General features: G+C 50.0%; 2 protein-coding genes, 1 long non-coding RNA gene and 2 pseudogenes across 3 annotated transcripts; 4 read left to right on the forward strand and 1 right to left on the reverse strand.

Annotated features, from left to right (window-relative positions):
- Positions 1-18,819: 18,819 nt before the first annotated feature.
- LOC122688780 lies at positions 18,820-18,938 on the forward strand (annotated as a pseudogene).
- Positions 18,939-24,383: 5,445 nt separating this feature from the next.
- LOC122688294 (liprin-alpha-1-like) lies at positions 24,384-56,653 on the forward strand. The gene is given in 16 exon segments (XM_043894191.1): positions 24,384-24,422; positions 34,262-34,360; positions 34,828-34,992; positions 35,646-35,720; positions 37,070-37,078; positions 37,211-37,293; positions 39,250-39,325; positions 41,707-41,865; positions 43,701-43,889; positions 46,225-46,448; positions 48,248-48,479; positions 53,190-53,341; positions 54,168-54,310; positions 54,313-54,339; positions 54,453-54,478; positions 56,462-56,653. Coding segments are annotated over 16 exon segments (1,884 nt in total). The 5' UTR covers positions 24,384-24,389.
- Positions 25,220-25,338, forward strand: LOC122688778 (annotated as a pseudogene).
- A 4,672-nt stretch (positions 56,654-61,325) lies between the features above and the next one.
- LOC122688491 lies at positions 61,326-69,680 on the forward strand. The gene is made up of 3 exons (XR_006339479.1): positions 61,326-61,412; positions 62,314-62,473; positions 69,495-69,680. It is a non-coding gene; the product is annotated as an uncharacterized LOC122688491 (long non-coding RNA).
- A 9,785-nt stretch (positions 69,681-79,465) lies between these two features.
- On the reverse strand, positions 79,466-105,754 carry LOC122688481 (liprin-alpha-1-like). Its single transcript, XM_043894497.1, has 9 exons — positions 105,744-105,754; positions 105,108-105,272; positions 104,379-104,453; positions 102,874-103,070; positions 89,149-89,175; positions 87,119-87,350; positions 82,258-82,409; positions 81,260-81,431; positions 79,466-79,862 (listed from the first exon to the last, which is right to left on the reverse strand). The coding sequence occupies exons 2-8, from the start codon at positions 105,216-105,218 to the stop codon at positions 81,302-81,304; spliced, it is 924 nt and encodes a 307-aa protein (XP_043750432.1). The 5' UTR covers positions 105,219-105,272; positions 105,744-105,754; the 3' UTR covers positions 79,466-79,862; positions 81,260-81,301.
- Between the last annotated feature and the right edge of the window lie 36,949 nt (positions 105,755-142,703).

Here is a 142,703-nt window from a genome sequence, read left to right on the forward strand (position 1 = left end):
ATGAAAATATACATACTGGGCTTCACGTTCAAGGAAAATCCCACCACACAACATTCCATGCTGCTCATAACACCATTCTTATTTGCTCAACCCTGCTACAGCGATCTTCCACTGCTTTTAAAACTGTATGTCACTCTTTCTATATACGAAGGAGGTGCTAGTGAGCTCACTATCATTCCACAGTTTCTGCCGAAATAGGTTCTTTTCACCAAACATATGGACAATGCAATCACACATTCACATATCAGTTAACCACATAAAAGAATTTCCAAGTTTCAAACATTCGAATAACAAGCCCTCCCTCTCCCAGCCTCACAAGACCAAATTGTTTCCGTCTCCAGCACAGGGACTGCGTACCCCTTCCCACTCCCACCCCAATTATCTGCAGGTTTCTACCAGAATTTCCTTTTCCCATGATTCCCCGTCTGCCTAAAAATGAAATAGACCCAGTGCTGCTCAGTTAGAGGCTCTCACTCACCACTCACGAGTGTCACTAGTGTTCGCCTCGCTCCTCCCTGAGACTCACGGCACCTAACACCCCAGACACAGCTCTCACCCACCCGCTGGCCAGAGCAGAGGGCATTCCTGGCTGCCACGGGTCACCACGTATTTTGACCTCCATGGGCCGAAACCAACATACCCTGCAACTGATGGCTGCTCCTCCAGCTCCTGAGAGAAACTGTAGCTCCCAGAGAGGAGAGGCTTGGGAGCAGGCGACGCAGAGGGAGGGGAGGCTGTCGAGAGAGACCGTGGACTTTTCTGTGGCCAAGTCTGTTGACAGTGCTCAACCAGTGTTTCTCAAGTGGGGTTCCAGGGAACACTGGGGTTCCAGGGTCCTGAGATTCATTAAGAATTGCTGGGTGGTACATACTATAGTAATAAGGGGGGTTCCCAGGTAGCTCAGTGGGAAAGAATCCGCCTGTAATGCAGGAGATATGGGTTCAATCCCTGGGTTGGGAGGATCCCCTGGAGAAGAAAATGGCAACTCGCCCTAGTATCCTAGCCTGGTGAATCCCACGGACAGAGGAGCCTGGCAGGTGGGGTAGCAAGAGAGTCAGACACGACTTAGTGACTAGACAACTAGTGAACATTCATGAACAGGAATAGCATTTGATGGTTTTAACATTCTTCTTGACAGATGCATCATCCACCCTTCCCCTCCTTGTCTCCCTTGATTGCAACAACTCATCTTTAGCTGGACAATTAGTCAATTAAAGGAATAGTCAAATGTCTTTATGAGGATATAAAATTCCTGTATTTTCCTTCACTGAACGTTGGACAAAAAAGTGTTGCCTGGCATTTTAGTAAACAAAGAATGTTGCTTGCCATTAAGCTCTTGGTCACTGCAGCTGCCCCTGATGGTGTACCTGAAGGGATTGGGGTGGAGAGAAGCAGGATGCAGGCCCCAGACAGACCCCTTTAACATGCACATCAAAGGAATGATTTCAGTGAGCCCAGACTCTTATATCTGCCCATTCACAGAAAGGCAACTATAATCATTAATTTGAGATGTCGGCTTATTTGTGATTAGCAGTAATCTCGATCTTTGACGACATGATTTTTGTTTTGTTTTGCCACAAAGACTTCTTCTATACATCCTGGCTCCTCCCTTCCCTCTTTGAGCTCTCTCCCTCATAGCTCTCTGAGATGCTGTCTCCCAGGCTATAGTTCTCAGTAAGGTCCCCAAATGAAACATAATTCTCAACTTTTAGGTTGTGCTTTTTTTTTTTCCTAGTCAATAACTTATTTAGGAAATTGAATGATTCTAGATCTGTACTTGGTTCTGAACTTTTGTTTACTCACCAATATACAAAGTATTGCCAACATGTGGTTGTGATATTTTCAGGGGCCCTGAATAGCCATTCAGTTTGAGATTGCTGTGTGTCAGTGTCCACCATCACTATGGGTCTGTCCGCTATTGCTGTGTGCATGTGTCCACCATAGCTATTGTCTGTGTCTCCATTGCTGTGTGTCTGTGTTCACCATTGCTGTGTGTACATGACTACCATTTTGCAAATTCCCCTCAGCCCTTGGCATTTAACAACATTCCAGTTGTTCGTTTTACCTGGGGAGGAAAGATTTGTGGGACTGTGGTATCTTTGTCTGTGGACTGTGAAGAATACATGTCTTGAAAAGCTAGTTTTCAAGTTTAGAGGAAATACAGGCCTACAAGTAATATAGAGACCACCCATAAACTCTGAGATGTATGATGTATTAAAGGTCTATTTAAGTAGTCATTTAATAATACAGAAGGATTTTTCCTTGAAATTGCTGAGACATCCTCAGTTCAACCCAGAAAATGCTGTTCCACTCCTAATGTACTTAACATGCATAGTTTTAAATTTTTTTATTATTTTTTATATTTTGGCTGTTCTGAGTCTTTGTTGCTTTGCGTGGGCTTTTTCTAATGACAGCAGGCAGGGGCTACCCTCTAGTTTCAGTGCTCGGGCTCCATTGCACTAGCTTCTCTTGCTGTGGAGTACAGGCTCCAGGGTGCATGGGCTTCAGTAGTTGTGGCTCGTGCATTTAGTTGCCCCACGGCATGTGCAGTCGTCCCAGACCAGGGACCCACCCTCTGTCTCCTGCATTGGCAGATGGATTCTTAACCCCTAGACCATCAGGAAGGCCAACATGCATATTCTCTCTTCAAGTAAGATGAGAGAAACTAACCACCAGACGGATGATTGTCAAATTAGGAGGTGGGTTTCAAACACACAACTAAATAATTACAGGTTAAGGTGACAAGTGCTAGGATAGAATTCTGTGGGAAGAACAGGGTAGTTGCTGAAGAGGTGACAATTACTTGGTCTTGGGGGACCTGGAGTAATCTTCATCATGAGGCAAGATTTGAGGTCATTTGTAAAAGTTTGTATAAGCTTGAGAGAGGATATGAGGACTTTCCCAGCAGGTGGGAGAAAGTTTGCTGAAAGGCACAGATGTGGAAAACATGACAATATTTGGGGTGAGGAATTCTGTGTTGGTGAAATTGACCCACAGGAAAGTTGAAATTGGATTTGGGTGAAGCCGAGACTGACAGGGATGGATATGGTCAGATGGCTCTGGGGTGGCAGTGATAAGAGAGGGGGAAATCTGCTCCTGAGATTTTTATCAGGGCTGACTGTGCTAGGAAGTGGTACCTAACTGGATGCGGGCAGGGAGAGACTGAAGTCAGCTTCTCTCCTGGGTGTCTGGAGCAGATGGCCATATGCCAATGTTGGGTATTCAAAGGAGGTACATGTGTGGGGAAATTAAGGAACAGATGACCAATGGGCCCTGTAGATTTGTTTTTTCTTCTAAGTTTTTATTTTGAAATGATTCCAGATTCACAAGAAACAGCATCCATAGTACCCAAAGGTCCTGTGTAGCCTTTCCCCAGTTTTCCCCAATGATGACATCTCACAGAAGTATAGCACAATGTTAAAACCTGAAAACTGACATGGGTATTTTTTATGGACCTTTTTTCAGTTTTGCCAGTTTCACATCCACTTGTGTGTGTATGTGAATGAGTGTATGTGCATGCATGATTGTGTGTGTAGTTCTATACAGCTGTATCACATGTGCTGATTTGTCTAACCGTCACTACAATCAAGAGACAGAATTGTTGGAAATTCCCTGGTGGTCCAGTGGTTAGGACTCAGAGCTTTCAGTTCTGGGGCCCAGGTTCAATCCCTGATAGGGACCGATCCTGCAAGTCATGCAGCCAACTGACAAAAAAGATACACAATTGTTCCACCTCTGCAAAGATCCCTTTCCTCTTTACTAATCCCTGACAGTTTCTATTCTGATTTCCATCTCTTAGTTTTGTCATTGTGAAAGTGTTATATAAATGGAATCATGTAGTATGTAACCCATAGCCTTTTGATACTGGCTATTTTCACTCAGTATTAATTCTGTTGCAATCCAGCCAAGTGTTGAGTGTATCTAAAGCTCATTTCTTTGCACTGCTGAATAATATTCCATGGTATGAATGCTCTAACATTTGTTTATACATTGAGGGACCTTTGGGTTGCTTTCAGGATTGAGCTATTTGCTGCCCAATTCTGTAATTTGATTATGGAACTTCCACAGGACTTCCTCCAACAGACTCTTAGAGGGCACAGACAAAACCTTGTGAGCACGAGGCGCCAGGAAATAGGAGCAGTGTCCCCACACGGGACTGAGCCGTGCCTGCCTGTGAGTGTCCAGGAGTCTGGCGGAGGCGTGGGCCGACAGTGGCCTGCTGGGGGGCAGAGGCCCTGAATACAACAGTGCGGGCACAAGGCCTGTTGAAGGAGGTTGCCATTACTACAATTACCCCTAGCAGAACATTAAGTTTCTTTTTTTAATGAAGAATAATTGCTTTACAGAATTTTGCTGTTTTCTGTCAAACCTCAGCATGAATCAGCCATAGGTATGCGCATATTTTTTGTGCTGATATAAGTTTTCTCCTACTGTTCGGGGGTTTCTCAAGGCAAGAATACTGAAGTGGTTTACCACTCCCTTCTCCTGTGGACCACGTTTTGTCAGAACTCTCCACCGTGATCCGTCCCTCTTGGGTGGGCCTACATGGCATGGCTCATAGTTTCATTGAGTTAGACAAGGCTGTGATCCATGTGATCAGTTTGGCTAGTTCTCTGTGACTGTGGTTTTCACTCTGTCTGCCCTCTGGTGGATAAGAATAAGAGGCTTGTGGAAGCTTCCTCATGGGAGAGACTGACTGTGGGGGAAACTAGGTCTTATTCTGGTGGGCGGAGCCATGCTCAGTAAATCTTGAATCTGACTCTCTGTTGATGGGCGGGGCTGTGTTCTCTCCCCGTTGTTTGCCCTGAGGCAAACTGTGGTCCGGGTAATTGTGGTAATGGTGACCTTCAAAAGGAAGTGTGCACACACTGTTGTGTTCAGCGCCTGGACCCCGCAGCAGGCCACTGTCGACCCGTGCCTCCACCAGAGACTCCTGGACACTCAGAGGAAAGTCCGGCTCAGTCTCTTGTGGGGACACTGCTCCTCTCTCTTGGCTCCTGGTGTGCACAAAGTCTTGTACTGTGTTTGCACAAACAAACATGTACTCCAAATCTGTGTCCCTGGTCCTGTGGAAGTTCTGTAACCAAATCTCACTGGCCTCCAAAGAGAATTCCCTGGGGGTTCTAAGCCGCCCTTCTGGATCCCCAGGTTGGGAAATCTGTTGTGGGTCCTAGAACTTTCTTAACAGGGTGAGAATTTCTTTGGTATAATTGTACGGTTTGTGGGTCATCTGCTCGGCGGCTCTGTGGTGGTGCAAACGGTGACCTCCTCCACGAGGGCTTATGCCACACGCTGCATGACCCAGGTCTGCTGCAGCCAGAGCCCATGACCCCATGGCTGGCCACTGCTGACCCAGGCCTCTGCAGGAGACACTCAGACACTCAAAGGCAGGCCTGGCTCAGTCTCTGTGGGGTCTCTGGGTCCTGGTGAGCACAAGGCTTTGTTTGAGCCATCTGAGCATCTCTGGTGGGTATGGGGTTTGATTCTAAACATGATTTCGCCCTTCCTATCCTCTTGTTGGGGCTTCTCCTTTGTCCTTGGACATGGGGCATTCACACCATGGATTACTATACAGCAATGGAAAGAAATGAGCTTTCAATACACTCAACACTTGGCAGTATTGCAACACAATTATACTGAGTGAAAATAAGTCAGTATCAAAAGGCTATGGGTTACATTCTATATGATTCCATTTATATAACACTTTCAAAAATGACAAAATTAAAGAGATGGAAAATAGAATAGTAATAGGCCTTGGAGTACGAAATGAAGCAGGGCAAAGGCTAACAGAGTTTTGCCAAGAGAACGCACTGGTCATAGGGAACAGCCTCTTCCGACAACACAAGGGATGCCTGTATACATGGACATCACCAGATGCTCAATACTGAATCAGATTGGTTATATCATTTGCAGTCAAAGATGGAGAGGCTCTATACAGTCAGCAAAAAAAGACCAGGAGCTCACTGTGGCTCAGATCATGAGCTCCTTATGGCCAAGTTCAGACTTAACTTGAAGAAAGTAGGGAAAACCCCTGAATCTGCCTACAATTCAGGAGACCTGGGTTCGATGCCTAGGTCAGGAAGATGCCCTGGAGAGGGGAATGGCAACCCACTGCAGTATTCTTGCCTGGAGAATCCCATGGACAGAGGAGCCTGGCAGATGACCGTCCGTGGTGTCACAAACAGTTGGAGACCATTCAGGTATGACCTAAATCAAATCCCTTATGATTATTCAGTGGAAGTGACAAACAGATTCAAGGGAGTAGATCTGATAGACAGAGTGCCTGAAGAACTATGGACGTAGGTTCATGATATTGTCCAGGAGGCAGTGATCAAGACCATCCCCAAGAAAAAGAAATGCAAAAAGCAAAATGGCCATCTAAGGAGGCCTTACAAATAGCTGAAAAAGAAGCGAAGCTAAAGGCAAAGGAGAAAAGCAAAGATATACCCATCTGAATGCAGAGTTCCAAAGAAAAGCAAGGAGAGTTAAGAAAACCTTCCTCAGTGAACAATGCAAAGAAATAGACAAAAACAACAGAATGTGAAAGACTAGAGATCTCTTCAAGAAAATCAGAAATACCAGGGGAACATTTCATGCAAAGATGAGCACAATAAAGGCCAGAAACGGTTTGGACGTAATAGAAGCAGAAGATATTAAGAAGAGGTGGCAAAAATGCACAGACGAACTATGCAAAAAAAGATCTCCATGAGCCAGATAACCATGATGGTGTGATCCCTCATCTAGAATCAGACATCCTAGAGTGTGAAGTCAAATGGGCCTTAGGAAGCATCACTACAGACAAAGCTAGTGGAGGTGATGGAATTCCAGCTGAGCCATTTCAAATCCTAAAAGATGATGCTGTGAAAGTGTTGCACTCAATGTGCCAGGAAATTTGGAAAACTCAGCAGTGGCCACAGGACTGGAAAAGGTCGGTTTTCATTCCAATCCCAAAGAAAGGCAATGCTAAAGAATATTCAAACTACTGGACGATTGCACTCTTCTCACATGCTAGCAAAATAATGCTCCAAAGTCTCCAAGGCAGGCTTCAACAATATTTGAACCATGAACTTGCAGATGGTCAAGCTGTATTTAGAAAAGGCAGAGGAACAAGAGATCAAATTGCCTCCATCCATTGAATCATGGTAAAATCAAGAGAGTTCCAGAAAAACATCTACTTTCTTGACTGTGCCAAAGCCTTTGACTGTATGGATCACAACGAACTGTGGAAAGTTCTTAAAGAGGTGGAAATACCAGACCACCTTACCTGCCTCCTGAGAAATCTGTATACAGGTCAAGAAGCAACACTTAGAACTGAACATGGAGCAATGGACTCCTTTCCAAATTGGGAAAGGAGTATGTCAAGGCTGTATATTGTCACCCTGCTTATTTAACTTACATGCAGGGTGCAAAATGCTGGGCTGGATGAAGCACAGCTGGAATCAAGGTTGCCTGAAGAAATATCAGTAACCTCAGATATGCAGATGATACCACCCTTATGGCAGAAAGTGAAGAGGGACTAAAGTGCCTTTTGATGGAAGTGCTAGAGGAGAGTGAAAAAGCTGGCTTAAAATTCATCATTGAAAAAACTAAAATCATGACATCCGGTCCCATCACTTCAAGGCAAATCGATGGGGATACAATGGAAACAGTGACAGACTTTATTTTCCTTGGCTCCAAAATCACTGCATATGGTGACTGCAGCCATGATATTAAAAGACCCTTGCTCCTCGAAGAAAATCTATGACAAACCTAGAGAGCATATTAAAAAGCAGAGACATTACCTTGCTGAGAAAGTTCTGTCTAGTCAGAGCTATGGGTTTTCTGGTAGTCATGTATAGATGTGAGAGTTGGACCATAAAGAAAGCAGAGCATTGGAGAGTTGATGTGAACTGTGGTGTTAGAGAAGATTCTTGAGAGTCCCTTGGATTGCAAGGAGATCCAACCTGTGAATCCTAAAGGATATCAGTCCAGAATTTTCATTGGAAAGACTGACGCTTAAACTGAAGCTCCACTACTTTGGCCACCTGGTGTGAAAAACTGACTCATTGGAAAAGACCCTGATGCTGGGAAAGATTGAAGACATGGGGACAAAGGGATAGCAGAGGATGAGCTGGTTGGATGGCATCACTACTCGATGGACATGGGTCTGAGCAAGCTCCGGTGTCGGTGTTGGACAGGGAAGCCTGGCGTGCTGCAGTCCATGGGGTCATCAAAAGGCAGGCATGACTGAGCGACTGAAGTGAACTAAACTGACCAGTTTCCTCCTTTTGAGAGAAATGCCCAGCATATGTTAAATGTATGTTTAGAATGTATTTTTAAGAAGGTGCCAGACTATTTTCCAGAATTGCTGTTCAGTTCAGTTCAGTTGGTGATATCAGCACCAGGACCCAGGAGAAAGAAACAGTGACCCCACAGGTGAGTTGCCTGGGATGTCCAGGAGTCTCCGGCAAAGGCGTGGGTTGGTGGTGGCCTCCTGCAGTGCTGGGGGCACGGACTGTAGCAGTACATGCATGGGATCTTTTGAGGGAGGTCACCGTTCTCTTCATTCAGTTCAGTTCTGTTCACTCACTCAGTCCTGTCCGACTCTTTGTGACCCCATGGACTGCAGCATGCCAGGCCTCCCTGTCCATCACCAACTCCGAGAGTTTATTCATACTCATGTCCATTGAGTCAGTGATGCGATCCATCCATTCATTAACTCCACCATAGTTTGGTTCCAGGTAAATAGCTGGAGTAACAGGCAAATTTGGCCTTGGAGTACGGAAGGAAGCAGGGCAAAGGCTAACAGAGTTTTGCCAAGAGAACGCACTGGTCCTGGGAAACACCCTCTTCCAACAACACAAGAGAAGACTCTACACACAGACATCACCAGATGGTCAACACCGAAATCAGATTGATTATAATCTTTGCGGCCAAAGATGGAGAAGCACTCTACAGTCAGTAAAAACAAGACTGGGAGCTGACTGTGGCTCAGATCATGAACTCCTCATTGCCAAACTCAGACTTAAATTGAAGAAAGCAGGGAAAACCAGTAGACCATTCAGGTATGGCGTAGATCAAATGCCTTATGACTGTACAGTGGAAGTGAGAAATAGATTTAAGGAACTAGATCTGATAGACAGAGTGCCTGAGGAACTATGAACGGAGGTTTGCAGCATTGCACATGAGACAGGGATCAAGACCATCCCCATGGAAAAGAAATGCAAAAAGGCAAAATGGTTGTCTGAGGAGGCCTTACAAATAGCTGTGAAAAGAAGAGAAGGGAAAAGCAAAGGAGAAAAGGAAAGATATTCCCATTTGAACGCAGAGTTCCAAAGACTAGCAAGGAGAGATAAGAAAGCCTTCCTCAGCAATCAGTATGAAGAAATAGAGGGAAACAACAGAAAGGGAAAGACTAGAGATCTCTTGAAGAAAATGAGAGATACCAAGGGAACATTTCTTGCAAAGATGGGTTTGATAAAGGACAGAAATGGTATGGACCCAACAGAAGCAGAAGATATTAAGAGGTGGCAAGAATACACAGAAGAACTGTACAAAAAAGATCTTCACGACCCAGATAATCATGATGGTGTGATCACTGACCTAGAGCCAGACATCCTGGAATGTGAAGTCAAGGGGGCCTTAGAAAGCATCACTATGAACAAAGCTAGTGGAGGTGATGAAATTCCAGTTGAGCTGTTTCAAATCCTAAAAGATGATGCTGTGAAAGTTCTACACTCAATATGCCAGCCAATTTGGAAAACTCAGCAGTGGCCACAGGACTGGAAAAGGTCGGTTTTCATTCCAATCCCAAAGAAAGGCAATCCCAACAAATGCTCAAACTACTGCACAATTGCTCTCATCTGACATGCTAGTAAAGGAATGCTCAAAATTCTCCAAGCCAGGCTTCAGCAATACATGAACCGTGAACTTCCAGATGTTCAAGCTGGTCTTTAGAAAAGGCAGAGGAACCAGAGATCTAATTGCCAACATCCACTGGATCATCGAAAAAGCAAGAGAGTTCCAGAAAAACATCTATTTCTGCTTTATTGACTATGCCAAAGCCTTTGACTGTGTGGATCAAAATTAACTGCAGAAAATTCTGAAAGAGATGGGAGTTCCAGACCATCTGACGTGCCTCTTGAGAAACCTATATGCGGGTCAGGAAGCAAAAGTTAGAACTAGACATGGAACAGCAGACTGGTTCCAAATAAGAAAAAGAGTAGGTCAAGGCTGTATATTGTCACCCTGCTTATTTAACTTATATACAGAGTGCATCATGAGAAACGCTGGGTTGCATGAAGCCCAAGCTGGAATCAAGATTGCTGGGAGAAATATCAATAAACTCAGATATGCAGATGACACCACCCTTATGGAAGAAAGCGAAGAGGAACTAAAAAGCTTCTTGATGAAAGTGAAAGAGGAGGGTGAAAATGTTGGCTTAAAGCTCAGCATTCAGAAAACTAAGGGCATGGCATCTGGTCCCATCACTTCGTGGGAAATAGATGGGGAAACAATGGAAACAGTGTCAGACTTGATTTTGGGGGGCTCCAAAATCACTGCAGATGGTTATTTCAGCCATGAAATTGAAAGATGCTTATGGCTTGGAAGGAAAGTTATGCCCAACCTAGATAGCATATTAAAAAGCAGAGACATTACTTTGGCAACAAACGTCCATCTACTCAAGACTCTGGTTTTTCCAGTGGTCATGTATGGACGTGAGAGTTGGACTGTGAAAAAAGCTGAGCGCCAAAAAATTGATGCTTTTGAACTGTGGTGTTAAAGGAGACTCTGGAGAGTCCCTTGGACTGCAAGGAGATCCAACCAGTCCATCCTAAAGGAGATCGGTCCTGGGTGTTGATTGGAAGGTCTGATGCTGAAGCTGAAACTCCAGTACTTTGGCCACCTCGTGCGACGAGTTGACTTATTGGGAAAGGCCCTGATGCTGGGAGGGACTGGGGGCAGGAGGAGAAAGGGACGACAGAGGATGAGATGGCTGGATGGCATCAGCGACTCAATGGACATGTGTTTGAGTAAGCTCCGGGCGTCTGTGATGGGCAGGGAGGCCTTGAGTGCTGTGATTCATGGGGTTGCAAAGAGTGGGACAGGACTGAGCGACTGAACTGAAATAGCAAGGAGGAAGCACAACTCCACCCATCAACAGAAAGTTGGATTAAAGATTTACTGAACATGGCCCTGCCCATCAGAACATGACCCAGTATCCCCCACAGTCAGTCTATCCCATCAGGAAGCCTTCATAAGCCTCTTATCCTTGTCCATCAAAGGGCAAACAGACTGAAAGCCACAGAATGGCTGTACCGTTTTAATATTCTCAGAGGCAATACGTGAGAGATCTAAGTTTGCTACATCCTTGCTACTGTCACCATTTAAAAATTTTTAGCTGTTGTAATAGATGGATGTATGGCAATATCTCTTCATCATTGTAATGGGCAATTTTCTAATGGTAAATGACCATCTTCAGTTCAGTTCAGTTGCTCAGTCATGTCCGAATCTTTGCGACCCCATGAACTGCAGCACGCCTGGCCTCTCTGTCCATCACCAACTCCCAGAGTCCACCCAAACCCATGTCCATTGAGTCGGTGATGCCATCCAACCATCTCATCCTCTGTCGTCCCCTTCTCCTCCTGCCCCCAGTCTTTCACAGCATCAGCGTCTTTTCCAATGAGTCAGCTCTTCACATCAGGTGGCCAAGCTATTGGAGTTTCAGCTTCAGCATCAGTCCTTCCAATGAACACCCAGGACTGATCTCCTTTAAGATGGACTGGTTGGATCTCCTCACAGTCCAAGGGACTCTCAAGAATCTTCTCCAACACCACAGTTCAAAAGCATCAATTCTTCTGCGCTCGGCTTTCTTTCTAGTCCAAGTCTCACATCCATGCATGACCACTGGAGAAAATGACCATCTTAGCATGTGTTTATCTTCTGTGTGTTCTCTCAGTGAAGTCTCTCTCTTTTGCCCATTTTCTTGTTAGATAGTAGGCTCACTGTCACTCCTCTGCGCCACCTCATTCTGCCTTGTTGCTGCTGGGGTGGGGGTTAGGAGTGCCATCTGCCCCCTGCTCAGACACCAGGGAGGAGGTTGGGGCAGTGGGTTTCTGGGCAGCACATCCTCCTGCCAACCAGCTTTAGCACATCCCTGCAGGTCGGGGGGAATGTTCGGTTCTCCACTTGGCCACACTGACTCCAAGAGGGGTCAGTTTTCTTTTCATTTTTGGTTGGTCAACAAGTATTAAAAATGAGGTGTTTTCCTACCAGACATCCTTTCCCCAGTCCTTTGTGTAGAGCTGGTCCTGGGCCCAGGCCTCTCTAGCACCCCATCAGGGATGAAGAAAGAAAGAAAACCCAGGAGCTTACATCATTCCTCAGGTTGTGACGTTCCTGCCTGGTCCCCTTCCCTGCATTTTTCATAGTTTTCCTGTATGTGCTGGTGTCTAAGGCCCCAGACCCCTTTGTTAGTTAGCCTGGGGCTCAGTAGAGCTCCTGTGGAGAGACATTGGTGTTGGCCCTTGACGTCAGGAGGTGATGGGTGAGGGCCTGGACCTCATTGGACGAGGCCCGAGATCTGCGTTTTCTTCATACACTGGGGGTGAGCCTCTTGGTGATGACGCCTGTCTGTCAGGGCTCCGTGACACTGTACACACAGGACACCTTGCAGGCGCCTGCCTGTTCCTAAGGGCGCAACAGACAGCAGCTCTTGTTCTCCTATAGGTGAGACTCTTGGCTCCAGAAGGTCATTTCTGAGCTTAGTGGGAGAACAAAAGCCAGATGATGGGGATTCCAACACCAAGCACTCGGTGAGGGAAGTCAGTTTGCCTCTGAGATTCTGAGCTGGAGAAGGAGAGAGAGGCCTGTGAAGGAGGGAGAAGGAAGTCTGGAGCTCAGGCAGGACAGGAGGAGGAGCTGAGGGGAGCGGAGAGAGGGGAGGCGTGCAGGTAAATCACAGGGAGAGGGCCGTGCCGCTGGTGCTGTCAGGGGAGCACAGGGGCAGAGACGGGAACGCTGCCCCGGAGGCCAGGGCAGGCTCCCTCAGCCCGCATCCAGCGCAGGACTGCGTTCCTGACCGACGTCTCCGCGGCCTGTGACCTGTGCTTCCCCAGAATCAGACAGCCACTGCCTCCACTCCTGGTGGTCACTGTTTCCATTGTGTAAAGAAGAGAAAAGACACTGAACGAGGAGACAGGAGGTTAGAAAGAAAAGAGTGAGTTCACAGTGATTTACATGTATAGTAAGCGCCACTCTTTTATTACTACTACATCTCGTGTTTAGTAACCATCTGCTTTATTTCAGTGAGGAGAAAATTGACGTTATCCATGTGCTTACGTCGGTTTCTTTCTGCTCGGTACTGGGCCTCGTGTATCTGTTCACGGCTGTGACGTGTGCTTGAAGGAAACGTGCATTCCTCCAGTGCTGCTGTGATACAGGGGGATGCGGCTGGTGGAGGGTGAAGGAGGCCTCCCCAGAGCAGAGAGGCTGGAGCTGAAACCAGGTGGCTGTAGGTGTGGCCAGGGTGAGAGGTGTGGGGGATGTTCTAGATAAAGGATGCGGCGTTTGTGGATGAGGAACCAAAGGGAAGCTGGTGAGGGCAGACTTGCTCAGCGGGAGCGGGCAGGACACAGACAAGGGGTCAGGGAAGGGGGCCAGGCCCTGGGAGCTTAGCAGGTGCCCAGGGTCTCTGTGTGGGTCCAAGAGTGAGGATAGTGATATCGTCCACAGGATACTGTGACACAGGTATGAGTGGGGACGATGGGAGCACAGGCGCAGATCCACACCTTTACAGTCGAGCGGCCCACCATTTAGGACAGGTATCCGAGCCTTGGATATGATGGGGACCAGGCGGACCCCCGCGTCGTGGACAGACGGAAGCTCCACACGTGGGGATGGAGAGGGCAGAGCAGTGGGGGTGGAGGATGGTGAGCAGTTCCGAGACTCGGCCGGCCATCAGCTCCCAGCTGGGTGACTCGTTCCTGCTTTACTGTCATCAGGACCACTGAAGAAGACATGAGCAAGATGTATCTTTAGAGTGTTTTGGTCCAAGATGCTTCTGCAGTGTCCAGATGAAAATGTCTAGGGAGTAGTTGCCTGTGTGGATGTGGAGGGAAAACCAGAGCTGATCACAGAAACACAGGCTGAAGACATTTGTCCCGGGTGGTTGGGTGGGTGCGGGTCAGGTGAGGGGGGCTGGAGGCGGTCACTGGGGGTGAGGGGAAGTCCAGGGACAGAGGGTGTGATGCTGTGATGACAGGAAGCAATGCCATGCGGCAGACACGAGGGCGAGAGTTGATGCCCTTTGAGGATCAAGGCAAAGGTCTGCAGATGAGATTGAGTATAAAATACTGCGGGGACGGTCGAGGCTGAGTGAGGGAGCTGGTGAAAGTCTGGCTCGCACAGTGTTTCCACCTGCGTCCCTGGGAACCCTGGCTCTTCAGGAGCGTTTGTATCACATCCGCTCTGTCTCTTTCTGACACGCACACTTGTTTTATAGTCAGTTGATTATGAGAATTGCTGTCAAAATGACATAGCTCTTTCAACAGCATAACTTCTGGAAGTATTTATTTAGCGTGGCGTTGTCTAGTCACTAAGTCGTGTCTGACTCTCTTGCTACCCCACCTGCCAGGCTCCTCTGTCCGTGGGATTCACCAGGCTAGGATACTAGGGCGAGTTGCCATTTTCTTCTCCAGGGGATCCTCCCAACCCAGGGATTGAACCCATGTCTCCTGCATTACAGGCGATTCTTTCCCACTGAGCTATGTTGGAACCCCCTTATTACTATAGTATGTACCACCCAGCAATTCTTAATGAATCTCAGGACCCTGGAACCCCACTTGAGAAACACTGGTTGAGCACTGTCAACAGACTTGGCCACAGAAAAGCCCACGGTCTCTCTCGACAGCCTCCCCTCCCTCTGCGTCACCTGCTCCCAAGCCTCTCCTCTCTGGGAGCTACAGTTTCTCTCAGGAGCTGGAGGAGCAGCCATCAGTTGCAGGGTATGTTGGTTTCGGCCCATGGAGGTCAAAATACGTGGTGACCCGTGGCAGCCAGGAATGCCCTCTGCTCTGGCCAGCGGGTGGGTGAGAGCTCTGTCTGGGGTGTTAGGTGCCGTGAGTCTCAGGGAGGAGCGAGGCGAACACTAGTGACACTCTTGAGCGGTGAGTGAGAGCCTCTAACTGAGCAGCACTGGGTCTACTTCATTTTTAGGCAGACGGGGAATCATGGGAAAAGGAAATTCTGGTAGAAACCTGTAGATAATTGGGGTGGGAGTGGGAAGGGGTACGCAGTCCCTGTGCTGGAGACGGAAACAATTTGGTCTTGTGAGGCTGGGAGAGGAAGGGCTTGTTATTCGAATGTTTGAAACTTGGAAATTCTTTTATGTGGTTAACTGATATGTGAATGTGTGATTGCATTGTCCATATGTTTGGTGAAAAGAACCTATTTTGGCAGGAACTGTGGAGTGATAGTGAGCTCACTAGCACCTCCTTCATATATAGAAAGAGTTACATACAGTTTTAAAAGCAGTGGAAGATCGCTGTAGCAGGGTTGAGCAAATAAGAATGGTGTTATGAGCAGCATGGAATGTTGTGTGGTGGGATTTTCCTTGAATGTGAAGCCCAGTATATATATTTTCATCTCCAGTATCTGGTGTACAGTAATCAGTCGGCCTTTGATTGAAAGTGTGGATGAATAAATCCCTAATACTCGTCCTTTTGAAAGCCTGACTTTAAACTGATGGACCAGCGAAGAACCCTTGAGACTAACTTCACTTTGTGGGCCAAACAGAGTCAGAATTATCCAGATGACCTTTAGGTTCTTGTACAGATTGGTAGTCACTAGTCTGACATAGTTGATGGTGCCGATGAGAAAAAGAATTTGGGGCCTTAACAGGTAGAAAATAACTGACTCTTGTTTTACAAGATTTGCACAAGTTTGCAAGGAGAAAACTGACATTATGGGCTAGAAGAAGCAGTTGGTCTTAGTGTACTGATGAATAGTAAACTGTCCTTGGAAGTAAAGCTGTGACGAACCTTGACAGCATATTAAAAAGCAGAGACATGACTTTGCCAACAAAGGTCCATCTAGTCAAAGCAATGGTTTTTCCAGTAGTCCTGTATGGATGTGAGAGATGGACCGTAAAGAAAGCTGAATGCTAAAGAATTGAAGCTTTTGAATTGTAGTGCTAGAGAAGACTCTTGAAAATCCCTTGAAATGCAAGGAGATCAAACCAGTCAATCATAAGGGAAATCAACCCTGAATGTTCATTGGAAGGACTGATGCTGAAGCTGAAGCTCCAGTACTTTGACCCCTTGATGTGAAGAGCTGACTCTTTGGAAAAGACCCTGATGGTAGGAAAAACTGAGGGCAAGAGGAGAAGAGGGCGACATAGGATGAGATGGTTGGATGGTATCACTGACTCAGTGGACATGAGTGTAAGCAAACTCAGGGTGATAGTGAAGGAAGCCTGACATACTGCAGTCCATGGGTCGCAGAGAGGCGGGGACGGTTTAGCAACTGAGCAACAGCTATGTAGTCATCCCTGGATATCTGCAGGGAGGGGGGCACGAGGGAGCATTGATGCAAAAAAGGTGTCGAAGTCCCTTAAATAAAATGACACAGTTCTTGCATAGAACACCCCACCCTGCCCTCCTGTGCACTTTTAATCACCTCAGGGACTTAAAACGCCTCATGTGACAGACGTGCTGTGTCAGTGACTGCTGGAGTGAGGGAATTCTAGTTTACCTTTGGGAACTTTATGGAACTTTCCCCCAAACAGTTTGGATCTGCATTTGGTTGAATCCTTGAATTCGGAGCCCAGGATGCAGACGCCTGAGCACATCATGAGTCAGACTGGTCACCAGGACCACAGAGATGCACAGGGCGTGGCCCGTCTCTTGCAGAAGTTGTCAACATGTCTGCGCATCACCAGTAAGTCATGGTGGTATGTGTGGCACAATCCAGAGCAAATACAAGGTTCTGTGTTGTTCTGGAGAGAGCCTGGTTATAGTAGGGGTTGAGGTGGGCGAGGCAGGCTTTGCAGCAGATGGTGTAGCTTTACTTGTCAGTATTCTTCTGTCACATCATATTCCAAAAGCAAAATTTATCAAACCTTCAAGATTGACCAGTCTGTCATCAAATCAACTTTCCCTGCTAAAAGAAGTTTTCTTGGAGGAACTAGTCTTTGCTAGTTAATCCCATCAAGAGAAATGCGTGCCTTTCAGAATAATCCGTGAGTTCAAAACAGAACCATCCCTTCACTTAAAAGTTGATCAGGTTCTGTCATGTCCAGCAGTTTTTGGCTGGGCTGCTTTTCTGTGTAAACAACAAATAATCTTGAAGGGATTTTCCCTTCTGAGGACTAGACTCAAATCCAAGATACGGTGATCTACTCAAACTTCTTCATACACTTAGGCAATGAAGTATTTAGGCTGTCTCGAAACATCTCTGTGAATGATAGAGACATTAAAATCAAAATCATCCAGATTCTCCATAAAGCATAAGTTTGTGTTTTGGTCAGCCTATAAAGTTCTCTACCTTCTGTTAAAATGTAGAGAATCCTCTCCCATAAACACACAAATTTAGAATTACTAAGTTTTAGCTTGAGAGTTTCAAGGATAAAAGAAGACACTTGGGAAGAAAAGAAGCCTGGAGCTATTTTTGAATGAAAAAGAAAATTCAGGAGAATCAAAATCTTTTATTTTTGTTGCATGACTTAATAATTCAACTGTACTTTTCTTTCTCCCAAAGCAGATAGGCATAGACAATGATTGCAATAGGTAAATAGGCACTTTTTGTTTTAAAAATCTTATAACAGTTTTCAGATCAAATTCCTTCCAGATTTAATTTGATTAATTTCTGAATAAGAACTACCATTTTTAAGTAAAATTACTGCATTTCAGAGAGTCTTATAGTTTATCTGGCATGTGGGATCTGAGTTCCCTGAGCAGGAATTAACCTCTGCCCCACTACAATGGAAGCTCAGAATCCTAGCCACTGGATTGCCAGAGAAGTCCCTCTAGAGGGTATTACACGTAGCTCAAAAGCAAGAACGGGAAATCATATTGATTTAAACCATGCTGGAATAACTATTTTGCACATCACCAATAGCCAATAATGGTTTCCCTGATAGCTCAGTTGGTAAAGAATCTGCCTACAATGCAGTAGACCCCGGTTCGATTCCTGGGTCAGGAAGATCCCCTGGAGAAGGGATAGGCTACCCACTCCAGTATTCTTGGGCTTCCCTTGTGGCTCAGCTGGTAAAGAATCCGCCTGCAACGCAGGAGACCTGGGTTTGATCCCTGGGTTGGGAAGATCCCCTGGAGAAGGGAAGGGCTACCCACGGCAGTGTTCTGGCCTGGAGAATTCCATGTCCTCTATAGGACATGGGGGTCACAAGGAGTCAGACACTACTGAGAGAGATTCGCTTTCACTTTTGATAGGCAATACTATTCGGAAGATTTGGAGATGCTCTGGTTTGCATTTCACAGATACACTTTAAAATACCTCATGTATTAGGCCAAGCTTTACCTCAGACAGATCCTAAGAGATATGAAAATGTGTAGAGTTTTGCTGTATTTAAGCAAACCCTGGCTGGGCCAGGCGGGTTGTGGCCGGGGTTGGCGGTGTGCGGAGGCGGGGCGGCCTCGGACAGCCGTCGGGCTGCCGGCCCTGGCCGACCGGAGTCCGGTCGCAGGTCGTGCGGCTCAAGTGCAGCCCGCGGCCCTTGGAGAGGTGTGGCCGGCTGGCCTGACCGGCAGGCAAGTCAGACCGAAAGGGAGGCGCAACGCAGGGTTCTTAAGGTTCTAAACGCGCCAGGCTGCAGCCAGCCCCGACTAGGGCCATACCACCCTGAACACGCCGGATCTTGTCTGATCTGGGAAGCGAAGCAGGGTCTGGCCTGGTTAGTACTTGGGTGGGAGACCGCCTGGGAATACCGGGTGCTGTAGGCTTCTTGCCTCCCCTCTCCTTTAGCCCTGCCCCCCCCCAGGTGCGGTTGGCCGCCCCGAGCCCCACCTGCCCCTGGCCCCTCGCACACGGCGCGCTCAGAGCCGTCGCCTGCCGGCCGGCCAGCCAGCCTTCCGGCGGCCCTGGAAGACAGCGGCGGCCCAACTCTTGGGTCCCCGCAGCCCCAGCCCCTCCCCCGGTGGGTGGCCGGGGCCCCGACTCCCGCCGCAGGCCTGGGTTGCCTCCGGATTTGGCTTCCAGGAAACCAGATGACAGTCGGGTCTCCATCTGGGGCTCCCTTGGCATGCCTCAGGCAATCCCGGGGGCTGCCCCAGCCCGAGCCCCAGCCCAGTACTCCCAGGCGACCATGGGCACACACACACACACACACACACACACACTCACACACACACACAGAGACAGAGACACACAAAGACACACACAGAAACACACAGACACACCCCGCCCCGGACAGGTGAAGAGCTGCAAAGCACAGGGAAGGGAGACTCAGAAAGAGGGGAGAGAGTCCTAGTCTGGCAGAGACAACCCTCACAACCCTCACGTTCGGTTTCAAAAGACCCGTGGTCCAATGAATAACAGGGCGGATGTAGATAGAGTGGTGGCGGAGTCAGCCAATGCACAGACAGCGAGGGCGGAGCGCGCGCAGCGAGCCTCTGACGGCGGGCGGGCGGCGTGCGACGCAGTCGGGCCCCCTACGCGCTGCGCCCGGAGCGGCGGTCGGTATCGGTGCTGGAGACGGCGGCGGCGACGGTTTCGTGGCGGCCGCGCGCTGCTGTCTGAGCGGCGGGTGGTGGTCCGGCCTAGCCCCTCACTCCTGACACTTCCCCTCCCCCAGCGCACCGCGGTAAGTCGGGGGCCGGGGTGGTGGAGGCCGGAGACCAGCGGGCTCCTCCTCCACTCTGGGAGGGCGGGTGGGCGGGTGCGCGGGGCGTCCCAGGCCCTCTCGGCGCCCCAGTCTCGCGCCCTAGCGCGCGCCTTCTGCCCTGGGGGAGCGGGCCCCGAGGCCTGGCCCTTGAGGCTCTGAGGAGGGATTGCTCTCTGTGGGGTCTGGGCCCGGGGCTCTGGCGTCAGAGCCTCCCTTGAGTGAGCGTTTCTCGAGCAGGTTGGACTCCTTCATTTGCCCGGCAGTGATTAGGTGGGCAGGCCCTCTGCGGGAGCAGCGCCTTGAAACCCCGAGGGACGGTTTCCTCAGCACTTCGCTGATCACCGAGCGGGATTGGGCTTTCTTTGTTTTGGCTTCTCCAAGGAGAGATTTGCAACCCCAGGGGAGGGTGAGTGGGTCGGGAGTTTGTGAGCTTATGAAAACTGCATCTGAGAAAACTAAGGTCATTGAATGGAGTGAAACCTTACTTTTTGTTCTCCCACGTGTCCCGCGTAAAGCCAGGCGAGAAACGGTGTGGTTTCTGGATTACTTACTCTAGGCATAAGGACCTTGGAAATTAAGTCAATTGAGTATATGAACAATGTTTCTTGAGAATTTGGCACATTCTCTGTGTTTAGAATTGAACCGAAGTATTTTTCATTTGTGTCTTTTACCCATGAGATACTCATACCACCCCTCCCCAAGATTTAACAATCAAGAATGTCTTCAAACATTGTCAAATGTTACTTGGGAGGCAAAACTGCCTCTCAGTGAGACTGCTGCTGTACAGAGAATAGTCCCAATATTTCAATAAAAACATCTTACCTTTAAAAAAAAGAAGAAGAAGAAAGAGGGAGAGAGAGACAGCAAGAGGACCACACAGGTTCCCCACCCCCACGCCTCCACACCCTCCCCCGTCCATCGTGGGTATGCACCTGGCCCCCAGTCGGCCTGACCACAGCCTCGCCCACCGACACACTCACACACACACTTTCACACACTCACCCTCTGGTCTGGGGGCGGGGGCTGGGTCTTGCCTTAGGGAGCCAAGCTGAAGGGGACCTTTGAGACTTCGGCTGCGAGGAAGTCTTGGGGACCCCACGGGGGACTGCCAGCCCCGGGGCACCGCGTCCAGCCTGGGCCGCCCCAAGGGAACGCCCCCTCCCTTGGGGAAGCGGCTTCTTCCGCAGGGCCTCTCTCTGGGGTGGTCACGGTTGTGCCAGTGTGCCTGTCTCGGATCGGATGCCATCCTCTCTCCCGTGTCTGTCTCCCGTTTGCCTTCTGTCAGTCGGTCTGTCTCCCTCTGTCTGTCTCCACCTGTGTGTGTGTGTGTGTGTGTGTGTGTGTGTGTGCGCGTGCGTGTGTGTGTCCGCGCGCGTGTCTGTCTTCATCTCCCTCTGGCCGTCTGGGAGTCTTGTCTCTGAACCTTCGTCTCTTTCTGCCTCTGAGTCTCCTGACCCCCGGCCTCTCACAGGCGCTGTGGGTCTGGCTCTGGCTGAGGAGCTTGCGCCGGCCGGCTGTCTCCCTTGGCCTGGGTGCGTGCGAGTGTGTGTGTGTGTGTCCGTGTCCGTGCCCCTGCCTGTCGCTCGTCCGCTCTCTCAGGAAGGTCCTGTGCTTGGCGGGCGGCGTGGGGACAAGGGGGGGCCGCGGTCGGGCGAAGGGGCGGGGCTGCCGCGCTCCAGTCGCCGGCGGCGGCCCGCCCGCAAGCCAGACACCTCCGGGGCCACTTGGGCCTGAGCAGCGATCCGGAGGGGTGGGTGGGGGACCTGAGCGGGGGGCGGGCCTGGAGAGGCCCAGGGTGTGTGGGCGCCGAGACCTCCGCGCCCCTCACCCCAACCCCCAGCCCAGGCCTGCACGCCCGACCGGCCGGCCGCTCGTGGTCCCGGCAACCCTCCGGGCCCCCGGGCCGGGCCAGGCTTGCTTGCCAGGGTGGCGGTGTGCGGGCACGGGGCGGCGTCGGCCGGGCTGCCGGGCCTGGCCGGCCCGAGTTCGGTCGCCGGTCGTGCGGCTCAAGTGCAGCGCGCGCCCCGTGGAAAGGTGCGGCCCGGGCTGGCTCGACCGGCACGTCAGAGCGAGAGGGAGGCGCAGCGCAGGGCTTTGAAGGCGCCTGGCGGCAGCCGCCTCCCTCTGATGAGATCATACCACCCTGAACGGGCCAGATGTCTTCTGATCTGGGAAACTAAGCAGGGTTAGTTAGTACTTGGATGGGAGACCCCCTAGTAGTTAGGAGCTCCGGGCTTTTGCGCAAAGTAGACGACAAGCCAACGTATAGGTGATGAAACGTTTATCGTGAAAAATACAATGAAACCTGAATTCAAAGATGGTTTATGGCATAGAAGCAAGTGTTTTCCATTAGGTTCCTCCTCCCCCACCCCCCCGGAATTAACTTGCCTGATGGTTTCCCATTAGCATAATGCTTAGTTTTTATTCCTTCTTTCCTTGTCTGTATCCATCTTTTTGCATCATCATGTGGTGCCTTATTGGCATAATTTTCCGCCTTTTGTCTTTTTTGTAACTTTTCGAAAAAGGACTTCTTAGGCATTAACATACTGATATTTCCGTAAGGGGGAACTACTTCTTCCCTACAACTGCATTGAAAAAATTTGAAGTTAAGAAAATCTGTTTTAATGTAGCAGGATTGTTATTTTATCTTTCCAATCTAGCATTTGTGAAATCCTTAACTGCTGATAAGTGTTCAGGCTTCCCTGGTGGCTCAGCTGGTGAAGAATCCACCTGGCATGCAGGAGACCTGGGTTCGATCCCTGGGTTGCAGAGACCCCCTGGAGAAGGGAACGGCTACCCACTCTAGTATTCGGGCCTGGAGAATTCCATGGACTGTATAGTCCATGCGTTCGCAGAGTCAGCCATGACTGAGCGACTTTCACGGGTCACCAACAACGGTTCAGCCTGAAATAAGAACTTTCAAAAATCTTTGAACACAGACGCTCTAACTTATTTTCCCTCTGGGATCAATATCCTGCATTTCCTTTTAGGTTAGGTATACACAATAGGCACAGAACTCTCTTTTTATGTATTTTATGTGCATATAAATTAACATCCTAGCAAATTTAAAAGAGAAACACTAAAGACAGTATTGCACAGAGCAATCTCTGTTAAATGCCCCATTATCTCACTGAAGTTCCTATACACATGCAGGGACTGAAGGAGGACAGGAAGATGGCAGAAGAGCAACCCGCGAGCCACTGCTGTGTCTGTGCACATCAACTACAGACTGCAAGGTAAGGACCGTATTTTACATAAATAGAAACATAGTTACAATTCAGATTTCCTTTTTAAGTTGCCTCCATAATTGGTTTGCAATAGCAACAGATTCTCCCCTTTCTTCATAGCCATACGCCAACACGTATCATTTTTAAAAATCTATTAATGTCAGACAAAACCATCACAATGCTTCAGGAGTGACTTCAAGAAAACTCCAGTCAAGTCACAGTACTCAGGCAGGTGGGTTTAATAAACAAGTCCTAGGTAGATATCAATCCACCTCAAAGTGGGCAGTAATGTTGGAACACATCTAGGATTTCCTTTTTAAACACACGCTCCAAGGAAAGCAGTACTGAATTTACCAGAGGAACGGTAAAACGAGGACATCACTGGACGGGAGTTTACACAGCCGGTCTGGCCCTGCGGTCTGACGCTGGGGTCGCATCTATCTGCTCGCTTGGCCCCTGTGTCCCTCGGGGAGGACACGGGCTCGAGAGTGCAGAACAGTATCATCACTAGGACTGCCCGGAGCTGCTGCGAACATCCAGAAAGTTGCACTTGAAGAGTTCTTTAGAGGGCTTCCCTGGTCATCCAGTGGCTGCTCCCAATGCAGGGGCCTGGGTTCCATCTCTGGCCAGTGAACTAGATCCCATACACTGCAAGTAAGAGTTTGCACGCCACAATTAAAGATCCCATGTGTGGCAACCAAGACCTAGTGCAGCTTACAACAAAGAAAAAGGCACCACACGTTCTTCAGAAAGTGCTATAAAAGGCTATGAACGATTGCTTCTACGAAGCAAATAGTAAGAAATACGTGTATTAGTTGCTCAGTTGTGTCCGAGTCTTTGTGACTCCATGGACTATGTAGCCTTCCAAGTTCCCCTGTCCGTGGAATTCTCTAGGCGAGAATACTGGAAGAGGTCGCCATTCCCTTCTCCAGGCGATCTTCTCAACCCAGCCGTGGAACCCAGGGCTCCTGCATTGCAGACAGATTCTTCACCACCTGAGCCACCAGGGAAGCCCAGGAAATACGTAGACCGGACTCCTATGAATAAAGACAGGTGCCATTAGAGAGAAAATAACCTACTAGGTTCATTTAGTTCTATTATTGCGCTTCTCCTTGGGAGTGAAAAATAAGAGTACTTCTGGAGAAACTGACAAAGCTGTGATTTATCTTAATAAAAGACTTCTGATGGAGATCTTGAAACCTGTTTCCTGAAAGAAATGAGTTATAAATATATTCCTTCAGCCTGGTGGCAACGTTTCTAATGACAGAATTCATCTCCCATGCAGCTCAATGAATCCCTGTTTTGAAACAAGAGAATGAATGAAAGCGTTGAGTGCAGCAGCCATGAGGTTCCCTACCGTCACAGCTCACAGTAAGGCAAGAAGGATCAAAGTAACTGTTGTCTGTCTGTTTTAGCAGTTGGTGACAATCCAGTAGATCCTGTCTTCAATTCACGTAGAACTCTTTAAGGAAGAGTCTGAAGGCCCTCAGGAAGGTCCCGTGCTTGGCGGGCGGCGTGGGGACAAGGGGGGCCGCGGTGGGGCGAAGGGGCGGGGCTGAGGCGCTCGGGTGGATGGCGCCGGGGGCTCGCGGTGGGTTTGGGCCCCGGGCAGGTGCCCGGCAGGATGGGCGCTCAGGGCCCCGGCTGTGCTACGCCTACGCCCTCGGGAGGCTCAGAGGACCGAGGGCCGAGGGCCGAGGGCCGCGGTCCGCGGCGGGCCCGAATCAGACACCTCCGGGGCCACGTGGCCCTGAGCCTGGAAGGCGAGTGGGGCGGGGGGTGGGGGTGGGCGCGGGCGCCGACAGGGGGCGGGCCTGGAGAGGCCCAGGGCGGGAGGGTGCCGAGACCTCCGCGCCCCTCACCCCAACCCCAGGCCCAGGCATGCACGGCCAGCCGGCCACTCGGGGTCCAGGAAGCCCTCCGGGGCCCCGGGCCGGGCCAGGCGGGTTCTGGCCGGGCTTGGCGGTGTGCGGAGGCCGGGCGGCGTCGGACGGCCGCCGGGCTGCCGGCCCTGGCCGACCGGAGTCCGGTCGCAGGTCGTGCGGCTCAAGTGCAGCCCGCGGCCCTTGGAGAAGAGTGGCCGGCTGGCCTGACCGGCAGGCAAGTCAGACCGAAAGGGAGGCACAACGCAGGGTTCTTAAGGTTCTTAAGGCGCCTGGCTGCAGCCACCTCCGTCTAGGGCCATACCACCCTGAACGCGCCAGATCTTGTCTGATCTGGGAAGCGAAGCAGGGTCTGGCCTGGTTAGTACTTGGGTGGGAGACCGCCTGGGAATACCGGGTGCTGTAGGCTTCCTGCCTCCCCTGTCCTTTAGCCCTGGCCCCCCCGCCCCAGGCGCGGTTGGCCGCCCCGAGCCCCACCTGCCCCTGGCCCCTCGCACCCGGCGCGCTCAGAGCCGTCGCCTGCCTTCCAGCCGGCCGGCCAGCCAGCCGGCCGGCCTGCCGGCAGCCCTGGAAGACAGCGGCAGCCCAACTCTTGGGTCCCCGCAGCCCCAGCCCCTCCCCCGGTGGGTGGCCGGGGCCCCGACTCCCGCCGCAGGCCTGGGTTGCCTCCGGATTTGGCTTCCAGGAAACCAGATGACAGTCGGGTCTCCATCTGGGGCTCCCTTGGCATGCCTCAGGCAATCCCAGGGGCTGCCCCAGCCCGAGCCCCAGCCCAGTACTCCCAGGCGACCGCGGGCACACACACACACACACACACAGACACACAAACACACAAAGACACACACAGAGACACACAGACTCACCCCGCACCCCGCCCCGGACAGGTGAAGAGCTGCAAAGCACACGGAAGGGAGACTCAGAAAGAGGGGCGAGAGTCCTAGTCTCGCAAAGACCACCCTCACAACCCTCACGTTCGGTTTCAAAAGACCCGTGGTCCAGTGAAGAACAGGGCGGATGTAGGTAGAGTGGCGGCGGCGTATGCCAATGCAGACCGGACCGGAGTCCCGTCACAGGTCGTGCGGCTCAAGTTTAGCCCACGGCCCTTGGAGAGGTGTGGCCGGCTGGCCTGACCGGCAGGCAAGTCAAAGCGAAAGGGAGGTGCAATGCACGGTTCTTAAGGTTCTTAATGCGCCTGGCTGCAGCCACCTCTGTCTTCACCCCCCATCTCACTCCTACCCAAAGACTCAGTGTCTGTGCCATGAGTCTCCCCTACATTGAGGTGTCAGGGGCAATTGTGTAGTCCCAAAGCTATTCATATCTCTCTTCCGATTTCCACCATCAGACTTTCATTTCTTTGGCTGGGAAGTTTTTATGTGTCTTGAGTCTTAAGTGCTGAGGCTTTTATACACCCCACCTGTCTTCCTTTGGGCCTCTCTAGGTTTTGTGGACGCGTACTTGTTATAAACTGGAGAAGGAAATGGCAAAGGTATGAAGTGAATTCTGGACATGTTTAAAGAGTCTTGTCTTGAAAGTTCCCCAAGAAAATGGCAACCCACTCCAGTGTTCTTGCCTGGAGAATCCCAGGGATGGGGTCGCACAGAGTCGGACACGACTGAAGTGACTTAGCAGTAGCAGCAGCAGCATCTCTACTCAGAGTCAGCAATTTGACCTTCTTGTACTTCTTTTCCTTGTTGGTTTTAGTATCAAGGTTATGCTAGTCTTATGAAACAAGGAGGAGAGTGTTCCTGGTTTACCGCAAGAGTTCCTGTGAGATTGCTGTTTACTTCCCTGGCTTTTTGGAAGAATTGATTGACAAAACAATTAGGTTTCATTGTGGGGAGGCTTTTCACTTCAGATTTAATTTTTTTCATGCAAATAAAAATTTCTGATTTTGTATGTCTTCTTGGGTCTATTTAGGTAAATCATTTCCCAGTGCTAAGAATTTAGTGAGGCCAGCAGACTCTGCAATTGGTAAGTGACGTAAATAGTAAGTTCATAATATCTTTGTTGTCTGCAAGATGGGTTGTCTCCACTTTTAAAAATCCTTGATATTGGTGATTTGTGCCCTGCCTCTTTTTCTTAATCAGTTTCTCTAGGGGTTTATCATTTTTATCAATCCTTTCAAAGAGCCAACTTTTGGCATTGTTTTTTAAAAATATTCATATGTGCTTACTGTTTCCTTATTTTCTGCTCCTTTTTCTTCCATCTGCCTTGTGTGTCGTTTGCTATGCTTCTTTTCTGGTTTCTTGGGATAGAGGCTTAATTGATTTTTAGCCTTCCTTCTTTTCCAGGATATGTGTTTAAGGCTTTAAGACCCTGTAAACATAGTTCGCTGGGTCCCACAAGTTTGAATAAGCCAGACTTTCATTATCTTTCATGGAAAAGTATTTCTAATTTTCGTTGTGTTTTTTAAAATTATTATTCATGAAGTTCTTCAAGAAGTATGTCATTTAACTTCCCAATGTTTGGGAAGGTTTTTCTAGTGACCCTTTTTGGATTCCTAGCTTAATTCCATGAAGAGCCCTGTCTTGGGCTTTTTGGGCTACTGTTACCAATACTGTAGACTAGCTGCTAGACAAGAGAAAGTTGTTTCTTAGAGTACTGGAGGCTGGGCAGTCCCAAGATCACCAGCAGGTGCCACGTCTGGTGAGGCCTGGTTCCTGGTTTCTAGACTGCCTGCTGCTTCTCCCTGTTCTCGCATCACGGGAGCCCATTCCCTCCTGACCTGACCCCTCCCAGAGTCCCTGCCGCTGAGTATCATCTCCACGTGCGGGGTGAAGTTTGAGGGCACATAGACCGTCAGCCCATTGCAATCCCTAAGCATACCCTGCATTATTTCAGTCCTTTGAAATAATTCGAGCTTTCCTAGTGGCCCAATATATATTCCTTTTGTTATATGTTCCTTGGGCCCCTGAAAATCATGCGTATCAGGGGGAATGCAGTGTTCCGTGCGTATCACTTAGATCAGGTTTGTCAATCATATAATTCAGATTTCGGTAGCCACGTTGAGTAAAACAGAAGTAGGTGAAATCATCTGTAATACGTTTTATTTTAACACACCCAAAGCGGTACCCTTTCCGTGTGTGATCAGCATGATGGAACCCAATGAATCAGTTTCTGTTCTCTTCTTCACGCTGCGTCTTTAAACTCCAGTGCGTGTCTCACGTGTGCAGCACGCCTCAGCGCAGCGCCGGCCGCACTTCAGGTCCTTCATGGCTGCAGGTGACCACGCACCAGGGAGCCCAGTTCCGTGAGAGATGTGTCTTTAACGTCTGCCATTGCGATTGTGAACCTGGCTGTTACTCCTTTTCTGTTTCTGTCAGTTTTTATGTATTGATATTTTGAGGTTATGTTATTAGGTACATTCAAATTTAGAATCCTCATCTTTTTGGTAGACAGAACTTGTATCAGTATGAGATGCTTCCTTTTATCGCTAGGAATGCTTCTTACTCTAGGCACTGTTTGACAGTGATATTGCCACATCAGTTTTCTGTCCTTGTTTGCCTGCGTATCTTTCCGTATCACCTGTCTGTGGTCTTCCATCTTCACATGCACCTCTGTGAATAGTGTAGAGTTTTGATGTTAATCAGTTTGACACTTTTTATCTTTCCGTGAGAACCTTTGCTCTGTTTACAGTTTGATGTTCCCGTGTGCAGACAGCGTGTTGCTGTTTGCTTTCTGTCTGTCCCGCCTCTTCTGTGTCCTTGTCTCGGGCCTTCTGTTAGAAGGATGAGGTGCTTTTCTAGTTCTTCCTCCTCTGCCAGGTGGTTGGGTGAGCGTGCGCAGATACGGAGTTTGGTTTACATTTAAGTCTAATTTAGTGCTGTTACTGCCTCCCTGACACGGCTGTTTCCTCCTTGTCACTGTTATCCTTTAAAACTGTAGATATATTTTTGGTGTTGTCATGATTGTAGAGTTAATGTGTACTGTCAGAATTACCTCATGGTTGGTCTTTACTTGTTTTTTATATTTCAGTCAGAGACTACTTTTCTTTTTCCCAAAGCCCGGCCTTAATATCTTTTTAGTTCATGTCTGTGGGTGATGAGTTGTCTCATTTCCATTTGCCCTAAAAGTCTTTATTTTCTTTCCCTTTGGAAGCGTGTTTTTGTTGGGTGTAGAACTCCAGGTTGGCGGTGTTTGTTTTCAGCATTTTACAGGCGCCCGTCAATGATCTCCTGACTTCGTTGTTCTTGAAAAGTCAGCTCTCGGCGTTGCTGTGCCATTAAAAGCCACACCTTTTTTCCTCTGAGCGCTGGAACATTTTCTTCTCGCCTCAGGCACCCGCAGAGCTGCTGAAACCAATGTGTGGTTTTCACTTTTGAGTCAATAGTCTGATTCTTGAGCCAACTCTTGCCCCCGTCAGTGCCAGTCAGTTCCGTCACTCAGCGTCTGACCCGTTGCGACCCCATGGACTGCAGCACGCCAGGCTTCTCTGTCCATCACCAGCCCCCGGAGCCTGCTCAAGCTCATGTCCATCGAGTCGGTGATGCCATCCAACCGCCTGGTCTTCTGTCGTCCCCTTCTCCTCTGCCTTCAGTCTTCTCCAGCATCAGGTTCTTTTCCAGTGAGTCAGTTTCTCGCATCAGGTGGCCAAAGTATTGGAGCTTCAGCATCAGTCTTTCCAGTGAATATTGAGGACTGATTTGCTTTAGGATGGACTGGTTGGATCTCCTTGCAGTCCACGGGGCTCTCAAGAGTCTTCTCCAACATCACAGTCCAGAAGCATTGATTCTTCGGCATTCAGCTGTCTTCATGGGCCAATTCTCACATCCATGCATGACTACTGGAAAAAACATAGCTTTGACTAAATGAACCTTTGTCGGCAAAGTAATGTCTCTGTTTTTTAACATGCTGCCTAGGTTCGTCATAGCTTTCCTTCCAAGGAGCAAGTGTCCTTTAATTTCACCATCTGCAGTAAGTTTGGAGCCCAAGAAAATAAAATCTGTCACTGTTTCCATTGTTTCCCCATTTATTTGCCATGAAGCGATGGAGCCGGATGCCATGATCTTCATTTTTTGAATGCTGAGTTTTATGCCAGCTTTTTCACTCTCCTCTTCCACTTTCATCAAGAGGCTCTTTAGTTCCAACCCCTGGAGGCATTTCTTATTCCCCTTTCTGTCTTTTCGCCCTCATAAGGGGACCCATTTATAGCTTTTAACAACATAGTTTCACAACGGGCTCTTTCTATACTTTTTTCCCTTTTATATATATATTTTTAACTGATCCATCCTTCAGTTCACTGATCCTCTCTTCAGCTACGTCCAGTTTGATGTTAAGCCCAGAGACTGAGTTCTTAAATTCAGTCCCTGTTATTTTAACGTTGTAGCATTGGTTTTGATTCTCAGAAATTTCTCCTTTGGTCAAGTATATTTTTTGAACTGGTGACGTTTGCATCTGATACCTCTAGCATACCTCTGATATTCTGATAGACATCTGCTACCTCTGGATGTGTTTCAGTTCTTTTTCTCTTGGTCCTGTTTGTTGTTACACCCTTTTTTGCTTTGTTGGTTGCATGTTGGACACTATGTTTGGAAAACCCTAGAGGTCCTGAGTGATGCTGTCTTCTCCAGACTTTCCTCTGACGTAGACCTCTAGTGGGGACAGAGCTCTCTGTTCACTCAGGGCCTGAGTGACTTGAGGCTGGGGGGTCCTTGTAAGCTGAGTCTCAGCAGCCTTCACCCACCTTCCCCGCCTCCCCCCACCCGACCCCAGGGAGGAGCCCTCCAGCGTCTCCGTCTGGAAGCCTGGGGGCCCTCCCAGGGCCCCTCCTTCTCGGCAGGTCCTGAATCCCACCGTCCGCCTCCTGAAGACCACGAGGTGATTGATACTCAGCGCTCAGCCAGTTTGGGCAGAGTGTTGGGTACGTTTTCTGTGCCCAACTTTTCTTGGGGAGATTGGTCTCTACCATCCGGACTGACTTGTCAGGCCTGTGCTCATATGTTTGTCTTCCCAGCCCGAGGAACCGTCCAGAGCTGTGTTACCCAGTCCCCTCTGCTGGACTTTGCCCTGCCTTTTGTTCGCAGAGTCAGGTTTGTTCAGATGCCCCGGGGGAAGGAGCGGCCCTCTCAGTCTCCAGCTCCCTCACTGGGCTTCCCTGGTGCTTGAAATCTTGGATTGTGGCTGCCTGAGGACCTCTTTTAAAATGTATTTAGCTTTTCTAGCTCTGGGTAGGCTGACCTACAAGCTGCTTGCGTCTGTAACTGGAAGTGGGGAAGCCCTGGGTGTCTTCTCTCATCTGAGGCCACATGTAAGCATCACAGTAATTATACTGATCATCTTTATTTGATCCCGGGAAAACAAGAGGCAGGGGTCCTTGCTTAGTACCCACGGTTGTGTTTCGGATCAGAATCCCCAGCTTGCCCATGCTCTTTCAGTGCCACTTGAATTTGGGAAGAAGGTGGAGCAAGCGGCCCACGCAGCCTGGGGACGGAGGAGCCGGTGTGCCTGCTTCCCCTGCGCGTGCCAGCCCAGGGCAGGCCTTGCGATGACAGGATGCTGGTGGTGGACGAGAAGCTGAGGAGGGCGGGGCTGCGTGACCTGTGTTCTGTGATGGGGTCACATGTGGGTTTTCTTTTTCAGTTTGAAAAGTGACTGCTTTTACCACCTTTAGTATTTTTTGGACCAAGGCAGATATATAAATAGGTAAATAAACGCTCTTTCGTCGATTAAAAAAAAAAAAGAAAAGTGACTGCTTTTAATCTTCCCTCCAGTTTCACTTTAGGTTGAAAATGAAGATTTTATTCTTCAAGTTGAGCACAGTGATTTTACAGTCTTTTTGAAAGCCACAGTTGAGGTTTTCAAAAGACGTCTCAGAGAACTCCAGTAGATAAAGCGAAAAAAAGAGAACGTGTTCAGGGTGCACTGAGGGCGGGACCCCAATCTGTACCCTGTCTCCCCAGAGTCTGTCATTGCTGAGACGGGCGGACATAGGACCCCAAGCACCCAGGGGACTGAGTCCTCAAGTGACCGCAGAGGTCCGGGCTGAGCCAGGAGCAGTGTGGGCTATGCCCTGGTGCGTGGAGAGCCGCGAGGCTGGGAGTGGGGCCAGGAGAGGGGGTGGGAGACTCTGGCGAAGAGGGAGTGCGGGGCAGCCCCTGGCGGGATCTGGGAGGCGCTGGCTGTCACGGCTGGAGGCAGGGCCACCCCTGAACCTCCACCATGCAGCCGCCATGGGGCCGAGTCTTCTGGCGGCCCAGGGTCCACGTTAAGAGGGCGAGCTCGCAGCAGGTTGAATGAACCCCTGTCCCCACTGTGGGTTCATTGTAAGCGCCCGGAGCGAGGTTGGTCAAGCCCTTGCTGAGCTCGAGTGAGGGAGCCAGCCAGGGAGGACCAAGCTCAGGGTGAGAGTGAGGGGCAGCCAGCGTGGTGAGTCCTCCTCAGCCGGGTGGGTTCTGGGCACACCCTTGAGTTCAGGGGTGCCCTTTCAGTAGCCTCACTGCAGGCTTGTTTCGGGGGTGGAGGAAGCAGAAGCCCACTTAGAAGACGTGCTCATCCCTAGCGGTGGTGGTTTCTGAAGCAGTTTATACTGTTCGGTTTGACTGTGACCCAGTGACCTTGCAGGGTCACGTTTGACGGTGGGCCTGAGCTGTGGGCACGGCCTTCCTTCTCCCGCACCCAACACATCCCTGCCATCTTTTTGGCAGCCCCTCCCCGCTCTCTGCACCCTTGATGGTGGGCCTGAGCCCAGCCCCTCTGTTACCATGGAGCCCCTTGTGACAGAGTGGGTTCCATGTTCTGGGCTCCTGGGAGATGTGCTGGAGGCAGAGCCTTCGTGCCATTTCTTCTTGAGACAGCAGAGCTGGTGGTCATAGTGTGAGAGCAGTGTGTGAGAGCAGTGTGTGAGAGTGGTGTGTGAGAGAGCGGTGTGTGTGAGAGTGGTGTGTGTGAGAGCGGTGTGTGCGTGAGAACGGTGGTCATAGTGTGAGATCGGTGGTGATACCTCAGGTGCTGAGGTATCTGCCTGGGAAACAGCAGGTGCCCCCGAGTGGGGGGCTGCCCCCATCCGCGAGGATGGGTCGCAGAAGGGCCAGCCTATGGGCGCTTTTCCCATGCTGCAACCCCAAGAAAAAGGCCAAGACAAGAAATAAGTTGGCCTCATCCCAAGTCCTGGAAGCAGAGTGGCCGGAGGTGAGAGCAGCCGGGGGCTGGGCCCGTCGGGTTGGCCCTCACCTGGCGAAGCGTTGGGGTTGTGTTTCACTGTGTTCGCATGGTTGTGGGCCCTGCCGGCCAGGGCGTTCTGGCCTCCTGGGCAGGATCGACCCCAGCAGGTTGACCTTGTAAGAGGCTGTGCAGGTGGTGTGTGGACGATGGGCGGGGGCCCCACAGGAAGGGAAACAGTGGCTGGAGGAGTCACTGGGGCACGTGGACTGAGCCATAGAGTCAGTCCTTGGAGCAGAAAGGCTAAGCCCCTTAAGGTCTCTCTTCTTCCAAACAAGGGATCCCCTGGCTGGAGGAGTCTCTGGGGCATGTGGATCGAGCTAGAGAGTCAGTCCTTGAAGCAGAAAGGCTAAGCCCCTTAACGTCTCCCATCTTACAAAGCACAGACCAGTGCGTCCAGTGTTCTCGTGACGGGTACCTAGTGCTCATGTATATAACATACACCCTCATAGCTTCACATGTCTGCTGCATGCCTCTTACAAAGTGTTGGGCAGTGCTCTAGGTGCCGAATACTTAGTATGTAGTAGGGGATACGTGGCCCAGGATTTTTGTATTTGTGCAAAGAACAATCGAAGAATGAAAGAGTCCGTGTGGTTTGGTCTGAGCAAGTTCACCACGTGGACAGCCCCGCGTACATACATATTGTGATAAAATACATATAACATGAATTTACCATTTTAAGCAGTTCATGGAATGACTGGGTGACTTCAGTGGAGTCAGGCTAACAGACGGCCTTGGGGTGCCATCAGCCTCTTTCGCAGAGGAACACTCCAAAGCCTGGTGGCCTTGTAGACCTTACCTTTCTTCTTCACTCTCCCCAGGGGCTCTAGGTCACTTGTCTGTGTGTCGTTTAAGAATCTCTTTATCCACTTTGTTGTTAGGTGTATGTTTAGGAAAGTTTCTCAGACTTCCCTGGGTCTTGAGAAGGCTGGCTTGGATTCCGGGTTCTCCCCTGCCACGTGCCTGCCAGGTCGAGGTGGAGGCTGCAGGCCAGTCTGAGTTGTAGGGGTCTGTGTGGTCTTGGGGTCAGCGGACCCCCTCCTCTCCGGAGGGGCAGGGAGATCCTTTGAGTGGAGCCTGGAGAGAATGGACAGTGTCAGTCTTCAGAGTCTCGCTCTCTTTAACTTAACATTTGTGTTTGCATTTAGTTACTTCCTCATTTACCTGTTTTCTAGGAGTTGGCCACATCTCAACAACTAAAGGCATGCAGGGAGCAGCTTCTTACAAGAGAAGCGGAAATCGCGGAGCTGAAAGCCGAAAGGAACAACACCAGGGTCAGTAGGCGGAGTCTCACGTGTTGACCTGTGCCCCGCGGGGGTCACCGCTGGGCTCCGTGTTGCTGTCTTTAAAGTCTGTCTGGTTTTCAAGTCATTTTTCACATCTTCCCACTGAGCAGACCGAGGTGGATCAGTTTGGGGTTCTCATACCTTGCTTCAAATTTATGATGAGAGCTAATGTAATTTTAGTACATTTGAGGGGAGAGTTCTCTTAGCTTCCATTTTTGTCCATGCTGCAGTTTGTGTGGGATCTTAGTTCCCCGACCAGGGATTAAAACCCATGAGCCCTGCAGAAGTGTGGAGTCTTAACTCCTGGGACACTGGGGAAGTCCACTCTAACTTCAGACTGAACTGGCGGGATTCCGACGTGCCTTAGCATGGTTTTGGTCTTAGCGTGAGGCTGAGAGGCGTTCTCAGCCCTGAATTCAAGTGTGAGGTTGAAGGTGCTCCTTTGCGCCTTGCAGCTGCTGCTGGAACACCTGGAGATCCTGGTTTCCCGGTATGTGCCGTCCCTCGGGATGACGCCGGGCCCGCAGCAGGCGCAGTCCCCAGCCAGCATGACCAGCGAGGTGGAGCTGCTCAGGGCGCTGAGATTGCTCTTTGAGCACCACAAGGCCCTGGACGAGAAGGTACCAGCCCCGCGGCCGTCCTGGATTTGTACATTTGCTGCCTGGTTAGGTGGACGATGCGTGTATTTATGGAACTAGTTGACTTTTGAGCTTCTTGAATTCTTGTAAATACAGGCTTTTCTGTAAGAACTCAGAGTTTTATATGGTTAAAAAGCGTTGCCTGAGTACATGCTCAGACATGTCCGAGTCTTTGCGACCCTGTGGACCGTAGCCCACCACGCTCCTCTCTTCATGGGGCTTCCCAGGCAAGAATACTGGAGTGGGTGGCCATCTTGTACTCCAGGGGATCTTCCCGACCCAGGGATCGAACCTGCCCTCTCACATTGGCAGGCAGATTCTTTACCACTGAGACACCTGGGAAGCGCCCAGTTAAAAAGTATTAGTTGGCATAAATGTCTCAAGGTTTTGTTTATTCTCTATATCAATTTGCAATTAAAAACTGGGTAATACAGTTCTTTTAGGATAACAGTTTTTTCCTCTGAAACTGAGAATTTAAAGCTGTTACTAAGCAGATTTTCTTCACCTTAAGGACAATGAGAGACATTAAAGGTATTCTGTTACAGTAGCCATGGAATCGGGTGAGGGTAGAATAAGAAGTGCACTAACGTATGTACACACATCAACACACAGTGATTCGGCCCCTTTTATTTCAGTTGAGAGAGCAACTGCGACATGCTCTCGAAAGGTGTAGTTCCTTAGAAGAGGAATTAAGGACCGCACACAAACAGGTGAGTTTGGACAGTCATCGTGCAATTCAGTTAAGGGTTCGTCATTTGTGTACTTTCATTTTTAAAAAGTATGAAGGCTGTAGTGGTGGACATCAGGTGTTATTTATCTTTGAAATGGGGCGCAAGGGCCTGAGGAATAACCCCAGGGAGGGTGGGGCCTGGAGCCAGGGAGAGACGTGTTGGAGGGCGGCGGGGTGGGCAAGGAGGAGAGGAGGCTTGGTGACATGGGTTCCTCCAGCCCCCGGGAGCTGCCCAGCAGGGCAGGGCACAGCGCCTGCTTGCAGAGTGCTGGAGACCAGGCGGGAGGGGGACAGCAGAGGCCACTCGCAGGGAGCCTTCAGAGACCCTGAGTTGGCGCTGCAGGGTGCCCTGGAGGAGGAGTCTGCTGGCTCCGGTTGTGCCATCTGAAGCAGAGAGTAGCGAGAAGATGTGCTGACCAGGCTGATGGGGCTGAACCCATAGGCAGCCGGTTTGCTGGAGCGGAACTGGGATGATGGCAGGTGGTCCTGCAGCCAGCGAAGGGGGTGGCCCAGCCCTGGGGAGGGGTCGTGAGGAACACAGGGGGTGTGGGCTGAGACCACGCGGCCAGGGAGCCGGCAGCCAGCACCTCGAGGCTGCCCCTCGGATGCTTTGAGGTCATGTCTGGGAGAGAAGGCAGGACCTGGGTTGAGAGTCGGACAGGGGGGAGACTTGCAGAGAACAGGGTGTGAGGTGTGAGAGTGGGAGGGCGGCACGGGCCCCAGCAGGCACTCTCCCGTGCGTCTCTGATGGCAGAGCCGCCATTGTGGTGCGAGGGGCTATCCCCCAGAGCAGCCCGAGTGCCTGTGCCCCGAGACGAGAGCCGCAGGGGGCTGGCCCTCCAGTCCCCTGGCTGCCCTGCTCACTCCTGTCTGTGCGTGTTCAGACCAGCCTGGAACACGGAGGCCTGGGAACCTGTGAGGACGGCACTCCTCGGGGAACTAGTACAAGTGATGACCGCTGAGGTGGACCCAGCGGATGCGGAGCTGAAGGATTTTTTCCTTCTTATTTTCCTTCAGCCTGCCTGATGGAGGCATGGATGTATGTTTTTAATTTTGGCTTTTTGTCTCTGACTCGGTCATCCCACCCATGTGAATAACCTCATAGGATTGCCTACCGTCCACGCTAAGACCTGAGTGTCACCAGGCCATCTAGGAACTGGATTCTCCTGCTGCCCATTTCTTCAGTACTACTAGCTTAAGAGATGGCAGAGTCTCATAACCATGGCCGTTTATCCAAAGTCGGGGCTTCCATGTCAAATTGTGTTCGCTTCCTGATAGACGAGAGCTGTCCTGAATGTCGCTGACGAGCCGTGGTCCTCTCGTGCCCAGGTGCAGAGCCAGAGGGAACAGGACTGGGAGTCCGCGCAGCAGGCCCGCGTGGTGGCCACCGTGGCCCAGGCCTTCGAGAGTGACGAGGATGTGTCTGACGGCGAGGGCGACAGGGTCACCCTCCTCAGCTTGGCCGGTCAGCTACCGCCCAGTGGGCAGGCCGATGGCGACACTCTGCCTGTGATGATTCAGGAGCTGCTGGATGCCATCAACGAGGAGATCTGGTGGGTGCGCCCAAACTCAGCTCCCCAGAAAGTGGGCTTCTCTGAGGAGCTGTCTTCTCCTACGAGAAGTCTGAGTGTTCCATAGTGAGAGAACTGACTTCAGGCCTGCTTCAAGGATTTTCAGTTCTGAGATCGCCCTTGATGAGAGAGCTCAGTCATGCAGGGCGTTCTGTCTACAGCTGGTGTCAGCCCTTTGTGGAGAGGGCGTTGTAGGGTGTCGCCCCAGCTCTGAGCCCCAAGGTGGGTGAGGTGCCGAGGCGGTGTCCTCCCCGGCCCGGGTACCCTCCAGCCCTGAGGGTTCACCCTCCCGGGTCCATCGGAGACTCCCACGTTGTGGTGAAACACCACCTGGAACAGAAAAGCAGGGGTTTGGGGGTTGGCAAATTCCCACTCAGATCTGCATTGTCCTTTTGAACATAATACAGTGTGAAGATTGGCTTGTTGTAAGACAGTGGTCCAAGGACATGTGTTTGAGTTTTTTTCATGTCGTCAGTATGTTTAAGATGTTTTCTTTAGACACTGTCTTGGCAGTTGTAATAGTTTACAGAACGGGATAGAATGCAAAGGCCCACCTCGTGGTGAGCAGCGCGCCTTGGGTCTGGGTGCAGCCGGGTGTCCGGGGGCCCCGAGGCCTGCCTGGGCCACACGCGCACAGCTACGCCCCTGTCCCGGGCTCGTGTCCAGAGCGGCCGCAGGCCGGTGACCGTGCGCAGGACCAGGCAGAGCTGCTGCTCAGATTGTTCTCGTCACGTCAGCCCAGGCCGAGGTGCCCGTGCCTGTGTGCCGAGCACGCGGGGCTCGGGGGGAAGGCAGGGGTGAACGGCACAGCCAGCAAACGCAGGTGGTGCCGCCTGGACTTTTCATGCCATGACAGACTGCTTCCTTGGCCTTGTTTCAGCTCAGACTAGCTCAGAAAGATGGGCTTTCCCCGTCCCCGCAGGAAATATGGAACGGTTCCATATTAATATTTTTGTTTTTACAGCAAGTTGTCAGGTAAAGTGAATTTTCCTTAGGCAGTAAGTTGACTTGTTTATCAATGGTAAATTCTGTCCATCAGCTTGCTATCACAAGTGAGTAACTTTCAGGACTTATAGGCAGAATGAAGCTGAAGAGGTTATGACCTGCAAGAATCCTGTAGTTTATTTTCGAAATCATTTTATAGGCATCATCGAGTATTTAAACTGCTATATAAAATCATCCACTACACATTAGGGGAGAAGAGCAGTAAGCGTGAATGCTAGGTTAATGCGGCACTTTGACATGAATGCAGAAACTCGCACAAAGCTGGTGGAGAACTTCATCAAGTGTTGCGTTGGTTACACATAAAAACTTATAAAAGAAAAATCCCCTCAGCACTTCATCTGGTCTGCAGACTTTTGTTTAGAAACTCCAGCTTGTTCGTGAATCGCTGTGTTGGTTATAGAGAGTTCCCGATTCCCAGTGGAAAAGACTTGAGGCACTGACGTGCACCTCTGCCCTGAAAACAGGGAAGGTGAAGGTGGTCAACTTCAGGTATCTCCTCACAGGGATAGAGTCGCCACCCAGGCCCCATCAGAATGTTAGCGTAAATAAGTCAAATCAAACGTGAATGACCAGGGGCCAGTTTGTAAGACTCAGTGCTAAGTTATTCCAAGTTTGAGAATATTCAAAAGAGGGAAAGTCGAACCTTTTAGCCGAGATGAGAAATGAGCAGATGTTCCCGGAATTTGCTCATCGTGACACAGAATGCCAGCCCAAATTTGTTGTCCAGAAACGTTCCTGTGCTGACGAGGGCAGCTGACGAGTTTTGCTCTCTTTTAGGTGGATCCAGGAGGAGAAGGAGAGCGCGGAGCAGCGGGCCGAGGAGCCTGAGAGCAGGGCGGGCGGGGCGCGCTTAGGCAGCCTTCGGCGTTTTAAGTCACTGAGCTCCCTCAACCTGTGTCCTGCCTCCTCACTTGCCGGCTCCTGCCCGCCCAGCAGGGAGCGCTCGCCGCCCCAAAGCAGGCGGCACAGCCTGGCGTGCGAGGGAGACCGGCTGGGCGTCCTGACTCCGGTATGTGTCTGCCCCCTCCCTGCCACATCCCTCCCCAAGCACACTGTTTTTCTTTCTTTGTTTTTTCTGTTTTTCCCCAGAGGAAAATCGGGTACATTTGCTCCGCTCAGAGGACTAAGACTTTTAAAACTGCCTGGACTTTAGTCATTCCATAATGGCACACGGACCAATTAGGCTTCATATTTGGACCACCGGCTTAGCACGCCATCGTGAATTCAGCCAGAGCCTGCCTCTGGAGCGGTGGGCCTGGCCTGTGCTGGGCACGGCAGCGGCAGGGAAGTTTCTGTGGTCAGGAAGCAGACAGCCTCGTGAAAGTAACCATAGGCCGCCCTCATGGCGAGTGAAAGCTGGGCAGCACATGTTCCATCGGGGACGCGTGGCTGCAGGATGCAGGGCATGTGGTGGCAACAGAACCAAGACTCTAAACTGGTCCGCTTTCTGATGGGCCTGGCCGCATGCTCAGGCCAGCTGTGCACGTGAAACCACTTAAAGGCCCGGTGCCCCAGGGCCCCAGGGAAGAAGTCGGGCTGCCTCACTCTTCCGAGTCTCAGAAAGGGATGACGCCCTAGGGCTTCTGGTGACAGATTGTGCGGCTCTAAAGCACATGTGCTGGCTTTCTTGCCTGTGTAGCCTCGGTTTCTGAGTGCACTGCTGTTTACCCCGTGAATCATGTGTACAACACTCTGCCTTGAAACTGCACTTGTATTATCCCTTTTTTCTGTTACCACCCATTTCCTGTGAGCTGCGTTGTTAGCATAGAATTAAATTAACTGTGGGTCATTTTAGATGCATGTGAAGTGGTAACTGGTCCATTTTGTGGTCTTTTGACACACTGCTTTTATAATTTGTATCATTGTCTAAGTAGTTGATATGTAAAATTCTTGGACGATTTCTCTGTGGTTTCATGCTTGATTTCTTTCCGAGTATTTGTAAAAAAACAGTTCTGAATATTTTTCCGTGTGGAGTTTTCTGATGGTGTGTCTGCTGTCATCATTGATTTTGATTTCCTGACTCATCCTGTAGTCTGTTTAGCCGTCATCAATCCAGACGGCAGCCTCCCATCCCCCCCAACCAGAGGCTGTAGTTCACACATCCACCTCCCCTCCCCATCGTCCCCCTTGCTCTTGTCATATCAGTGCTGTGTTCCATTAGTCTGGTTTGTGCTTTGTCTTCGTGTCTCATTAAATTGTGAATTTCCCGCATAGCAGTAAGTTAGAGTTAGTGTATCACGATGCAGTTACAGGCATAATGTAGATGGATCGTACACTATATGGACAGCAGATGCCTCTCCCAAGCAGCCTTCAGAGACCCCCAGTGGGCGCTGCAGGGTGCCCTGGAGGAGGAGTCTGCTGGTTCCCGTTGTGCCATCTGAATGTGAGAGAAGCGATAGGATGTGCTGAACATGCTGATAGGGGTTAACCCACAGGCAGCTGGTTCGCTGGAGCGGAGCAGGGATGATGGCACGTGTCCTGCAGCCAGCGAAGGGGGTGGCCCAGCCCTGGGGAGGGGTCGTGAGGAAGACAGGGGCAAGGGCTTTGGCCACAGGGGCCAGGTAGTTGGCAGCCAGCACCTCGAGGCTGCCCCGCGGTTGCTTTCAGGTCATGTCTGGGAGAGAAGGCAGGACCTGGGTTGAGAGTCGGACAGGGGGGAGACTTGCAGAGACCAGGGTGTGAGGTGTGAGAGCGGGAGGGCGGCACGGGCCCCAGCAGGCACTCTCCCGTGCGTCTCTGATGGCAGAGCCGCCCTTGTGGTGCGAGGGGCTATTCCCCAGAACAGCCCGAGTGCCTGTGCCCCGAGACGAGAGCTGCAGGGGGCTGGCCCTCCAGTCCCCTGGCTGCCCTGCTCGCTCCTCTCTGTGCGTGTTCAGACCAGCCTGGAACACGGAGGCCTGGGAACCTGTGAGGACGGCACTCCTCGGGGAACTAGTACAAGTGATGACCGCTGAGGTGGACCCAGCGGATGCGGAGCTGAAGGATTTTTTCCTTCTTATTTTCCTTCAGGCTGCCCAATGGAGGCATGGATGTATGTTTATAATTTTGGGTTTTTGTCTCTGACTCCATCTGCCCACTCTTATGAATGACCTCATAGGATTGCCTTCCGTCCACGCTGAGACCTGAGTGTCACCAGGCCATCTAGGAACTGGATTCTCCTCCTGCCCGTTTCTTCAGTACTGCTCGCTTAAGAGATGGCAGTGTCTCATAAGCATGGCCGTTTATCCAAAGTCAGGGCTTCCATGTCAAACTGTGTTCGGTTCCTGACAGACGTGAGCTGTCCTGAATGTCGCTGACGAGCCGTGGTCCTCTCGTGCCCAGGTGCAGAGCCAGAGGGAGCAGGACTGGGAGTCCGCGCAGCAGGCCAGCGTGGAGGCAACCGTTGCCCAGGCCTTCGAGAGTGACGAGGATGTGTCTGACGGCAAGGGCGACGGAGTCACCCTCCTCAGCTCGGCCGATCAGCTGCCGCCCTGTGGGCAGGCCGATGCCGACTCTCCGCCTGTGATGCTTCATGAGCAGCTGGATGCCATCAGTGAAGAGATCCGGTGGGTACGCCCAAACTCAGCTCCCCATAAACTGGGCTCCTCTGAGGAACTCTCTTCTCCTACGAGAAGTCTGAGTGTTCCACAGTGAGAGAACTGACTTCAGGCCTGCTTCAAGGATTTTCAGTTCTGAGATCGCCCTTGATGAGAGAGCTCAGTCAGGCAGGGCGTTCTGTCCACAGCTGGTGTCAGAACTCTGTGGGGCGGTGTTGTGGGGTTTCCCCCTCAGCTCTGAGCCCCAAGGTGGGTGAGGTGCCGAGGCGGTGTCCTCTGCGGCCCGTGTGCCCCCCAGTCCTGTGGGTTCACCCACCTGTGTCCATCGGAGACTCCCACGTTCCAGTGCAAAGCCACCTGGAACAGAAAAGCAGGGGTTTGGGGGTTGGCAAATTCCCACTCAGATCTGCATTGTCCTTTTGAACATAATACAGTGTGAAGATTGGCTTGTTGTAAGACAGTGGTCCAAAGACATGTGTTTGAGTTTTTCTCATCTCATCAGTATATTTAAGATGTTTTCTTCCCACACCGTCTTGGCAGTTGTAACAGTTTACAAAATGGGATAGAATGCAAAGGTGCTCCTCGTGGTGAGCAGCAGGCCTTGGGTCTGGGTGCAGCCGGGTGTCCGGGGGCCGGAGGCCTGCCTGGGCCACACCGGCACAGCTACGCCCCTGTCCCGGGTTAACATCCAGAGCGGCCGCAGGCCAGTGACCCTGCGCAGGACCAGGCAGAGCTGCTGCTCAGATTGTTCTCGTCACGTCACCCCAGGCCGAGGTGCCCGTGCCTGTGTGCCGAGCACGCGGGGCTCGGGGGGAGGCAGGGGTGAACAGCACAGCCAGCAAACGCAGGTGGTGCCGCCTGCACTTTTGATGCCGAGACAGACTGCTTCCTGCGCCCTGTTTGAGCTCAGAAGAGCTCAGAAAGATGGGCTTTCCCCATCCCCGCAGGAAATGTGGAACGGTTCCATAGGAATATTTTTATTTTTACAGCAAGTTGTCAGGTAAAGTGAATTTTCCTTAGGCAGAGTGACTTGTTTTATAAATGATAAATTCTGTCCATTAGCTTGCTATCACAAGTGAAAAACTTTCAGGACTTATAGGTAGAATGAAGCTGATCAGGTTATGACCTGCGAGAATCCTGTATTTTATTTTGGAAATCATTTTATAGGCATCATTGAGTATTTAAACTGCTATATAAAATCATCCACTACACATTAGGGGAGAAGAGCAGGAACCGTGAATTCTAGGTGAATGCGGCACATTGACATGAATCCAGAAACTCGCACAAAGCTGGTGGAGAACTTCATCAAGTGATGTGTTTGTACATATTCAACCATTAAAAAAGAAAAATCCCCTCAGCACTTCATCTGGTCTGGGGACTTTTGTTTAGAATCTCCAGCTTGTTCGTGAATCGCTGTGTTGGTTATAGAGAGTTCCCGATTCCCAATGGAAAAGACTTGAGGCACTGACGTGCCCCTCTGCCCTGAGAGCAGGGAAGGTGAAGGTTGTCAACTTCAGGTATCTCCTCACAGGGAGAGAGTCGCCACCCAGGCCCCATCAGAATGTTAGCGTAAATAAGTCAAATCAAACGTGAATGACCAGGGGCCAGTTTGTAAGTCTCAGTGCGAAGTTATTCCAAGTTTGAGAGTATTCAAAAGAGGGAAAGTCGAACCTTTTAGCCGAGATGAGAAATGAGCAGATGTTCCCAGAATTTGCTCATCGTGACACAGAATGCCAGCCCAAATTTGTTGTCCAGAAACGTTCCTGTGCTGACGAGGGCAGCTGACGAGTTTTGCTCTCTTTTAGGTGGATCCGGGAGGAGAAGGAGAGCGAGGAGCAGCGGGCCGAGGAGACTGAGAGCAGGGCGGGCGGGGCGCGCTTAGGCAGCCTTCGGCGTTTTAAGTCACTGAGCTCCCTCAGCCTGTGTCCTGCCTCCTCACTTGCCGGCTCCTGCCCGCCCAGCAGGGGGCGCTCCCCACCCCGAGGGAGGCAGCACAGCCCGGAACTCCAGGGAGACTGGCTGGACGTCCTGACTCCGGTATGTGCCTGCCTCCTCCCTGCCGCATGCCTCCCCGAGCATACTGGTTTTCTTTCTTTCTTTTTTCTGTTTTTCCCCAGAAGAAAATCAGGTACATTTACTATGCTCAGAGGTCTAAGTTACTATGCTCAAAAGTCTAACACTTTTAAAACTGCCTGGTCTTTAATCATTTCATAATGGCCCAGGGACCAATCCGTCTTGATATTTGGACCACCGGCTTAGGACGCCATCATGCACTCAGCCAGAGACTGCCCCTGGAGTGGTGGGCCTGGCCTGTGCTGGGCACGGCAGCGGCAGGGAAGTTTCTGTGGTCAGGGAGCAGACAGCGTCATGAAAGTAACCATAGGCTGCCCTCATGGCGAGTGAAAACCAGAAGCACATTTTCCATCGGGGACGCGTGGCTGCAGGGTGCAGGGCATGTGGTGGCAACAGAACCAAGAATCTAAACTGGTCTGCTTGCTGATGGGCCTGGCCACGCGCTCCGGCCAGCTGTGCGTGTGGAACCAGTTAAAGACCCGGTGGCCCAGAGCCCCAGGGAAGAAGTCGGGCTGCCTAATTCTTCCGAGTCTCAGAAAGGGATGACGCCCTAGGGCTTCTGGTGACAGAGTGTGCCGCTCTAAAGCACATGTGCGGGCTTTCTTGCCTGTGGAGCCTCGGTTTCTGAGTGCATTGCTGTTTACCCCGTGAATCACGTGTACAACACTCTGCCTTGAAACTGCACTTGCATTATCCCTTTTTTCTGTTACCAGCCATTTCCTGTAAGCTGCGTGGTTAGCATAGAGTTCAATTAACTGTGGGTCATTTTAGATACAAGTGAAGTGGTAACTGGTCCATTTTGTGGTCTTTTGACACACTGCTTTTCTAACTTGTATCATTGCCAAAGAAGTTGATATATAAAATTCTTGGACGATTTCTCTGTGGTTTCATGCTTGATTTCTTTCCGAGTATTTGTAAAAGAACAGTTCTGAATATCTTCTCCTTGTGGAGTTTTCGGACGGTGTGTCTGCCGTCATCATTGGCTTTGATTTCCTGACTCATCCTGTTGCCTGTTTAGCCGTCATCAATCCAGACCCCAGCCTCCCATCCCCCGCCCCCGGAGGCTGTAGTTCACACATCCATCTCCCCTCCAGCATCACACCACTTGCTCTGGTCATATCAGTGCTGTGTTCCGTTCGTCTGGTTTGCGCTTTGTCTTCGTGTCTCATTAAATGGTGATTTTCTCTCATAGCAGTAAGTTAGAGTTACTGTATCACTATACAGTTAGAAGCATAATTTAGATGCATTATGAGCTATATAGACAGCAGATGCCTCTCCCAAGCAGCCTTCAGAGACCCTCAGTGGCTGCTGCAGGGTGCCCTGTAGGAGGAGTCTGCTGGTTCCCATTGTGCCATCTGAAGGTGAGAGAAGCGAGAGGCTGTGCTGACCGGGCTGATGGGGCTGAACCCATAGGCAGCCGGTTCGCTGGAACGGAGCCGGGATGATGGTAGCTGGTCCTGCAGCCCGCGAAGTGGGAGGTCAGGCCCTGGGGAGGGGACGTGAGGAAAACAGGGGGCGTGGGCTGTGACCACGCAGTCAGGGAGCTGGCAGCCAGCACCTCGAGGCTGCCCCTCGGATGCTTTGAGGTCATGTCTGGGAAAGAAGGCAGGACCTGGGTTGAGAGTCGGACAGGGGGGAGACTTGCAGAGAACAGGGTGTGAGGTGTGAGAGCGGGAGGGCGGCACGGGCCCAGCAGGCACTCTCCCGTGCGTCTCTGATGGCAGAGCCGCCCTTGTGCTGCGAGGGGCTATCCCCCAGAACAGCCCGAGTGCCTGTGCCCCGAGACGAGAGCCGCAGGGGGCTGGCCCTCCAGTCCCCTGGCTGCCCTGCTCGCTCCTGTCTGTGCGTGTTCAGACCAGCCTGGAGCACGGAGGCCTGGGAACCTGTGAGGACGGCACTCCTCGGGGAACTAGTACAAGTGATGACCGCTGAGGTGGACCCAGCGGATGCGGAGCTGAAGGATTTTTTCCTTCTTATTTTCCTTCAGGCTGCCCAATGGAGGCATGGATGTATGTTTATAATTTTGGGTTTTTGTCTCTGACTCCATCTGCCCACTCTTATGAATGACCTCATAGGATTGCCTTCCGTCCACGCTGAGACCTGAGTGTCACCAGGCCATCTAGGAACTGGATTCTCCTCCTGCCCGTTTCTTCAGTACTGCTCGCTTAAGAGATGGCAGTGTCTCATAAGCATGGCCGTTTATCCAAAGTCAGGGCTTCCATGTCAAACTGTGTTCGGTTCCTGACAGACGTGAGCTGTCCTGAATGTCGCTGACGAGCCGTGGTCCTCTCGTGCCCAGGTGCAGAGCCAGAGGGAGCAGGACTGGGAGTCCGCGCAGCAGGCCAGCGTGGAGGCAACCGTTGCCCAGGCCTTCGAGAGTGACGAGGATGTGTCTGACGGCAAGGGCGACGGAGTCACCCTCCTCAGCTCGGCCGATCAGCTGCCGCCCAGTGGGCAGGCCGATGCCGACTCTCCGCCTGTGATGCTTCATGAGCAGCTGGATGCCATCAGTGAAGAGATCCGGTGGGTACGCCCAAACTCAGCTCCCCATAAACTGGGCTCCTCTGAGGAACTCTCTTCTCCTACGAGAAGTCTGAGTGTTCCATAGTGAGAGAACTGACTTCAGGCCTGCTTCAAGGATTTTCAGTTCTGAGATCGCCCTTGATGAGAGAGCTCAGTCAGGCAGGGCGTTCTGTCCACAGCTGGTGTCAGAACTCTGTGGGGCGGTGTTGTGGGGTTTCCCCCTCAGCTCTGAGCCCCAAGGTGGGTGAGGTGCCGAGGCGGTGTCCTCTGCGGCCCGTGTGCCCCCCAGTCCTGTGGGTTCACCCACCTGTGTCCATCGGAGACTCCCACGTTCCAGTGCAAAGCCACCTGGAACAGAAAAGCAGGGGTTTGGGGGTTGGCAAATTCCCACTCAGATCTGCATTGTCCTTTTGAACATAATACAGTGTGAAGATTGGCTTGTTGTAAGACAGTGGTCCAAAGACATGTGTTTGAGTTTTTCTCATCTCATCAGTATATTTAAGATGTTTTCTTCCCACACCGTCTTGGCAGTTGTAACAGTTTACAAAATGGGATAGAACGCAAAGGTGCTCCTCGTGGTGAGCAGCAAGCCTTGGGTCTGGGTGCAGCCGGGTGTCCGGGGGCCGGAGGCCTGCCTGGGCCACACCAGCACAGCTACGCCCCTGTCCCGGGTCCACGTCCTGAGTGGCCGCAGGCCGGTGACCGTGCGCAGGACCAGGCAGAGCTGCTGCTCAGATTGTTCTCGTCACGTTAGCCCAGGCCGAGGTGCCCGTGCCTGTGTGCCAAGCACGCGGGGCTCGCGGGGAAGGCAGGGGTGAACAGCACAGCCAGCAAACGCAGGTGGTGCCGCCTGCACTTTTGACGCGGAGACAGACTGCTTCCTGCGCCCTGTTTGAGGTCAGAAGAGCTCAGAAAGATCGGCTTTCCCCGTCCCTGCAGGAAATGTGGAACGGTTGCATATTAATATTTTTATTTTTACAGCAAGTTGTCAGGTAAAGTGAATTTTCCTTAGGCAGTAAGTTGACTTGTTTATCAATGGTAAATTCTGTCCATTAGCTTGCTATCACATGTGAAAAACTTTCAGGACTTATAGGTAGAATGAAGCTGATCAGGTTATGACCTGCAAGAATCCTGTAGTTTATTTTGGAAATCATTTTATAGGCATCATCTAGTATTTAAACTGCTATATAACATCACCCACTACACATTAGGGGAGAAGAGCAGGAAGCGTGAATTCTAGGTGAATGCGGCACTTTGACATGAATCCAGAAACTCGCACAAAGCTGGTGGAGAACTTCATCACGTGATGTGTTTGTACATATTCAACCATTAAAAAAGAAAAATCCCCTCAGCACTTCATCTGGTCTGGGGACTTTTGTTTAGAAACTCCAGCTTGTTCGTGAATCGCTGTGTTGGTTATAGAGAGTTCCCGATTCCCAGTGGAAAAGACTTGAGGCACTGACGTGCCCCTCTGCCCTGAGAGCAGGGAAGGTGAAGGTTGTCAACTTCAGGTATCTCCTCACAGGGAGAGAGTCGCCACCCAGGCCCCGTCAGAATGTTAGCGTAAATAAGTCAAATCAAACGTGAATGACCAAGGGCCAGTTTGTAAGTCTCAGTGCGAAGTTATTCCAAGTTTGAGAGTATTCAAAAGAGGGAAAGTCAAACCCTTTAGCCGAGATGTGAAATGAGCAAATGTTCCCGGAATTTGCTCATCGTGACACAGAATGCCAGCCCAAATTTGTTGTCCAGAAACGTTCCTGTGCTGACAAAGGCAGCTGACGAGTTTTGCTCTCTTTTAGGTGGATCCAGGAGGAGAAGGAGAGCACGGAGCAGCGGGCCGAGGAGACTGAGAGCAGGGCGGGCGGGGCGTGCTTAGGCAGCCTTTGGTGTTTTAAGTCCCTGAGCTCCGACAACCTGTGTCCTGCCTCCTCACTTGCCGGCTCCTGCCCGCCCAGCAGGGAGCGCTCCCCGCCCCGAAGGAGGCGGCACAGCCCGGAGCTCCAGGGAGACCGGCTGGGCGTCATGACTCTGGTATGTATCTACCTCCTCCCTGCCGCTTGCCTCCCCGAGCACACTGTTTTTCTTTCTTTGTTTTTTATGTTCTCCCCAGAAGAAAATCTGGTACATTTACTATGCTCAGAGGTCTAAGACTTTTAAAACTGCCTGGTCTTTAATCATTCCATAATGGCCCAGGGACCAATCCGTCTTGATATTTGGACCACCAGCTTAGCACGCCATCATGCACTCAGCCAGAGACTGCCTCTGGAGCGGTGGGCCTGGCCTGTGCTGGGCACGGCAGTGGCAGGGAAGTTTCTGTGGTCAGGGAGCAGACAGCCTCGTGAAAGTAACCATAGGCCGCCCTCATGGCGAGTGAAAGCCGGGCAGCACATGTTCCACTGGGGACGCATGGCTGCAGGGTGCAGGGCATGCGGTGGCAACAAAACCAAGACTCTGAACTGGTCCGCTTGTTGATGGGCCTGGCCGCTCCCTCAGGCCAGCTGTGCGCATGAAACCAGTTAAAGGCCCGGTGCCCCAGAGCCCCAGGGAAGAAGTCGGGCTGCCTCACTCTTCCGAGTCTCAGAAAGGGATGACGCCCTAGGGCTTGTGGTGACAGAGTGTGCGGCTCTAAAGCACATGTGCCAGCTTTCTTTCGTGTGTAGCCTCGGTTTCTGAGTGCATTGCTGTTTACCCCGTGAATCACGTGTACAACACTCTGCCTTGAAACTGCACTTGTATTATCCCTTTTTTCTGTTACCAACCATTTCCTGTGAGCTGCGTTGTTAGCATAGAATTAAATTAACTGTGGGTCATTTTAGATGCATGTGAAGTGGTAACTGGTCCATTTTGTGGTCTTTTCACACACTGTTTTATAATTTGTATCATTGTCTAAGTAGGTGATATTTAAAATTCTTGGACGATTTCTCTGTGGTTTCATGCTTGATTTCTTTCCAAGTATTTGTAAAAGAACAGTTCTGAATATTTTCTCCTTGTGCAGTTTTCTGATGGCGTGTCTGCTTTCATCATTGGTTTTGATTTCCTGACTCATCCTGTTCTCTGTTTAGCCGTCATCAATCCAGACTCCAGCCTCCCATCCCCCCCACTGGAGGCTGTAGTTCACACATCCATCTCCCCTCCGCCAACTTCCCCCTTGCTCTGGTCATATCAATGCTGTGTCCCGTTAGTCTGGTTTGTGCTTTGTCTTCGTGTCTCATTAAATGGTGTTTTTCCTGCATAGCAGTAAGTTAAAGTTAGTGTATCGCTATAGAGTTAGAAGCATTGTGTAGGTGGATCATGCACTACATAACCTGTGTAATCATAAATGAGATTATGCTTCCATGAAGAAATGCTCCTCTACACGTAGAGTTAATGGTCTTTTGACCCAATATCCTTTAGGTGTTGATGCTTGGAGTTTAGACGGTAAATCTCATCAGTTTTTGCATGGTTAATGTCTCTCCTAGACTCTTGTACAAAGTATCTTTTATGGTTCATAAGATGTGAAGACTCCACTTGGCATTATGCTAGCTTTCCTTACAGATTTTTATGGGATGCCTGCTTTAATGGATTTATTCTGAGAAGTTTTATATCAAATTCTAGGTAAGGATTTTACATTAATGTCCAATAGGTGGTTAGATTTGTTCAGGTTTAAAATAGGTATTATGGTAACTTCCTAATCAGTGAAATTACTACTTTAAAGTATAACGTGTTTTCTATTAAGGGAAACTAACTTATAGCAAATTTTGGCTGAGAACAGACAACTCTTAAGGCCCTTTGCTGACCAGAATGCTCTGCTTTAATAAATCATGATATTGTAATAGAATGGTATCTCCTGAGTAATAATTTATAGTGTTTCTCTAGTAAACCTTGAATAGCTCATTTCACTTCTGTGGTTAAAAATATGCTCTGTTTCCAGTTCCATGTTCTCTAAGTCTTCATCTCACTTCTATGTTTGCCGTCATGTTTGCTTTACTGTATTTGCCTGTGACGCTTCTTGCATTTTTAGCATCAGAGTTGCAATCAATATGGTTTCTGTTCATTTCTTTGCATGCACCTTTCAGCCTAGTGAGTTAAGGAAGCATCGTCGAAAGGTTAACTATTTAATAATATAGCGTGCGTTTGTTTCTCTGTGAAGTATTAAAGAGTCCTTATCGTGTTACATGAATGAACACTATGTGGTTATGTACTGGTGAATAATTGACATTTTAATGGAAGTTTTGAAACTCATCCACCAGTTGAAATATGCTGATGGTTCTCTTGGTAATAGGTCATTCGGGGACTCTTGTAACAGTTTGCCTTTCTCCCACTTGTTTACCTTCTAATCAACTCATGCTTATTTATAATAGACATAGGATTATTTTTAAAATTGTCTTCAGTTACTTTTTGGCCGTGCTGCACAGCTTATGGGATCTTAGTTCCCCAACCAGGGACCAGGCCGGTGTCCCGGCAGTGAGAGTGCCAAGTCCTAACGTCTGGACCACGGTGGAATTTCCGCTCAGCGTGTTATTCAAAGACACGGCTGAATCCGAGCCGTAGGTGGTAGCTTTGGGGGAAGGCAGTCTAATGACGGGGGTAGCAGTGTGCAGGAGCCTCTGTGTGCCAGGCAGCTTGGCGAGTGCTTTCCGATCCTGTCATCTCATCTGGAAGACACCCAGGTGAGGGCCAGGTGGCTGTCATCCCCAGTCAGCAGACGTGGACACTGAGGCTCAGAGAGGCCGGGCCCCGTGCCCAGGCTCGCACACCCAGCAGTGCGGTGCGGACTGGTCTGATGAGAGCCTGGACACTTAACCCTGCTGCCGTCCCGCCCCCTTTCCTCCAGAGGCCCTCGTGTCCCTCACAGCATCCCTGATGGAGGGAGCATCAGGAGGGAGCTCGCTGCCCCTCCCTTCGGGTCCCTTGGATGAGCCCCTGTTGTTGAGTCCAGTGCCCCGAGGGCTGGCCGTCCTTGTTCCTCTCCCGCTGCCAGCCCGCTGACCGACCACTCCTGGTACCTTCCCGCAGGATTCGGGCAGCCGCGCTCCAGTTCTCGCAGCTCAGTGCCCTGGAGCCCTTCTGCTGGGCCCCGCGGAGCAGCACTGTGCCCTGGGGCTGGTGACCTGGGTGTGCCGCTCACCGGCTCTGTGGCCTGCTGTGCCCTCCCGTTACGTGAGGACACCGTCCTGCCCATCCTAGTCACGTGGGCACCCGGGGGGCGGGCTTCCCTCCTGGGGATGGGCGGCCAGGCTGGGGACCCAGAGGCCTTCCTCAGGAGGAGGCCCGGGGAAGGGGCTGGCCGCGGTCCCTGACTTTGAGGCAGGTGTTTGTCTCCCCTGAGTCCACGGTCAACCCAGGCGTGTCACTTCCCACTCTGTTTCTGTTGTTTTCTGATTTTTATAAAGGCTTATTGTGCCTTGAGTTTGAGACTGATCCCTGTTCAGTTCCGTGGGGATAATTTCTAGCCTCTGTAGCCTTCTGTTGCCTGAGGGTTCTTGTTGGAGATCAGGGGAGGGTGCATAGTTTACCCAGCTGCTGTTGAACGGGCTCAGCTGTATTTTGCACTGAGTCACTTTGTTGTCACCAAGCTCCTGTGGGGCTGCAGTGGATCAGTATTCTTTAGAGAATCCCACTACAAAGGCACAGGTTAGTTGGTTAAAACAACACACTCATTGTTTACAAAAATACTTGCCGTGCCTGTTTCCTGAAACTTCCCCTGGCTTAACCACACACCCAAATGTACTAGTGAGACCTGGCTGGACCCTGAAGGGGTTAATCTCTTCCCCACACTGTTACCACCACTGTCTTTCCTGTCCTCACACCCAGGACCAGCGGAAAAGCTGGGACTCCAGGAGAAACATCTTTTTTTTTTTTTTTTTAATTGGTTTATGTTTGAATTGAAGGATAATTGCTTTACAGAATTGTGTTCTTTTCTGTCAAACCTCAGTGTGACTCAGCCGTAGGTATACATATACCCCTTCCCTTTTGATCCTCCCTCCCATCTCCCTCCGCATCCCACCCCTCTAGTCTCATACAAGGTCATCTCTGAGTGAAGACCTAGGGATGCTCTATGTAAACCACAGTGAGCAAAGTACACTTGAACTGCGAGTGAGCACTTCAGTGTCAGCCCCCAGTCTGTCCGTTACTGAGAAACACGAGCCAGACACGTGGTGTTCGCATGCCGGGCGAGGTACCTTTTCTGTCTTTCCCCTGTTGTCCTGGGCTCCAGTGGCTGCATCGTCACTACCAATGATCTTGGGGGGTGGCACAAGCTGTGTCCTTTGCTCCTTCAAACAGAAGGGTCTGGACGCCTTTGCTGAGAGGCTTCTTCCTCTTGCTAGTGGTGCTTCTGAGCAGCATCTGGCGATGAGCAGAGTCCTTTCATCAGGGCGGTTCATGCCATGCAGGGTTCACGGTGCTGGCGTCGCTCTGCTGTCCTGCCCGGCGTGGCCGTCTGGTCGCTGGATTCCAGGGAGGGCGGAGCCCGGCTTCAGGGAGGCCCCCGTCCAGGGTGTCTGCACTCAGTCGGGTGCTCTCGCTGCCCCACGCCCTGCTTCTCTTGAACAAGACAGTCCTGTAAGATGGCACTAAGCTGGAACAAGGGTGGTTTTTTGTTAGTTTGTTTTTTGTTTTTTTTTGTACTTGGAGGAAAGCATAGCAAATAGATTTACAAATAAGTTTCCGGTTATAATGTAAAGCCTGTTAGGTTGCCTTTTCTGACACAGTCTATCGTTAGCCAGTTTTACACTGCCATTTTACACCTGTCTCACTCAGCTGCCTGCTTTAATGGAAGAGGAAGAAGACGACGAGACCACCATCAAAGGTGAAACCTCGAGCCCTACCTCGCCACGGTCCCTTCGGCTGGACCGGCTGCACACGGGGGCGCTGCGCGCGGCCGGCCCCGAGGACGTCAGGGACGCCCGCAAGTAAGGGGCCTGCGCGCCTCGTCGTCAGTTTCAGGAGCCCTGCGCCTCTTCTCTTGAAAGAGTTAGAAGGATGTCTTTAAAGGAATCCCACTGGGTTCGGTGCCTGTGTTTAGTGGTGAACTTCAGGTGCTGGGTGAGAAGAGCTCAGTGGCCTCGCTGATTTTAGGAAACGTCCATCTCTAAGGATTGACCCCGCTGTGGGAGCTTTCTTCCTGCTCTTGCTAGAGGTCTGCCCCACCCGGGGCGCGTTCCTGAGGGTGACGGCCCCGTGCCTCTCGGGTTCCCTCTTGAGGGTCCCTCCCTTTTCCTCAAGGGTCTCCTCTCAGGAGACTCCATCCCCTGCAGTGACTGACACTGTCCTCATTCAGACCACCGCCTGCTAAGCTCCCGTCCTCAGCCAGGCAGCACTCGATGGAGGACACGTGTGGTCTCTTGACCAGCAGCTGTGCTGCCACGGCCGGGGACGGTCACCCTGCGGAGGTGGGGGGAGCTGCCCAGAGTGGAGGAGCTCGCCTTCTCTGGGAGCCTCGTCACCTGCCAAGCGGAGACCATGAGGGAGGGTCAAGGTGCCCTCTGCACCAGCTGGCCTGGAGTCAAGCCCTCCCCGGGGGGAGCTCCAGTCCGAGACTCTCAGCTTCCCGGGGCGGATGTCTGTGGCCGGGAGCCTGCACTGCTTGTGTGGAGTGTGGTTGGTGAAGGCGCCTCCACTGTGTGCTCGAGGTTGAGGTGCGGGTATTGCTGGGTGGCCGGTTCTAACAGTAGATCTTGAGGACGGGTGTGTGTTTGCACAAGGGCGCCGGTTAAAGGTCCTTCTCTCTCCCCGAAGCTCGACCGGCTCTCAGGACAGCCCCGGGGGCAACCCCAGCAGCAGCACCATCAGCCAGGACTCGCTGCAGAAAGCTGCGAAGAAGAAGGGCATCAGGTCCTGCATCGGCCGCTTGTTTGGCAAGAAGTAAAAGGGCCGGCCTGGACTCCCGGCAGGGAGGCCTTAGGACCAGGTGGGTGCTTCCCCGTTGAGAGGGAGGAGGGCCTGCAGGCATGTCCCTTCTGTGTCTCCCCCGCTGCGCCACGAGGCTCCTGTCACTCACGCTCGGGGTCCTCCTGGGAGCAGGAGCGGAGGAGGCATCCGTCTTCTCGGTGGGTCCAAGATGATCTGATGAGTTAATGAGTGGATGGGTGGATGAATTATGTGTAGAGGGATGGAGGGATGGATTAGTGAGTGGATGGATGGATGAAGAGATATCTGGCTTGATGGGTGGACGGAATTCATGAGTGGGTGGAATATGGACTAGTGAGTGTGTATGGATGGTTGAAGAGATGGCTGGCTCGATGGGTGGATGAATGAAGCATGGAATGAATAAAGCAGATGTTTATACTCCAACGCTAGAAACATATTCTATGAAGTTGATTGAGTAGGAGCTGGGCAATGATTGTTTCGTCCAGAACACTGACAAGTGTTTGGAAACGGCCTAAGTGCTCATCAGTGAGGGGTGAGGTCCAATCTCTGGACATCGCACAAGGAACGGCCCTCCTCCTCCTTCCTGCCACCTTCCTCATCCCCAGGAGCTCCTCAGGGGCTCTGCCCATGGCCCACGCCCCACCACACAGTCACGCAGGTCCTCCTGGGGTCTCCTCACCACACAGTGTTACCATTAAGCCCCCATCTCTCTCGGCTTCATCTCCTTGAGGACAGGGTATGTTCCTGCCTCTTCAGCCAGATATTTGTAGAGTGTCTTGTTTGTGCTGGGTGTGGGATATACACCCAGGGGTAAGTGAAACAAGATGTGGTCTGGACCACAGTTAAGACACAAGAGAGGAAAAGGAGCAGATTATTCAATGCTATCCCTAGTCTTAGTAAAGACAACGCTGAGATGGAAGGCGCATTGATTATATGCCAGATGCTGGGCGTGCCCCTTCCCAAGCAGGGGCTGCCACCTCCCGATTTACAGAGGAGGACACAGTGATGGTCACGCGGTCAGGGAGTGGTGAGGGCAGGTGCACACCCAGGCAGTGGGACCGTGCACTTTGCCGAACCCCAGCCCCCGCTCTGGTGGGTGCAACGGGAATGAGATGGTTCTATGGCGTCCCTGACTCAATGGCCTTGAGTTTGAGCAAACTCCAGGAGGTAGTGAAGGACAGCAAAGCCCGGAGTGCTGCAGTCCACGGAGTGCCAAAGAGTCGAACACAACTGAGCGACTGAACTAAAGCCTGAGTGTGTGCTAAACTGCTTCGGTCGTGTCTGACTCTTTGCGACCCCAGGGAGTGTAGCCCACTAGCTCCTCTGTCCATGGGATTCTCCAGGCAAGAATACTGGAGTGGGCTGCCATGCCCTCCTCCAGGGCATCTTCTCGACCCAGGGATCCAACCCACATCTCGTTATCTCTCACATTGGCAGGCAGGACCTTTACAGCTCGCGCCACCTGGAAAGGCCCCGTGAACGCTGATGCAGAAAAGAAGGGCTGCTCCTAAGTTAAACTGGAAGAGCAGCAAGCACAGGTTGTAACGAGGAAACCACACGATGAGTGACAACAGTGCGGACAGAAACAAGCAGGGACGCCTTCACCCACATAAAGAAAACAAGTGTGCCGTTCGGAAGAGGAGCCCGTCAGCCCTTGGAGGGACAGTTGGAACCAGAATGAAAACCGAGGCCGTGGTCAGCAGTGCCCACGCACACGGCCTGAGTGGCGTGGTGTCACTCACCGGGCTTCCTGCGTCCCCAGAGCTGCTGCCGGCGGTAACATCTCTGAGTGCTAGGCCGGCAGCGTCCCCGAGTGAGCTGAGGCATCGCTGCTGTCCTTGCAGTGCTGCTGCGGGGCCCTCTGTGGGCGGCCACCGTTGTCCCCTGCCCCGCCGCCCGCTGGGGCCTTGCTGTCCCCCTGGGATCCTTTCAGCCCCTGAGCATGGGTGTTCCCAGGGCTCTGCCTAGTCGGACTGGGACGCAACTCAGGACTTGGGCTTGAGATATCAAGGCGACCTTGAATCTGAAAGGACACTGCCCTGGGGCCCGTGAGAGAGCAGGAGAGCAGAGCCCCCATGTGGAGAAGCAGAGCTGGGGAGCGTGCCCACAGCACCGCTGCCTCCTGCGCAAGTGCCCCCTCACCTCTCCTTGACCTGAAACAGACCCCAGCTGCTGCTGCTCCGCAGGTGATTCCTACAGATGCACCTCCTGCAAGAGCTGTTGTCCTGCTGCTCGGGGGCTGCCTGAGTGTGCTCAGGAGCATCAGACAAGTGGGGCTGCCATGCCTGATTCTGCGGGAGGGCCTGACGCTGGGGGAGGGCCTGACGCTGGGGGAGGGTCTGACGCTGGACTAGGGCTGGATGTTGAGGGGGTACGTCTGATGCTGGGGAGAACGTCTTGTGCTAGACTAGGGTCAGAAGCTCAGGGAGAGCCTGTTGCTGGCCGAGTGTCTGATGCTGGACTAGGGCCTCATGCTGGGGGGTGGGGGACTTCTGATGCTGGACTAGGGTCTGAGGCTGGGGGAATGTCTGATGCTAGACTAGGGTCTGAGGCTGGGGGAGGGCCTGTTTCTGGGCGACTGTCTGATGTTGCACTATGGTCTGATGCTGGGGAGGGCCTGATGCTGGGCTAGGGCCTAAGGCTGGGGTGGGGGGAGCTTCTGATGCTGGACTAGGGTCTGAGGCTGGGGGAATGTCTGATGCTAGACTAGGGTCTGATGCTGGGGGAGGGCCTGTTGCAGGGCGACTGTCTGATGTTGCACTATGGTTTGATGCTGGACTAGGGCCTGATGCTGGGGGAGGAGGGCCTGATGCTGGGGCGGGGAGGAGGAAAATCTGATGCTGGACTAGGGCCTGATGTTGGTCTAGGGCCTGATGCTGGGGGAGGGTCTGATGCTGGACAAGTGCCGGATATTGAGGGGGTACGTCTGATGCTGGGGAGACAGTCTTATGCTAGACTAGGGTCAGAAGCTCGGGGAGAGCCTGTTGCTGGCCGAGTGTCTGATGCTGGACTAGGGCTTCATGCTGAGGGGGGACTTCTGATGCTGGACTCGGGTCTGAGGCTGGGGGAACGTCTGATGCTAGACTAGGGTCTGATGCTGGGGAAGGGCCTGTTGCTGGGCGAGTGTCTGATGTTGCACTAGGGTCTGATGCTTGGGGAGGGCCTGATGCTGGACTAGGGCCTCATGCTGGGAAGGAATGTCTGATGCTGTGGGGCGGTCTGATGATGGTGGGCAGCCTGCTCCCAGATGTACACAGAGTTGTGATTATAAATCTCTATGAGAAAAAAAAAAAACTCTATGAGAAATCTTTTTTCATACTTTCCTGACCACCTTTGTATGTTCTTTCTTTCTGAAGCATAATTGCTGTGCAATATTGGTTTGATTTCTGCCGTAAATCAACATGAATTAGCCCTAGGTGTGCGTATGTCCCGTCCCTCTTGAATCTCCCTCCCACCTCCCCTTGCTACATTCTTGTCTCTATGGGTATATGAATAATAAAGAGTGTTGACTAAATTGACATAAAAAGCTCCCACACACAAGCGTGCACACGCTCACTCCCTAGTGCATTCCCCTGGCCAGCCCGCCCGGGCACCCGCGGTGAGCCTTGACACCTGCACTCTCTTCCCACCCTCGGCCCGCTGCCCTCGCCTCTGCAGCAGAGGGGCCCTGGCCCCGAAGATGCTGAAGTGATGGAGCCTCTTGTCTCCGGATCCAAGGGCATGAACAGCCCGTCGGTCATCCTTTGGGGACACTTATACTTCCGCCTTCTAGCCTTTCCATTCTCTCCATCCGTTTCTCTTACCAGAATGTCCATGTGATGACACAGGCTCCCATTACCAGCTCTGGCCTGTTCTCAGGGAGAGTCCAGCTTTCCCTCGGCACTCTTAAGTGGCAGTGGGAAATTTGGCTTCAGTACTTTATTGAAAGAAAGCAATAAATAATACTGTGATAAAAATTGTTCCAAAGTAAACTGTATGTACTTTCTCACATATTCAGGAAGTTCACAAAAGATTAATAGAAAAACAGAATGGTAACAATGAACTGTACAGGTAAACTGAAGGCACTACCCACATGTAAAGAGACATGCCGTCTCTGTCTACCAAGCTATCAGCGGCATCATAAATAACACACTGTGATCTGAACGCATCTCTTGCTGGCTTTTTTAATGGGCCACTGAACAAGTAAAAGTTACATTTGCTACTTATACAATCCAGAATGGCTATGTCATCAAAATCTAAAAATGTATGCCTAGATCCATTCTTTAAACAAATTTACAAACAGATGTAAAAAGATGGTTTACAGAAGAAAAATGAGGCCTTTGTCAGAGCTGCATCATGCTGTCTGTCTGTCGGGGATGTGACTCCTTCACCATGCGGCGCATCGGCTCCGCAGTGAACGCAGGGCATCGCGATTGGTCCCCAAAGAGTCTCAGCGGAGAGGAGGAATCCGGGTCCACAGAGACCAGGTTTTGGGAGAGATTGTCATAGGCTTCTTCTAGTCATACTTTCAGCCCAGATTTCAGTAGAAGCTCACACTCAACACCCGTACTTTTACATCACTTCACGCTGCAGACAAAAAGCATTTCTTGCTGGAAAAAGCACAGTTTAGGTCAGTCGTTAAAATGCGACAATTGGTTGAAATTAAGGTTGCTCATTTCAGAGTGATTGTTGGAGAGCTTGGTTACATTCTGGAAGGATAATGCACACCGTGTCATGATGGTTTTACAATCGCAGGAAAACCCCTTCTCTCATGGGTTATCATTTAAAAATCAAACAGGTATAATGACAATAAATGCATCATTTACAAAAGCCCTATGTTTGTTTATAGGCTTTATACAGACAAGCAGTACAGTACATTCATTTGAAAGACTAAAATCAGGTATCAGAAGATGAATTGATCTGAAAGGATATTTATAGCCTGAATATACAAGAATAAGTATCTATCTAAATGAAGTCATAAGTTTACATGAATATAAGAAACATTAAATTCTAAAATATTTTCTCTATGGTATGCATGAACTTTTCACTAATGAAAAACCCTGTAATGAAATCTCTTCAGGTCCATATAACAAGTAGTAACAGATTAAATTAAAGATTGCACTGCCGCAGTGGGAGGGACACCCATGCTCAGGGACGCTAGGGAGCCTCGGGCTGTGGTCTGACCACTCCTGCGGCAGCGGGGCACCAAGGTCACGTTCTCTGCCGCTGAGGGCTCTCCAGGGCCGACCTCCGCAGACCCGCCGACCCTCCACTCCCAGGGCGTGGCCTCCGTGCCCCCTCGGGACCAGGCCGGCCTGTACTCACCCCGAAGCTCAGCAAGAGTGAGTCCTGACTGTGGCGGAGTCCAGCCTCTGCGTTCCCGCCACGCTGCCGGGTCCCAGGAGCGCGGGAGGAAGCGTGCAAACCCAGAGTGCGGTCAGTCGTGGAACATCACACGGGCTGGAGGACACACACACTCACTCCCGCCGCAGCACCCACTCCTACTCAGGGTCTGGGGAAACTTCTAGAGGGTGGGTGATCCAGAGAGAGCGAGCCTGGGGGCTGACACGTGGGGGTCCCTGCCACCCGGGGTGGTGGTGGGGGCGGTCACACTAGAGCAGCAACGGCACATTCGATGACAGAAGCACCGACATGGGGACAGCCACTGCATGTGACCAGCTGCCAGCCTCTCCTTAGACCTCCAGATTCACAGGGCTCCAGATTCACAGATTTGACACAGTCTTGTTGTTACCCAATTTTACATTTGCCTCATTCCCTCAGCTGCCAGCTTTATGGGAAGAGGTACGAGATGACAAGACCACCATCAAATGTGAAGCCTCGACCCCCACCTCGCTGCGGTCCCTTCGGCTGGACCGGCTGCAGACAGGATGCTGTACACGGCCAGCCACACGGACGTCAGGGACGCCTGCAAGTAAGGGGCCTGTGCGCCTCGTCGTCAGTTTCAGGAGCCCTGCGCCTCTTGTCTTCAAAGTGATGGAAGGATAATTTTAAAGGAATCCTACTGGATTCGGTGTCTGTGTTTAGGGGTGTGTGTGTGTGTGTGTTCTGGTAGGCAGGTTTCTCTGGAGCTGGTGTTAAGGTGGACGTCTAACTCTGTGTGTGTGTGTGCGTGTGTACACGTGCACAAGTGGGTAGTTCTTTTTGCTACGCGTGGCAAATCTAGGGTGTTCTGGTCGCTTCATAGAGAACAATTCAAAGTACAAAGATTTTCTGAACACAGTGGGTGATCTCAGTTCTGTCAGCCAGAGACAACATTGACTACAGGGAAAATGCCTTATCTATAAAACGTGAAAAATATTTTAGTGTTCCAGGAAAAATATCACTTGAATATAGTTTAACATTTATGGCATTATAGATGTGAGAATGAGTTGGTTTCTCAAAACTGTTTTCTTTCTATTAAGCCCCGATTTGTCTCAAAGGTATTCTTTTAATTGCTAAATTTACGCAGCCAACGCATCCACTTTCAGGGAATTATTCAGGGTTGGTGAATCTCAGATTTTCATGTTCCGTGGAAAGTCCCAGGGAGAGCACTGCGGGCGTAGCAGGTGCTGGACGTGCTCCGTGAGGAGTGGAGGCCGAGGCCGCCGGGACCGCCCGAGTCCCTGTGGGTCACGCGGTGTCCTGGGCGTGCGGGGACACCCCCGGGCCTCACGTAGCTCCTGCTCTCAATGCTGTCTTTCCTCTTCCCCTTGGCGCCATCTCGCAGGGGAAGCCGAGTCAGCAGGCTTGCTGAGCTGTGTGTGTCCTGAGGCCTCCCCGTGGGACTCGGCCCCAGCTCCAGGCTCTGAGCCGCGCAGCGCTGCAGGGCTGGGGCCCGGTGCTGGTGAAGGGGAGCCCTGCGAACCCTCGTAGGAGGTGCTGGGCTGTGCGGACGGTCAGTCTCAGAAAACAAGGCCACACCTGTTGTCTGGGTGGTGCCCCGAGTGTGGCATTTGATGGGAAGAGGCTCACACAGCATCTCGTTAGGAAAGACAGCTTGACCGTGGTGCTCATGTTCTGCTTTAACGCGCCCGTTGTCATCCACAGACGGTGTGACTTTCTCTCGGGCCTGTCTGTTCCCCACAGAATTCACCGTATTTCTGAATGTCTTTCTCCTGTGACTCTAATTTTAAGGTGAGGAAGCATGCCACGTCAGTTTACTGCTAGAGCAAGTGTTTTAATGAATTGCACTTGGGGACTCGGACTTGAATTTGATCCTCGAGGGGGCAGAGGAGAGCCCAGCTAAGTTGCCCTGCAGTGCAGCCCGAGCAGGGTCATCGCAGCATTCCGCAGAGCAGGCAGCCCCCCAGGCTCGTCTCTCAAGCCGTCTCTGTAAAGAGAGGTTTCAGCTGAGAGTGAGCCGGTGACAGCAGAGTGGTGCGATATCTTACAGCCAAGGAAATAAACTCCAGCAGAAGCCAGGCGAGTCTTCCATTTGCTTCTGGATGGTGGTTGTGGTTGGGACGCCAACTCCAGGCATGTGGTATATGCCTCGTTCCCCTGGGATATGGGAATTTAAAAAGTTTGCCTTTTCAGAAACTCTCCTTGAGCTATTAAGGGGCTTCCCCAGTAGCTCAAACGGTAAAGCGTCACCTGCAATGTCAGAAACCTGGGTTTGATCCCTGGGTTGGGAAGATCCCCTGGAGAAGGACATGGTAACCCACTCTAGTACTCTTGCCTGTAAAATTCCATGGACAGAGGAGCCTTCTAGGCTACAGTCCGTAGGGTCGCAAAAAGTCGGACACAACTGAGAGAATTCACTTTCACTTTCACTATTGAGCTATTAAGACACACGTTGTATTTTCGGGTATAATTACTCCTAGAAAATAGGATATTTACTATTCTAGGAAACCCAAGGTTGACTTAAAGGAAGAGTTACTTGAAATTTGATGTGAAACATTTGAGCTTGAAGCATACATAGACTTCACAGTCTTAAGTAAAGTCGCATGCTATCTGAGTGTCTTGTAAAGCTGCTGTATTTCTTTAGGGAATTCCCTGGCAGTCCAATAGCTATGACTCTGCGCTTCCACTGCAGGGGCCTGGGGTTTGATCCCTGGTTGGAGAACGAGGGACCCGCAAGCCACACAGCGCCCTAGCCAAGAGAATAACCAGGGTCTTAATGCAGCACCAGCTAATCAGCGGAACAGCGGCACGGGAGAGCAGCAGCCCCACCCAGCCGTCCCCTGGCTCACTGGGTGAGTTCTGTGTGGAAAGTCTGCGTTGCTCCGCGTGGGTCTGTTGTGCAATGCTGTGCATCCCAGAAGCTCTCTCAGGGCCAGGCTCCTCTGCTCAGGCCCTGCTGTGGTTTCCTCTTCTACATATCTGTCCTCACTGTTTAGAAAGGGGAGAGTGGATGTTTCTCCTTGACTACCTTCCTCTCTTGGATGTGCAGACTTCTGAACCTTTAAGGTTGGCAATAACTCTTTCCTCCTGGAAGGAGGTGATTCTGTAGGGAATAGTGGGGAGTCATTCAGCATTCCATGACTCAGGTGTTCTTTGTAAAATGTCTGAACTGTCATTAAGTAGATGGTTTAGAAGATTAACGGAAAATGAGGAGATACGTACTGTTTCAGTGTTGCACATTCATAAAGAGAATAAATACCTAGGTTAACTTGTTTTATATCCGTGTGTAGTAGTGATTCGTGAATTTTGAATGTCTCATTACTTGTGGGCACGAGCTGCTCCAGGTAGCCTGGAGACAAGGCTTGCGTTTTGCACAATGGGAGGGGCCGGCTGCTGTGGTCTGGCGGGAGGTGTGTATGCGCCCCCACCCCATGCCCACCCCACCCCGTCCTGGGCTGGGAGCGTCAGTCCCTCCACAGCCACGCATAACCTCCTGCCTTGTATCTCCCGTCCCCAGCTCCGGGTCGGGATGCCGGCCTGGTATGTGGCTGCTTGCCCAGCCAGCGTGAAGAGCGCCGCCATCATGTCCGCCCTGTCGGGCGCAGGGATCCAGCGTGAGATCGGCATCAGCAACCGCTGCGCCAGCTGAAGCTGCGGCTGGCGATCCGGGAGATCACGTCCCTGAGCAGCCCCTCCGCCCCTCCCACGTCCAGAACCGTGCCCCTGCCCCCTTCCGTAGGGAGAGCTCACCCCCCCCCCGCCCCCGCCTCCGCGTTTGTGTCGCTTCTGGGGTTTTCTATACAGACGTCCGCTGCTCCAGCTTAAAGTTCTAGCATTCAAAACCATGACAGCTTTTCATTGTGGCAGTTGTGTTGTTAAAAGATAGAGGATGGAATACTTCAGACAGATTATTTTTGTAACAGCTGGGCTGCAGTGGCATTGTAACAGAGAAATGGATGTTTTTGAAAACATAAAAAAGGGAGTTTTGAAAATGTGAAAATTGTAACAAAAGGAAGTTTTTGAAAATGTATTAAAACACATGGAAATATAAATGTCAGGAAAGTGAAAGAGAAAAGGCTTAGCCCCCAGGCTGCATTGCTTTCCCCTCATTTGCCTTGTCTGGCCTGTGCTCTTCAGCAATTTCCTTTTTGGGAGCTGTAGACCCTGGGCTCTCAGGGTTTTAAGAGTCCGTACATCTGCCAGTTCACACCAAGTCCTATTGTGTTCATCCAAGTTTCCTCCACGTGGGAAACCTTGAAAGTCCTGTAAGAGGGTCCTCCTCGTTGGAAAAGTTAAAGCAAATCTGGTGCAAACATGGATTGCCGCCAGGAGATCAGCGCCGGCCAGCTCCTTATTTCTCGAGTGCGGACTCAGGACACAGCCCAGTCGCCAAGCTCGGTATGTCCACTCTGGAGAGGAACCCTGCTGAGGAGACGTGGCCTCCCAGACGTACCTGCCCTGAGGAGCTGCCCTGGCTCAGCTCACGATCATTGCACACGGAAAGCGTGAAGGCTTTCTCGTCCGTCTGGCCTCTAAGTGCGAGCGTGACGGTGGTGGGCTCACCCCGCACAGATGCGCTTGTTCTCAGCATATCTGCTCCGCTCTCTGTGCCCCGGAGGGCTCACCAGAGCCACCTTTTGAGAAATGGAGGTGCTGAGAGTTCCCCGGAGGTTTGATGAAGAGTCTCAGTAAAGGAGCTTCTTATGAGTTGAGTTTAACCGGCGGTGACCACAAGCAGCAGCCCCCGCGAGGAGGCTGCCCCCCCCCGGGATGGGGTACAGCAGGTCCCCAGGAGCCCGCCCGCCCCCTGGGGGCTCAGCTGTCTCAGCCGGCGATGCCGCGGGGTGCCGTTGCTGGAGCCCCCGCAGCTTCCTCTGATACAGAGAGACCCAGTCCCTGGCGGGCACCTGCTCAGGGCCGTGCCCCCAGAACCCAGAGCTGGCCGCTGTGCCCTGCCTGGGCGAGAGCCTTCTAAGCGCGCGGCGTTCACAGCTCCTGGAGAATGCCTCCCTGCACTCAGCGGCGCCCCCGGGCGTTCTGTCCTCTCGCCGTCTCCCCTGGCTCAGGCGGTCAGCGCTGCATGCGAAGCGCTGGGGCTCCCTCCTTGTGGCTGGGACCCAGTGTTAGGAGGGCAGGGTCGTTCCAGGAGCAGGCCTGGCATGTTCTCCCTGCGCTGATGATGGGGCGGTGGGGGCCGGCCTCTGCCCCCGCCCGCCCCTCCGCGCCCGGGCTCCCGGTTCTGCCACCTGTCCTCTCTGCCACTGCTGCCCTGGCCGGGGTGTGGCTGGTCCCGGGGCCCCCTAGACCTCAGGAAACGTCTGGTGAGCACAGGAGATGGAGATACTCACGGCCACGCCGCCAACCGCCAGTCCCGCCCGCACGCTCCTCTCCCTCCCTGGGCGGCCCCACCTCAGGGCGGCCGTTCTCGGCTTTTGGTGGAAAACAAAAATGTCGTTTCACATTCAATTTGTTCTGGATCAGTGTCTCTCTTAGGTATTGGTTAAACATATGAATAATCCATATTTAATCTTACGTTGTGTTTGGTTCAGGAACTTGAAGTTGGTAGACTTGCTCCCTGTAGAACAGACTCGATGCCTGTCTCCCTTCTGGGACCGCGGTTGAGCCCTGGGGCCTAGTGTTCTCTTCTGTGGGTGTGCTTGCCGGGGTGGGGGTGGGGGGCGCTCTTTGCATGAGATGTTGGGATTGAGGCCTTTGCATGGCTGCTGCCTGCTGCTCTGACCCTGTGACCCTTGTCTCCAAGTTCGGTTGCCCCTCCCCTGCAGAGTGAAGGTGCTCCTGTCCCCCACTCACCAGTCCTAATCGTTCTGCTCTTTTGTATCCCTAACCACGTAACATCAGGAGGATGAGGAGGGAAGCTGGGCTCAGGTTGGAGACTTTCTGTAATGTATTCTTCACTATATATATAGCAACAAAAAGACTGGGAGGATGAGAATTTGTAATTTACTTTTCTTGATGTTTTCAACACCTTGATTTAGTCAGAATACTGGTAACGGTTTGAAAGCATTAGCCGAAGCAAAGCACAAGATTAAAGAGAACGTCTCATGGACAGTTTTGAACATCTCTGGTAGTTAATTCTCATGGACATAAATCTCTTTGATACACGTTCTTTCCTGCAAAGCCCTATGGCTTGGGCAGCTACTTGGGTGGTGTGTTTCAGTCCCCGGTGGGGTAGCGTCAGTTACGAGATCTGCTAATGAGAAAATCATGTTTAAATAAATTTCCAACACAAGAGTTGCCATAGAGACGCTGCCTCTGTCAGTATTTACCGTGGACTGTCCTAATCCTATGTGTTCCAAAGTCTTTCCTACTGATGGACTTCTCAGAAATTGAGCCTACTCTTGCTTAATGCACATGTTGAATTTGTAGGTCCCCAGTTGAACTCAAAAGCAAAAACTCTGTCACAACTGTTTTGCAACCTTGCTTTGAGACAGTTTGATAGAAAACAGTGATTTTCCTGCCTGTGACCCCACCGACTTTGTTCTGTGACACTCGACAAGTCCAAGTCTACCAGGTGTGGGCAGGAGTTTCCCTGAGGGGCTCCCTAGTGGCAGTGCTGTGTATGGACCCTGAAAGATACCTGTGTAACCAAAGAATCAAAGGAATTCTGAATCAGAGTTTTCCTGACCACAAGCTGAGAGGTGAAACACCCATTTCCCTCTATTTGTGCTTCAGAAGTAAAGCCAATTATATCACTTAACAGAAGAGCAAAGTGGCTATAATATGATTCTGTGAACTCCCCCTCGCCTTGATGCCAGGAGCCGTTATGGGGGGTCCCGCCCGTGACAAAGTCATGAAGAAAATACTGTGCAGGCAAGGCCGTCCGGGACCCCATCCGTGACGAGGTCATGAGGAAAACACCTGACAGGCAAGGCCGTCTAGGATAAGGGACCCTCCAGGTTGGCCTCGGCCTCTACCCTACCCTATATCCTCCCCCTTTATCTGCTGTTGTTCTTATTTTCCCTGCTGCAGATTCTTGTGTTGCCTGCCGAGAGCTCACCTGCTCTTCTTTCACTGAATAAAGACCAACTTAAAAGCTAATTAATAAATCTCCTGGACACTGGTACCCTATGAAGGGGCCAGGGATGAAGGAAATGCTTCAGTTCAATCCCTTTTGCTGGCATTCTGGCTTGTTTGATAAATATGTGCTCTCATTGCACAAAATGCTCATGATTGTTCTAAACATCCCAAGCACAGTACACTAACAAAAGAAACTATTAAGCATAGGCCCCTTCGCGGGGTGAGAAAAGCTCCACAAATATTATAGCCACATATACGCCTAATAGAAAATAGTTTAGATAGAGATTAGCTGGCGACTTCTTGCAGGTAATTAACTTTTAGACTAAGAGCCTATTTTGTGCCATATCTGCTGTTTTTGCAATCCTTTGCATTTCTGTTCTGTGAAAAATGTAATCCTATCTAGTTCCCATGGAGATGACACCTAATAGAAAGAAAATAGATTAACCACAAAAAAGACAGGGTCGGCTACTGAAGTTGCTTAAAGTTGCACCAGGTGCAAGCCATAAATTGTCAACAGGCCTGAAAGCCAAGAGATATTATACATAGAGATTAACCATTAATAAGGCCCTAATAGGCACAGAGCCCTTTGGGGGGTGAAGAAGCCCTATTAAAAAATACAAAAAATATTGTTTTAAAAGTGGTTATTAGATCAACGTTAGATTGATGTTAATGTGCTGAGGTTGTGCAGTAGAAACTATTGTTAATGTAGTTGCAGATCTAGTAAAATAAGAGTTTAGCCCTAGTGTAAAAACAATAAGATAATTGTTAATTTTAACCAAGAGCGCTAAACAGGGGCTGCCTCACCAGAGACACAGAGTCTTTGTCTGTTAAACTTTTTACATAAATTTAACTGAAAATTTCTGCAAAAAGACTGACTTTTATGTTAACAAGATTGTATTTCTATTATGTTACAACTTGCTGTACCATGAGACTCCCAATTTTCTGTTTTCTGCTAACCTCAAGGCCAGAAGATAATGTACAAAAAATCTATGGGAAAAGACTCTCATAAACAGAAAATATACAGAGCACACCTGGTTTTGTGAAGGACAAGCTGATGTTGTTAAACTAAGTCTGTATGCTTATCTGCCCCTTAGAAATGTACCAACTTAGGGTATAAAGGCTATGGTGAAAAATAAAGCAACTGCCAGACTCTGCCGCACCTTCCTGGTCTGGTCTCTCTCTCTCTCTCTCTCTCTCATTCGCCGACGCCGTTCATCCTGAGGGTTCCCCTGGATCCTGCTGGGGCTGGACCCCGGCACCTTGACTTAGGTATTCTGTGCCTCTGCTCCAGATAAATATCCTCATTAATTATTTAACCCAGTCAGTAATGACCATCAGTGAATTGAAAAGAGCGCATTTCACTGTTACTTAAATATCAGTATATTTTACACTAAGAGGCAGAACTTTGCCTGCATCTTGGGAATTACGCTGACATATAAATTAAGCTGAACGTTTGCTTTTTGCAATGGAAATCCAAACAAGGATGAGCCATGCCAACGACGCCAGAATTGCTAAGTTTTGGTCTTCAGCGTAAGCAAGGACCCCTTTCTGTGAAGCCGTCAAGGGCAGATGACGTAACGTGCATCTCCCCTGTGCTGGCACACAGTGACCTGCTCCTGAGCCAAAGGGAAGTTTGAGATGGCCTCGGGCTCTCCGGCAGAAGACATCAAGCTGTGGTCAGAGATTTTAATGTCTTAATTTAGCCAGTAGCATCACCCAGGGGTCTGCATGGGACTGTGCTATCCACTGGTGGTACCGGATTGAACGGGATCCATGCCATCACTCTCACCTTGTTCAGAGTTCAGAAAACTGATTTGTGTTTGTGACCGTTTCAGTGATGGAAAAACAGACCCTACAGAGTCTCTTCTGTGCCAAATGTTCTCTTTCCCTGAGAGAGCCCTGTTGTGTGCATTTTTTCCACGGGCTGGGATGACAGCCCAGGAGATGTGGGTCTCCCTGGGACTGAGCCTGATCCTCCCAGGAACTTATATTATCGACCACTAAAATGTGAATAGACTATATAATGAGTGAACAAAAATGAGGAGGCTTCTCCTTCCATGGAATTCTCTATTTAGCAAAGTCTTTGCATTCTGTGTCTATTTAAAAATCCATAATCAACAAGTAAGAAAATAATACCACATATTCATGCTCTAAGTGTCAGGCTTATGAGATGAGAGTTGTAATTGAAAGAGTGAAAACACATGATACTGTGATGATGTAAAAATGTTTCATGTTTATCTCCACTCATGATTATTTATAGAAATGTATTTTCTAATAGAAAGTTGTTTTGTTTTTTTTTCTATTAGAACTTGTGTTCTTGTTGGAGTTTTTACGATTCCTTCTAGCTTTTTTGGTGTAAATAGTAGATCAGAGGCCAATTTCTGAAACAATCCACGCTGGTAGTCAGGAAGTATTAGGTCCAAGAATTCCATAACGTACGGAATTCCTCAGCACATACCTTAGTCTTCTTGGACTGAAGAACGTCAAGTGCCTTCTTTGGTGTGTGTGTATATACGTGTCGGGTGTCTACTGTCACTGTGCAGATCTTGCACATATTCCATTAGATCTATTCCTGAGGAGTTCATAGGTTTTGATGACATTATAATAAAGGGTATTCTTCAAAATGTCAATTTCTGGCTTATTTCTAGTATTTAGAAATAGAGTGCATTTTTACATGTTGACCTTGTATACTGCAACTTTGCTGAACTCACTTTCATGCTTGTAACTGTTTTGTCGATTCATTTTCCATGTTAATCATCATGTCATCAGCAAAGACAGTTGTATTGCTTTTTCAGTTCATGTGATTTCGATTTCTTTTTTCTTGTCTTGTTACAGTGGCTAGGAGTTCCAGTACAGAGTGGAATAAAAGACATAAGAGCAGACGTCCTTGCTCTGTTCCTGATCTTTGGGAGAAAGCACCATATGATGTCAGCTCTACATGTTTCATAGATGCTATTCCTGAGGTTGAGGCAGTTTTCTTCCGTTCCTAGATTGCTAAGATTTCCACATATCAATGATGAATATTGTCAGATGCCTTTTCTCTATCTTTTAAGGTAATACTGTGGTTTTTATTTTCAGCCCATTGATGTGGTGGATTTCACTGATTTTTTCCAAATGTTGGCCTAACCTTATGTTCTTGGGATAAACCCTGCTTGTCATGATACCTTGTACTTTTCAATGATAACTGATTTCCTGATGAGTCTTTAAGGAATTTTGCATCTGTGTCTCAGAGGCATACTGATATTCTTGTAATATGTTTGTCTGGTTTTGGTATCAAGAGAATTCTGGCCTCGGAATGAGTTGGGTGTTATTTTTGTCACTATTTTGGAATAGTTTGTGTTAACTGGGATTTTCTTCATAGCTGTTTGTTAGGATTCACTGGTAAAGTCATTTAGGGTAGAGATTTTGTGTGTGTGGGTGTGTGGGTGGATAGGATTTCTAACTACAGATTTGAGTTTTAATAGATCCAGGTCATCTGTTTCTTACTGAGTGGCTCTCGTAGGTTGTGTCTTTCAAGAAAGTAGGGTATGTTATCTAAGCTGCCTAACATTGTTCACAGTTTGCCCTATCCTTCCAGTGTCTGTAGGATCTGTACTGATGCTCCCTCTGTGATTCTTGACATTGGTAGTTTATGTCTTCTCTTCTTTCTTCATCACTCTGCTTAGTCAATTTTACTGATACTTCTGAAGAACCTGATTTTAGTTTCTTCATTTCGTTTTGTTTCTCTGGTTCCCATTTCATTGATTTTTGCTCTTTCTTTTTCTTCTTTCTGCTTACTGTGGATTTCATTTGTTCTTTTATTAGTGTTTTAAGATCGAGTCTTAGACTATTGACTCACAATCTCTCTCATTTGTATAAGTATTTAATACTCTCCGTTTCCCTCCAGGTGCTGATTTAACCATGTCCTGCAGTTTTTAGCATATTGTATGTTCACTGTTATCCACTTCAAATCATTTCCCGTTTCATTTGTGATTTCTTCTTTGCCACATGAATTCTTTAGACATATGCTAATTTCCTGATGTTTGGGAGATTCCTGGATATCAGGGTTTTTTAATTTCTATTTTGATTCTGCTGAGATCAGAAAACATCCTTTGCATGATTTTAGTCACTTTAAGTATGCTGAGATTGGTCTGTCTTTTGAAGAATGTCCTGTGTCCCCTTGAAAAGAGTGTTATCGTGCTGCTGTTGGACGGAGTGCTCTATAAAGTGTCAGTGAGATCAGGTTGGGTGATAGTGCTGTTTAAGAGGGCTTCCCTGGTACCTCAGATGGTAAAGAATCTGCCTGCAATGTGCGAGACCTGGGTTTGATCCTTGGGTTGGGAAGATCCCCTGGACGAGCATTGGCAACCCACTCCAGTATTCTAGCCTGGTGAATTGTTTAAAAGCTTCTACATCCTCACTGAACTTGGATGGTTGTCTGCTTGGCTTCCTTGTTCAATCAGTTATTGAGTCACTGAGAGGAAGATTGGGGTCCCTGACTGTAATTGTGGGTTTGTCTATTTCTTCTTTCAGTCGAGTTTAGTTCTTGTATTCCTTATCTCTTCTTTTTAAACCTATTTTTAATTCACTTAACTGACTTTGAAATTAGCAGATGTTTTGCTAGAGAAATTTAGAAAACAAAGTGTTCAAACTAAAATTAAAGCCAGCCAGAGATGTTTTTAGTGAGTAGAGTTAGGTTGATCCTTCAAACTTGTTCATGAGTCATGGTCATTCTTTGTTGATATATTATTATATTACATATAAAAGCTATTTCAGAGAAGTAATGTGCAGTCAGTTATAATTTTATCATGGTTTGGTCGATAGGTTAAATTTATTACCACAGATGAGTCATAGACTTTTAATGGTGTAGTTTCTTTGTCTAAAAGTTTGCCAGCAAATTTAAAAGGTAGCAAATAAAAGATCAAATTATTTTGAAGTTATGAGCAACAATGTTGTCTTTAGCTTAGCCTTTGAGAATATGTAATTGTTTAAAAATCCATTTGTAAGATGACTTAAATGGCCCTTGTGACTGTTTCCATGGGGTTTTTTTTGTTGTTTTTTCCTGAATTAACCATCCTTAGTTATTGAAAGCAGACCCTCGCATACAGGGACGTGAGCCTCGAGCGGATCGGCACCGAGTGACTGCCCAGCCTGGGCCTCCGGCAGTACCGCAGCTACGTCATGGAGTGCCTTGTGGACACGCGGATGCTGGACCACCTGACCAAGAAAGACCTTTGCGGACAGCTGAAAATGGTTGATAGTTTTCACAGGTCAGTCAGTGCAAGTAGTTCTTACTAGTTGGCTGAGAGACGTTTGCCTGTGGCCAGGTCTAAATTTTTTCTTTTTCTCTTGGAAACAGAAACAGTTTGCAGTGTGGAATTGTGTGCCTGTGAAGGTTGAATTATGACCGAAAAGAACTGGAAAGGAAAAGAGAAGAAAGCCAGAATGAACTAGCACAGAATGAAAGGCTAGTACAGTCCTATTTCTCGGTTCCCAGTGTACAAGCCGCCTCAGAGGTTTCCTGTTGGAAAGAAAAACTCAGGACATGCTTTCCGAGGAGAAATCACACCTCGCATCGTTACAGGGGAGGGGTGGGAAGGAGTGTTTGAGATCGGCCTCTGTGGCCAGAGAACTTGTGCTCTGCCCTCGGGCCCACATCGCTCTGCAGCTTGTGTGTCTTGAGGGGAGAGCACTTCCCCACGACTCTGGAGATCTCCCTGTGACTGTGCCCTGCGTCCTGTTCCACTCACAAATGCTGCTGCAGGCTGCGGATCACTCCAGAGCCGAGAAGGGCAGGGCCCGCTGTGCACGCCTGTGAGTGCGAAGAACACTGCTCTGGCCCCCCGTCAAAGGACTTGAGGAGGCAGCATGGTCCTGTGCCCAGGCCGGAGGGGGTGTCCTTGACGATGGAGCGGGAGCCTCTCCGCTGGGGAGGGAGGAAGCCGGAGGCACTTCAGTTGCCAGGCGGGTGGGGAGGCCGGAGGGGACGCGGGCTGTCCGTGCGGGGTCTCCCTGGGGCAGTGCCTCGCTGTGCGCTTGTGGCTCTGAGCGCCTGAGTACAACGGAGCGATTCTCAATAAGGCGTTAGCTGTAGGGCTTCCCTGGTGGTCCAGCGGGTTAGAATCATCCGCCTGCTAATGCAGGGGACAATAGTTCGATCCCAGGCCTGGGAAGGCCCCATACGCCATGAGGTGACAAGCCCCCGTGCCCTCGAGCCTGGGTTCCACAACAAGACAAGCCACTGCACTGTGAAGCCTGACCGTGATAACCGGAGAAAGTGTGCACACAGCACCAGAGACACATCACAGCCGAGAATAAATAAAATAAAATTTCAAAACGGATATTCCCCATTAAACACAGGGTAAGGCCTCCCCGACCGTTCAGAAAATAGACCACTGATAGCAGTAACAGTAACAAAACTTACTGAACGAGGCCAGGTACCTTCATAGGTTCATTCACTTAATCCTTACTATCGCCTTGTGCATGGAAGTGCTGTTTTCATCTCCAGTTTTTACTAAGAAGGAAAGTAAAGATAAAAATACGGTTGGGGAGATGGCCCGTTGAAAGCTCACCTTGGTGTGATTGAGTTCATTTGAGTCATTAGAAAACCTATTTAAATTTTGCTATTTAAGTTTTAGTCTCCCTCAAAGTTATTTTATATTGAAACGTTGGTTTCTGCTTAGGAATGGTGTCTGTGAGTTGTGTTTTGGGGAGCAACTGGATGGCCTTACCCTATTCCAGGCCCCGTGTGCTTGGGGGACTGTTTCATAAGTGTACTGAAAACACACAAACCATTAATTCCCCGTGACACACAACCGTGACTCGTTCAGCCCCACACTGTGGTTCTCCTCTTCATTGGACGTTAAGGAGACGTCAGTGTGACAAGGAGACTCGGACACCTGAAGAAGCATCCATGGGCTCTGTTCAGTGTGAGACAGGGCTGGTTACAGCTTGAAAATGTTTCCATGGCAAATGACAGTGTGTTGTATTATATAGCAAGATGTGATTTCTCCAAAGTGAGAAGTGAAACCTGCTAACTGTCAGGAGGAATGTCCTCCCGGGCAACCAGGGTGGTCCAGTTAGGGTGCAGTCAGGGTCCTGGCACACGTGTTACCCCACACTTGCCACGCTCCTCTGGTCCCAGTTTGGGCAAATCAGTCACATGGTCATCACGAATGGGGTCAAATACACGTGGACAAAAGTGCAGTAGCAAACTCGGCCATTTAAAGGGCTGGTGGCTTTTTGTTTTTGTCCTTTGTTTTAAAATCTGTCTTGTTTTCTGTCCTGTAACTTCCAAGGATGATGATAACAGCTTGAGGAGGGCGCCCCCTTGGAGGAAAACATTCAGACCACAGCATGTCTGTGGCTCAGCTGCTGCGTGCGCAGAGTCTCTGCCCGCAAACCGCCGGGTCCCGTCCTCGCTGTCCCCACCCTCGGGCCCCTGCACACTGTCAGTCGATGGGGTGAAGGAAGAAGGTGAGGCCGAGAGAGGTCCTCCCCCGAGTTCAGCCGGGCCGTAAGTACACCGGCTTGGCAGTTGTACTTTCAAACCCAGCTCTGGTTTTCCCTCTGACGGCCTCTCTGCCAGAGAACGCTGCTCATTCAGGCTGGGTGCCCGGGGCCGCTGTATCCCCACTTGATGGCAAGACAGACGGCCAGACAGCCTGGGCCGGGGTCAGGCTCTGTGGCTCAGACGCCTTGTGCACGCGCCCCCCCATGCCGCCAGGGTCCCGTCCGTGACAGCGGCGTCTAAGGGGCTCCTTTCTCCCCGGTTGGCGGTGCCGGCCACACTGGGGGATCCCAGAGGGAGTGTGCGCTCACCCCGAGGGAGCGGGGCCTGGAGGGTCTCTTTGGTGCCATTTTCTTCCTGTTATTAGCCCTTCCCATGAGTAGATTTCTAAGCTTTGCTCTCACTTGCTCTGACAGAGCAAAGTGTTAAGCTGGGCACTTTCGGTGAGGGGGCTTACAGGGAAGCAGCATCGTCTCTTCACCAGAACTCAATAATACGCTTAACCAGGGGTGGGGGAGACCCAGTGACTCTCTCCTGTTTTAAACGGCATTTTCCTTCCAAGGAGCATGCAGCTCATTTTTACAAGTCTTAACTGCAGCTTAGCTTTAGTCGATTGAAGAGTCTTACTGCTTGCTTTTTTATTTTCCATTCTCCTCATTATAAATCCAACATTTTCCTGCCAGATGCACACGCTGGCATAGACATTAGAGTTTAGATAAATTAGAAAGAATCCTAGAAAGAGGTGTTGGGAATATAATATATGGCAGATGACCTTTTACAAACCCCGTGAGATAGGCAGGGTATAAACTGTGTAACTGGGTTGTTCTCAAGGCTTTTGAAGTCGCAGTGCAGCAGGTGTCCGGGGCGCTTAGAATCAGAGGGTTTAGATAGGTGGCCTGCTCCATCAGCAGCCCCCGCTGTCTTCAGCCCTCTCTGGAACCCTGGCCAGAGACTCATCAGATGTGTTCCTGAGGGGCCCAGGGGAAGACGGAAATGTTGAATTGGGGGAAGCGGGTTTCTGCTAGGGGGTTATGGAGATTTCCTAGTCAACTTGGAGTTGGGGGTCGGGGCCGACCCATTGGGCCCTACAGCCTGTACTGTGATGAGAAAACAACATTAGTGGTGACATTTCCGAGGGAGGCTGAGACTGAGGTTCCGCTTTCTTAGATCAGCCCCGTGCTCTGCCCTCCCTGGAGCGGCCTGTGGAGAGCGGCATGGCCCCCAGGACAGCAGATCGCGGGGCTCCAGGCCACGAGGGCCCGGCCACTGACCCACAAGTAGCTGGTCCCTCCCCACGTCCTGTTCTCACAGATCCAGTCCAGAGGGCTGGAAGAGACGTCATGCATCCCTGTGAATCTGGAGGTCTAAGGAGAGGCTGGCAGCTGGTCACGTGCAGTGGCTGTCCCCATGTCAGCGCTTCTGTCATCGAATGTGCGGTTGCTGCTCTAGTGTGACCGCCCCCACCCCCAACCCGAGTGGCAGGGACCCCCACGTGGCAGCCCCCAGGCTCGCTCTCTCTGGATCATCCACCGTCTAGAAGTTTCCCCAGACCCTGAGTAGGAGTGGGCGCTGCTGCGGGAGTGAGTGTGTGTGTCCTCCAGCCCGTGTGATGTTCCACGACTAATTGCACTCTGGGTTTGCACGCTTCCTCCCGCGCTCCTGGGACCCGGCAGCGTGGCGGGAATGCAGAGGCTGGACTCCGCCACAGTCAGGACTCACTCCTGCTGAGCTTCGGGGTGAGCACAGGCCGGCCTGGTCCCGAGGGGGCACGGAGGCCACGCCCTGGGAGTGGAGGGTCGGCGGGTCTCCGGAGGTCGGCCCTGGAGAGCCCTCAGCGGCAGAGAACGTGACCTTGGCGCCCCGCTGCCACAGGAGTGGTCAGACCACGGCCCGAGGCTCCCTAGCGTCCCTGGGCACGGGTGTCCCTCCCACCGCGGCAGTGCAATCTTTAATTTAATCTGTTACTACTTGTTATATGGACCTGAAGAGATTTCATTACAGGGTTTTTCATTAGTGAAAAGTTCATGCATACCATAGAGAAAATATTTTAGAATTTAATGTTTCTTATATTCATGTAAACTTATGACTTCATTTAGATAGATACTTATTCTTGTATATTCAGGCTATAAATATCCTTTCAGATCAATTCATCTTCTGATACCTGATTTTAGTCTTTCCAATGAATGTACTGTACTGCTTGTCTGTATAAAGCCTATGAACAAACATAGGGCTTTTGTAAATGATGCATTTATTGTCATTATTCTTGTTTGATTTTTAAATGATAACCCATGAGAGAAGGGGTTTTCCTGCGATTGTAAAACCATCATGACACAGTGTGCATTATCCTTCCAGAATGTAACCAAGCTCTCCAACAATCACTCTGAAATGAGCAAACTTAATTTCAACCAATTGTCGCATTTTAACGACTGACCTAAACTGTACTTTTTCCAGCAAGAAATGCTTTTTGTCTGCAGCGTGAAGTGATGTAAAAGTACGGGTGTTGAGTGTGAGCTTCTACTGAAATCTGGGCTGAAAGTATGACTAGAAGAAGCCTATGACAATCTCTCCCAAAACCTGGTCTCTGTGGACCCGGATTCCTCCTCTCCGCTGAGACTCTTCGGGGACCAATCGCGATGCCCTGCGCCCGCTGTGGAGCCAATGTGCTGGATGGTGAAGGAGCCACATCCCCGACAGACAGACAGCATGATGCAGCTCTGACAAAGGCCTCATTTTTCTTCTGTAAACCATCTTTTTACATCTGTTTGTAAACTTGTTTAAAGAATGGATCTAGGCATACATTTTTAGATTTTGATGACATAGCCATTCTGGATTGTATAAGTAGCAAATGTAACTTTTACTTGTTGAGCGGCACATTAAAAAAGCCAGCAAGAGATGCGTTCAGATCACGGTGTGTTATTTATGATGCCGCTGATAGCTTGGTAGACAGAGACGGCATGTCTCTTTACATGTGGGTAGTGCCTTCAGTTTACCTGTACAGTTCATTGTTACCATTCTGTTTTTCTCTTAATCTTTTGTGAACTTCCTGAATATGTGAGAAAGTACATACAGTTTACTTTGGAACAATTTTTATCACAGTATTATTTATTGCTTTCTTTCAATAAAGTACTGAAGCCAAATTTCCCACTGCCACTTAAGAGTGCCGAGGGAAAGCTGGACTCTCCCTGAGAACAGGCCAGAGCTGGTAATGGGAGCCCGTGTCATCACATGGACATTCTGGTAAGAGAAACGGATGGAGAGAATGGAAAGGCTAGAAGGCGGAAGTATAGGTGTCCCCAAAGGATGACAGACGGGCTGTTCATGCCCTTGGATCCGGAGACAAGAGGCTCCATCACTTCAGCATCTTCGGGGCCAGGGCCCCTCTGCTGCAGAGGCGAGGGCAGCGGGCCGAGGGTGGGAAGAGAGTGCAGGTGTCAAGGCTCACCGCGGGTGCCCGGGCGGGCTGGCCAGGGGAATGCACTAGGGAGTGAGCGTGTGCACGCTTGTGTGTGGGAGCTTTTTATGTCAATTTAGTCAACACTCTTTATTATTCATATACCCATAGAGACAAGAATGTAGCAAGGGGAGGTGGGAGGGAGATTCAAGAGGGACGGGACATACGCACACCTAGGGCTAATTCATGTTGATTTACGGCAGAAATCAAACCAATATTGCACAGCAATTATGCTTCAGAAAGAAAGAACATACAAAGGTGGTCAGGAAAGTATGAAAAAAGATTTCTCATAGAGATTTTTTTTTTTCTCATAGAGATTTATAATCACAACTCTGTGTACATCTGGGAGCAGGCTGCCCACCATCATCAGACCGCCCCACATCATCAGACATTCCTTCCCAGCATGAGGCCCTAGTCCAGCATCAGGCCCTCCCCCAGCATCAGACCCTAGTGCAACATCAGACACTCGCCCAGCAACAGGCCCTTCCCCAGCATCAGACCCGAGTCTAGCATCAGACATTCCCCCAGCCTCAGACCCTAGTCCAGCATCAGAAGTCCCCCATCAGCATGAAGCCCTAGTCCAGCATCAGACACTCAGCCAGCAGCAGGCTCTCCCCGAGCTTCTGACCCTAGTCTAGCACAAGACGTTCTCCCCAGCATCAGACGTACCCCCTCAATATCCGGCCCTAGTCAAGCATCAGACCCTCCCCCAGCATCAGGCCCTAGTCCAGCATCAGATTTTCCCCCTCCCCGCCCCAGCATCAGGCCCTCCTCCCCCAGCATCAGGCCCTAGTCCAGCATCAGACCCTAGTGCAACATCAGACAGTCGCCCAGCAACAGGCCCTCCCCCAGCATCAGACCCTAGTCTAGCATCAGACATTCCCCCAGCCTCAGACCCTAGTCCAGCATCAGAAGTTCCCCCACCCCAGCCTTAGGCCCTAGCCCAGCATCAGGCCCTCCCCAGCATCAGACCCTAGTGCAACATCAGACAGTCGCCCACAAATAGGCCCTCCCCCAGCATCAGACCCTAGTCTAGCATCAGACATTCCCCCAGCCTCAGCCCCTAGTCCAGCATCAGAAGCTCCCCCCACCCCAGCCTTAGGCCCTAGCCCAGCATCAGGCCCTCCCCAGCATCAGACCATAGTGCAACATCAGACAGTCGCCCAGAAACAGGCCCTCCCCCAGCCTCAGACCCTAGTCTAGCATCAGACATTCCCCCAGCCCCAGACCCTAGTCCAGCATCAGAAGTCCCCCTCCCCTCAGCATGAGGCCCTAGTCCAGCATCAGACACTCGGCCAGCAGCAGGCTCTCCCCGAGCTTCTGACCCTAGTCTAGCACAAGACGTTCTCCCCAGCATCAGACGTACCCCCTCAACATCCGGCCCTAGTCCAGCATCAGACCCTCCCCCAGAATCAGGCATGGCAGCCCCACTTGTCTGATGCTCCTGAGCACACTCAGGCAGCCCCCGAGCAGCAGGACAACAGCTCTTGCAGGAGGTGCATCTGTAGGAATCACCTGCGGAGCAGCAGCAGCTGGGGTCTGTTTCAGGTCAAGGAGAGGCGAGGGGGCACTTGCGCAGGAGGCAGCGGTGCTGTGGGCACGCTCCCCAGCTCTGCTTCTCCCCGTGGGGGCTCTGCTCTCCTGCTCTCTCATGGGCCCCAGGGCAGTGTCCTTCCAGATTCATGGTCTCCTTGATATCTCAAGCCCGAGTCCTGAGTTGCGTCCCAGTCTAGCTAGGCAGAGGCCTGGGAACACCCACGCTCAGGGGCTGAAAGGATCCCAGGGGGACAGGCAGGCCCCAGTGGGCGGCGGGGCAGGGGACGAGGGTGGCCCCCCACAGAGGGCCCCGCAGCAGCACTGCAAGGACAGCAGCGATGCCTCAGCTCACTCGGGGACGCTGCCGTCCTAGCACTCAGAGATGTTACCGCTGGCAGCAGCTCTGGGGACGCAGGAAGCCCGGTGAGTGACACCACGCCACTCAGGCCGTGTGCGTGGGCACTGCTGACCACGGCCTCGGTTTTCATTCTGGTTCCAACTGTCCCTCCAAGGGCTGACGGGCTCCTCTTCCGAACGGCACACTTGTTTTCTTTATGTGGGTGAAGGCGTCCCTGCTTGTTTCTGTCCGCACTGTTGTCGCTCATCGTGTGGTTTCCTCGTTACAACCTGTGCTTGCTGCTCTTCCAGTTTAACTTAGGAGCAGCCCTTCTTTTCTGCATCAGCGTTCACGGGGCCTTTCCAGGTGGCGCGAGCTGTAAAGGTCTGCCTGCCAATGTGAGAGATAACGAGATGTGGGTTGGATCCCTGGGTCGAGAAGATGCCCTGGAGGAGGGCATGGCAGCCCACTCCAGCATTCTTGCCTGGAGAATCCCATGGACAGAGGAGCTAGTGGGCTACACTCCCTGGGGTCGCAAAGAGTCAGACACGACCGAAGCAGTTTAGCACACACTCAGGCTTTAGTTCAGTCGCTCAGTTGTGTCCGACTCTTTGGCACTCCGTGGACTGCAGCACTCCGGGCTTTGCTGTCCTTCACTACCTCCTGGAGTTTGCTCAAACTCAAGGCCATTGAGTCAGGGACGCCATAGAACCATCTCATTCCCGTTGCACCCACCAGAGCGGGGGCTGGGGCTCGGCAAAGTGCACGGTCCCACTGCCTGGGTGTGCACCTGCCCTCACCACTCCCTGACCGCGTGACCATCACTGTGTCCTCCTCTGTAAATCGGGAGGTGGCAGCCCCTGCTTGGGAAGGGGCACGCCCAGCATCTGGCATATAATCAATGCACCTTCCATCTCAGCGTTGTCTTTACTAAGACTAGGGATAGCATTGAATAATCTGCTCCTTTTCCTCTCTTGTGTCTTAACTGTGGTCCAGACCACATCTTGTTTCACTTACCCCTGGGTGTATATCCCACACCCAGCACAAACAAGACACTCTACAAATATCTGGCTGAAGAGGCAGGAACATACCCTGTCCTCAAGGAGATGAAGCCGAGAGAGATGGGGGCTTAATGGTAACACTGTGTGGTGAGGAGACCCCAGGAGGACCTGCGTGACTGTGTGGTGGGGCGTGGGCCATGGGCAGAACCCCTGAGGAGCTCCTGGAGATGAGGAAGGTGGCAGGAAGGAGGAGGAGGGCCGTTCCTTGTGCGATGTCCACAGATTGGACCTCACCCCTCACTGATGAGCACTTAGGCCGTTTCCAAACACTTGTCAGTGTTCTGGACGAAACAATCATTGCCCAGCTCCTACTCAATCAACTTCATAGAATATGTTTCTAGCGTTGGAGTATAAACATCTGCTTTATTCATTCCATGCTTCATTCATCCACCCATCGAGCCAGCCATCTCTTCAACCATCCATACACACTCACTAATCCATATTCCACCCACTCATGAATTCCGTCCACCCACCAAGCCAGATATCTCTTCATCCATCCATCCACTCACTAATCCATCCCTCCATCCCTCTACACATAATTCATCCACCCATCCACTCATTAACTCATCAGATCATCTTGGACCCACCGAGAAGATGGATGCCTCCTCCGCTCCTGCTCCCAGGAGGACCCCGAGCGTGAGTGACAGGAGCCTCGTGGGGCAGTGGGGGAGACACAGAAGGGACATGCCTGCAGGCCCTCCTCCCTCTCAACGGGGAAGCACCCACCTGGTCCTAAGGCCTCCCTGCCGGGAGTCCAGGCCGGCCCTTTTACTTCTTGCCAAACAAGCGGCTGATGCAGGACCTGATGCCCTTCTTCTTCGCGGCTTTCTGCAGCGAGTCCTGGCTGATGGTGCTGCTACTGGGGTTGCCCCCGGGGCCGTCCTGAGAGCCGGTCGAGCTTTTGGGAGAGAGAAGGACCTTTAACCGGCACCCTCGTGCAAACACACACCCGTCCTCAAGATCTACTGTTAGAACCGGCCACCCAGCAACACCCGCACCTCAACCTCGAGCACACAGTGGAGGCTCCTTCACCAACCACACTCCACACAACCAGTGCAGGCTCCCGGCCACAGACATCTGCCCCGGGAAGCTGAGAGACCCGGACTGGAGCTCCCCCCGGGGAGGGCTTGACTCCAGGCCAGCTGGTGCAGAGGGCACCTTGACCCTCCCTCAGGGTCTCCGCTTGGCAGGTGACGAGGCTCCCAGAGAAGGCGAGCTCCTCCACTCTGGGCAGCTCCCCCCACCTCCACAGGGTGACCGTCCCCGGCCGTGGCAGCACAGCTGCTGGTCAGGAGACCACACGTGCCCTCCATCGAGTGCTGCCTGGCTGAGGACGGGAGCTTAGCAGGCAGCGGTCTGAATGAGGACAGTGTCAGTCACTGCAGGGGATGGAGTCTCCTGAGAGGAGACCCTTGAGGAAAAGGGAGGGACCCTCAAGAGGGAACCCGAGAGGCACGGGGCCGTCACCCTCAGGAACGCACCCCGGGCAGGGCAGACCTCTAGCAAGAGCAGGAAGAAAGCTCCCACAGCGGGGTCAATCCGTAGAGATGGACGTTTTCTAAAATCAGCGAGGCCACTGAGCTCTTCTCACCCAGCACCTGAAGTTCACCACTAAACACAGGCACCGAACCCAGTGGGATCCCTTTAAAGACATCCTTCTAACTCTTTCAAGAGAAGAGGCGCAGGGCTCCTGAAACTGACGACGAGGCGCGCAGGCCCCTTACTTGCGGGTGTCCCTGACGTCCTCGGGGCCGGCCGTGCGCAGAGCCCCCGTGTGCAGCCGGTCCAGCCGAAGGGACCGTGGCGAGGCAGGGCTCGAGGTTTCACCTTTGATGGTGGTCTCGTCGTCTTCTTCCTCTTCCATTAAAGCAGGCAGCTGAGTGAGACAGGTGTAAAATGGCAGTGTAAAACTGGCTAACGATAGACTGTGTCAGAAAAGGCAACCTCACAGGCTTTACATTATAACCGGAAACTTATATGTAAATCTATTTGGTATGCTTTCCTCCAAGTACAAAAAAAACAAAAAACAAACAAACAAAAAACCACCCTTGTTCCAGCTTAGTGCCATCTTACAGGACTGTCTTGTTCAAGAGAAGCGGGGCGTGGGGCAGCGAGAGCACCCGACTGAGTGCAGACGCCCTGGACGGGAGCCTCCCTGAAGCCGGGCTCCGCCCTCCCTGGAATCCAGCGACCAGACGGCCACGCCGGGCAGGACAGCAGAGCGACGCCAGCACCGTGAACCCTGCATGGCATGAACCGCCCTGATGAAAGGACTCTGCTCATCGCCAGATGCTGCTCAGAAGCACCACTAGCAAGAGGAAGAAGCCTCTCAGCAAAGGCGTCCAGACCCTTCTGTTTGAAGGAGCAAAGGACACAGCTTGTGCCACCCCCCAAGATCATTGGTAGTGACGATGCAGCCACTGGAGCCCAGGACAACAGGGGAAAGACAGAAAAGGTACCTCGCCCGGCATGCGAACACCACGTGTCTGGCTCGTGTTTCTCAGTAACGGACAGACTGGGGGCTGACACTGAAGTGCTCACTCACAGTTCGAGTGTACTTTGCTCACTGTGGTTTACATAGAGCACCCCTAGGTCTTCACTCAGAGATGACCTTGTATGAGACTAGAGAGGTGGGATGGGGAGGGAGATGGGAGGGAGGACCAAAGGGGAAGGGGTATATGTATACCTATACCTGAGTCACGCTGAGGTTTGACAGAAAAGAACACAATTCTGTAAAGCAATTATCCTTCAATTCAAACATAAACCAATTAAAAAAAAAAAAAAAAAGATGTTTCTCCTGGAGTCCCAGCTTTTCCGCTGGTCCTGGGTGTGAGGACAGGAAAGACAGTGGTGGTAACAGTGTGGGGAAGAGATTAACCCCTTCAGGGTCCAGCCAGGTCTCACTAGTACATTTGGGTGTGTGGTTAAGCCAGGGGAAGTTTCAGGAAACAGGCACGGCAAGTATTTTTGTAAACAATGAGTGTGTTGTTTTAACCAACTAACCTGTGCCTTTGTAGTGGGATTCTCTAAAGAATACTGATCCACTGCAGCCCCACAGGAGCTTGGTGACAACAAAGTGACTCAGTGCAAAATACAGCTGAGCCCGTTCAACAGCAGCTGGGTAAACTATGCACCCTCCCCTGATCTCCAACAAGAACCCTCAGGCAACAGAAGGCTACAGAGGCTAGAAATTATCCCCACGGAACTGAACAGGGATCAGTCTCAAATTCAAGGTACAATAAGCCTTTATAAAAATCAGAAAACAACAGAAACAGAGTGGGAAGTGACACGCCTGGGTTGACCGTGGACTCAGGGGAGACAAACACCTGCCTCAAAATCAGGGACCGCGGCCAGCCCCTTCCCCGGGCCTCCTCCTGAGGAAGGCCTCTGGGTCCCCAGCCTGGCCGCCCGCCCCCAGGAGGGAAGCCCGCCCCCCTGGTGCCCACGTGACTAGGATGGGCAGGACCGTGTCCTCACGTAACGGGAGGGCACAGCAGGCCACAGAGCCGGTGAGCGGCACACCCAGGTCACCAGCCCCAGGGCACAGTGCTGCTCCGCAGGGCCCAGCAGAAGGGCTCCCGGGCACTGAGCTGCGTGAACTGGAGCGCGGCTGCCCGAGTCCTGCGGGAAGGTCCCAGGAGTGGTCGGTCAGCAGGCTGGGAGCGGGAGAGGGACCAGGACGGCCAGCCCTCGGGGCACTGGACTCAACAACAGGGGCTCATCCAAGGGACCCGAGGGGAGGGGCAGCGAGCTCCCTCCTGATGCTCCCTCCATCAGGGATGCTGTGAGGGACACGAGGGCCTCTGGAGGAAAGGGGGCGGGACGGCAGCAGGGTTAAGTGTCCAGGCTCTCATCAGACCAGTCCGCACCGCACTGCTGGGTGTGCGAGCCTGGGCACGGGGCCCGGCCTCTCTGAGCCTCAGTGTCCACGTCTGCTGACTGGGGATGACAGCAGCCTGGCCCTCACCTGGGTGTCTTCCAGATGAGATGACAGGCTCGGAAAGCACTCGCCACGCTGCCTGGCACACAGAGGCTCCTGCACGCTGCTACCCCCGTCATTAGACTGCCTTCCCCCAAAGCTACCACCTACGGCTCGGATTCAGCTGTTTCTTTGAATAACACGCTGAGCGGAAATTCCACCGTGGTCCAGACGTTAGGACTTGGCACTCTCACTGCCGGGACACCGGCCTGGTCCCTGGTTGGGGAACTAAGATCCCATAAGCTGTGCAGCACGGCCAAAAAAGAACTGAAGAAAATTTTAAAAATAATCCTATGTCTATTATAAATAAGCATGAGTTGATTAGAAGGTAAACAAGTGGGAGAAAGGCAAACTGTTACAAGAGTCCCCGAATGACCTATTACCAAGAGAACCATCAGCATATTTCAACTGGTGGATGAGTTTCAAAACTTCCATTAAAATGTCAATTATTCACCAGTACATAACCACATAGTGTTCATTCATGTAACACGATAAGGACTCTTTAATACTTCACAGAGAAACAAACGCATGCTATATTATTAAATAGTTAACCTTTCGACGATGCTTCCTTAACTCACTAGGCTGAAAGATGCATGCAAAGAAATGAACAGAAACCAGATTGATTCCAACTCTGATGCTAAAAATTCAAGAAGCGTCAAAGGCAAATACAGTAAAGCAAACATGACGGCAAACATAGAAGTGAGATGAAGACTTAGAGAACATGGAACTGGAAACAGAGCATATTTTTAACCACAGAAGTGAAATGAGCTATTCAAGGTTTACTAGAGAAACACTATAAATTATTACTCAGGAGATACCATTCTATTACAATATCATGATTTATTAAAGCAGAGCATTCTGGTCAGCAAAGGGCCTTAAGAGTTGTCTGTTCTCAGCCAAAATTTGCTATAAGTTAGTTTCCCTTAATAGAAAACACGTTATACTTTAAAGTAGTAATTTCACTGATTAGGAAGTTACCATAATACCTATTTTAAACCTGAACAAATCTAACCACCTATTGGACATTAATGTAAAATCCTTACCTAGAATTTGATATAAAACTTCTCAGAATAAATCCATTAAAGCAGGCATCCCATGAAAATCTGTAAGGAAAGCTAGCATAATAGCAAGTGGAGTCTTCACATCTTATGAACCATAAAAGATACTTTGCACAAGAGTCTAGGAGAGACATTAACCATGCAAAAGCTGATGAGATTTACCGTCTAAACTCCAAGCATCAACACCTAAAGGATATTGGGTCAAAAGACCATTAACTCTACATGTAGAGGAGCATTTCTTCATGGAAGCATAATCTCATTTATGATTACACAGGTTATGTAGTGCATGATCCACCTACACAATGCTTCTAACTCTATAGCGATACACTAACTTTAACTTACTGCTATGCAGGAAAAACACCATTTAATGAGACACGAAGACAAAGCACAAACCAGACTAAGGGGACACAGGACTGATATGACCAGAGCAAGGGGGAAGTTGGCGGAGGGGAGATGGATGTGTGAACTACAGCCTCCAGTGGGGGGGATGGGAGGCTGGAGTCTGGATTGATGACGGCTAAACAGAGAACAGGATGAGTCAGGAAATCAAAACCAATGATGAAAGCAGACACGCCATCAGAAAACTGCACAAGGAGAAAATATTCAGAACTGTTCTTTTACAAATACTTGGAAAGAAATCAAGCATGAAACCACAGAGAAATCGTCCAAGAATTTTAAATATCACCTACTTAGACAATGATACAAATTATAAAACAGTGTGTGAAAAGACCACAAAATGGACCAGTTACCACTTCACATGCATCTAAAATGACCCACAGTTAATTTAATTCTATGCTAACAACGCAGCTCACAGGAAATGGTTGGTAACAGAAAAAAGGGATAATACAAGTGCAGTTTCAAGGCAGAGTGTTGTACACGTGATTCACGGGGTAAACAGCAATGCACTCAGAAACCGAGGTTACACACGAAAGAAAGCTGGCACATGTGCTTTAGAGCCGCACACTCTGTCACCACAAGCCCTAGGGCGTCATCCCTTTCTGAGACTCGGAAGAGTGAGGCAGCCCGACTTCTTCCCTGGGGCCCTGGGGCACCGGGCCTTTAACTGGTTTCATGCGCACAGCTGGCCTGAGGGAGCGGCCAGGCCCATCAACAAGCGGACCAGTTCAGAGTCTTGGTTTTGTTGCCACCGCATGCCCTGCACCCTGCAGCCATGCGTCCCCAATGGAACATGTGCTGCCCGGCTTTCACTCGCCATGAGGGCGGCCTATGGTTACTTTCACGAGGCTGTCTGCTCCCTGACCACAGAAACTTCCCTGCCACTGCCGTGCCCAGCACAGGCCAGGCCCACCGCTCCAGAGGCAGTCTCTGGCTGAGTGCATGATGGCGTGCTAAGCTGGTGGTCCAAATATCAAGACGGATTGGTCCCTGGGCCATTATGGAATGATTAAAGACCAGGCAGTTTTAAAAGTCTTAGACCTCTGAGCATAGTAAATGTACCAGATTTTCTTCTGGGGAGAACATAAAAAACAAAGAAAGAAAAACAGTGTGCTCGGGGAGGCAAGCGGCAGGGAGGAGGTAGATACATACCAGAGTCATGACGCCCAGCCGGTCTCCCTGGAGCTCCGGGCTGTGCCGCCTCCTTCGGGGCGGGGAGCGCTCCCTGCTGGGCGGGCAGGAGCCGGCAAGTGAGGAGGCAGGACACAGGTTGTCGGAGCTCAGGGACTTAAAACACCAAAGGCTGCCTAAGCACGCCCCGCCCGCCCTGCTCTCAGTCTCCTCGGCCCGCTGCTCCGTGCTCTCCTTCTCCTCCTGGATCCACCTAAAAGAGAGCAAAACTCGTCAGCTGCCTTTGTCAGCACAGGAACGTTTCTGGACAACAAATTTGGGCTGGCATTCTGTGTCACGATGAGCAAATTCCGGGAACATTTGCTCATTTCACATCTCGGCTAAAGGGTTTGACTTTCCCTCTTTTGAATACTCTCAAACTTGGAATAACTTCGCACTGAGACTTACAAACTGGCCCTTGGTCATTCACGTTTGATTTGACTTATTTACGCTAACATTCTGACGGGGCCTGGGTGGCGACTCTCTCCCTGTGAGGAGATACCCGAAGTTGAACACCTTCATCTTCCCTGCTCTCAAGGCAGAGGGGCACGTCAGTGCCTCAAGTCTTTTCCACTGGGAATCGGGAACTCTCTATAACCAACACAGCGATTCACAAACAAGCTGGAGTTTCTAAACAAAAGTCCCCAGACCAGATGAAGTGCGGAGGGGATTTTTCTTTTTTAATGGTTGTATGTGTAACAACGCATCACTTGATGAAGTTCTCCACCAGCTTTGTGTGAGTTTCAGGATTCATGTCAATGTGCCACATTCATCTAGAATTCACGCTTCCTGCTCTTCTCCCCTAATGTGTAGTGGATGATTTTATATAGCAGTTTAAATACTCGATGATGCATATAAAATGATTTCCAAAATAAACTACAGGATTCTTGCAGGTCATAACCTCTTCAGCTTCATTCTACCTATAAGTCCTGAAAGTTTCTCACTTGTTAGAGCAAGCTGATAGACAGAATTTACCATTTATGACAAGTCAACTTACTGCCTAAGGAAAATTCACTTTACCTGACAACTTGCTGTAAAAATAAAAATATTCATATGGAACCGTTCCACATTTCCTGCGGGGACAGGGAAAGCCCATCTTTCTGAGCTCTTCTTTGCTCAAACAGGGCGCAGGAAGCAGTCTGTCTCGGCGTCAAAAGTGCAGGCGGCACCACCTGCATTTGCTGGCTGTGCCGTTCACCCCTGCCTTCCCTCCGAGCCCCGCTTGCTCGGCACACAGGCACGGGCACCTAAGCCTGGGCTGACGTGATGAGAACAATCTGAGCAGCAGCTCTGCCTAGTCCTGCGCAGGGTCACCGGCCTGCGGCCACTCAGGACGAGGACCCGGGACAGGGGCGTAGCTGTGCGCGTGTGGCCCAGGCAGGCCTCCGGCCCCCGGACACCCGGCTGCACCCAGACCCAAGGCCCGCTGCTCACCACGAGGAGGGCCTTTGCGTTCTATCCCATTTTGTAAACTGTTACAACTGCCAAGACGGTGTCAGAAGAAAACATCTTAAATATACTGATAAGATGAGAAAAACTCAAACACATGTCTTTGGACCACTGTATTACAACAAGCCAATCTTCACACTGTATTAAGTGAAAAAGGACAATGCAGATCTGAGTGGGAATTTGCCAACCCCCAAACCCCTGCTTTTCTGTTCCAGGTGGCTTTGCACTAGAACGTGGGAGTCTCCGATGGACACAGGTGGGTGAACCCACAGGGCTGGGGGGCACACGGGCCACAGAGGACACCGCCTCGGCACCTCACCCACCTTGGGGCTCAGAGCTGGGGGGGACACCCCACAACACCGCCCCACAGAGTTCTGACACCAGCTGTGGACAGAACGCCCTGCCTGACTGAGCTCTCTCATCAAGGGCGATCTCAGAACTGAGAATCCTTGAAGCAGGCCTGAAGTCAGTTCTCTCATATGGAACACTCAAGACTTCTCGTAGGAGAAGAGAGCTCCTCAGAGAAGCCCACTTTCTGGGGAGCTGAGTTCGGGTGCACCCACCGGATCTCTTCACTGATGGCGTCCAGCTGCTCCTGAAGCGTCACAGGCAGAAGGTCGCCATCGGCCTGCCCGCTGGGCGGCAGCTGATCGGCCGAGCTGAGGAGGGTGACCCCGTCGCCCTCGCCGTCAGACACATCCTCGTCACTCTCGAAGGCATGGGCCCCGGTGGCCACCACGTGGGCCTGCTGTGCGGACTCCCAGTCCTGCTCCCTCTGGCTCTGCACCTGGGAACAAGAGGACCACGGCTCGTCAGCGACATTCAGGACAGCTCTCGTCTGTCAGGAACCGAACACAATTTGACATGCAAGCCCCGACTTTGGATAAATGGCCATGCTTATGAGACACTGCCATCTCTTAAGCGAGAAGTTATGAAGAAACGGGCAGCAGGAGAATCCAGTTCCTAGATGGCCTGCTGATACTCAGGTCTCAGCGTGGACGGAAGGCAATCCTGAGGTTATTCACAAGGGTGGGCTGATGGAGTCAGAGACAAAAACCCAAAATTAAAAACATACATCCATGCCTCCATCAGGCAGGCTGAAGGAAAATAAGAAGGAAAAAATCCTTCAGCTCCGCAGCCGCTGGGTCCACCTCAGCGGTCATCACTTGTACTAGTTCCCCGAGGAGTGCCGTACTCACAGGTTCCCAGGCCTCCGTGTTCCAGGCTGGTCTGAACACGCACAGACAGGAGCGAGCACGGCAGCCGGGGGACTGGAGGGCCAGCCCCCTGCGGCTCTCGTCTCGGGGCACAGGCACTCGGGCTGTTCTGGGGGATAGCCCCTCGCACCGCAATGGCGGCTCTGCCATCAGAGACGCACGGGAGAGTGCCTGCTGGGGCCCGTGCCGCCCTCCCACTCTCACACCTCACACCCTGTTCTCTGCAAGTCTCCCCCCTGTCCGTCTCTCAACCCAGGTCCTGCCTTCTTTCCCAGACATGACCTCAAAGCATCCGAGGGGCAGCCTCGAGGTGCTGGCTGCTGACTACCTGGCCCCCGTGGCCAGAGCCCTCGCCCCTGTCTTCCTCACGACCCCTCCCCAGGGCCTGTTCACCCCCTTCGCTGGCTGCAGGACCACCTCCCATCATCCCTGCTCTGTTCCAGCGAACCAGCTGCCTATGGGTTCACTCCAGCCCGGTCAGCACATCCTCTCCATTCTCTCGCCTTCAAATGGCACAAAGGGAACCAGCAGACTCCTCCTCCAGGGCACCCTGCAGTGCCCACTGGGGGACTCTGAAGGCTGCTTGGGAGAGGCATCTGCTGTCCATATAGCGTATGGTCCATCTACATTATGCCTGTAACTACATAGTGATACACTAACTCTAACTTACTGCTATGCGGGAAAATCACCATTTAATGAGACACGAAGACAAAGCACAAACCAGACGAACGGGACACAGCACTGATACGACCAGAGCAAGTGGGAGGATGCTGGAGGGGAGATGGATGTGTGAACTACAGCCTCCAGTGGGGGGCGGATGGGTGGCTGCGGTCTGGATTGATGACGGCTAAACAGGCAACAGGATGAGTCAGGAAATCAAAATCAATGATGAAATCAGACACACCATCAGAAAACTCCACAAGGAACAATATTCAGAACTGTTTTTTTACAAATACTTGGAAAGAAATCAAGCACGAAACCACAGAGAAATCGTCCAAGAATTTTACATATCAACTACTTAGACAATGATACAAATTATAAAAGCAGTGTGTCAAAAGACCACAAAATTGACCAGTTACCACTTAACATGCATCTAAAATGACCCACAGTTAGTTTAATTCTATGCTAACAACACAACTCACAGGAAATGGCTGGTAACGGAAAAAATGGATAATACAAGTGCAGTTTCAAGTAGAGTGTTGTACACGTGATTCACGGGGTAAACAGCAATGCATTCAGAAACCTAGGCTACACAGGCAAGAAAGCCGGCACATGTGCCTTAGAGCCGCACGCTCTTTCTCCAGAAGCCCTAGGGCATCATCCCGTGTGGAGACGCGGAAGAGTGAGGTAGCCCGACTTCTTCCCTGGGGCCCTGGGGCACCGGACCTTTAAATGGTTTCACGTGCACAGCTGGCCTGAGCATGCGGCCAGGCCCATCAGCAAGCGGACCAGTTTAGAGTCTTGGTCCTGTTGCCACCGCATGCCCTGCACCCTGCAGCCAGGTGTCCCCGATGGAACATGTGCTGCCCGGCTTTCACTCGCCATGAGGGCGGCCTATGCTTACTTTCACGAGGCTGTCTGCTCCCTGACCACAGAAACTTCCCTCCCGCTGCTGTGCCCAGCACAGGCCAGGCCCACCGCTCCAGAGGCAGGCTCTGGCTGAGTTCACGATGGCTTGCTAATCCGGTGGTCCAAATATGAAGCCTAATTGGTCCCTGTGCCATTATGGAATGATTAAAGGCCAGGCAGTTTTAAACGTCTTAGACCTCTGAGCGGAGCAAATGTACCTGATTTTCCTCTGGGGAAAAACAGAAAAAACATAGGAAGAAAAATAGTGTGCTCGGGGAGGGATGCGGCAGGGAGGAGGCAGACACTTACCGGAGTCATCACGCCCAGCCGGTCTCCCTCGCGCTCCAGGCTGTGCTGCCTCCCTCGGGGCGGGGAGCGCTCCCTGCTGGGCGGGCAGGAGCCAGCAAGTGAGGAGGCAGGACACAGGTTGTCGGAGCTCAGGGACTTAAAACGCCGAAGGCTGCCTAAGCGCGCCCCGCCCGCCCTGCTCTCAGTCTCCTCGGCCCGCTGCTTCGAAATCTTCTTCTCCTCTAAGATCCACCTAAAAGAGAGCAAAACTCGTCAGCTGCTTTTGTCAGCACAGGAACGTGTCTGGACAACAAATCTGGGCTGGCATTCTGCGTCACGATGAGCAAATTCTGGGAACATCTGCTCATTTCACATCTCGGCTAAAAGGTTCGACTTTCCCTCTTTTGAATATTCTCAAACTTGGAATAACTTAGCACTGAGTCTTACAAACTGGGCCCTGGTCATTCACGTTTGTTTTGACGTATTTATGCTAACATTCTGATGGGGCCTGGGTGGAGACTCTCTCCCTGTGAGGAGATACCTGAAGTTGACCACCTTCACCTTCCCTGCTTTCAGGGCAGAGGTGCATGTCAGTGCCTCAAGTCTTTGCCACTGGGAATCGGGAACTCTCTATAACCAACACAGCGATTCACGAACAAGCTGGAGTTTCTAAGCCAAAGTCCCCAGACCAGATGAAGTGCTGAGGAGATTTTTCTTTTTTTAAGGTTGTATGTGTAACAACACATCACTTGATGAAGTTCTCCACCAGGTTTATGTGAGTTTCTGGACTCATGTCAATGTGCCGCATTTACCTAAAATTCACGCTTAGTGTTCTTCTCCCCTAATGTGTAGTGGGTGATTTTAAATAGCAGTTTAAATACTCGATGATGTATATAAAATGATTTCCAAAATAAAATACAGGATTCTTGCAGATCATAACCTCTTCAGCTTCATTCTACCTATAAGTCCTGAAAGTTTCTCACTTGTGATAGCAAGCTGATGGACAGAATATACATTTATAACAAGTCAACTTATTGTCTAAGGAAAATTCACTTTACCTGACAACTTGCTGTAAAAATAAAATATTAATAAGGAACTGTTCCGTAATTCCTGCGGGGACAGGGAAAGCCGATCGTTCTGAGGTCGTCTGAGCTGAAACAGGGCCCAGAAGCAGTCTGTCTCGGCATCAAAAGTGCAGGCGGCACCACCTGCGTTTGCTGGCTGTGCCGTTCAACCCTGCCTTCCCCCCGAGCCCCGCGTGCTCGGCACACAGGCACGGGCACCTTAGCCTGGGCTGACGTGACGAGAACAATCTGAGCAGCAGCTCTGCCTGGTCCTGTGCACGGTCACCGGCCTGCCGCCACTCTGGACGTGGACCCGGGACAGGGGCGTAGCTGTGCGGGTGTGGCCAAAGCAGGCCTCAGGGCCCCCGGACACCCGGCTGCACCCAGACCCAAGGCCCCCTGAGCACCACGAGGCGGGCCATTGCGTTCTATCCCGTTCTGTAAACTGTTACAAATGCCAAGACGGTGTGGGAAGAAAACATCTTAAATATACTGATGAGATGAGAAAAACTCAAACACATCCTTGGACCCCTGTCTTACAACAAGCCAATCTTCACACTGTATTAAGTGAAAAAGGACAATGCAGATCTGAGTGGGAATTTGCCAACCCCCAAACCCCTGCTTTTCTGTTCCAGGTGGCTTTTCACCAGAACGTGGGAGTCTCCTAGGGACACGGGAGGGTGAACCCTCTAGAGGGCTGGAGGGCACACGGGCCGCAGAGGACACCGCCTCGGCACCTCAGCCACCTGGGGGCTCAGAGCTGGAGGGATCACCCCACAACGACGCCCCACAGAGTGCTGACACCAGCTGTGGACAGAACGCCCTGCCTGACTGAGCTCTCTCATCAAGGGCGATCTCAGAACTGAAAATCCTCGAAGCAGGCCTGAAGTCAGTTTTCTCACTATGGAAAACTCAGACTTCACGTAGGAGAAGACAGCTCCTCAGAGAAGCCCAGGTTCTAGGGAGCTGAATTCGGGCGCACCCACCGGATGTCTTCGTTAATGGCGTCCAGCAGCTCCTGAATCATCACAGGCAGAGTGTCTGCATCGGCCTGCCCGCTGGGCAGCTGATCGGCCGAGCTGAGGAGGGTGACCTTGTCGCCCTCGCCTTCAGACACATCCTCGTCACTCTCGAAGGCCTGGGCCACGGTGGCCACCACGCGGGCCTGCTGCGCGGACTCCCAGTCCTGTTCCCTCTCGCTCTGCACCTGGGAACAAGAGGACCACGGCTCGTCAGCGACATTCAGGACAGCTCACGTCTATCAGGAACCGAACACAATTTGATATGGAAGCCCCGACTTTGGATAAACGGCCATGCTTATGAGACACTGCCATCTCTTAAGCGAGCAGTACTGAAGAAATGGGCAGGAGGAGAATCCAGTTCCTAGATGGCCTGGTGACACTCAGGTCTCAGCGTGGACAGAAGGCAATCCTATGAGGTTATTCACAAGGGTGGGCTGATGGAGTCAGAGACAAAAACCCAAAATTAAAAACAGTCCATGCTTCCATCAGGCAGGCTGAAGGAAAATAAGAAGGAAAAAACACTTCAGCTCCCCAGTCGCTGGGTCCACCTCAGCGGTCATCACTTGTACTAGTTCCCCGAGGAGTGCGATCCTCACAGGTTCCCAGCCCTCCATGTTCCAGGCTGGTCTGAACACGCACAGACAGGAGCGAGCAGGGAAGCCAGGGGACTGGAGGGCCAGCCCCCTGCGGCTCTCGTCTCGGGGCACAGGCACTCGGGCTGTTCTGGGGGATAGCCCCTTGCACCACAAGGGCGGCTCTGCCATCAGAGATGCACGGGAGAGTGCCTGCTGGGGCCCATGCCGCCCTCCCGCTTTCACACCTCACACCCCTCTCTCGGCAAAGTTCCCCCCTGTCCGACTCTCAACCCAGGTCCTGCCTTCTCTCCCAGACATGACCTCAAAGCATCTGAGGGGCAGCCTCGAAGTGCTGACTGCCGGCTACCTAGCCCCCGTGGCCAGAGCCCTCGCCCCTGTCTTCCTCATGACTCCTCCCCAGGGCTGGGCCACCCCCTTCGCTGGCTGCAGAACCACCTCCCATCATCTCTACTCCATTCCAGCGAACCGACTGCCTATGGGTTCACCGTATCAGCCCGGTCAGCACATCCTCTCCGTTCTCTCGCCTTCAAATGGCACAAAGGGAACCAGCAGACTCCTCCTCCAGGGCACCCTGCAGTGCCCACTGGGGGTCTCTGAAGGCTGCTTGGGAGAGGCATCTGCTGTCCATATAGTGTATCATCCATCTACATTATGCCTGTAACTACATAGTGATACACTAACTCTAACTTACTGCTATGCGGGAAAATCACCATTTAATGAGACACGAAGACAAAGCACAAACCAGACGAATGGGACACAGCACGGATATGACCAGAGCAAGGGGGAGGATTGGGGAGGGGAGATGGATGTGTGAACCACAGCCTTCGGTGGGGGGGGGGGGGGGCGGTGGGAGTCTGGGGTTTGCATTGATGATGGCTAAACAGACAACAGGATGAGTCAGGAAATCAAAACCAATGATGAAAGCAGACACACTATCAGAAAACTCCACAAGGAAAAATATTCAGAACTGTTGTTTTTTACAAATACTCAGAAAGAAATCAAGCATGAAACCACAGAGAAATGGTCCAAGAGTTTTAAATATCAACTACTTAGACAATGATACAAATTATAAAACAGTGTGTCAAAAGACCACAAAATGAAAAAAAAAAGACCACAAAATGGACCAGTTACCATTTCACATGCATCTAAAATGACCCACAGTTAATTTAATTCTATGCTAACAACGCAGCTCACAGGAAATGGGTGGTAACAGAAAAAAGGGATAATGCAAGTGCAGTTTCAAGGCAGAGTGTTGTACACGTGATTCACGGGGTAAACAGCAATGCACTTAGAAACCTAGGCTACACAGGCAGGAAAGCTGGCACATGTGCCTTAGAGCCGCATACTCTGTCACCAGAAGCCCTAGGTGGTCATCCCGTGTTGAGACGCGGAAGAGTGAGGCAGCCTGACTTCTTCCCTGGGGCCCTGTGGCACCGGGCCTTTATCTGGTTTCACACCCACAGCTGGCCTGAGCTCGCGCCTAGGCCCATCAGCAAGCGGACCAGTTCAGAGTCTTGGTTTTGTTGCCACCGCATGCCCTGCACCCTGCAGCCACGCGTCCCCGATGGAAAATGTGCTGCCCGGCTTTCACTCGCCATGAGGGCGGCCTATGGTTACTTTCATGAGGCTGTCTGCTCCCTGACGACAGAAACATCCCTGCCACTGCCGTGCCCAGCACAGGCCAGGCCCACCACTCCAGAGGTAGGCTCTGGTTGAGTTCATGATGGCATGCTAAGCTGGTGGTCCAAATATGAAGCCTAATTGGTCCCTGTGCCATTATGGAATGATTAAAGACCAGGCAGTTTTAAAAGTCTTAGACCTCTGAGCGTAGCAAATGTACCTGATTTTCCTCTGGGGAGAAAGAGAAAAAACAAAGAAAGAAAAACAGTGTGCTTGGGGAGGGATGCGGCAGGGAGGAGGCAGACACTTACCGGAGTCATCACGCCCAGCCGGTCTCCCTCGCGCGTCAGGCTTTGCCACCTCCCTCGGGGTGGGGAGCGCCCCCTGCTGGGCGGGCAGGAGCCGGCAAGTGAGGAGGCAGGACACAGGTTGTCGGAGCTCAGGGACTTAAAACGCCGAAGGCTGCCTAAGCGCGCCCCGCCCGCCCTGCTCTCAGTCTCCTCGGCCCGCTGCTTCGAAATCTTCTTCTCCTCTAAGATCCACCTAAAAGAGAGCAAAGCTCGTCAGCTGCCTTTGTCAGCACAGGAACGTTTCTCGACAACAAATTTTGGCTGGCATTCTGCGTCACGATGAGCAAATTCCGGGAACATCTGCTCATTTCACATCTCGGCTAAAAGGTTCGACTTTCCCTCTTTTGAATATTCTCAAACTTGGAATAACTTCGCACTGAGACTTACAAACTGGCCCCTGGTCATTCACGTTTGATTTGACTTATTTACGCTAACATTCTGATGGGGCCTGGGTGGAGACTCTCTCCCTGTGAGGAGATACCTGAAGTTGACAACCTTCACCTTCCCTGCTCTCAGGGCAGAGGTGCACGTCACTGCCGCAATTATTTTCCCCTTGGAATCAGGAACTCTCTATAACCAACACAGCGATTCACAAACAAGCTGGAGATTCTAAACAAAAGTCCCCAGACTAGATGAAGTGCGGAGGGGATTTTTCTTTTTTAATGGTTGAATATGTACAAACACATCACTTGATGAAGTTCTCCACCAGCTTTGTGCGAGTTTCTGGATTCATGTCAATGTGCCGCATTCACCTAGAATTCACGCTTACTGCTCTTCTCCCCTACTGTGTAGTGGATGATTTTATATAGCAGTTTAAATATTCGATGATGCATATAAAATGATTTCCAAAATAAACTACAGGATTCTTGCAGGTCATAACCTCTTCAGCTTCACTTCTACCTATACGTCCTGAAAGTTTTTCACTGGTGATAGAAAGCTGATGGACAGAATTTACCATTAATAAGAAGTCAACTTACTGCCTAAGGAAAATTCACTTTACCTGACAACTTGCTGTAAAAATAAAAATATTCATATGGAACCATCCCATATTTCCTGCGGGGACGGGGAAAGCCCATCTTTCTGAGCTCTTCTTTGCTCAAACAGGGCGCAGGAAGCAGTCTGTCTCGGCGTCAAAAGTGCAGGCGGCACCACCTGCGTTTGCTGGCTGTGCCGTTCACCCCTGCCTTCCCACCGAGTCCCGCGTGCTCGGCACACAGGCACGGGCACCTTAGCCTGGGCTGACGTGACGAGAACAATCTGAGCAGCAGCTCTGCCTGGTCCTGCGTGGGGTCACCGGCCTGCGGCCACTCTGGACACGGACTCAGGACAGGGGGGGTAGCTGTGTGGGTGTGGCCCAGGCAGGCCTCGGGGCCCCCGGACACCTGGCTGCACCCAGACCCAAGGCCCCTTGAGCACCACGAAGCGGGCCTTTGCGTTCTATCCCGTTTTGTAAACTGTTACAACTGCCAAGACGGTGTCGAAAGAAAATATCTTAAATATACTGATGAGATGAGAAAAACTCAAAACACATGTCCTTGGACCCCTGTCTTACAACAAGCCAATCTTCACACTGCATATTAAAAAGGACAATGCAGATCTGAGTGGGAATTTGCCAACCCCCAAACCCCTGCTTTTCTGTTCCAGGTGGCTTTTCACCAGAACGTGGGAGTCTCCTAGGGACACGGGAGGGTGAACCCTCTAGAGGGCTGGAGGGCACACGGGCCGCAGAGGACACCGCCTCGGCACCTCAGCCACCTGGGGGCTCAGAGCTGGAGGGATCACCCCACAACGACGCCCCACAGAGTGCTGACACCAGCTGTGGACAGAACGCCCTGCCTGACTGAGCTCTCTCATCAAGGGCGATCTCAGAACTGAAAATCCTCGAAGCAGGCCTGAAGTCAGTTTTCTCACTATGGAAAACTCAGACTTCACGTAGGAGAAGACAGCTCCTCAGAGAAGCCCAGGTTCTAGGGAGCTGAATTCGGGCGCACCCACCGGATGTCTTCGTTAATGGCATCCAGCAGCTCCTGAATCATCACAGGCAGAGTGTCTGCATCGGCCTGCCCGCTGGGCGGCAGCTGATCGGCCGAGCTGAAGAGGGTGACCCTGTCGCCCTCGCCGTCAGACACATCCTCGTCACTCTCGAAGGCCTGGGCCACGGTGGCCACCACGCGGGCCTGCTGCGCGGACTCCCAGTCCTGTTCCCTCTCGCTCTGCACCTGGGAACAAGAGGACCACGGCTCGTCAGCGACATTCAGGACAGCTCACGTCTATCAGGAACCGAACACAATTTGACATGGAAGCCCCGACTTTGGATAAACGGCCATGCTTATGAGACACTGCCATCGCTTAAGCGAGCAGTACTGAAGAAATGGGCAGGAGGAGAATCCAGTTCCTAGATGGCCTGGTGACACTCAGGTCTCAGCGTGGACAGAAGGCAATCCTATGAGGTTATTCACAAGGGTGGGCTGATGGAGTCAGAGACAAAAACCCAAAATTAAAAACATTCCATGCCTCCATCATGAAGGCTGAAGGAAAATAAGAAGGAAAAAACACTTCAGCTCCCCAGTCGCTGGGTCCACCTCAGCGGTCATCACTTGTACTAGTTCCCCGAGGAGTGCCGTACTCACAGGTTCCCAGGCCTCCGTTCTCCAGGCTGGTCTGAACACGCACAGACAGGAGTGAGCAGGGCAGCCAGGGGACTAGGGCACTAGGGCCACAGGCACTCAGGCTGTTCTGGGGGATAGCCCCTCGCACCGCAAGGGCGGCTCTGCCATCAGAGACGCACGGGAGAGTGCCTGCTGGGCCCGTGCCGCCCTCCCACTCTCACACCTCACACCCTGTTCTCTGCAAGTCTCCCCCCTGTCCGACTCTCAACCCAGGTCCTGCCTTCTTTCCCAGACATGACCGGAAAGCAACCGCGGGGCAGCCTCGAGATGCTGGCTGCCGACTACCTGGCCCCTGTGGCCAAAGCCCTTGCCCCTGTCTTCCTCACGACCCCTCCCCAGGGCCTGGCCACCCCCTTCGCTGGCTGCAGGACCACGTGCCATCATCCCGGCTCCGCTCCAGCGAACCAGCTGCCTGTGGGTTCACCCCTATCAGCACGTTCAGCACATCCTCTCGGTTCTCTCACCTTCAAATGGCACAAGGGAACCAGCAGACTCCTCCTCCAGGGCACCCTGCAGCGCCCCCTGGGGGTCTCTGAATGCTGCTTGGGAGAGGCATCTGCTGTCCATATAGTGTATGATCCATCTACATTATGCCTGTAACTGCATAGTGATACACTAACTCTAACTTACTGCTATGCGGGAAAATCACCATTTAATGAGACACGAAGACAAAGCACAAACCAGACGAACGGGACACAGCACTGATATGACCAGAGCAAGTGGTGTGATGCTGGAGGGGAGATGGATGTGTGAACTACAGCCTCCGGTGGGGGGGGATGGGAGGCTGGAGTCTGGATTGATGATGGCTAAACAGGCAACAGGATGAGTCAGGAAATCAAAGCCAATGATGACGGCAGACACACCGTCCGAAAACTCCACAAGGAGAAGATATTCAGAACTGTTCTTTTACAAATACTTGGAAAGAAATCAAGCATGAAACCACAGAGAAATCGTCCAAGAATTTTACATATCAACTTCTTTGGCAATGATACAAGTTAGAAAAGCAGTGTGTCAAAAGACCACAAAATGGACCAGTTACCACTTCACAGGCATCGAAAATGACCCACAGTTAATTTAATTCTATGCTAACAACACAACTCACAGGAAATGGGTGATAACAGAAAAAAGGGATAATACAATTGCAGTTTCAAGGCCGCGTGTTGTACACGTGATTCATGGGGTAAACAGCAGTGCACTCAGAAACCTAGGCTACACACGCAAGAAAGCCGGCACATGTGCTTTAGAGCCGCACACTCTGTCACCAGAAGCCTTAGGGCCTCAGCCCGTTCTGAGACTCTGAAGAGTGAGGCAGCCCGCCTTCTTCCCTGGGGCCCTGGGGCACCGGGCCTTTAACTGGTCTCACACGCACAGCCAGCCGGAGCGCATGGCCAGGCCCATCAGCAAGCGGACCAGATTAGATTCTTGGTTCTGTTGCCACTGCATACCTTGCACCCTGCAGCCAGGTGTCCCTGATGGAACATGTGCTGCCCAGTTTTCACTCGCCAGGAGGGCGGCCTATGGTTACTTTCATGAGGCGGTCTGCTCCCTGACCACAGAAACTTCCCTGCCACTGCCGTGCCCAGAACAGGCCAGGCCCACCGATCCAGAGGCGGGCTCTGGCTGAGTTCATGACTGCGTGCTAAGCCGGTGGTCCAAATATCAAGACTGATTGGTCCCTGTGCCATTATGGAATGATTAAAGACCAGGCAGTTTTAAAAGTCTTAGACCTCTGAGCGGAGCAAATGTACCTGATTTTTTTCTGGGGAAAAACAGAAAAAACAAAGAAAAACAGTGTGCTCGGGGAGGGATGCGGCAGGGAGGAGGCAGACACATACCGGAGTCAGGACGCCTAGCCGGTCTCCCTGGAGCTCCGGACTGTGCTGCCTCCTTCGGGGCGGGGAGCGCCCCCTGCTGGGCGGGCAGGAGCCGGCAAGTGAGGAGGCAGCACACAGGTTGTCGGAGCTCAGGGACTTAAAACGCCGAAGGCTGCCTAAGCGCGCCCCGCCCGCCCTGCTCTCAGTCTCCTCGGCCCGCTGCTCCGTGCTCTCCTTCTCCTCCTGGATCCACCTAAAAGAGAGCAAAACTCGTCAGCTGCCTTTGTCAGCACAGGATCGTGTCTGGACAACAAATTTGGGCTGGCATTCTGTGTCACGATGAGCAAATTCCGGGAACATCTGCTCATTTCACATCTCGGCTAAAAGGTTCGATTTCCCTCTTTTGAATATTCTCAAACTTGGAATAACTTCGCACTGAGACTTACAAACTGGCCCCTGGTCATTCACGTTTGATGTGACTTATTTACGCTAACATTCTGACGGGGCCTGGGTGACGACTCTCTCCCTGTGAGGAGATACCTGAAGTTGACAACCTTCACCTTCCCTGCTCTCAGGGCAGAGGGGCACGTCAGTGCCCCAAGTCTTTTCCACTGGGAATCAGGAACTCTCTATAACCAACACAGCGGTTCACGAACAAGCTGGAGATTCTAAACAAAAGTCCCCAGACCAGATGAAATGCTGAGGGGATTTTTCTTTTTTTAAGGTTGTATGTGTAACAACGCATCACTTGATGAAGTTCTCCACCAGCTTTGTGCGAGTTTCTGGATTCGTCAATGTGTCGCATTCACCTAGAATTCACGCTTCCTGCTCTTCTCCCCTAATGTGTAGTGGGTGATTTTAAATGGCAGTGTAAATACTCGATGATGCCTATAAAATGATTTCAAAATAAAATACAGGATTCTTGCAAGTCCTAACCTCTTCAGCTTCATTCTACCTATAAGTCCTGAAAGTTTCTCACTTGTGATAGCAAGCTGATGGACAGAATTTACCATTGATAAATCAAGTCAACTTACTGCCTAAGGAAAATTCACTTTACCTGACAACTTGTCGTAAAAATAAACATATTAATATGGAACCGTTCCATATTTCCTGCGGGGACGGGGAAAGCCCATCTTTGTGAGGTCGTCTGAGCTGAAACAGGGCCCAGGAAGCAGTCTGTCTCGGCGTCAAAAGTGCAGGCAGCACCACCTGCGTTTGCTGGCTGTGCCGTTCACCCCTGCCTTCCCCCCGAGCCCCGCGTGCTCGGCACACAGGCATGGGCACCTCGGCCTGGGCTGACGTGACGAGAACAATCTGAGTAGCAGCTCTGCCTGGTCTTGTGCGGTGTCACTGGCCTGCGGCCACTCTAGACACGGACCCGGGTCAGGGGCTTAGCTGTGCCGGTGTGGCCCAGGCAGGCCTCGGGGCCCCCGGACACCCGGCTGCACCCAGACCCAAGGCCCGCTGCTCACCACGAGGTGGGCCTTTGTGTTCTAGCCCGTTCTGTAAACTGTTACAACTGCCAAGACGGTGTCTAAAGAAAACATCTTAAATATACTGACGACATGAGAAAAAAACTCAAACACATGGCTTTGGACCCCTGTCTTACAACAAGCCAATCTTCACACTGTATTAAGTTAAAAAGGACAATGCAGATCTGAGTGGGAATTTGCCAACCCCCAAACCCCTGCTTTTCTGTTCCAGGTGGCTTTTCACTAGAACGTGGGAATCTCCGATGGACCCGGGAGGGTGAACCCTATGGGCTGGAGGGCACACGGGCCACAGAGGACACCGCCTCGGCACCTCACCCACCTTGGGGCTCAGAGCTGGGGGGGAAACCCCACAACGCCCCCCACACAGAGGGCTGACACCAGCTGTAGACAGAACGCCCTGCCTGACTGAGCTCTATCATCAAGGGCGATTCAGAACTGAAAATCCTTGAAGCAGGCCTGAAGTCAGTTCTCTCACTATGGAACTCTCAGACGTCTCGTAGGAGAAGACAGCTCCTCAGAGAAGCCCAGGTTCTGGGGAGCTGAGTTCGGGCGCACCCACCAGATGTCCTTGTTGATGGCGTCCAGCGGCTCCTGATACATCACAGGCAGAGTGTCGGCATCGGCCTGCACACTGGGCGGCAGCTGACCGGCCGAGCTGAGGAGGGTGACCCCGTCGCCCTCGCTGTCAGACACATCGTCGTCACTCTCGAAGGCCTGGGCCACGGTGTCAACCACGCGGGCCGGCTGCGTGGACTCCCAGTCCTGCTCCCTCTGGCTCTGCACCTGGGCACGAGAGGACCACGGCTCGTCAGCGACATTCAGGACAGCTCATGTCTATCAGGAACCGAACACAATTTGACATGGAAGCCCCGACTTTGGATAAATGACCATGCTTATGAGACACTGCCATCTCTTAAGCGAGAAGTTATGAAGAAACGGGCAGGAGGAGAATCGAGTTCCTAGATGGCCTGGTGACAGTCCGGTCTTAGCGTGGACGGAAGGTATCCTATGAGGTTATTCACAAGGGTGGGCTGATGGAGTCAGAGACAAAAACCCAAGATTAAAAACATACATTCATGCCTCCATCAGGCAGGATGAAGGAAAAAAAGGAAAAAATCCTTCAGCTCCGCAGCCGCTGGGTCCACCTAAGCAGTCATCATTGTACTAGTTCCCCGAGGAGTGCGATCCTCACAGGTTCCCAGGCCTCCGTGCTCCATGCTGGTCTGAACACGCACAGACAGGAGCGAGCAGGGCAGCCAGGGGACTGGAGGGCCAGCCCCCTGCGGCTCTCCTCTCGGGGCACAGGCACTCGGGCTGCTCTGGGGGATAGCCCCTCGCACCACAAGGGTGGCTCTGCCATCAGAGACGCACGGGAGAGTGCCTGCTGGGGCCCGTGCCGCCCTCCCACTCTCACACCTCACACCCCTCTCTCTGCAAGTCTCCCCACTGTTCGACTCTCAACCCAGGTCCTGCCTTCTCTCCCACACATGACTTCAAAGCATTCGAGGGGCAGCCTCGAGGTGCTGGCTGCCGGCTCCCTGGCCGCGTGGTCACAGCCCACGCCCCCTGTCTTCATCACGACTCCTCCCCAGGGCCTGACCTCCCCCTTTGCGGGCTGCAGGACCACCTGCCATCATCCCGGTTCCGCTCCAGCAAACCGGCTGCCTATGGGTTCACCCCCATCAGCCCGGTTAGCACATCCTCTCGCTTCTCTCACCTTCAGATGGCACAATGGGAGCCAGCAGACTCCTCCTCCAGGGCACCCTGCAGCGCCCACTCGGGGTCTCTGAAGGCTCCCTGGGAGCGGCCTCTGCTGTCCCCCTCCTGCCTGGTCTCCAGCTCTCTGCAAGCAGGTGCTGTGCCCCATGTCACCAAGCCTCCTCTCCTCCTTGCCCACCCCGCCGCCCTCCTACATGTCTCTCCCTGGCTCCAGGCCCCACCCTCCCTGCGGTTATTCCTCAGGCCCTTGCGCCCCATTTCAAAGATAAATAACATCTGATATCCACCACTACAGCCTTCATACTTTTTGAAAATGAAAGTACACAAATGACGAACCCTTAACTGAATTGCACGATGACTGTCCAAACTCACCTGTTTGTGTGCGGTCCTTAATTCCTCTTCTAAGGAACTACACCTTTCGAGAGCGTGTCGCAGTTGCTCTCTCAACTGAAATAAAAGGGTCCGAATCACTGTGTGTTGATGTGTGTACATACGTTAGTGCACTTCTTATTCTACCCTCACCTGATTCCATGGCTACTGTAACAGAATACCTTTAATGTCTCTCATTGACCTTAAGGTGAAGAAAATCTGCTTACTAACAGCTTTAAATTCTCAGTTTCCGAGGAAAAAACTGTTATCCTAAAAGAACTGTATTACCCAGTTTTTAATTGCAAATTGATATACAGAATAAAAAAAAACCTTGAGGCATTTATGCCAACTAATACTTTTTAACTGGGCGCTTCCCAGGTGTCTCAGTGGTAAAGAATCTGCCTGCCAATGTGAGAGGGCAGGTTCGATCCCTGAGTCGGGAAGATCCCCTGGACTAGGAGATGGCCACCCACTCCAGTATTCTTGCCTGGGAAGCCCCATGAAGAGAGGAGCGTGGTGGGCTACGGTCCACAGGGTCGCAAAGACTCGGACATGTCTGAGCATGTACTCAGGCAACGCTCTTTAACCATATAAAACTCTGAGTTCTTACAGAAAAACCTGTATTTACAAGAATTCAAGAAGCTCAAAAGTCAACTAGTTCCATAAATACACGCATCGTCCACCTAACCAGGCAGCAAATGTACAAATCCAGGACGGCCGCGGGGCTGGTACCTTCTCGTCCAGGGCCTTGTGGTGCTCAAAGAGCAATCTCAGCGCCCTGAGCAGCTCCACCTCGCTGGTCATGCTGGCTGGGGACTGCGCCTGCTGCGGGCCCGCCGTCATCCCGAGGGACGGCACATACCGGGAAACCAGGATCTCCAGGTGTTCCAGCAGCAGCTGCAAGGCGGGGCCAAAGGAGCACCTTCAACCTCACACTTGAATTCAGGGCCGAGAACGCCTCTCAGCTTCACGCTAAGGCCAAAACCATGCTAAGGCACGTCGGAATCCCGCCAGTTCAGTCTGAAGTTAGAGTGGACTTCCCCAGTGTCCCAGGAGTTAACACTCCACACTTCTGCAGGGCTCATGGGTTTTAATCCCTGGTCGGGGAACTAAGATCCCACACAAACTGCAGCATGGACAAAAATGGAAGGTAAGAGAACTCTCCCCTCAAATGTACTAAAATTACATTAGCTCTCATCATAAATTTGAAGCAAGGTATGAGAACCCCAAACTGATCCACCTCGGTCTGCTCAGTGGGAAGATGTGAAAAATGACTTGAAAACCAGACAGACTTTAAAGACAGCAACACGGAGCCCAGTGGTGACCTCCGCGGGGCACAGGTCAACACGTGAGACTCCGCCTACTGACCCTGGTGTTGTTCCTTTTGGCTTTCAGCTCCGCGATTTCCGCTTCTCTTGTAAGAAGCTGCTCCCTGCATGCCTTTAGTTGTTGAGATGTGGCCAACTCCTAGAAAACAGGTAAATGAGGAAGTAACTAAATGCAAACACAAATGTTAAGTTAAAGAGAGCGAGACTCTGCAGACTGACACTGTCCATTCTCTCCAGGCTCCACTCAAAGGATCTCCCTGCCCCTCCGGAGAAGAGGGGGCCCGCTGACCCCAAGACCACACAGACCCCTACAACTCAGACTGGCCTGCAGCCTCCACCTCGACCTGGCAGGCACGCGGCAGGGCAGAACCCGGAATCCAGCCAGCCTTCTCAAGACCCAGGGAAGTCTGAGAAACTTTCCTAAACATACACCTAACAACAAAGTGGATAAAGAGATTCTTAAACGACACACAGACAAGTGACCTAGAGCCCCTGGGGAGAGTGAAGAAGAGAGGTAAGGTCTACAAGGCCACCAGGCTTTGGAGTGTTCCTCTGCGAAAGAGGCTGATGGCACCCCAAGGCCGTCTGTTAGCCTGACTCCACTGAAGTCACCCAGTCATTCCATGAACTGCTTAAAATGGTAAATTCATGTTAAATGTATTTTATCACAATATGTATGTACGCGGGGCCGTCCACGTGGTGAACTTGCTCAAACCGAACCACGCGGACTCTTTCATTCTTCGATTGTTCTTTGCACAAATACAAAAATCCTGGGCCACGTATCCCCTACTACATACTAAGTATTCGGCACCTAGAGCACTGCCCAACACTTTGTAAGAGGCATGCAGTAGACATGTGAAGCTATGAGGGTGTATGTTATACACATGAGCACTAGGTACCCATCACGAGAACACTGGACGCACTGGTCTGTGCTTTGTAAGATGGGACACGTTAAGGGGCTTAGCCTTTCTGCTTCAAGGGCTGACTCTCTAGCTCGATCCACATGCCCCAGAGACTCCTCCAGCCAGGGGATCCCTTGTTTGGAAGAAGAGAGACCTTAAGGGGCTTAGCCTTTCTGCTCCAAGGACTGACTCTATGGCTCAGCCCACGTGCCCCAGTGACTCCTCCAGGCACTGTTTCGCTTCCTGTGGGGCCCCCGCCCATCGTCCACACACCACCTGCACAGCCTCTTACAAGGTCAACCTGCTGGGGTCGATCCTGCCCAGGAGGCCAGAACGCCCTGGCCGGCAGGGCCCACAACCATGCGAACACAGTGAAACACAAACCCAATGCTTCGCCAGGTGAGGGCCAACCCGACGGGCCCAGCCCCCGGCTGCTCTCACCTCCGGCCACTCTGCTTCCAGGACTTGGGATGAGGCCAACTTATTTCTTGTCTTGGCCTTTTTCTTGGGGTGGCAGCATGGGAAAAGCGCCCATAGGCTGGCCCTTCTGCGACCCATCCTCGCGGATGGGGGCAGCCCCCCACTCAGGGGCACCTGCTGTTTCCCAGGCAGATCACCTGAGGTATCACCACCGATCTCACACTATGACCACCGTTCTCACGCACACACCGCTCTCACACACACCGCTCTCACACACACTGCTCTCACACACACCACACTCACACACTGCTCTCACACACTGCTCCCACACTGTGACCACCAGCTCCGCTGTCTCAAGAAGAAATGGCACGAAGGCTCTGCCTCCAGCACATCTCCCAGGAGCCCAGAACATGGAACCCACTCTGTCACAAGGGGCTCCATGGTAACAGAGGGGCTGGGCTCAGGCCCACCATCAAGGGTGCAGAGAGCGGGGAGGGGCTGCCAAAAAGATGGCAGGTGTGTGTTGGGTGCGGGAGAAGGAAGGCCGTGCCCACAGCTCAGGCCCACCGTCAAACGTGACCCTGCAAGGTCACTGGGTCACAGTCAAACTGAACAGTATAAACTGCTTTAGAAACCACCACCGCTAGGGATGAGCACGTCTTCTAAGTGGGCTTCTGCTTCGTCCACCCCTGAAACAAGCCTGCAGTGAGGCTACTGAAAGGGCACCCCTGAACTCAAGGGTGTGCCCAGAATCCACCCGGCTGAGGAGGACTCACCACGCTGGCTGCCCCTCACTCTCACCCTGAGCTTGGTCCTCCCTGACTGGCTCCCTCACTCGAGCTCAGCAAGGGCTTGACCAACCTCACTCCGGGTGCTTACAATGAACCCACAGTGGGGACAGGGGTTCATTCAACCTGCTGCGAGCTCGCCCTCTTAACTTGGACCCTGGGCCGCCAGAAGACTCGGCCCCATGGCGGCTGCATGGTGGAGGTTCAGGGGTGGCCCTGCCTCCAGCCGTGACAGCCAGCGCCTCCCAGATCCCGCCAGGGGCTGCCCCGCACTCCCTCTTCGCCAGAGTCTCCCACCCCCTCTCCTGGCCCCACCCCCAGCCTCGCGGCTCTCCACGCACCAGGGCATAGCCCACACTGCTCCTGGCTCAGCCCGGACCTCTGCGGTCACTTGAGGACTCAGTCCCCTGGGTGCTTGGGGTCCTATGTCCGCCCGTCTCAGCAATGACAGACTCTGGGGAAACAAGGTACAGCTTGGGGTTCCGCCCTCAGTGCACCCTGATCACATTCTCTTTTTTTCGCTTTATCTACTGGAGTTCTCTGAGACGTCTTTTGAAAACCTCAACTGTGGCTTTCAAAAAGACTGTAAAATCACTGTGCTCAACTTGAAGAATAAAATCTTCATTTTCAACCTAAAGTGAAACTGGAGGGAAGATTAAAAGCAGTCACTTTTCTTTTTTTTTTTTTTAATCGACGAAAGAGCGTTTATTTACCTATTTATATATCTGCCTTGGTCCAAAAAATACTAAAGGTGGTAAAAGCAGTCACTTTTCAAACTGAAAAAGAAAACCCACATGTGACCCCATCACAGAACACAGGTCACGCAGCCCCGCCCTCCTCAGCTTCTCGTCCACCACCAGCATCCTGTCATCGCAAGGCCTGCCCTGGGCTGGCAGGCGCAGGGAAAGCGGGCACACCGGCTCCTCCGTCCTCAGGCTGCGTGGGCCGCTTGCTCCACCTTCTTCCCAAATTCAAGTGGCACTGAAAGAGCATGGGCAAGCTGGGGATTCTGATCCGAAACACAACCGTGGGTACTAAGCAAGGACCCCTGCCTCTTGTTTTCCCGGGATCAAATAAAGATGATCAGTATAATTACTGTGATGCTTACATGTGGCCTCAGATGAGAGGAGACACCCAGGGCTTCCCCACTTCCAGTTACAGACGCAAGCAGCTTGTAGGTCAGCCTACCCAGAGCTAGAAAAGCTAAATACATTTTAAAAGAGGTCCTCAGGCAGCCACAATCCAAGATTTCAAGCACCAGGGAAGCCCAGTGAGGGAGCTGGAGACTGAGAGGGCCGCTCCTTCCCCCGGGGCATCTGAACAAAGCTGACTCTGCGAACGAAAGGCAGGGGAAAGTCCAGCAGAGGGGACTGGGTAACACAGCTCTGGACGGTTCCTCGGGCTGGGAAGACAAACATATGAGCGCAGGCCTGACAAGTCAGTCCAGATGGGAGAGACCAATCTCTCCAAGAAAAGTTGGGCACAGAAAACGTACCCAACACTCTGCCCAAACTGGCTGAGCGCTGAGTATCAACCACCTCGTGGTCTTCAGGAGGCGGACGGTGGGATTCAGGACCTGCCGAGAAGGAGGGGCCCTGGGAGGGCCCCCAGGCTTCCAGACGGAGACGCTGGAGGGCTCCTCCCTGGGGTCGGGTGGGGGGAGGCGGGGAAGGTGGGTGAAGGCTGCTGAGACTCAGCTTACAAGGACCCCCCAGCCTCAAGTCACTCAGGCCCTGAGTGAACAGAGAGCTCTGTCCCCACTAGAGGTCTACGTCAGAGGAAAGTCTGGAGAAGACAGCATCACTCTGGACCTCTAGGGTTTTCCAAACATAGTGTCCAACATGCAACCAACAAAGCAAAAAAGGGTGTAACAACAAACAGGACCAAGAGAAAAAGAACTGAAACAGATCCAGAGGTAGCAGATGTGTATCAGAATATCAGAGGTATGCTAGAGGTATCAGATGCAAACGTCACCAGTTCAAAAAATATACTTGACCAAAGGAGAAATTTCTGAGAATCAAAACCAATGCTACAACGTTAAAATAACAGGGACTGAATTTACGAACTCAGTCTCTGGGCTCAACATCAAACTGGATGTAGCTGAAGAGAGGATCAGTGAACTGAAGGTTGGGCCAGTTAAAAAATATATATAAGAGGCAAAGAAGTACAGAAAGAGCCCGTTGTGAAACTATGTTGTTAAAAGCTATAAATGGGTCCCCTTATGAGGGAGAAAAGACAGAAAGGGGAATAAGAAATGCCTCCAGGGGTTGCAACTAAAGAGCCTCTTGATGAAAGTGGAAGAGGAGAGTGAAAAAGCTGGCATAAAACTCAGCATTCAAAAAATGAAGATCATGGCACCCGGCTCCATCGCTTCATGGCAAATAAATGGGGAAACAATGGAAACAGTGACAGACTTTATTTTCTTGGGCTCCAAACTTACTGCAGATGGTGAAATTAAAGGACACTTGCTCCTTGGAAGGAAAGCTATGATGAAATTAGGCAGCATGTTAAAAAACAGAGACATTACTTTGCCGCCAAAGGTTCATTTAGTCAAAGCTATGTTTTTTCCAGTAGTCATGTATGGATGTGAGAATTGGCCCATGAAGACAGCTGAATGCCGAAGAATCAATGCTTCTGGACTGTGATGTTGGAGAAGACTCTTGAGAGCCCCGTGGACTGCAAGGAGATCCAACCAGTCCATCCTAAAGCAAATCAGTCCTCAATATTCACTGGAAGGACTGATGCTGAAGCTCCAATACTTTGGCCACCTGATGCGAGAAACTGACTCACTGGAAAAGAACCTGATGCTGGAGAAGACTTAAGGTGGGAGGAGAAGGGGACGACAGAAGACCAGGCGGTTGGATGGCATCACCGACTCGATGGACATGAGCTTGAGCAGGCTCCGGGAGCTAGTGATGGACAGAGAAGCCTGGCGTGCTGCAGTCCATGGGGTCGCAACGGGTCAGACGCTGAGTGACGGAACTGACTGGCATGGACGGGGGCAAGAGTTGGCTCAAGAATCAGACTATTGACTCAAAAATGAAAACCACACATTGGTTTCAGCAGCTCTGCAGGTGCCTGAGGCGAGAAGAAAATGTTCCAGTGCTCAGAGGAAAAAAGGTGTGGCTTTTAATGGCACAGCAACGCCGAGAGCTGACTTTTCAAGAACAACGAAGTCAGGAGATCATTGACGGGCGCCTGTAAAATGCTGAAAACAAACACCACCAACCTGGAGTTCTACACCCAACAAAAACACGCTTCCAAAGGGAAAGAAAATAAAGACTTTTAGGGCAAATGGAAATGAGACAACTCATCACCCACAGACACGAACTAAAAAAATATTAAGGCCGTGCTTTGGGAAAAAGAAAAGTAGTCTCTGACTGAAATATAAAAAACAAGTAAAGACCAACCATGAGGTAACTGTGACAGTACACATTAACTCTACAATCATGACAACACCAAAAATATATCTACAGTTTTAAAGGATAACAGTGACAAGGAGGAAACAGCCGTGTCAGGGAGGCAGTAACAGCACTAAGTTAGACTTAAATGTAAACCACATGCCGTATCTGCGCACGCTCACCCAACCACCTGGCAGAGGAGGAAGAACTAGAAAAGCACCTCATCCTTCTAACAGAAGGCCCGAGACAAGGACACAGAAGAGGCAGGACAGACAGAAAACAAACAGCAACACGCTGTCTGCACACGGGAACATCAAACTGTAAACAGAGCAAAGGTTCTCACGGAAAGATAAAAAGTGTCAAACTGATTAACATCAAAACTCTACACTACGGGAACATCAAACTGTAAACAGAGCAAAGGTTCTCACGGAAAGATAAAAAGTGTCAAACTGATTAACATCAAAACTCTACACTATTCACAGAGGTACATGTGAAGATGGAAGACCACAGACAGGTGATACGGAAAGATACGCAGGCAAACAAGGACAGAAAACTGATGTGGCAATATCACTGTCAAACAGTGCCTAGAGTAAGAAGCATTCCTAGCGATAAAAGGAAGCATCTCATACTGATACAAGTTCCGTCTACCAAAAAGATGAGGATTCTAAATTTGAATGTACCTAATAACATAACCTCAAAATATCAATACATAAAAACTGACAGAAACAGAAAAGGAGTAACAGCCAGGTTCACAATCGCAATGGCAGACGTTAAAGACACATCTCTCACGGAACTGGGCTCCCTGGTGCGTGGACACCTGCAGCCATGAAGGACCTGAAGTGCGGCCGGCGCTGCGCTGAGGCGTGCTGCACACGTGAGACACGCACTGGAGTTTAAAGACGCAGCGTGAAGAAGAGAACAGAAACTGATTCATTGGGTTCCATCATGCTGATCACACACGGAAAGGGTACCGCTTTGGGTGTGTTAAAATAAAACGTATTACAGATGATTTCACCTACTTCTGTTTTACTCAACGTGGCTACCGAAATCTGAATTATATGATTGACAAACCTGATCTAAGTGATACGCACGGAACACTGCATTCCCCCTGATACGCATGATTTTCAGGGACCCAAGGAACATATAACAAAAGGAATATATATTGGGCCACTAGGAAAGCTCGAATTATTTCAAAGGACTGAAATAATGCAGGGTATGCTTAGGGATTGCAATGGGCTGACGGTCTATGTGCCCTCAAACTTCACCCCGCACGGGGAGATGATACTCAGAGGCAGGGACTCTGGGAGGGGTCAGGTCAGGAGGGAATGGGCTCCCGTGATGCGAGAACAGGGAGAAGCAGCAGGCAGTCTAGGAACCAGGAACCAGGCCTCACCAGACGTGGCACCTGCTGGTGATCTTGGGACTGCCCAGCCTCCAGTACTCTAAGAAACAACTTTCTCTTGTCTAGCAGCTAGTCTACAGTATTGGTAACAGTAGCCCAAAAAGCCTAAGACAGGGCTCTTCATGGAATTAAGCTAGGAATCAAAAAAGGGTCACTAGAAAAACCTTCCCAAACATTGGGAAGTTAAATGACATACTTCTTGAAGAACTTCATGAATAATAATTTTAAAAAACACAACGAAAACTAGAAATACTTTTCCATAAAAGATAATGAAAGTCTGGCTTATTCAAACTTGTGGGACCCAGCGAACTATGTTTACAGGGTAACTTAAAGCCTTAAACACATATCCTGGAAAAGAAGGAAGGCTAAAAATCAATTAAGCCTCTATCCCAAGAAACCAGAAAAGAAGCACAGCAAACGACACACAAGGCAGATGGAAGAAAAAGGAGCAGAAAATAAGGAAACAGTAAGCACATACAAATTTTTTTAAAAAACAATGCCAAAAGTTGGCTCTTTGAGAAGATTGATAAAAATGATAAACCCCTAGAGAAACTGATTAAGAAAAAGAGGCGGGGCACAAATCACCAATATCAAGGATTTTTAAAAGGGTAGACAACCCATCTTGCAGACAACAAAGATATTATGAACTTACTATTTAGGTCACTTACCAATTGCAGAGTCTGCTGGCCTCACTAAATTCTTAGCACCGGGAAATGCTTTACCTAAATAGACCCAAGAAGACATACAAAATCAGAAATTTTTATTTGCATGAAAAAAATTAAATCTGAAGTGAAAAGCCTCCCCCCAATGAAACCTACTTGTTTTGCCAATCAATTCTTCCAAAAAGCCAGGGAAGTAAACAGCAATCTCACAGGAACTCTTGGGGTAAACCAGGAACACTCTCCTCCTTGTTTCATAAGACTAGCATAACCTTGATACTAAAACCAACAAGGAAAAGAAGTACAATAAGGTCAAATTGCTGACTCTGAGTAGAGATGCTGCTGCTGCTAAAGCTAAGTCACTTCAGTCCTGTCCGACTCTGTGTGACCCCATCCCTGGGATTCTCCAGGCAAGAACACTGGAGTGGGTTGCCATTTCCTTGGGGAACTTTCAAGACAAGACTCTTAAAACATGTCCAGAATTCACTTCATACCTTTGCCATTTCCTTCTCCAGTTTATAACAAGTACACTTCCACAAAACCAAGACAGGCCCAAAGGAAGACAGGTGGGGTGTATAAAAGCCTCAGCACTTAAAACTCAAGAGACATAAAAACTTCCCAGCCAAAGAAATGAATGTGTGATGGTGGAATTCGGAAGAGAGACATGAATAGCTTTGGGACTACACAATGGCCCCTGACACCTCAATGTAGGAGAGGCTCATGGCATAGACACTGAGCCTTTGGGTAGGAGTGAGATGGGGGCTGAAGACCACATTTTGTTGTTGTTCAGTCACTAAGTCATGTCCAACTCTTTGAGACGCCATGGACTGCAACACGCCAGGCTTCCCTGTCCTTCACCATCTCCCAGAGCTTACTCAAAACTTATGTCCATGGACTCAGTGATGCCATCGAACCATCTCATCCTCAGGCGCCCCCTTTTCCTCCTGCCTTCAATCTTTCCCAGCATCAGGGTCTTTTCCAATGAGTCAGCTCTTCACATCAGCTGGACAAACTATGGGAACGTCAGCTACAGCATCAGTCCTTCCAGTGAATATTCAGGGTTGATTTCCTTTAGGATTGACTGGTTTGATGTCCTTGCAGTCCAAGGGACTCTCAAGAGTCCTCTCAAACACCACAGTTCAAAAGCATCAATTCTTTGGCGCTCAGCCCTCTCTACAGTCCAGTTCTCACGGTTCAGGGCAGAGTCGGACATGAGGGCCCAGCACCCAGGTTCAAGTGCTGGCTCTGCCCCTGTCGGGCCCAGGGGCCTTGATCTCCTTGCCCCACCTCTCAGAGCCTCAGTTCCTTCCCTCGGTAAAGGGATCTGACCCCTGTACCACAAGCCGGGGCAGGATGCCCACACAGGGTGAGGTGGGGATGGGGGTTTGCGTCCAGGCTGACAAGTCCCTGAGAACAACTGTGGCTGCATTATCCTTACATACGGAGCTGTTGAAATTAGACTTGAGGTGCCTCAAAGTCGAGAAACCCCACCCCAATGTCCAGGCTATGAGGAGGGACCCCTACCCCCACCTCCACCCTCATCACCACACTTAGCCAAGTCTGGGAACTGTCTCCGACACCAGCTCACGCCCACAAGGCCTCAGCTGGAAACTGCAAGAAACATGCCTGTCCCCCCGCCCCGTGTCCATGGCCTCCCTGCCCACCCCCGGCAGATGAAAGCCCCTCCATTCTACAGATGGAAAGACTGAGGCTGCTCAGCCCCCAGGACGTGGCCGGGCTGGGTCTGGACACACACACGTGGGCTCAGAGGGGCTGGGCGGGGTATGAGCCTCCCTGGGAGCTCAGGTGCCCTTACCGCCTGACCGAGCCTCCTGGGTTCTGGTGTGGAGGCGGCTCCCATCCTCCAGCAGGCAGCTCCTCGCTTGCTTTTCAGAAAACAACATCCACAAAGATGGGAAACAGATGCCGCTGCGGCCCACACCAGCTCCGGGGAGGAACGAGGAGAAACTACAGCCCGCCAGCCCTGGGGTGCGGTGGCGAGCCCTGAAAGGCAGCTCAAAAGCAAACTGACCTTGTAGGGTTCACGTGTCTGTGGCCTTCATAATTCTGCCAAAGCCGGAGTCAAGTTCAACATCAGGGCAGTGTGGGCCTCGGTCAACCCCAGTACTCAGACGGGATTTTCAGTGTGGCCTTCTTGGCAATGACCAGTGGGCATAAATTATGCTCTGGCTTTGAGGTTGGACTTGAAAAATGCTGATGGGTTTCAGTTACAAGGAAACATGTTGGCCCACAAGCTGCTCTTGTCTGTTTCCTGGGAACCCTGGCTGCTGACCCCAATGCCATTGGAGGGACAGAAGAGTTGGGGGTGGGCAGATGAGGCGCTCCTGCAGAAAGCAGGCCTGGGCCGCCTGCCTCCAGGACCTTTCCCCACCATTTCCATCCTGTCTGCTGCCCCAGGGGTCTCTGGCATGACACCGCTCCTGGACCCTCGTGTGTGATACTGACTTCTGGATCAAGGTGTCAGATCCTAATTTGACAAGCAGGGCCCCTCTTGTGGGTGGCTGGGCAAGCTATTTTTAAGCTGAGTTCCTCTGGGCCCACGCTTCCTGGGGGAGGTGGGGGGCAAGAGGGTCACCTGTGGTCACAGCCAGTCGGCCAGGCTCAGCCTCCACGCGTCCTATACACGACGTTATGAACCCGTTTCTTCCAGACCCACCACTCCCCCCTCTGCTGGGTTCAAGTGAAGTGTCACATCTCAGCCAGAAGGCAAATTCTGAGCTCTTCCTCTGGCAGAAACAACTTCACAAAATAAGCCAAGAAAGAGAGCTGGGAAAGCAAACCACACCAACGACCAGAAAAGCATTCCTCACGAGACAAAGCTAGAGAAAAACCCAACATCCTTGTGGCCCAAAAACCCTCTTGGAAATCAACGTTCAGTAAGGAAGAGATGAAACATGTCAAGTTCCAAGGACAGGCATTGCCCATGGCCAGTGTAGTTTCGAGACGGCCTGACCGCTCAGATGTAGGCACACACCAATGTCAACCCCAGGTAGACAGCAGTGATGGCCATCACCATAGTAAGTGTTTAGTCTGGTGACAACCTGCCCCAGGCACCACATAAGGGGGCAGACCTGGTTCTCTTCCTCCGCGCCCACACCATTCACTCACGAAGGCAGCTCAGGTGCTATCGTGCCCTGCCTGCCTGTCTGGCTCATCCATGACCACCTCCAGGGAAGGACTCTGCCTTCTCTTCTCTGTGCACCATGAACCTGCACGCAGTGGGCCTTCAGAACCTCAGGAGACTCACCCCACCCCCACTATAGACAGAACCCTCCCCAGGCATTAAAACCGCCGTGGAGCCACTTTGGCCCAAGCCCTGGTTACGGATCCCTGGAGCCTCCTACAGCTTCTACAGCGTGAATAATCAGGTCCTTTATACACAGATTCCTGTCTGTCAGATCTGAGCTTTGGATTCATTGTCAGCTCTGTCCCTTCCATGGCAGCCAGGTGGGCCGCGATGCAGACAAAGGAGCTCATGAGCTGAGTTTCAAGGGAGGCACTGAAAGGACAGCGATGGATGCAACCTGTTGCAAACTGAAGGAGGGTCCCTGCATGTCTCAGAAAAGGCCTCTGGTGTGCAGGTGTGGAGGAGGGCCCCCACGGTGCAAAGGAAAGAGAGGTACTCAGGGGCAAAGGCTCTTGGCCTCTCCTGTAGCAGCTCCAGTTGGAAGCTCGTGAACAGTGGACAGCCAATGTGGTCACCTGAGCGTGACTCTTATTCCCTCACAAAGCAAGAGAAAGGGGGCAGGGTGTGGGAGTACCCAGAGGGTGTGGTGGGGTGGGTGAAGGGAGGTGTCCTTCTTCTCTTCAATGCAAATTGCTTTTGTGAGTCTCAGAGCTGCCAGAAGGCAGTTACCAAGTCAGGTCCCCACTGTATCCAGTGTGGGCTGGCTGCCTTAGCCCCTGTCACATGGACAAGCCACACCATATGGCTTCCCTGAGTTCTAACAACAGGATCTGGGGGTTTTGTGTAGGTACACACTTCCTTGCTGTAGCTGTGTTATCCCCTTCTTTGAGCCCCAGTTTTCTCCTCTAGAAAAAGGACATCCATTGCTACCTTAGCAGGTTGCTACCTTAATCCCGTGAAGACTAATTAGGGTAATTCTACAATTAATAGCTGGCCTTAAGAGATATTGGGCTTCCCCGACAGCTCAGCTGGTAAAGAATCCTCCTGCCATGCAGGAGACCCCGGTTTGCTTCCTGGGTCAGGAATGCTCATCCGCTACACAGGGACAGGCTACCCACTCCAGTACTCTTGGATTTCTCTTGTAGCTCAGCTGGGAAAGAACCTGCCTGCAATGCGGGAGAATTGGGTTCAATCCCGAGACTGGGACGATCCCCTGGAGAAGGGAAAGGCTACCCACTCCAGTATTCTGGCCTGGAGAATTCCATGGACTGTATAGCCCATGGGGTCGCCAAGACTTGGACACGGCTGAGGGACTTCCACTTCACTTTCAAGGGATATGACCTGAATCCAGGTTAAACTGGAGCCTCCCAGTGTCTTCCGGCATTTCTTCCCTGAGGCCGGCCAAAACCCACACAGGTGCATTTCCACAGGTCTCCGCTCAGCCAGCTGGACAGAAAACCCAGCGTGTTCAAACAAGCTGACAGACAAGCAGGAGAGGACTCACGGGCAGACGGCTTCCCTCCGGTCTCAGGTGGAGCTCCGGGACCACAGCAGGAACCAGGACTCTCAACCCCTGGGCTCAGCAGCGCCCTCCGTCTCAGGCCGGCGGCTCTGCCCCGACAGGCGCGGGAAGGCCACCAACCGCCCCAGGCTGACCTCACGCCCCTCCCACTGCTGTAGCCTGACCTCACCCGGCCCCACCCCTTCCGGCGGAACCAGCGCTCGTCCTCCCTTGAGGCCAGCGTGAGGCCCGGCCCTGGGCCCTGATTGGTCACCGCCCCAGTCCTGAGCCAATTACGGTGGCCAGGGAGGATGGAACACACAGATTGGCCAGGTCCAGGTCATGTGACCATCCCCTCCAGGACATGCCTGAGCCGCTCACCCTGTGTCAGGGGTGGAGACAGTGCGATGCCACCAGAGCAGGGCTAAGAGTCCCGTCACTGTGTGCGTGTGCTCAGTGTCCTGGGAGCCTGAGAGTCCTGGGAGTGCCTGCCAGTCCTCTCTACACACCGCAGACGGAATAGTCATGACGCACCTCTTCCCTTCCGAAGCGCTGTTTCACGCACCCACTTTCAAGGCAGCAAGACCTCCTGTTCAAAGGTAGGTTTGGAGAGCTTCCCTCTCTTAACCTCTGGGCTTGTTTCTCGTACCATCTTAGAATAATGTATTCAGTCTAAAACCCCCACGCGCACCACCACATGCTGCTTTGCCTGTTCAGGATTCTTAGCTGTTCTGAGGAGAGGGCAAGGCCCCGGGGCCTCCCAAAGGGAATGAGTTTTGTCCAAGGGAGCACCTGAGAGGTGAATCACTGAATCACTTTGCTCTACACCTGAAACAGGCAGTTTATTGTAAATTAACAACACCTCATTTTAAGAAAAGATATTCCCTCATGAAAAATGGCTCAGAATTTTGTGAAGTTTTTTCTTCAATTGTTGGCTGTTAGTAGGTGTCTAATTGGTTTGGTGGTGTTTTTCGAGGTACCTTCCCACATGGACACCAAGTTGTCCCAATGGGAGGATTCCTTTGTCCTTTCTCCTGGAAGTGTCCTTTCTGCGTTTACACATTAAGAAGCTGTTTTAAAAATGCCAAGTATCAAAAACTTCAGTTCTTTGGTAATTTGTACAGCACCCCAGAGGCACGTTTCCGTGTCTGTGTCTTCGCTTCGCATTTCACCTTTGCCAGTTTCTAGTGTACACAAGTCCCCTCAGAGGGTTCTCTGTAGTGAACCATGTATGTTTCTGTGAGGACAGAGGATGTGAGCACAGAGGACGGGCTGAGTCCATAGTGACCATGTGACCATGCTCAGCAACCCCACTATTAAGTCTGGCTGAGACTTCCTCAGGCAAGCTCTGTGTTTCTTCCTCTTCATCTCTGGATACACAAAGTGATGTTGGTGGATTGGGACGTGGGTCCCTGGGTCCAACAGTGTAGAGATATACCCATAGCCTGCTTTGCCATTATATTTTCCTCCTGTGGGCTCTGCTGAGCTGGTGTGGAGATATTTCTGCTAAAGACTTGAGAGGTAGTCAATCCTTCTCCTTCTCATCCCCTGCCTCGTCTGTGCTTCTGTCATTTTTTTTTTTAATGTAGCTAATTTCAATGTTGTTAGTCCTTGTGTCGTTCTGACTCTCAGGCACCTGTGGTTTAATAGACCCCCAACCCCCAAGAGCTCCTCTTTTCCTGGTGGGGACATGGAGCACTCAGGGAGCAGCACCACATCCCAGTGGAGCCTGGACCAGAGAGACGGTTCTTGCCAGGAAGGCTCCATGCCAGCTGTGGGGGGTTTGGAGTTCACATCTGATTGTGCATCCCCCGGGCCCTCGGTGCAGGCCCTGCTCTGAGATCTGGAAAGGAGATGGCGTCCCTCCCTGACACAGAACTAGTTTTTTTGTCCTTTTTTTGTCCTCATCCTTGTCCAGTCCCATTTGTCTCCCAGGCTCTACACTTGACCCTCACCCACAGGATCAGGAGAGCCCATTTCTAGACGAATTTCATACAAGGAGAGGCTCCCGGAGACACTCCAACCCCCGGGCCTAAGTAAGTATTTCCTTGGAGTTTCACGGCCCTGGGAAGAGATACTGGACTTGTGCCCATTTTTCAGTTGAATATGTTGAGCCTCAGTTCACTGTGTGATTTGCCCTGAGTCACTCTGCAGGTCAGTGAGTAAGGTAGGATGTGAGCCCAGACTCTTTGTCTTGGAGCCCGTGACTGTACAGGTGTTTCTGCTCCTCGATTCAATTTATTTCAGGTTTGGTTATTTTTTTTTTTTTGATGCATTTGTATATGAGACTGTTCTGTTCTCTCTCTGATGTTTCATATCCTGCTCTGTTGCTGAATTTATTAGTTTTAAAGCTTGTTACTTGGTGGAGTTTTTAGGGTGTCATATAAATCCTGTCATAATCGAATAGTGGCAGTGTAACTTCATCTGTTCCTATGGGGATGCTTTTTATTTCCCTTTCTTGGCTAGTTATGCTGGGTAGGACACTTCCCCCTCTGTGTTGAACAAGAGTGATGAGAGTGGGCATCCTTGTACTATTCCTGATCTTTTAGGAAAATCTTTCACCTCTTTACCACTGAGTTGGATGTTAGCTGTGGGCTTGTCTTATATACCCTTTAGGATGTTCCATGTATAGCCACTATATTGAGACATTGTAGCCAAATTGATGTTACACTTTGTCGAAAGCTTTTTCTGCAATCGTTGAGAAGATCACATGATTTCATTCTTAGTTTTGCTCATATTGTGTATCACAGGGATTGATGTGCAGATAATAAATCATGCTCGCAGGCACAGAATCAATTCCATTTGATCATCGTGTATGCTTCTTTTAATGTATCTTCAATTTGGTTTGCTAATATTCTTTTGAGGATTTTTACATCCGTGTACACCAGGGTCAGGGTTCTCTGGTGGTTTGTTTGGTAACGAATCTGTCTGCAATGTGGGAGACCTGGGTTTGACCCCTGGGTCAGGAAGAGCCCCTCAAGAAAGGAATGGCTACCCACTCCAATATTCTTGCCTAGAAAATTCTGTGGACAGAGGATCTGGTGGGCTACAGTCCATGGGTCACGAATAACTGGACATGACTGAGTGACTCACACTTACAAGAGTGCTCCTTGACATTCTTAATATCTAAATTTAAGATTTTATCTCAGGCAAAAATTACAGTCTAAGGCAAAAATGTCAAAATCCAAGAGTCCTTAGAAGTAAATGACAATAAGGCAGAACAGATGAAAGCAAGAAGGACTCCACATGATTTATTTTTCATAAGAATTTTAGATCTTCAGAGGAATTCTTATGAAACTGAATGAAAATGCAAGCCTTAGTTTAAAATGGAACCCTTTTTGGTATTATGTTTCTATGTTGAGAGTGAAGTTTTATTATTTCTGTATGAGATATTAAGCAATACTGTGTAGCTACTAAAATCATATTTTCAAAACCTGTAATGACATTTATAAGCACTTGTAGTGGAAAAATAGCTAGGGATAGAAGATGATCCCATATAGCTTTAGATGACTGTACAGATGTATTGAATGATAGTTTTCAGATTGTATTTATTTCTTTTTAGTTGATGGATAACTGCTTTACAATGTGTGGTTGGTTTTCCTCATGCACCAACACGAATAGGCCAGAAGTACATTGTCCACTCTTTGGTGAGCTTGCCTCCCACTTCCCGCCATCCCACCCTCTAGGTCATCACAGGCCACCATCCTGGGCTCCGTATGTTATATAGGAACTTCCCACTAGCTAGCTATTTTACATATGGTAGTGGTGATGTTTCAATGCTAGTCTCTCAATTTGTTCCACCTTCTCCTTCTCCAGCTGAGTTCACAAGTCCTTCCTCTACATCTGTGCATTTACTTCTGCCCTTCAAATATTCACCAGTACACTTTTACAAGATTCCATGTGTATGCATTAATATAGTATCTTTGTTTTTCTCTTTCTGACTTACTTCCCTCTGTATCACATTTGCTAGGTTCATCCACCTCAGTTAAACTGACTCATAGCTGTTCCTTTTCCCGGCTGAGTAATATTCCATTGTGTATATGTTCCACAACGTCTTTATCCATTGTTCTCTTGATAGACATTAGGTTGCTTCCATGCCCTGGCTATTTTAAATAGTTCTGCAATGGACATTGGGGTACATATGTCTTTTTAGAGGTATGGTTTTCTGGGGTATATGGCCAGTAGAGGATTGTTGCATGCTATGGTAGTTTTCTTCCTACGTTTTTAAGAAACCTACACTCCTTCTCCATAGTGGCTGCATCCATTTCCATGTCTGCCAACAGTGCAAGAGGGTTCCCTTTCTTCCATGTCCTGTCCAGCATTTATTATTTGTAGAATTGTTGATGATGGCCATTCTGACTGGTGTGAGGTGATACCTCATGTCATTTTGATTAGCATTTCCATAATAATGAGCGATGTGGAGCATCTTTTCATATGTTTGGTGGCCTTCTTAATGTCTTCTTTGGAGAAATTTGTTCATGTCTTCTGCTCAACTTTTCAATTGGTTGCTTTTTTTCTGATATTAGGCTCGATGATCTACTTGTGTACTTTGTAGATAATCCTTTGCCAATTCCTTGCTTTACAATTATTTTCTCCTGTTCTGAGGGTTGTCTTTTCATCTTGTTTATAGTTTTCTTTGCTGCTTAAATAATTTGAAGTTTCTCTAGATGCCATTTTTAAAATTTTAGTTTTTTATCTCAGTCATTCTTAGAGGTGGATCAAAGAGGATCTTGCTGTGATAAATGTCATCGAGTGTTCTGCCTATTTTTTCCTCTAACAATTTTATAGTTCCTGGCCGTACTGTTGGTCTTCAATCCATTGTGAATTCATTTTTGTGTATAGTGTGAAGCAGTGTTCTAATTTCATTCTTTTCCATGTAGTTGTCCAGTTTCCCAGCACCACTTCGAGAGGAGGCGCTCTTTTCTGTCCTTTGTCCATTATGCATTCTTGCCTCCCTTGTCAAAGGGAAGGTGCCTGTAGGAGTGTGGGTTTACCCCTCCACTTTGTATCTTGGTCCATTGCTCTATGTTGCTATTTTTGTGCCTGTACCATAGTGTCTTGATGACTCTAGCTTGGTCGTATAGTCTGAAGTCAGAAAGGTTGATTTCTCCAGTTCTGCATTTCCTTCCAAGGTTGCTTTGGCCCTTCTGGGTCTTTTCTTCTGCCATATACATTGTAAAATTATTAGTCCTAGTTCTTTAAAAAATGTCTTTGGTTGTTTGATAGGGGTGAATTGAATCTGCAGATTGCCTTGGGTAGTAGAGTCATTTTCACAACATTGATTTCCTTCAAGTCAAGAACATGGCATATCTTTCTATCTGTTTCATCTTTGTATCTTTCATCATACAGCCTGTCTTTCTGCATACACATGTTTCGTCTGTTTAGGTAGGTTTATTCCTAGCTATTGGAGAAGAAACTGGCAACCCACTCCAGTCGTCTTGCCTGGAAAATCCCAAGGATGGAGGAGCCTGGTAGGCTACAGACCATGGGGTCCCGAAGAGTCAGACATGACTGAGTGACTTCACTTTCACGTTTCACTTTCATGCCTTGGAGAAGGCATGGCAACCCACTCCAGTGTTCTTGCCTGGAGAATCCCAGGGACGGGGGATCCTGGTGGGCACCCGCCTATGGGGTCGCACAGAGTCGGACACGACTGATGTGACTTAGCAGCAGCAGCATTCCTAGCTACGCTATGTTTCTTGTTTCAGTGGGGAATGGCACTGTGTCCTTAATTTCTCTTGCTGATTTTTCTTGTTGTGTGATAAGTATGCAAAGGATTTCTGTGTATTACTTTTGTATCCTGTGCTTTACTAGATTCACTGATTAGCTCTAGTAATTTTCTGGTTCTATCTTTAGGGTCTTCTGTGAATAGAAACAGGTCCTCTGCAATCCATGAGAGATGGACTTCTTTTCCAGTATGCATTCTTTTTTGTTTTCTTCTCTGATTGCTGTGTCTATGACTTACAAAACTGTATTGAATAATAGGAATGAGAATGGGCACCATAGTCTTGATCCTGATCTCAGAGGAAAAGCTTGCATGTTGACACCACTGAAACTAATGTTTGCTGAGAGATTTTCCTATATGCCCTTTCTTATGTTGAGGTAGGTCTCTTCCATGCCCAGTTATGGGGCGTTCTTTAAATCATAAACTGGTGTTTAATTTTGTCAAAACCTTTCTCTGCATCGATTGAGATTATCATATGGTTTTTATCTTTCAGTTTGTTTATATAGTGTATCACATTGATTGATTTGCACATAGTGAAGAATCTTTGCATCCTGGGGATAAACCCCCCTTGAACTTGATGTATGACCCTTTTACTGTGTTTTTGTTTAGTTTTGTTTTTGCTAGCATTTTCCTCGGGATTTTTGTGTTGATGTTCATCAGTGATGTTAGCCTGTAATTTTTTTTCTGCGTGGCATTTCTGCTTCATTTTGGTTCATGGTGATGGTGGCCTCACAGAATGAGTTGGGCATGCTCCTCCCTCCACATTTTTCTGGAAGAGTTTGACCAGCATAGGTATTATCACATCTCTACCATTTGAGAGCATTCGCCTGTGAAGTCCTGGCCATTTGTTTGTTGGAGACTTTTGATCACAGTTAGTAGTGCTTGTGATTGATGTGTTCACCAGCTCTAACAGCTTGTGACTGGTGTTAGTGCTTGATTGATTCATATTTTCTGTTTCTTCCTGGTTCAGTCTTAGAAGATTGTACTTTTCTAAGAATTTGTCCATTTGTTCCAGGTTATCCATTTTATTGACATGCAGTTGTTTCTGATTGTCTCTCATGATCCGTTCTCTTTCTGTGTTGTCTGTTGTAACGTCTCCTTTTTCATTTCGAGTTGATTTGAGTCTTTGCCCTATTTTTCTTGATGAGTCTGGCTCATGATTTGTCAATTTTGTTTATGTTCTCCAAGATGTATCTTATTGTTTTATTGATCTTTGCTAGTGTTTCCTTCATTTCCATTAATTTCTGCTCTGATCTTTATGATTTCTTTCCTTCTGCTAACTTTGGAGGTTTTGTGGCCCTTTTCCTTCTTTTTCTAGGTTCTTTAGGTGTTAGATTAGGTCATTTGATGTTCTTTTCATTTCTTGAGGTAGGCTTCTTGTCTTGCTATAAACTTCCCTCTTAGCATTGCTTTTATTGCATCACATCGGTTTTGGGTTGTCATTTATTCATTGCCATTTGTTTTTCGGGATTTTTAAATTTCCTCTTTGATTTCTTCAGTGACCTGTTTGAGTTCTCCATGTGTTTGTGTTTTTTACAAATGTTTCTTATCAATGATCCCTAATCCTGTATCAGTGTGATCAGAAAAGATGCTTGCTATGATTTCAGTTTCTTAACTGTGCCAAGGCTTGATTTGTGACCCAAGGTGTGATCCGTTCCAGAGAGTGTTCATGTGCATTTAAGGGGAAAAAAATGCATTCTGCTGTTTGGTGATGGAATATGCTAAAGATATCAATAAGGTCCATCTGGTCTAATGTGTGGAGAAGGCAATGGCACCCCACTCCAGTACTCTTGCCTGGAGAATCCCAGGGACAGGGGTGCCTAGTGGGCTGCCATCTATGGGGTCGCAGAGTCGGACACGACTGAAGTGACTTAGCAGCAGCAGTCTAAAGTGTGATTTAAGGTGTATGTTTCTGTATTAATATTCTTTGTGGATGATCTGTCCATTGGTCTAAGTGAGGTGTTAATATCCCCTAGTATTATTTTCTTACTGTCAATTTCCTGTTTGATGTTTGTTTCTGTATGTCTTATGTATTTAGGGGCTCCTGTGTTGGATGCGTGTGTATTATTATTACAATATCTTCTTCCTGGATTGATCTCTTTATCGTTGTGTAGTGTCCTTCCTTGTCTCTTGTAATAGTCTTTCTTGAAATGTCTATTTTATCTGATATGAGAATTGCTACTCCAGCTTTCTTTTAATTGCCATTTGCATGGAAAACCATTTTCCAGGCCCTCAGTATTAGTCTGTGTGTGTCCCTAGGTCTGAGGTGGATGTATTATTGACAGCATTTTTATGTGGCCTGTTTTTTGTTTCCATTGAGCCAGTCTGTGTTTCAGTTGGACCATTTAATCCTTTTATATTTCAGGTAATTATTGATATGCATGATACTATTATTATTTACTTTATTATTCTGGGTTTTTTTTTTTTTTTTTTCATGTCTATTCACTCCCTTCTGTTTCCTGCCTGGAGAACATCCTTTCATATTTGTTGTAAAGCTACTTTGGTGGTGCTGAATGTCTTCACCTTTGCTTATCTGTAAAGGTACTGAGTTCTCAGAGTAGGACAGGACTGAGCAACTAAGCATAGCACATGCCAAGCACAGCAACTCGGAGAATCTGCTCTTGCTGCAGGATCCACCTTCTGTCCACTTCCACTTTTCCCTGCAGGTCTCACTACCTGCTGATCGTGTTGCCAGAGTGTCCCTCCTAGGTGTCTTGTCACCAGCTTGAGGACATGACCTCCAAGATGTCAGGCCAGTGGGAAGTTGATGCCACACACCTTAGCAGCTGGCGGTCTGGCGCCTCTGGTGATAATTTCATTAAGCTCAGCCCTCCCCCACCCTAGATCTTCTCGTTGGCATTGTTGGTGTGAATTTGAGGACTTCTATAGGACACATGTGACCCGTGGCTCTTCAGTAAGAGGAGCTGCTAGCCTTGGCTGGCAGAGTGAGGCAGGGGGCTGTGTGCTAGGTTCCTTTGTCTGAGAAGGAGAACACCTCAATTTCATGAGGCCTTGAGCTCTCAGACCCAAAGGAGTGAAACCGGGGCTGTAGAAAGTTGACAGGCACTGACTGGAAATCTGTGTGAGGAGGTGCTGCTTCTGGCTGTGTCCTGTGTCTCATGCTGAGCACAGAAAACTGATGCTTTTGAACTGTGGTGTTGGAGAAGACTCTTGAGGGTCCCTTGGACTGCAAGGAGATCCAAGCAGTCCATCCTAAAGGAAATCAGTCCTGGGTGTTCATTGGAAGGACTGATGCTGAAGCTGAAACTCCAATACTTTGGCCACCTGATGCGAAGAGCTGACTCATTTGAAAAGACCCTGATGTTGAGAAAGATTGAAGGCTCGAGGAGAAGGGGACGACAGAGGATGAGATGCTTAGATGGCATCACCGACTCAATGGACATGAGTTTGGGTAAACTCCAGGAGTTGTTGGTGCACAGGTAGGCCTGGCGTGCTGCGATTCATGGGGTCGCAAAGAGTCGGACATGACTGAGCGACTGAACTGGCTGACTGACTGACCAGCACCATCATCATACACAGTCACTGGCCCTTGTCCAAGTCCAACAGGTCCAACTCCCCTTATCCCCTGGCAGCCTTATTCTGCTTTGTGTTTGCAGTGGGCTTATCTGGGCATCTCACAGTGGAAGCATAGATTATTTGCCCATTTCTCTTTAGCTTGTTCACTTGGCATATGACTTCAAACTTTACTCACTTTGTCACCCATATCAGAATTTCCTTAGTTGTTAAAAATAAATAGCACATAGGCTCACCGTCATGTACAATCAGGGAAGTACACATTAAAATCGTGATATCTCACACCACACCTCTTAGGACTGCCAAACTCCAAAGATAAGATAATAGTCATTGCTGGAGGATGAGGAGCCACAGGAACCATTCCTGGTTGCTGGTGGGATGCCTGTGCAGCCCCCACGAGAGACAGTCTGGCAGTTTTCCCCAAAGCTCCATAGGTCTCACCTTGGGATCCAGCCACTGCGCTTTCAGTAATTAGGCAGTTGCTCTGAGATTCTAAGTCCAAATGCAAATGAGGATGCAACTTTGCGCAGCAGTTCTATTCACAGTGGCTACAAACGTGAAGACATCAGGATATCCTTCAGTAGATGAACGTGCAAGCAATGGGTGTATACAGATATCAAGGGGACCAGAACACACCACCCCAAATTAGGTCTGTCTGACTTATTTTAGTTTGATTAATTTGAAAAAAAAAAAACAACTGAGTAGAGGTTGCCCCCTATTTTTTTTAAGATTTGCTCATGTCTTTAGGCCACACTGTGTCTCCGTCGCTCTGGGCGGGCGTTCTCTAGTTGTGGACGTGGGTTCTCCTCTGGGTGCAGAGCACGGGCTCCAGGGGTGCAGGCTCAGGACTTGGGGTGCCCGCCTTTAGGAGCTGTGGCTCCCGGCTCTAGAGCACTGGCTCAGCAGGTGTGCATGAGCTCAGCTGCCCTGAGGCATGTGGGAGACTCCTGGATCAGAGACAGACAGGTGTCCACCGCTTTAGCAGGCAGATTCTTAGCAGTTGGCTCGCCAGGGAAGGCTGAGGTTGCCCTTCTGTGAGGTACATTTACATTTATTAGGGAAATCGCCATTTGTAAGGGTGTCCCTCTTTGAACCTAGGAGACGGATAATTACATCTCAAGGAAGGAACACTTATCAGTGAAGAAGTCAGGACTTCAATCTGCAAACAATCATCTATTTATTTACTGTGCTTTGCATGGTAACCTGCCATAAATGGCTTCCGCCTTCCCCTCAAGGTCTTTTTTCTGTTTGGGGCTGAAGAGCCATTTAGGGTGAAGTCTTAGGTCATTTCAGGGAGTGACTCAGTTTTCCTTGACATCTCCTCTCTATGCAAAAGGTATACATGTTAATTGAACTTCTGTTTTTCTCCTGGTAAAATGTGTTCAATCATGGAGAAGGAGGGCTCGACCAAGAACCTGGAAAGGGAGAAGGAAATTTATTTTCCTCCTGTATACATGCAAAGGAATAACACTCAACAGTAGAAAGGAATGAAACATCAACCCTTGGAAGACAGGCATAAATCTTCGATGCATATGGCTAAGTGAAAGAATCCAGTTGAATAGGCTGCACCCAGTATGACCCCATTGTGACATTCTCGGAAAGGTAAAGCTACATAGATGATTAGCAGATCATGGAGTGGGAATTGGAAGTGATCGTTTAGGATGAATCCCTGTCAATATGCGTTTGTCTAAGCGTATCATTTTATATAGTGCACAGGGTCAATCAGAATCTATTCAAGTGTTCTTCTGTATTGTATAAGTAAGTCACAGGATGGAATACCAAACACAGCAGAATCTCAACATCATTCACTATTCTATCACTATTCGAGAAATGCAAATCAAAACTGCAAATGAGATATTAGCTCACATCAGTCACAATACCTATGATCAAAAAGTCTAGAACCAATGCCGCAGAGAATGTAGAGAAGAGAGACCCCTGTTGCACTGTTGGTGGCAATGTAAATTGATAGAGCCACTGCGGAGGGCAGTATGCAGGTTCCTTAAAAAACTGAAAATAGAACGACCATACCACCCAGCAATCCCACTGGGTTTGGTGAGGCTACCATAGTTCAGAAAGACATATGCATGCTCATGTTCATTGCAGCCCTTTTTACAATAACTAGGACATGGAATCTGGAGAAGGAAATGGCAACCCACTCCAGTACTCTTGCCTGGAAAATCCCATGGACGGAGGACCCTGGTAGATTACAGTCCATGGGGTCAGGAAGAGTTGGACAGGACTGAGCGACTTCACTTTCACTTTTCACTTTCATGCATTGGAGAAGGAAATGGGAGCCCACTCCAGTTTTCTTGCCTGGAGAATCCCAGGGACAGAGGAGCCTGGTGGGCTGCCATCTTTGGGGTGCACAGAATCGGACACGACTGAAGCGACTTAGCAGCAGCAGCAGGACATGGAATTACCCTAAATGTCCGTCAACAGAAAACTGGGTAGGGAAAGGTGCTGCATTGCTGGGGTCCAGCCTCAGCAGGATCCAGGGGTACCCTCAGGATGAACGGCGTCGGTGAGAGAGAGAAGTGAGACCAGCCTTGATAGGGCCAAGTCTGCGAGGGGGAGAGAGAGAGAGAGAATGACCAGACGGGGGTGTTTGCAGGGTCTGGCAGAGTCTGGCAATGCTTTATTTTTTTACCATAGCTTTTATACCCTAAGTTAATACATTTTTAGGGGAAGAAAGTTTAACATTACATCATCTTGTCCCTCAGGAAACCAGGGTGTTTCCAATAAGTTCTTTGTGAGTATCTTTTATATTATCTTCTGGCCTTGGGTCCTATTGACATTTTATGACCTAGGTGAATGAAAAGCTGTTTTCCTGTAATCTATTCTTTAATGAACACAAAGGTTAGTCCTTTTGCAGAAGTTATTAGTTGAATTTATCTAAAAGGTTTACAAGACAAAGACTCTGCAGCTCCAGTGAGGCAGCCCCTGTTTAGCATTCCTGGTTAAAATGAACAATTCTAACCACTTTTAAAGTAATATTTTTGTGTTACATTAATACGCATTTGCCAAGCAGGCTAGAATGCCAGCAAAGGAGTCTGAATTGAAACACTCTTTTCATCCTGGATAATCTTATAGGATACCGGCATCCGGGGGACATGTTGATTAAAGTTCTAAGTTGACTCTGTTTGGAGAGAAATCGGGGAAGGCCTTCTACCTGTGTCACAGAAATTAGGGAGTAGTCTAACACAGCAAGCATCAGAAAGACAGAGATCATCTTTAATGTGAGCGCCGGGCAGCTTTTCGAAATCCCTGAAGTCCTGATCTGCCGTGCTTGGCAGGCCTTCTCCTCATGCCCTTGTCATGGGTGGGATCTCGTGTGCTGGCTCCCGGCACTGCATATGTACGGTGTAATGTTGTGTAGCCATTAAAGAAATGAAAGTGGGTTCTTTGAAGAGATGTGGATGGACAGTCAGTCATAAAGTGAAATGAGACAGAAAATCAAAAACAAATATTGTGTGTTCGTGTATATATATACACACACGTATATATGTTTGTATATACGAATCTATACATGTATAAATGTATACACACACCCATAGAGAGAGAGGCTTCCATGGTAGCTCAGCTGGTGAAGAATCCTCCTGTAATGCATGGGGCCCCAGTTCAATTCCTGGATTGACAAGATGCCCTAAGAAAGGATAAGCTACCCATTCCACTATTGTTGAGCTTCCCTTGTGGCTCAGACGGTAAAGAATCTGCCTGCAATGTGGGAAACCTGAGTTTGGTCCCTGGTTTGGGCAGATACCCTGGGAAAGGGCATGGCAACTGACTCTTGTATACTTGTGTGGAGACTCCCCTTGGGCAGAGGAGCCTGAAGGACGCAGTCCATTGCCAGAGGAGCCCTGCAGGCTACAGAATGGACAGGACTGAGCAACTAAGCCCTGCGTATGTAGAGAAACGGGACCGATGAGCTCATCTCCAGAGCTCAGACAGAGGCACAGATACAGAGGAGGGACTGGAGGACCCCGGGGGGCGGGGAGGGGGGCCGAGCTGAGAGAGGAGCGCTGACACGCATGCAGTGCTGGCGTGTCTCCTGTTGTTGCTCTCTGTTTGTTTTTAAACGTCCTTTATTTATTTCTAACAGTCCTCAGGTCTTTAAAACGAGAGCTAGTGGAAAGCGGCTGTGTAGCATACGGAGCTCAGCTTGGTGCTCTCCTTTGACCTAAAGAAGAGGAATGAGGGGATGGGTGGGAAGCTCAAAGGCGAGTGGATTGATGTATACATATAAATGATTCACTTCCTTGTACAGCAGAGAATAATGTACCATTGTAAAATGAGTATCACACAATTAAAAAAGAGAGAGAGACAACAACTAGGTGGTCCTGGGGCTACGCCTCTGCGCTCCCAAAGCAGGGAGACCAGATTTGATTCGTAGGCAGGGAACTGTATCGCACATAGCACAACTGAGGCCCAGAGCATCCAAATAAAAACAAATAAAAAAATATGAATGCCACAGACAGCATAAAAACTAAAATAGTATCCATATATTTCTGATAAATGTTATAAAAAATGGGGACATTTCCTTTTCAGGAAAAGGCCTGAGGGTTATTAGAAATAAATGAAGGAAATTGAAAAACAAACAAAAAGCAACGAAAGAAAACCTGTTATGTGAAACAAAAGAAGTCAGACACAAATGCAAACCCATGATCCGGTTTTTATGAAATCCTAGACAATAGATCTAATCTCTCGAAACCAGCAAATCATTTGCCGCCTGGTGCTCATCAGAGTGGTTGGGAAAAGGACAAGAGAAGATTTGTGGTGATGGAAACATTCTGTATCTTGTCTGTGGTGGCTGTACGTGGGTGTATTTATCTGCCAGAAATCATAAAACTATATCCTTAAATTAAGTTTTATTGCATGTAGATTATAGTAAGGTCATGAAGCGATATTTAACATGATTTGTCACTAGAGAAATGCAATTTAAAACCACAAGGAGAAACGATCTCGCATCTAAGATAGCTTCAATGTAAAGATCGGAAACAACAGAATATAACAAGAGTGCACAGGATTAACTAGTGGTGGGAGGACGTGGAGATGCTGGAACCCTACATCTTGCTGGGGAGAATGGAACATGATGTGGCCCCTGTGTAAAACAGTTCACACACCCTCAGAAAGTGAAAATTGACCTCTGAGCTGGCAAGAGTACTCCTAGGTCTAAACCCGAAGAATTGCCAGGAGGGACTCCAACAGATACTTGTACATGAATATTCACACCAGCACCATTCACAACAGACAACAGGGAGATGCAACCCAAACGTTCATCAGTGGGCAATAGATAAACAGAATGTGTAACATACACAGTTACCCCTCAGACAGCACAGAGCACGTAGCCCGGATGTTGCACACACAGCCCCAGCATTCACTGTCCATCTCCTCCAACATCATGGAAGTTCCATGTCTGCTGCTTTTCCTTAGTAGTGTATTCCCACTGGGAACCCACGAAGCATCCCAAAGGAATATTTACCAAATAAATGCACTTACTTATAGTAAACATAACAGTAGCTTTGACACGTTCCCTTAAATAGAATGTTTTTACAACCATCAAGCTTTTGATCGTGACTTTAAGTGATGACATATATTTTCAGGAGAAAGAGGCACTGTGATCAGATGTTCCACAAAGTTAATGTGAGGATTAACTCTGAGCTCTGAGTGACTGTTTTTACTTTGACACATGAAATAAAGACTCTCACTTTCTCATAATCGTGACAGGAAGTCAGGTCTCGGGCACTGTGTCCCCCGCATAAAGCACAGCTGAGAGCTGCCTGGGTTGACCTCCTGTGTTTCTCCAGTGGGTCACAATCACTGGCTTCCTTGTGAGTCCCCAAGGGGCCTGAAGAGAGACTGCACTCATGGCTCTATGGAGCTTCCTTCTGCTCCAGACCTTCTCCTCTTCCCCTCCCGCCCTCTCTCATTTCCAATGACCAGGCACCCACAGGAATTAATCCCTGGACAATGACTGCATCATTCCATGTTGCAACATTTGCTTCTGAAGCTCCAGTGTTAACCTTTCCATTCCATTTCGAGTCTCTTTATTGAGTGAGCTTCCTGCAGAAGGATGAGGCATCCCAGATGGATAATCCTTAGACCAGACTGCTAATTCTCAATCCTATCCATTCAGTGCCTCCTTTTCCTAACAAATATGTTATTGTTGACTGAAAAATATGGACAGCCTGTAAGTTGAGAACTATGTTTTACCGGGCAGACATTCTGAGGACGTAAGCCTGGGATAGAGCCTCTCAGAGAGCTCTGAGTGACTGTCCCGAAGAGGTCAGGATATATAAAAGGAAAAAACATGTAGTTGAACATCAAAAGGTGAATGCTACTCACAAAAATAGACATCTCAAGTTAATGCCCTCAGTGCTTTTCTGTGTATAGGAAGATGCAAGAGTCTGGGTTCACTGAAACATGCCTTTGATGTACACCTTAACTACTTAGGGCCAGTGTCCTGTTTGACTCCCTCCTGTATCCTCTCAGGGCTCACAGAGGAGGCGGCTGTAGTGGCTGGAGGCAGCAGCATCCTTTGTTTACTGAAATGGCATCAACATTCTTTGTCCACATTTCCTTTACCATTCTGAGAAGAAATTAATAGACAAAAGCCTAGCTACACTTATACCTTTAAAGCTCTGATGTCTATACTCTAAAGCAGAAACAACTCAGTACCCTGGTACATTTAATTTCATCAATGCATGTAAATTATTGAACCAGAAAGTATGATGAAGGCAATCAATATTTGTTCTTTTATTTATAACCCCTTTGAATACAGCAGCAAAAATTACCTTTATTACCACTAATAGGGTTTTCCAAAATGATGAACACTTGGTAAAGGTAAAGTAAGATTTTCCTTAGATGTGACTGGTAATTCCATTTCTGGAAAGTTGTGTATATTATGCATGTTAAAATATAGTGTTGGATATTTAATGAAATGTTTAAGATAATATATATGGAAATAGTAAGTATATACTATGACAAGCCTAGACAGAATATTGAAAAGCAGAGACATGATTTGCTAACAGTGGTCCGTCTAGTCAAAGCTGTGGTTTTTCCAGCAGTCACGTACAGATGTGAGAGTAGGGCCATAAAGAAGGCTGAGCACTGAAGAATTGATGCTTTTGAATTGTGGTGCTGGAGAAGACTCTAGAGAGTCCCTTGGAGAGCAAAGAGATGAAACTAGTCAATCCTAAGGGAAGTCAACCCTATATACTCATTGGAAGGACTGTTGCTGAAGCTGAAGCTCCAACACTTTGACCACTGGATGTGAACACTCGACTCATTGGAAAAGACCCTGATGCTGGAAGAAATTGAGGGCAGGAGGAGAAGGGAGTGGCAGAGGATGAGATGGTCAGATGGCATCACCAACTCAATGGACGTGAGTTTGAGCAAACTCAGAGATAGCGAAGGAAAGGGAAGCCTGACATGCTGCAGTCCACGGTCTCCCAAAGAGTTGGACACGACTTGGTGACTGAACAACAACAGTATTAATAATGCTTTGAAAAATAATTTATGCTTACACGTTTTCTTTTCCAATTTATGCTTTGTCTATAGAATGCTTGTAGGAAATATGCTGGATGCTTGTGTCTGCCCTCCAACCCCAGCAAAGAGAATATATTTGGGGGGAGTAAATATGCATTAATTTTTATGCATAAATTTTTAATAATCATGAAAGTATTCCAATGAGATCACATTCAATGCGATAATAATTTGACAGAGAATATATCATAGTGCACTCTAAGTCCCATCCCCTTAACACAAGGAGTAGATGGTGAAGGCAGTCGGTCTGTGGAGGGGATGTGTGGCATCCGTCTAGAGCTGGGAGCACAGACATTGCTTGAAAGGCTGGAATGGAGGGAGGGTTGCTGTGTTGTGCCTTTCCAGTGTTCACACTTCCCTGAGAAATTCTGCTCCAACCACAGACCTGTTTATAAATCACAGGGCTGTCTTTTACTATGTACTCGCCTGGAACAAAGTACCCAAGGTTTCTCAAAAGAGAAAAGAAAAAAGATCTGCTAATACTGCTGTCCTCAAATTCTTCACTTATATGTGGAATCTAAAAAAGGCTACAAATTCACTTATTTAGAAAACAGAAATAGACTTAAAGACCTCGAAAACAAACTAATGGTTATCAAAGGGGAAAGGGGGAGAGGCAAATTAGGGGTTTGGGATTAACACGTACACACTACCATATATGGGAAGATCCCATGGACCGAGGAACCTGGTAGGTTACAGTCCATGGGGTCGCCACGAGTCAGACACAACTGAGTGACTTCCCTTTCTTTTCACTACTATATATAAAATAGATTATCTTCAGGGACCTACTGTGTAGCACAGGGAACTCTTCCCAATATTCTGTAATAGCCTATATGGGAAAAGAATCTGAAAAGGAATAGGTGTACACACACGTGTGTGACTCAATCACTTTGCTGCACACCTGAGACTCACACGACCTTATGAGTCAGCTACTTCAGTTAGAAAAAAGGAAGGTTTGGGGAAATTATAATCACTTTTCTCAAAGTAGGGAATAAATAAAATGAGCAGTATGATCGTAAATTTTTAAGAGTCCATGGAGAATGAATCCTTGATAAATTTTTTAAAATTTGGAGGGATTTTTATGTTGGTTTGACACTGGCTTTGATCCCCACTGTGCTTTTTCCTCGTGGCTTAGTTTTAAACCTAAACTGTATTTGATGCTGGGAGCTCTTGTTTGCTTCTGCTTTCCTTGCAGTTTCTTTCTGTCCCTCTGGAAGTCTCCCCTTGCAGGAACACAAATCGCACATCCTCGTGGGTAGTGCTGAGTTGTTTAGAATTCGTGTCTGTTTCTGCCAGTGACTGTTTGTATACAAATTCTGTTGTGTGATCTACCTCTAGCTTCTCTGTCTGGGAACATTCACAAATGGTGGAGTACAGGAAGTGCCTTCTGCCTCCCCCTATTTAATAACTACCTCCAGCTCTCCTGGGCAGACAGTCTCTCCTGACGTACGTGTACTGAACCTTCCCAGTGACTGTCCATGCTGGCGGGCAGACACTAGAGGGATGGTGCTAGCAGGTAAGATGAGTGCTTCCAAGCTTGTGCCACGCACGTTCACGACACCTTTAAATCCCTTTAAAGCTCTCCCGGTGGCTCAGTTTGTAAAGAATCTACCTGCAGTACAGGAGACGTGGCTTAAATCTTGGGTTAGGAATATCCCCTGGAGAAGAAAATGGCAACCCACCCCAGCATTCTTGCCTGAGAAACTCCATGGACAGAGGAACCTGGCGGGCTATAGTTCATGGGGCTGCAAGGGTCAGACACGACTTAGTGGCTACACCTCCACCACCACCATTCTGCTGATGATACAGGAGAGTAACAGTTCATGTGGAAGACCATCTGGGTTTTCTTGTGAATAACGCAGAGGTATTTCAGTGGTGTCAAGTGTTGATGGTTGCAGGTACTGCTAAGGGCTTTAGCAACTACCAGAGTGAGGTCCTGACAGGTATAGCGTGAACATTCATGAACAGGAATAGCATTTGATGGTTTTAACATTCTTCTTGACAGATGCATCATCCACCCTTCCCCTCCTTGTCTCCCTTGATTGCAACAGCTCATGTTTAGCTGGACAATTAGTCAATTAAAGGAATAGTCAAATGTCTTTATGAGGATATAAAATTCCTATATTTTCCTTCACTGAACGTTGGACAAAAAAGTGTTGCCTGCCATTTTAGTAAACAAGGAATGTTGCTTGCATTAAGCTCTTGGTCACTGCAGCTGCCCCTGATGGTGTACCTGAAGGGATTGGGGTGGAGAGAAGCAGGATGCAGGCCCCAGACAGGACCCCTTTAACATGCACATCAAAGGAATGATTTCAGTGAGCCCAGACTCTTATATCTGCCCATTCACAGAGAGGCAACTATAATCATTAACTTGACATGTCGGCTTATTTGTGATTAGCAGTAATCTTGATCTTTGACTACATGATTTTTGTTTTGTTTTGCCAGCAAAGACTTCTTCTATACATCCTGGGTCCTCCCTTCCCTCTTTGAGCACTCTCCCTCATAGCTCTCTGAGATGCTGTCTCCCAGCCTATAGTTCTCAGTAAGGTCCCCAAATGAAACATAATTCTCAACTTTTAGGTTGTGCTTTTTTTTTTCCCTAGTCAATAACTTATTTAGGAAATTGAATGATTCTAGATCTGTACTTGGTTCTGAACTTTTTGTTTACTCACCAACATACAAAGATTTGCCAACATGTGGTTGTGATATTTTCAGGGGCCCTGAATAGCCATTCAGTTTGAGATTGCTGTGTGTCAGTGTCCACCATCACTATGGGTCTGTCCGCTATTGCTGTGTGCATGTGTCCACCATAGCTATTGTCTGTGTCTCCATTGCTGTGTGTCTGTGTTCACCATTGCTGTGTGTACATGACTACCATTTTGCAAATTCCCCTCAGCCCTTGGCATTTAACAACATTCCAGTTGTTCGTTTTACCTGGGGAGGAAAGATTTGTGGGACTGTGGTATCTTTGTCTGTGGACTGTGAAGAATACATCTGTTGAAAAGCTGGTTTTCAAGTTTAGAGGAAATACAGGCCTACAAGTAGTATAGAGACCACCTATAAACTCTGAGATGTATGATGTATTAAAGGTCTATTTAAGTAGTCATTTAATAATACAGAAGGATTTTTCCTTGAAATTGCTGAGACATCCTCAGTTCAACCCAGAAAATGCTGTTCCATTCCTAATATACTTAACATGCATAGTTTTAAATTTTTTATTATTTTTAAAATCTTGGCTGCGCTGAGTCTTCGTTGCTTTGCGTGGGCTTTTTCTAATGCCAGCAGGCAGGGGCTACCCTCTAGTTTCAGTGCTCGGGCTCCATTGCAGTAGCTTCTCTTGCTGTGGAGTACAGGCTCCAGGGTGCATGGGCTTCAGTAGTTGTGGCTCGTGCATTTAGTTGCCCCACGGCATGTGCAGTCTTCCCAGACCAGGGACCCACCCTCTGTCTCCTGCATTGGCAGGTGGATTCTTAACCCCTAGACCATCAGGAAGGCCAACAGGCAGATTTTCTGTTCAAGTAAGATGAGAGAAACTAACCACCAGACGGATGATTGTAAAATTAGGAGGTGGGTTTCAAACACACATTTAAATAATTACAGGGTAAGGTGACAAGTGCTAGGACAGAATTCTGTGGGAAGAACAGGGTAGTTGCTGAAGAGGTGACAATTACTTGATCTTGGGGGGCCTGGAGTAATCTTCATCATGAGGCAAGATTTGAGGCCATTTGTAAAAGTTCGTATAAGCTTGAGAGAGTATATGAGGACTTCCCCAGCAGGTGGGAGAAAGTTTGCTGAAAGGCACAGATGTGGAAAACATGACAATATTTGGGGTGAGGAATTCTGTGTTGGTGAAATTGACCCACAGGAAAGTTGACATTGGATTTGGGTGAAGCCAAGACAAATAGGGATGGATGTGGTCAGATGGCTCTGGGGTGGCAGTAATAAGAGAGGGAGAAATCTGCTCCTGAGATTTTTATCAGGGCTGACTGCGCTAGGAAGTGGTACCTAACTGGATGCAGGCAGGGAGAGACTGAAGTCAGCTTCTTTCCTGGGTGTCTGGAGCAGATGGCCATATGCCAATGTTGGGTATTCAAAGGAGGTACATGTGTGGGGAAATTAAGGAACAGATGACCAATGGGCCCTGTAGATTTGTTTTTTCTTCTAAGTTTTTATTTTGAAATGATTCCAGATTCACAAGAAACAACATCCATAGTACCCAAAGGTCCTGTGTAGCCTTTCCCCAGTTTTCCCCAATGATGACATCTCACAGAAGTATAGTTCAATGTTAAAGCCCAAAAACTGACATGGGTATTTTTTATGGACCTTTTTTCAGTTTTGCCAGTTTCACATGCACTTGTGTGTGTATGTGAATGAGTGTATGTGCATGCATGTTTGTGTGTGTAGTTCTAGACAGTTTTATCACATGTGCTGGATTGTGTAACCATCACTACAATCAAGAGACAGAATTGTTGGAAATTCCCTGGTGGTCCAGTGGTTAGGACTCAGAGCTTTCAGTTCTGGGGCCGAGGTTCAATCCCTGATAGGGACTGATCCTGCAAGTCATGCAGCTAAGTGAAAAAAAAGATACACAGTTGTTCCACCTCTGCAAAGATCCCTTTCCCCATACTAATCCCTGACAGTTTCTATTCTGATTTCCATCTCTTAATTTTGTCATTGTGAAAGTGTTATATAAATGGAATCATGTAGTATGTAACCCATAGCCTTTTGATACTGCCTTATTTTCACTCAGTATTAATTCTGTTGCGATCCAGCCAAGTGTTGAGTGTATCTAAAGCTCATTTCTTTGCACTGCTGAATAATATTCCATGGCATGAATGCTCTAACATTTGCTTTATACACTGAGGGACATTTGGGTTGCTTTCAGTTTTGGGCTATTTCCTGCCACTTCTGTAATTTGATTATGGAACTTCCACAGGACTTCCTCCAACAGACTCTTAGAGGGCACAGACAAAACCTTTTGAGCACGAGGAGCCAGGAAATAGGAGCAGTGTCCCCCACGGGACTGAGCCGTGCCTGCCTGTGAGTGTCCAGGAGTCTGGCGGAGACATGGGTCGACAGTGGCCTGCTGGGGGTCAGAGGCCCTGAATACAACAGTGCGGGCACAAGTCCTTTTGAAGGAGTAATTTTGAAGGGGTAATTACTACAATTACCCCTACCAAGTTTGGCCTGTGACTATTTACATACATTAAGTTTGGTTTGTTTGTTTGTTTTAATTTTTTTAAATGAGGAATAATTGCTTTACAGAATTTTGCTGTTTTCTGTCAAACCTCAACATGAATCACCAATAGGTTTATACATATTTTTTGTGCTGATATGTTTTCTCCTACTGTTCGTGGGTTTCTCAAGGCAGGAATACTGAAGTGGTTTACCACTCCCTTCTCTGGTGGACCACGTTTTGTCAGAACTCTCCACTGTGATCCGTCCCTCTTGGGTGGGCCTACATGGCCTGGCTCATAGTTTCATTGAGTTAGACAAGGCTGTGATCCATGTGATCAGTTTGGTTAGTTCTCTGTGACTGTGGTTTTCACTCTGTCTGCCCTCTGATGGATAAGAATAAGAGGCTTGTGGAAGCTTCCTCATGGGAGAGACTGACTGTGGGGGAAACTAGGTCTTATTCTGGTGGGCGGAGCCATGCTCAGTAAATCTTGAATCCAACTCTCTGTTGATGGGCGGGGCTGTGTTCTCTCCCGGTTGTTTGCCCTGAGGCAAAGTGTGGTCCAGGTAATTGTAATCGTGACCTTCAAAAGGAAGTGTGCACACACTGTTGTGTTCAGCGCCTGGACCCCGCAGCAGGCCCCTGTCGACCCATGCCTCCACCAGACACTCCTGGACACTCGGAGGAAAGTCTGGCTCAGTCTCTTGTGGGGACACTGCTCCTCTCTCTTGGCTCCTGGTGTGCACAAAGTCTTGTACTGTGTTTGCACAAACAAACATGTATTCCAAATCTGTGTCCCCGGTCCTGTGGAAGTTCTGTAATCAAATCTCACTGGCCTCCAAAGAGAATTCCCTGGGGGTTCTCAGTCCCTCTGCTGGATCCCCAGGTTGGGAAATCCGTTGTGGGTCCTAGAACTTTCTTAACAGGGTGAGAATTTCTTTGGTATAATTGTACGGTTTGTGGGTCATCTGCTTGGCGGCTCTATGGTGGCACGAACGGTGACGTCCTCCACGAGGGCTTATGCCACACGCTGCATGACCCAGGTCTGCTGCAGCCAGAGCCCATGACCCCATGGCTGGCCACTGCTGACCCAGGCCTCTGCAGGAGACACTCAGACACTCAAAGGCAGGCCTGGCTCAGTCTCTGTGGGGTCTCTGGGTCCTGGTGTGCACAAGGCTTTCTTTGAGCCATCTGAGCATCTCTGGTGGGTATGGGGTTTGATTCTAAACATGATTTTGCCCTTCCTATCCTCTTGTTGCGGCTTCTCCTTTGCCTTTGACATGGGGCATTCACATCATGGATTACTATACAGCAATGGAAAGAAATGAGCTTTCAATACACTCAACACTTGGTGGTATTGCAACACAATTATACTGGGTCAAAATAAGCCAGTATCAAAAGTCTATGGATTACATACTATATGATTCCATTTATATAACACTTTCAAAATGACAAAATTAAAGAGATGGAAAACAGAATAGTAATAGGTCTTGGAGTATGGAATGAAGCAGGGCAAAGGCTAACAGAGTTTTGCCAAGAGAACACACTGGTCATAGGAAATAGCCTCTTCCAACAACACAAGGGATGACTGTATACATGGACATCACCGGATGCTCAAAACTGAATCAGATTGATTATATCATTTGCAGTCAAAGATGGAGAAGCTCTATACAGTCAGTAAAAACAAGACCAGGAGCTGACTGTGGCTCAGATCATCAACTCCTTATTGCCGAATTCAGACTTAAACTGAAGAAAGTAGGGAAAACCAGTAGGCCATTCAGGTATGATGTAAATCAAATCCCTTATGACTATATAGTGGAAGTCAGAAATAGATTTAAGGGACGAGATCTGATAGACAGAGTGCCTGATCAACTATGGACGGAGGTTCATGACACTGCACAGGAGACAGGGATCAAGACCATCCCCATAGAAAAGAAATGCAAAAAGGCAAAATGGCTGTCTGAGGAGGCCTTACAAATAGCTGTGAAAAGAAGAGAAGCGAAAAGCAAAGGAGGAAAGGAAAGATATTCCCATTTGAATGCAGAGTTCCAAAGACTAGCAAGGAGAGATAAGAAAGCCTTCCTCAGCAATCAATGCAAAGAAATAGAGGAAAACAACAGAATGGGAAAGACTAGAGATCTCTTCAAGAAAATTAGAAATACGAAGGGAACATTTCATGCAAAGATGGGTTCGATAAAAGACAGAAATGGTATGGACCTAACAGAAGCAGAAGGTATTAAGAAGAGGTGGCAAGAATACACAGAAGAACTGTACAAACAAGATCTTCATGACCCAGATAATCATGATGGTGTGATCACTCACCTAGAGCCAGACATCCTGGAATGTGAAGTCAAGTGGGCCTTAGGGAGCAATCACTACGAACAAAGCTAGTGGAGGTGATGGAATTCCAGTTGAGCTATTTCAAATTCTAAAAGATGATACTATGAAAGTGCTGCATGCAATACACCAGCAAATTTGGAAAACTCAGCAGTGGCCACAGGACTGGAAAAGGTCAGTTTTCATTCCAATCCCAAAGAAAGGCAATCCCAAAGAATGCTCAAACTACTGCACAATTGCACTCATCTGACATGCTAGTAAAGTAATGCTCAAAATTCTCCAAGCCAGGCTTCAGCAATACATGAACCGTGAACTTCCAGATGTTCAAGCTGGATTTAGAAAAGGCAGAGGAACCAGAGATCAAATTGCCAATATCTGCTGGATCATCGAAAAAGCAAGAGAGTTCCAGAAAAACATCTATTTCTGCTTTATTGACTATACCAAAGCCTTTGACTGTGTGGATCACAA

The sequence above is a fragment of the Cervus elaphus genome, chromosome 33, assembly GCF_910594005.1.
Source record: "Cervus elaphus chromosome 33, mCerEla1.1, whole genome shotgun sequence".
Lineage (NCBI taxonomy): Eukaryota > Metazoa > Chordata > Mammalia > Artiodactyla > Cervidae > Cervus > Cervus elaphus.

Coding starts and splice junctions, on each gene's coding strand:
- LOC122688481 (XM_043894497.1), bottom strand. CDS start 105,218: ATGACGGCGGGCCCGCAGCAGGCGCAGTCCCCAGCCAGCATGACCAGC. Junction 104,454..105,107: donor ACAAGGCCCTGGACGAGAAG/GTACCAGCCCCG, acceptor CTTTTATTTCAG/TTGAGAGAGCAACTGCGACA. Junction 103,071..104,378: donor TAAGGACCGCACACAAACAG/GTGAGTTTGGAC, acceptor TCTCGTGCCCAG/GTGCAGAGCCAGAGGGAGCA.